We start from the raw sequence: 123,683 nt of genomic DNA, 5'->3' as shown, positions 1-123,683 counted from the left end.
GCTACCAATTTCCAGGACTTGACGTGTTGTGGCTGTGTGCTAGACCTGACAAGTCACACATGACACAGTCATACTCTCAAAGATTGTTGGACCCAGACATCATAAATCCAAGTTCTATGAGATGAGAGATCAAGTACCCTGCTTAATGTGTACATATTTGGGTATACAGGATCTATAAAAGACCCCAGCACAGAGCTCTGGTGTCTGGTGTATGCCCTTTCTTCCTAAAGGGAGCACAAAATTACAGAGATGTGGAACTTAGCCCTTCCAGGTTGGTCTCTTAGCCAGAACTGGGGAAGGTAGGTGTGGACACAGGTAGTTTTTTAGACACAATAAAGTAAATCTTTAATTGCTTTCCTCTTATTCTATCTTGGGTCGAGGGTTGGGGAGGACGAGGAAGTGAGGCCACTAGGGAGAGGCTGAAGACAGTCTTTGTATTAAAAGGTTATTATCTCCCTCTGATTCTGTACTTCTTCATCCCTTGTACTTTGTTAATCTTCCTGGCCATCTCCATTTGCCTTTTTTTTCTCCTCTCTGTCTCTCCCTCTGTCTCTCTGTGTCAGTCTCTGTCACTGTCTCTTTCCTTCTGCCACCTGCCCTGTCTCCATGGTTACCATGACTCCCATCTGTGCTGTTTGGGAATATGTGTCCAGCTGGGAGGTAGCATGGAAAGTGGGGGATTTGGGGAGGCTCTATAGGACTTGGAGGGATTCACATGGTCCCTAGAGCAACTAGGGGAGGGGGCTGGCAGTTATTTAAAAAAAAAAACAACACAACCCAGGGATTCAAAGGACTGAATGTTAGAGGAGGGGAGTCATTCTACAGCTCGACTTCACCCTTAGTAGTCCACTATTATTCTCACTCCCCAGACAAGCAATTCTTAGGTCTAACTTCCAGTTTCAATCTGAGCTCTCCATTCATCATTCATAGAGAAGGAGAATATAGTAGGGACCCTCTTGTCCTCAGAATAGTTCCTTATACATGTCCAGAAAAAGCAGGAGAGCAGTGAGAGAGAGACTGGGAGTCCCGTCTCCTGCCACACCAGTGTTGGTTTCCTGATCTTCATTCCCCCTGTTCCCCCTCTTGCCAGCTCTCACCGACTCTGCAGCAACCCACAGAAAGGTATTTTTAGCAAGGAAGTGAGGGGGGAGGATTCAGTGCGTGCAGAATTTAGAGAAAGAAGGGTGGTAGATGCAAAGGGAGTAGGGCGGGAGGCGGGACATTCTGCAGCAGCCGGCAAAGCAAGACTGATCTCTGAAGGGCTGATTTCTGGGGGACTCCTTGGGGGAGGCCCGCCCTGTGGGAGCGCTTTAAATTTTGTGATATAAGGGCAACTCTAGGAGCTCTTCGCTTTTTTCAGAGCTCTCACATTCTGGAGCTCCACCACGGCTGCATACCAAAATAACTTGACCCCACTGTCTCGGTTCTCCAATCTCTTCACCATTCTCAATGTTCCCGGATTCCCAAAGCCCACACACATCTATTACTACTCACGGCCCTACCTCCTTATCTGCATGTGTGCGGACGCCCCGCCCGGCTCCTCTTCCATTGGTTCTGAGAACTCACCAATAGGGACGGCAGGGAGGCGGGCCTAGAACACAGCGGACAGGCTAACCGGACGCAGGCTCGGCCGCTGCGTGGGTACCGTGTGGGGGAGGGGTTCCAGGTAAGAACCGAACCGAGGCCCCGCGGTACCCGGCCCGCTGCTCCGTCTGTTTCACCCCTGGCCGGCTAGCAGGCTCTGGGACAGAGGGAGGGCCGAAGCAAGCACGGGTCAGCTCCCGACAGCCGGCCGACTGCTGCCCGCGCGCTCCCTGCTTCCCAGTGTGTGCGTGTATGTGTGTGTGCTTGTATGTGCATGTGCGTGTGTGCGCGCGCGCGGGTGGTCTGGGTGTGGGGGTGGAGAAGGAATGGGTGCGTGTGCGCGTGTGTGCGTTTTTGGAGAGGCACCCTCTTTCTTTTGCCCATTCGAGGATTCAAAATATTATGAAGTTAGAGCTGGGACAACAGTTACCTCCACATTTTACAGATGGGCAACCTGAGGCAGAGCCCCATAGAGGTTAAGTGACGTTACCAAGCCACCAAGGGAGGAGGTAGTAGAGTTAGGATTTGAGCTTGTTTTCCATGACACCAAATCCAGAACTCTTCCACTCCTCCACGAAGCCAACCTGGACCTCCCTTATCTAATTATTTTGAAAGAGAATGGTCCTTCCCACTGACCAATCCAATATTAGATCATGGAATGACACGATCTAAAACTACCGGGATTTTACAGATGAGGAAACTGAAAGGTAAGTTTGATTTCGAACTTAAGTCCCCTGACTCGAATGCTCCTGCAGGCTATGTGCCTAACACCAAGCCAGGTGCAGAGATTAAGAATCGTTAAACACAGTCCCTGACCTACGGGATTTAACAGTCTAACTGAAGCGACTAGGTCGAAAGGCATGAAACAAAACCCATTAGAGACTTAAAATCTTTAAGGACAGCATAGAATCAAGAATCAGACTACAGGCCGGGATGGGGCTGGAGGCAGCAGGAAGGATTATTAGAATTGGGCAATAAGAAAGATCAGTTTGGATTGGTAAAGTGGGACCAGATTGTGGAAGTTCTTACCGGAGTTAAGGATTAATCCTTTAGGGCAAAGGTGTCAAACATGAGGCCCATAGGAACACTCCCAAACCAGATTAAAATGTAAGTGGGAAATATATAACCAAAAATAAATAAAAATACAATAAAACAGAGATAATGTTAACATGTGGTTTCCTAAACCAGTATGTGACCTATAGGGATCCTTATGTATATATGCTTTAATGCCCCCATATCTATTTGACGTTCACACTAGTGCTCTAAGACTATAATTTGCATAACCGTTACTGGTCCACGTTGGTAAAGGGAATTTCCTCAACAGGAGTACCTTATCCTGCTGAAACTGAACATCCGGAAGAAGCCCTCCCCCCAAAACCAAGCAGCAGTGTAATCATAATCACCAATGATAGCTACTGAAGGCTGGCTTGCAAAGCACTGTATATACATTCGATCCTCAGTCCTGTGAGGTAGGCTGTGCTAGTATGTACCAAAAACAAGAGGCCTAGAGAGGAGCCAGTGCTCCTTGGAAGGAGTACTGCATTGAAGTCAGAAGACCTGGGTTCAAATTCTGACTGATACTACCTGTGTGGCCTTGAGCAAGTCACTTCATGAGCCTGTTTTCTTGTCTATAAAATGAAGGGAGGGAGGATGGACTTGTTAGTTTCTCTGGTCACTTCGTACTCTAAAGCATTTATTCTGCGAAGCCACCTGCCTAGCTCGTAAGTCTCGAAGCTAGAATCTTTAGTACAGTGCCTTTTCTACCATACCACAAATTGAAGATTGGAAGCAAAGAAACCTAGTTAGAAGACTATTGAAGCAATCCAGGCCCAAGATGGTAAGGGTAGGAGGAGCAAGAGGTAGATGTGAGCGATTACAAAGAAAAATAGCAAGGACTTGGTAATGAACTGGACGTAGAAGGCAAGGAGAAAGGGAGAGATTAATGAGCACAGGTAGCATGTGATATGAACATAGAATTTTTTGTTGATTCTGGGATAAAGCAAAAAAAAAAAAACATTCAGGAGGTAGTCTGATTTTAGATGAGTGGGTGGTAGGTTGAAGAAAACATGCCAATGGAGTACCTAGAACCAAACACTCTTGGCTGTCAGCATAGTGGGGGGATCTCATCAGTCTCACAGTGTGTCTTCATTTTTCTCTTTCTTTATCAGGCTTCTCCCATCTGATCTCTATACAGTCAGGCCCCCCCTACGATGGCCAGCCGGGGTGGGGGCCGGGGCCGGGGCCGGGGTCGAGGTCAGCTGACCTTCAACATGGAGGCTGTGGGCATTGGGAAAGGGGATGCTCTGCCCCCTCCCACTCTCAAGCCCTCCCCACTTTTCCCTGTGAGTGCTCATACTTCTCCACCAGGACCCGTCATTCTAGCTTGGCAAGAATCAGCTGTTCTCTCTCATGACTGCCCACAGAAAATCACAGAATCTTAGAAGCTGGCTGAGCCCCTCTGAAATCTTTTTCATGCTCCTTTCTCTGTATATGTTCTCCAGGGAAGGAAATGGCATGTCTTATCTTGCTATGTCCCTAGCCTCCCCACACTTTTTAGGGTGCCCTTTCAGAGAACCAATCTCTCTCTTGCTGTAACCTTAGCCCCTCACCTTCCCACTACAGACATACACATACAGACATACCCACACTCCCCTCATCCTTTTCTTTACGCTCTGTGGTGGTGAGGAAAGGAGACGCTCCCTCTTCCAGATAGTCCCCGACATACCCCCCAGATCCAGCTCTCCCTTCCCACTCTAGAGGGCTATCTGGTCCTCTCCAGCCCTAACCATGCTGACCCCTGCCCTTCCTGCTCTCACCTAGCCCCTGGAATTCCGTCCGGTGCCACTACCCTCAGGAGAAGAAGGTGAGTATGTTCTTGCCCTGAAACAGGAGCTACGTGGGGCCATGAGGCAGCTTCCGTACTTCATTCGTCCAGCCGCACCAAAGAGAGGTCAGTTGGAATTCCACTCTTCTGTCTTGAGTAGGTCCAGTGTATATAGCAGCCCTCTACCAGGCCATGGGTGGAGAGACAAAGGAAAGAGACAAATACATATAAAGAAAAGAAACAAATACATATAGCTATAGGTATAGATATAGACATACACACACATATATGTGAAACAAATACATATATCTATATATACATACTCACGTGTGTGTCTATAGTGCCTATATTTGTACATGTATATATGTATATTTTTACACACACTTTAATGAGAATGATACAACCCATAGCCTTGAAGACCTCACAGTCCAAAGGAGAATAATACGGAGTCTTTGTCCTTGGGGTACCCTCAGCCTAGTGAAGGAAAAGCCACATATACGTAGGAAACAAGTTTAAGACCACTTTCCAAAGCACCTTAGTTCAATGCTTGGTTATCCATAAGCATAGAGGAGAGCAGAGACATGGCTAAATCAAAATGGCAGCTACCCCATAGTCTTCTTGTGGGCATTGGCATACATTTTTTTATGACAGACATCCTTCCTTAATTATGCTATAGGCTGATAACAAATGTAGTTTGTGTTCTCTGAGCACACATGGAATAATAATAGAGAGAGGCATCCCGGGCATGTGCTAGGTAGGTGGGGCAGGCTGAATCCTTCCTGAGTTCCAAAATTGGCTGTTCACATCAATCAGGAGTTGGTTATGTCGACTAGAAATTGAGATACAGTGCTTCTGAGTGCATGGGGGGGAAGGGGCCATCAGAGATGAGTACTTGGAACTGAGTAGATTTGATTTTTCTTGGAAGACTTGAGTTTTAAGCCAGGTTCCCTAAACAAAGAGGGAGGAATTTTGGCAAGCTTGAGTAGGACATTCCAGGAAATATTTAGGAATGAGTCAAGACATTAGGAGCATATTAGCCTAGTTGGAGTACAGACATGTCCCTTTACATCCCCTGTAGTGCCTTGTACAATATTCCCTAGAGGATAGTTGGTCAATAAATATTTAATGAATAAATGAATGAACAGAGTCTTTGTTGGAGCAATGAAAAATGACATGGGTGACTTTGGGAAGTCAGTGGAAGAGCCTTTAAGTCTATTTCTGAAGCTCTGGGTGTTATCAGGATAGGGGACAGAGTGCCTGGGTGCTCTGGAAGCTTCATCCCTGGGCACCACCACTCTGTTCAGGGGCCTTGAAGGGAAGAGGCCTCTGATTCCTGGTGTTTAATCCTTCAGATGTGGAGCGTTATTCAGACAAATATCAGATGTCAGGGCCAATTGACAGTGCGATTGATTGGAACCCTGGTATGTGATGGCCCCCCCCCTCCGAAATTCTTTGCTCAAAAGTCTCCAGAAATTCCCCCCCCCCAATTCTTCCAGACACTCCTCAGCTCTCCCCAAACCTTCCCAGACATTCAGACACTTCCCCACAAACTCATTAGCTAGCTGAGTGCCTTGTAAACCTATTCCCCTCATATTCCCAAATCCTTGTGGGACATACCTCTTGCTCTATCGGGTTGGTCCTTGTACCCCCTCTCTCAGTCTGGGGCCCCCTGACCTCTATTTCCTTACCCCTTTCCCCTAGATTGGAGGCGTCTTCCTAAAGAGCTCAAGATACGAGTTCGAAAACTACAGAAGGAACGTGAGTGTTGTTATCTGATGTGGGGGGAGCCCCTTGCAGGCAGGCTTCTGGGGAGCATAGAAATAGCTGACTGTCTGGTCCCCTCCCTCCTTCTGCCCCATACAGTCTATCATATTGGCCACTCAGGGGCAGCAGAGTTCCATGGCTGAAGTGGCTTCCCTGGGCGAGGAGCTGGGAGGAGGGAGCAAAGGCAGAGCAGAATTCTCAATCTGATATTCCGTTCTCTCCTTCCTCCCCTTCCCCCACCAGGGACAGCCATCCTGATCCCCAAGAGGGCCCCTAAAACTCCAGCAGAGAAAGAAGAAACCATTCAAAAACTGGAGGTGAAGTGTGTGTGTTTGTGCATGTACATTTATTGGGGTAGGGAGTTGAAGTGGGGAAGAAGGTAAGGAATAGGAAGGGAGGAAAAAATATGAACCCAATTGGGTCTCAGGTCCGGTCCTTCCTTCCATCCACACCTCCTTCTTGTCCTGTCTATACCTTGATTTTGCCCTCTTGGGGCTGGACCTGAATCTTCCTCTTGTTCACCCTTATCTCTTCTACCAAAAGACCTTAGAGAAGAAGGAAGAAGAAGTGACTTCAGAAGAGGAAGAAGAGAAAGAAGAGGAGGAGGAGAAGGAAGATGAAGAGGAAGAGGAGTATGATGAAGAAGAGCATGAGGAGGTAAGATATCTCTCTTCACCAGAACCCCTTTTTTTTCCCTGCCAAGGGTCTCAGACTGCCTCAGAGGGTTGGGGAGATGGGGTACTAGAGGAATTAAGTCATCTGGAAGGACTGAGGCTGAAATAATGGAAGGATTTGCTGTTCTATTCAGTCATCCCATGATTTTTTCTAAAAGGTGGCGGTGGGTGGCCTCAGCAAAGCCCGAAATGCCAGATAAAAGTGGGAAAAGCACTCTTCATTCCTCCTTTTTACCTTTCCTCTGCCCTTTTCAGGAGACAGATTACATCATGTCATATTTTGACAATGGAGAAGATTTTGGGGGTGACAGCGATGATAACATGGATGAAGCAATTTACTGAGGAAGAACCTTGAATAACTCCCACTGCCCCCACCTTCTCAGCTCTAGGGATCGAGAGACTGTTCTAGCCATCTGTGGTCATGGGCACACACAGCATCCTTCTAAACCCAGCCAGAGACAAGACATTGCCTCCTGGAGGGGAGGAGCAGGGGCCTAGCGGCGATGGATAGCTCTCCTCCTCTAGTTATGGGGGCTTTGGAGAAGACGTAAAGGACTGATTTTTTTAAATTATTTTATACCTTGAGGGAAAGGAGAGTGTGAAGAGTCTGTAGAAGTTACAACTGCCCCCTTTCCCCTGCCTACCTGTTCTACCCTGTATAATTTTCTCTTTTTGGAGAAAATTGGGGGTTGGGAAAAAGTAGGGATGAGGCCAGTTTTATGGTTTTTAAATAAAGTTTTGTTCTCTATATTTGCCTTTTGCACTCCAGAAAAAGAGGAGGTAGGAGGCATATAACTGGAACCTTGTCCTAGCAGGGATGATCACTGGTTAAGTGCCCATCACTGTCCAACTATATTTTATGGTGAGATGGCCCATCTTAATCCTCCCTGGCCCTGTTTGCTCCCTTCCACCAGAGTGAGATACATATCTCTACCCCATCCACCCACCCACTGGGACCTTATTTTGAAGGTATATTAAATGACACTGACCCTTGGACTCTGCTTTCCCCAGGAGACTCTGCTGGTTGACTGTTTACAGGGAGAGGCAAAGCCAGCCTTCCCTTTCCCATACTTGCCTTTGGTTTCATTCTTGTTTAGAAGAAATAGTTGTTGTTTTTTGGGGGAGGAGGGAAGGAAAGGGAAGGTGCTTGTAACAGAGACCTTCCTCTTACGTCCCTGGGGAACCTCGATTCAAGGTTTTCCCCTGGCTTAAGTGTCCTTGTGTTTGTTGCTCTCCTGATGCAGGAGGTGAGAGCAGGTGGGGAAGAAGAATAGCTCAGTGACTTCCTCTCGTTTGGCCTCTCTCCAATCCTGTACCCCTTTCGTTTCACCTGCCCCGCTGTAAGTGCTTTCTGTAATGGGGGAGGGGAGTGATGAGGGATACTCAGCGAGACAGCGGCTGGAGATGCTCTCGCCCACGCTGCTCCCCGCCACCCAACCCCAGGGATGACTCATTTCCTCAAAGCCTTGATTGGCTAGTGAGGGAGTGCCGGGTTATTTGATTGGTTGGGGCAACTGGACATGCAGCAGCCACGGGCTCGTAGCGTGAGCAGCCTGGGTGCTGGAACTGAAACAGATATAGAAATAGAGATAAAATAGACAGAAATCCCCCTGAGCCTACAAATACTGAAAAGGGAATTGGGGGGAGAGAGACTGAGACGAGAGACCCTCAGAGATTCCTCCGATTTTTAGGACTGAGTCCTAGCCGCGCCCTGGGCAACCAAGACAGGCAGACTTGTGTATTGAATAATACACAATAAAATACACATAAATAAACGAATAAATGATGCACCATAATACATTTTGGACTGTCTGGTGGGGTGGAGATGGGGGCGAGGGGGGATTCTATGACTCAGGCGATCAGGAGGGTTGAGACTGGATGCGAGGCAGCAGGATCCGGATTGTGGGGTTCCAGAAAATCCCACGGGGCAGGAACAAAAGTGGGTGTGGAGTAGGAAGAAAGAGGAACCGAAGAAGGAAAGAAGAACCAAAACTGTACACTCAGGAGTCGGTGGGCAGTTGGGATTAGGACTCAGAGCTTTTGTGACTACACAGCATTTATCTGGGTCCCTGGCTCTTAGTGTTTCTCTCTCCTGTAGGGGAAGGGAAGGGAACAGGGATTTCTGCAGCACCTACTGTATGCCAAGCTCTGTTCTAAGTGCTTTTACAAATATGGTCTCATTGATCCTCACAAATAACCCTGTGAGGTAGATGCTGTGGGATGGGGCAGGAGACAAGCCAGTGTGGATGAAAGGTGGGGGAGCAGCATCTCCATGAGATTTCCCATAACCGTCCTCAGTGCATGACCTCGATCTTCAAGGCAACACAGATTTTCTGAGTTCCTGCTCCGGGCATGGTGCTCAAGGAGAAATTAAAGGGCTTACAAAGATAGTGTGAGTCTACAGTCTATGCCATGCAGTCCTGTCTCTCTCCCATTTCCCATCAATTACAATATATCTGGGTCTGCATTGGAGACATGCCTTTCCTGCTCCTGTCTGATACATATTTGGGGAATATGGAGGGGCCTGGGTTCCTCCCAGGGCTTCCTTGGCTTCTCCCTGAAGTGTCCATCCTGGAAAAGAGAAGTCTAAGGGGGTAGAAAGGGAGAGGACGGTGGTGGAGCTTGGGTTTAGCTAGGTAATATTCTATCCTATCGCTATGATTCCTTGGACCCTCCACCCCTATGGCCCTGAGGAAAGGAAATAAAAGTAAGATGGTAGTTTTGGTCATATGTCTTGCCTTGCAGTCTGGCTTCAGCAGCCTTCTAAGTGGTCTCTGGGGCTCAAATCTCTTCCCTTTCCAATTAATCCTTCACAAAATGCCAAAATGATATTTCTAGAGCATAGATCTGATCAGATCCTCCTGTCCAGTAAGCTATTGGCTTACTATTATTATACATGCAGACTCCTCTATGGCAGGTCACCAACTGGCTCCAGTTGACCTTTCTAGGCTCATTACTCTCCTTTATACACCCTATGGTATTGGCTTCGTTGCTGTTCTTCACACACATTCATCTCCCACCTCCAAGCCTTTGCATAGGCTGCTCTCCTTGCCTCCTTATCACCACCACCACCTACAATTCTTTGTGTCTTTTAAAGCTTAACTCTAATGCTTCCTCCTCCCTGAGGTCTTCCCTCATCCTGGAAGCTGCTAGTGCATCCTCCAGAAAATTACTTTGAATGAATTCTAAATACATTTGTTTGTATATAGAGACCGCATGGGGTGTTGTAGATAAAGGAGACCTCTTTAGTCAAGATAACTTCGGTTCAGGTCCTTCCTCTGGCTGTACGACCTTGGACAGGCTCCTTCCTCTCAGTGGTCCCAGGCACCTCTCTAAGACTAAATTATGCAGTATATGCCAGTCTTCACCCATACAGGGAGTTTCCTCACCAGGGATTTCCAAAACCAACGTAATCCCAGGTCTGGTTAAACAACAACAACTTTCTTGTAGGCTCCACTTTACTTCGGTTGCACTTCCTGGTTTCAACTCCACAAAACAAGATACCCTTCCTGGTATAAACTCATCACCTCTAATCTCACCACCATGCCACTAATTTAAGCCTTGATTGCCACCACCTCCCACAGCCTCTTCCCCACCTCCGATTGGAGGGCTGGAGAGTAGAATACCAAACTCCTCCCAATGCCTTTCTCTAGAGAGGGCAGAAACTAGACGCTCGGATCACTCCACTTTGCATCTTCTGCCCTTCCTGGCTTCAACTCAATGAATCAGGGCATTCCCTGCCCCCACTCCCATTTCCTGCCTTCTTTCGAGTGTTGTCTCTTCCTTTAGATTGTAAGTTTGTTGAGGGGAGGGATTTTCTTTTTATAAGTGTATTCCCAATGCTTGGCACTGTACCTGGCACATAGTAGGCCATTGGATTGGATGTGTGTTGTCTCCCTGGATAGAATGAAACCTCCTCGAGGGCTGGGACTGTTTCATTTTTGCCTTTATTCCCAGTGCCTAGTTTGGTGTGTACATTTGTATGGACAGAGGGGATGTGGCGTAATGGATAGATAGCTGGCCTTGGAGACAAAAGACTTAGATTTAAGTCCAGCCTCTGACATTCTCAGTGTGTCTCTGGGCAAGTCACTTAGTTTCTCAATGTCCTAGGCAGTTCTCTCTAAGACCACAAATTGCTGAGAAAATGCCAGCCTGCAGTGATAGAGGGAATGCCATATGCTAGTGAAATCACAGGTCCACTGTCTAGCATTGGTACTTACAAATGATGATCTCAACGCTGAAGATCTCAATAACCAAGGGACAGATAATTATGACATGTAACTGCCCCATTGCCAACTGGCAGGTAATTTGGTTTGTCAAAGTCACACAAAAGGCCAGCCAACCTCCTAAAGTTTTCTAAGAAACTAAAATCACTGACGCTAATCTTGTTGAATATGCTTTCAATGAAATTTTCATCCATTTTCCTACAGTTTCCATAGAAAGAATCTGAAGTTGAGGTGTAAGGCCCGGTGATATAAGACCTTAGAATAATAAACATCTCAGAGTTGGAGGGGACCCCAGATCACCAAGCCCAGCCTAGGCCTAAGCAGGAGTCTCTGTAACATCTCCAGCAGCCACAGATAAAGTATTCATCACCTGAGGTTCATAGGATCGAGGATCAAGAACTAGAAGGGACCTACCTTACTGGCCCTCTAGTCCAATCTCCTCACTCTGCAAATGAGGAAACTGAGACCCAGTGTAGTTAAGTGACTTTCCCAAGGTCACTTAGCCAACAAGTGGCATAGGCAGGATTCAAACTCAGGTCTCGTGACTCCAGCTTCAGTGATCTTTCCACTGCAACACCCTTTCTCACAAGTAGCCTGCCATTTTTGGACAGCTCTTGTTAGGAAATCTGTTCTTATACGGAGCCCATGTTGGTCTCTCTGCAGCTTTTACCCTTTGCTTCTGGTTCTGTTCTCTTCTGTTAAGCAAAATAAATCTAATTCACCTTTTACATCAGTGGTGTCAAACTCAAATAGAAAATCCCCATGTAAGGATTCTTGCAGGCTGCGTATTGACTGTTTTAAAATGCAACATTATCTATGTTTTATTGTATTATTATTTATTACGTTAAATATTTCCCACTTACTTTTAATCTGGCACAATTGCACAGACCCTGTCTTTGACACCTCTATTCTCCATGACAGCCATTCAAATGCTTGATAGCTTGATGGTTACCCACACCACCACCACCACCACCACCCCCCTTAGTATTCTCCAGGCTAAATATCCCTATTTACTTTAATGGTTCCTCATGGTATAATTTTTGAGTGCCCTTACCATCCTGCCTTTTTCTGGATCCTCTCCAGCTTGTGACACCCCCAAATGGACATAGTATTCCATATGTGGTATAACCAGGGCTGAGTACAATAGAACTATCACCTCTCATTTGGTATACTATACTTCTATTAAGTAATAGTATTATTCTTTATAATAACACATATTAGATAATATTATTATGTATAGTATACTATTATTACATACAATATTACTCATATTAGCCTAAGATCAATTGTTTTTGTTAGTGGTGGTGGTATTGTTGTGGCCAGATCACCCACAATGGGTTTGCAATTCCCTGTAACCCCCAGTTTGGTTATTTGTTTTTAAATGAATTGTTGTCTAACCATTTGGTACTTGCATAATTGATATTTTGAAAATAGCTCACTTATTTTTATTATGTTATTAGTTGTTCTTTTTATTAAGTTATTGTCAGCCCAACCTTCTAGCCTCTCAAGATCTTTTTAGATCTTTGCTAGCATAGAGGAATACAAAGACAAAAGACAAAGACAAATATTAAAGTCTCTACTCCTATCCAGGGACAACATATAGAAATGTATATATAATAAGAGCAAGATAATTTGGAGGAGGAAGGCCTTTGCCACTGGGGGGAATCATAAAAGGCTTCATGTACCAGGTAGTATTTAAACTGAGTTTGGAAGGAAATCAGCAATTCTTAGAGGGGAGGGAGTGGATTCCATTCATGGGTTTTAGCCAATGGATGCCAAAGCACAGATGAGTGAGATTCAGTGACCTGAGAGAGATCAGTAAGAAAGGCAGTTTGGCTGGACAATAGTGTGTGAAGGGAAGTAATTTATCATGAGATTAGAAAGAGACTTTGGGGGCCAAGTTGAGAAGAGTTCTAAATGCCAACTTTTTGTGGCTGTTCAATTGGGTCCGATTCTCTGTGACCCCATTTGGGGTTTTCTTGGCAAAAATACTAGAGTAGTTTGCCGTTTCCTTCTCTAGTTCATTTTACATACAGATGAGGAAACTGAAAAAAAAATTAAGTGACTTGCCCAGGGCCCCACAGCTAGTAAGTGTTGGGGGCTGAACTTGAGCTTCATCTTCCTGACTCCAGACCCAGCACTCTACCTATTGGGCCAACTAACTGCCTCACTTTAAGACTTAGAAAGTACTTTAAATATATTTTCTCATTTGCTTCTCACAACAATTTTGTGAGGTAGATACTGAATCTATTATTTTTATAGTACTCATTTTATAGTTATTTGAGGCTATAGTTATTTAGTAGTTATATGAGGTTTAGAGAAATAAAATAGTCACCCATTTAGTAAGATTTGAACTCAAGCCTCTCCTCGCTGCAAGACCAGTATTCTTCCCACAATGCTACACTGAACTTGGATGACTGAGGTCAGAACAAATCCTTTTATTAAGGGGATTTGTTCTGTGAAGTTTGGATTTAGTCAAAGGACCACACTTGAGGGCCTAGAGGGCCACATGTGGCCTCAAGGCTGCAGGTTCCCCACCCCTGGTCTAGACAGTCTCTTACCCTCTTAAGATGCATGACAACTAAAGATGCCAGTCAGGCATCTAGCCAGACACCTCCAAGAACTTGTTAGTTGACCATCTGACTAAGAAAAGAGCAGGTATAGGTGGTTACCAATTCTATCCCCCCCCCAAAAAGAGTGAAGTTATCCTTGGGAAGAGACCATGTACCCTAAACTCCCTAGGATTCGGGGGTCAAACAATTTATTCCCCAACTACTGAGAAACAGGTCAGTAAGTGGCCAGGATTTGATGCTATAGTTGGGAAGCAGTTGTGGGGGGGAGAGGATGGAGAGGATGATGGAGTATTTTCCATTTCTCCTTGCGTAATTTACTTGGCTAGAGGAGGGGGGATTGTGGTACATTTAGAAATGAATTAGATAAGAATAGCCCAGCTAGTTAAATCTGGCCAGACTAGGCCTGACCTTTTCTCCACTGTCCTTTCCCCTACTAAGTGCTATTCCTTCAGTGCCTCTCTGAGACCCCATAACTGGGAGTAGAGCTGAAGCTTTCCAATAATACCCTAGAGACATCTCCCTCTAATTTCTACTTTATCTGAGTTTATCTCTCTACATGGGAGAAAGAGGGTTTCCCCACCCTGGAGTGTGCATTAAATGGAGAGATATTGAAATGATTATTTTAATCTTCTCTTCAACCAACTAGACATCCAGAATCTGAAGAACTTAGCTCAGAATCTTTTGAGGAACCTAAGCTTAGGGTAGGCATCTAGGCATTGTCAACATCACAACTAAATTTGCTGCCCCTAGGAAGGTGGTATGTGAACAGAGGACTTGGTCATGAACTTCTTTAGAACAAAGACTGACTTTTGCCTTTCTTTGTATCTCTAGCACTTAGCAGAGTGCCTGGTACAAAGAAAGAGCTGAATAAATATTTTTTTGACTGACTGATATGGTTGTGCCATGATTACTGCCTCTTCTTTGATGAAGAGCATATTCCCTATACTTAAATACCACTCTCTCCTAATGGCAACTCTACCTGTTCATGACTCTGCTTTCCCACCATGAACCAACACCTATGACTTGATTTCCCTTTCTGAACAATGGTGGAGGGGAAGAGAAAATATTTGCTCTTCTTTCCACTACCTCTCTTCCCACCAAGGATACACTGGGCTATATTGAAACAGAAAGCAAGGAGATTGGACTTTAGTGGAGTTTTCCCAAAAGTAAGGGGAAGCTCCTTCTACCGCAGAAAATATAGGAGGGAACATCTCTGGGTAGTTATAGTGAACAGAAGGGCCCAGATGATCCCACCTCTTTGTTCCTCACCCTCCTATTAAGCTCTGAACATTGCTAGAGATTTAGTCACCTCTGGGAAAGAAGGTACTGCCCCAGGGTGGAGGGAGTTATAGGATAATAGTATCATAAAAAACTAGAGCTAGAAAGGATTCTAACCACCATCTGATGCAACTTTCTTATTTTGTTGAAGAGGAAACAGAAGGCAGAGAGGTGGGGAGTTGCCTTAGTAATTAAATACTTCCTTTTCTCTGATTATCTCTGCCAGAGAGCACTGACTGATGGGTGGTTAAAGCGCCAGAAACTTAGTGGGAAAAGTATTGGTGTCAAGATGCAGCTGCAGCTTAGTTTAGTGGCTAGTGTGATAAACTTGGAGTCAAGAAGATTTGGGTTTAGTTGTACCTCTGCAAAGATGAAAAAAGACAAAAAATAGACTGATGGAACCTGGATACACTAAGGCACTGCCAGACATTGGCCCAACCATTAATTTGGAATTACATGAGAAACATGATTGAATTGTTCATATATCCCAAGATGGTGAATGGCAGATGAAAAAGATATGCTATGTACCAAAAATACTAGTAACCGCTCTTTTTGTAGTAGCTTAATAGCTGGAGACAGAGGAGGTACATATCAATTTTGTAGAAACGAATTGTGTTATATGAATGCGATGGAATGTTATTGAGGAAGTATGAAGAATTCAGAGAAACATGAAATTCATATGAATTTATGCAGAGAGAGGAAAGCAGAATCAGAACCAAATATGTACTAACACGTCATTGAAGAGTACATTACAGGACAAAAGAAATCAAGTCAAATGCAAAGATTAATAGTCATATCAGATGACTGTTGTTGGAATACTCTTCTTTCCTCTCAATAGAGAGATGATAGATTAATGATAAGAAATAGTGTATGCTTTGTCAGTATCTCTGGCTAAATTGGAAGGTTTTGCTAAATGATATCTCATTGTTGTAGGTGAGGGTACCATTCAAGGGAACTATTTGTGCCTGACCTGTGGTAGAGGCTTCTGAGCTCGTATTGGTGTGATCAGACCATTATTGGACGCATTGTACCTTGACTCCAACATAGTGATGTCATTTTGGTCCTTTTCAAGAATGAAGTACAATAAACACCATGAGGGGTATTGGTTTATTAGGAATTAATATAAAATACTAGATACAGTAATAAGACATTGTGCTGGTAAATATTTAACAAAAGGCTTTCCAAAAAAATGTAGACCAACAAACTTTTTAAGTTTAATTTCTTAAGTCTAGACAATTAAGAAAATAATAAATTTAGCTCTGATCTACAGAAATTGGCATTTGCTTAGACTGAAAATTTAATGATTGACTCTCTGTAGCCAGCTCTCCTTTCCGTTAAAAAAAAAGTGAGATAATGTACATGAAGGTCTTTATTAACTTTTGCTATATAAATTTCAACTTGCAGCCCTATCCAATTGAAATCCTAGTCTTAGCCCCCAAATGACCTGTACTTCCTGTTCAACTTGGTTAATCATAGACTCCTTACCTCTTCCCTACTTGGCGGTGGACCCTAGCCTGGGTCTCCTTAATCTCCTACTATTTGCCGACACTTGTTCAGACTTATCAGAGAGGGTTTGACAGAGACTGAACTGAACTAGACTAAGGTGGGGTAAGTCCATCTCTGCCTTAGTCTCCTTCTCTCTCAGTCTCTCTTTTCCATATCGCTACCTCTATTTCTATGTCACTCAGTCCTGTTTCTTTTGGGGGATTTTTGGATTCATGTTCTCGCCCACCAACTCCAGCTAAAATCAGACTACAAGAGGCAGTTGTAGGGGAAATTTTCTTCGTTATGCCCTTTCCCCACTACTTGAAGAAATGGGGTGATGGGGGGAGACTAGAGTAGAACAGAGTTCTTAGAGAATTGATGGGAGATCAAAAGTCAGGGGACACAAAGAGGTAGGAGGTGGGGGAACTAGACTGTCAGAGGTCAGACAGACTCAGTCATCTGTCAGTCAACAAATGTTTATTGATTACCACATGCCAGACACTGTGCTAACTACAAAGAAAGGCAAAAACAGTACATGCCCTCAAGGAATTTGCATTTTGACTGGGGAGACAACATGTAAGATAACCAGATGCATAGAAAACATACAGAAGATAATCTGAGATGGGAAGGTACTAGCCACTGAGGGAACAAGAAAAGGCCTCCTGCAGACAGTGGGATTTGAGCTGAATCTTAAAGGAAGGCAGGGAAACTGAGGTAGAAGTAAGAGGGGCGAGTATTCCAGAGAGGAGCCAGCCAATGCAAAGGCAGAAAGATGGGAGGTGCAGTGTTCAAGAAACAGCTATGAAGCCATTGTAGCTGACCATAGAATGATTGGAGAAGAGTAAAATATCAGACTTACAAGGTAGGAAGGTGTCCGATTATGAAGCGTTTTAGATGATCAGCGAGTTTATATTTGATTCTGGATGTAGTAGGGAAACACTGGAGGTCATTAAGCAGGGGAGAAAAATCACCCTTGGCAGCTGGATGGATTGGAGTGAGTAGAAATTTAACATAAAGAGACCAGTTAGAAGGAAATTATAATAGTCCAAGGGACAGTTGATGAGGGCCTAAATTTGGGTAGCCTGAATGGGAGTAGAAAAAAGAGGACATATATGAAAGATGCTATGAAGATAGAAACTGTAGCATTTGGTATTGGAATGGACATTCAGGGAAAAGAGTAAGGCATTTAGAATGACACTGAAGTTGGGAGCCTGGGTGACTATGAGAATGGAGGAATCCTTTTCAGTAACAGGGGAGTTTAGGGGAGGAGAAGGTTGGGGGGAAATAAAATGAGGTCTGTATTGGATGCTTTGAATTTGAGGTGTCTGTAGGATATCCAGTTGGAGATGTCCAAAATGCAATTGGTGGTGACTCAGTTGTTTGGTGAGGACAGGATATGCCTTTCTTTCATCCGATGAAGCTAGATGTACCCTGGCTAGATATCTAATTATCTACTCAGAAGAACCATTTTGTTTCCTGACCAATATGACTAAAAGGAGATGATTTGGAAGAGGCAGAATAACCAATGGCTCCATCACCAAACCAGGAGTGGAAAATGTCATGTATCACACTTCAGGAGAGCATCATGGAAAGACAACTAGATTAGACCTCGGGAGACTAAACCTGGGACAACTCATGACTTCTGAACTTTGAGTTCAAATCTGGCTTGAGACACTCACTAGCTGCGTTACCCTGGGCAAATTCTGTCTGTCTCAGTTTCTTCATCTGTGAAAGGAGGATAATAACAGCACCTACCTCTGAGGGTTGTTGTGTGGATAAAATGAGATAACATTTGTAAAGCATTTAGCACAATGCCTGGCACATAGTAGTTTGTTTCTAAAAAATCTGAAAGATATCAGGTCAAAATAGGTGATTTAGAGCTAGAAGGAGTTTGTAATTCTAAAGTCAGTGATTCTATCTCTGGCTCCTTTCGTCCACTTGAAACCCTAGGAACCAATAGAGGTAAAGTGTAGAAAAAGGATAGGAGAGAAGCTGTGATGCCTGGTTTAGTTGGGGGAAAGAGGTAAGGCAAGCATAAAATCCCAAGTTGGAATAATCATGTAGCTTCCATGCCCAGATTTTGTTCAAAGACAAAAGGACAAGTGATACTAGGAAACGCCTCCAATCCACCCCCACCACTTAGCAGGTGATCTTGTTTTTCGAAAGCTTGGTCCCAGGCTTCGTCATTATTTCCAACCTTTCGTCCTTCCAATGACCTTTCCTCTACTTCCCACTGCTCACTGAAGCCCAGTGCCTAGTATCCACAACCTCTGCCCCAGGTATCCCCTCTCCCTTGCTCCATGCATACACAGGGATTTAGGGGGGCAGTGGGGTGCAGGAGAGGCTAGAGGCACTTCTCCAGGGCACAGCAGGGAACAGAAATCTAAGAGACAAAAAAAAAATCAATACTGATTAGGGATGCACTGACTCTAGAAGGACCAGCTGGGGCTATGGTCAGATTTATTCTCAGCTCTTTCCTCTTAAGCTCATTGTATCTTCCCCTCACAACTGGGGGGTTGGATGTGGCCTAGAAAGCATGGATTGTGGGAACTTAGAATCATAGGGCTAAAGGATGGCAGGATATTAAAGATTAGCGTGAATAGAATTAGATAGGAGGAGAGGAGGACCAGGAGAAGGGGACGTGGCTGTGTGAGTGATCAGAATTTAGATGGAATAAGAGACATCAGAGTAGCTTTTTGGCTACAACGACCAGATGAGAGGAGCACAGTTCTCATGACCCCTAGGTCTCTCCCCCACCCCCTGGAATCTTCCTTCCATCCAGCTGTCTAGGGGACTAAAGATATCATGGCTAGGCGGTCAGCCATACATTTCCAAGAACTTGCTTACTGGCCATTTGACTCATTGAGGGAGAGAACAGCCAGCTGCAAAATCACCTAACAAGGAATTTGAGGACCAGTAGGAGGCGAAAGGGGTCGTGACTTAAACCAGGGGCCACATGTGGCCCTTTAGGTCCTCAAGTGTGGCCCTTTGACTGAACCCAAACTTCACAATACAAATCCCTTTAATAAAAGGATTTGTTCTGTAAAACTTGGACTCAGTCAAAAGGCTGTACCCAAGGACCTAGAAGTCTGCAGGTTCCACCCCCCTGACTTAAACCATAAGGTTTAAAGGCTAAACAATCTTCTCTGCAACTCCTCCCCCTACCAGCATCCCCCCCCACCCCGTACTTGGAGATGCTCAAGTAATAAGGTGGTCTGAGGAGTCCAAGTTGACAACAAGTTTCTACCTATTCCCTTCTCCTTACATAAAATGCCTAGCAAAGGACTGGACAGGAATAGCTCAGTAAACTAAGGCACTTAGCTTTGGCTTCCAAGGACTCTCCTCCACTGATCTCTCTCCCCTACTTAGTCTAGTTAGTCTCTTCTGAGACGAGTTCTGGAGTAATGCCACTGAGTAGATAGCTTTCCTTTTCGGTGTTATATTTTATTTCTTTAAATAGTATGGATGGCTTTGCCCTGAGAGTTAGAGTAGTAAGTAATAATATCATCCCAACTCCATTTCCAGGAGTTTATAGCATGTAGTTATAGTCTTGTGGGGTCCCCAGAAGTCTGAGGAGTGGAGCTAGGCGGTCCCAGAGTTCAGCCCCGAGTAATACAACTTCTGGGAGGGTAGATTGTGATGAGACGTCCTAGTGAGACCACAAGTACTCCCTCTCTCTGGTTCTCTTTTCTTGATTCCCCTCCCCAATACATACTCCTTCTTCTGGGGTCACTGATCCGGGAAGCTGGGAGGTCTTGGTCCTTTTCTGCACCCTCATTCTGCCTCCTTGACTCTTGTTTTTCCCTAGACATTAGGTAGACAAAAAGAAGTACAAGTAATTTTGAGAGGAGTTTAATCCATGTTGCCACCTGAAGCAACATGGATTAACTTTCAACAGGAAAGAGGAAGATCAAATTTTAGTAAATTACCCAATACAGTGAGGGACATTAAAGGGAAATGGAGCACCTGTGGGAGCTGAGATGTCTCCTGCTTGGAGGGCAAAATAAAAACTTTTCCTGTGGGGCGGGTCCAGAATGAATTGGTCAGTTAACAAGTATTTAATAAACACCCAGGCCCTGTGCCTGCCTGGACACCTATCTTTCCAATGCCCCAGACCGTACCTCTAACCCTCTTTGGGGAGGAACTTTTCAGCTGGGGAAGCCAAGATGGAAGGGAACAACTGAAGCCACCAGGGAATCAATCTGCTACTTAATAATAACAGTGTCTCACATTTCTATACCATTTACAGTCAACAACTCTGTGAGGAGGTAGTGAAAACATTATTCTTCCTAATCTTGTTTTACAGATCAGGAAACTGGGAATTTAAGTCATTTGTCCATGGTCACAAGCAAGTTAGTGGCAGAGCCAGCATTTTACCCAGTCTTCTCTACTCTGCCATAATGCTTCCCTCCCCCATCTTCCCTAATGATCATGACCTCCCACCCTCTGCTCCCTTTGCTGGCAATATATTTGATCAACTCCATTCTCCTTTCTCTGCCATACATTTTCCTTACCCCAAATTCTTATCCTCTTGCTACTTCCCCTCTTTCCTCTATCCAATTTAGTTCAAATCAAACCAAGTCAATTAATTTAATTTCAATTCAATTAAAAATATATATTAAGCCTACTCTATGCCAAGTATTATCCAGGTGCTACTAGGGATCCAAAGATGAATAATATGGCCTCTTCCCATCAAGGGATTTACTCATTTAATCTAGTAGAGAGAAATAGGAAACATATTGAAGAAATATAATAGAAAGGAGAAGATGAAAGAGGCAAAGCAGTGTCAGGGAAGTGAAAACCTGAGATTTAGTCAGGGGATTTGGGTTGAAATCCTTGCTCGGCTTCAACAGATTTCCAGCTTACAATCCTATGATCCCAGGATAGGTATAAGCCAAGCTCCCTAGTAAATAGGGATTGTTTCATTCTTTGTATTTGCATCTCCTGCACTTTACACAGGGCCTAGCACAGAGTATGACTTTAATGATGTCAGTTAATTCATAGGAAGGAGAGATTACTTTTGGCTAGAGTAACAGAGATCTACACGGAGGAGGTGGCTCCCCCATCACCTTTTGGACCACACTGGTCCAGAGTTATTCAGGGATAGAAGAAATCTCATAGAATCATCTGTCTCTCTTCCCTTCCAATTCATCATTTCTCAGTCAGGTCTTTCTTCTTCTCTTTCCTCATCCACTTCACCAAGCTGAGTGATGAAAAGATATTTTCTTTCAACTGAGTATTCTTAATAGGCAGTGAACATTTTGCTGGTGCTTTAAAATTGAAAAGGCTTGAGAAAAATTCAGGAGTATAGGGAGAGGGAAAGGGATTCTCTTTCTTGAGTAGCTTCTTGGTGAAACATGGAAGAGCAGCTGGAATTAGTTTGTAGTTGGAGTGGAGAGGTGGGAGAAACTGTTGAAGCGGGTAGGGAAGAGGAAGGTCTGTGAGCAGGAAAAGGAAGTTTATTTGAGGGTCTTTTATAATTTATGAGAGGGCTTAACTTCCCCTGTGGAAACAGCTGAATGTTCCCTTTTCCTTCCTCAGATAAGAGTCATGGTTGGGAAGGGAACTGGATGTCCTAGTTATTCATTCCCAGGATCTCATACATAATAGATCATGGGGTTACATTATTCTCCCCCCTCTAGCTATGTACCATGGGACATACCAGGAATCTGTGAATACACACAGCATCTGGGCTAACTCGAGGTCACATGTGCCTTCTAGGTCCTTGGGTAAGGCCTTTTGACTGAGTCCAAGTTTTACAGAACAAATCCTTTGATTAAGGGGATTTGTTCTGTGAAGTTTGGATTCAGGCAAAGGGCTGCATTTGAGGACTAGATGGCTACATGTGTCCTTGAGGCCACATGTTCCTCACCCCTAGGTTATCATGGAGAAGGTAGTTCTCCCTTAGGTCTCTTTTCAGAGTTTCATAATGCTATTGTCAATCAGATGAAAGAAGTGGAAATCATCTGGTTCTTTTTTTTTTTTGACTGTCTCTCTTAGTGGGGTGGATAGGGGCATGCTCTGGTGAAACAGCTGAATTTCTCTATTTCTTTCCACAGATGACAGGCATTGGCTGCGGGGGAATCCTTAAGTCATGACTTTTCCTTCTCTCCATCTCCCATTTCCAATGGACGGAATCACAGAAGCACAGGCTCTCAGATTTGGAAAAGGACCTCAGAATCCATACAGTCCAAGCTGTAACTGAACAGGAATCCCTGCTTATACCATATCTGACAAGTGGTCACTGAGCTTTCACCTGAAGACCTAGAGTGAGGGAGGAACCCATCACCTCCTGAGATAGCCTGTTCTATTTTTTTTATTTATTTTTGTTTATTTTTTTTTAGCCTGTTCTATTTTTGGATAGCCCTGTTTGGAGGTATCTCCTTGTGCCCAATCTGAAATTTCCTCTTTGTAACTTCTGCTTGTCACATTCTGACATCTGGGACTAAGCAGAGCAAGTCTGACACATGACAGCCCTTTAAATTTTCTCAAAAAAACCCATTCTTGGAAGATCAGCTATCATCTGGGCCTAGGTTTTCTTATCCATAAAAAGGAGGCCCTTCAGATCCTCCATCTGCCACCTATGGGACCTTGGATAAATTCTATTACCTCCCTAGGTTTTAGTTTCCTCATCTATAAAATGAGGTGATCGGACTAGATGATTTCTGAGGTTTCCTGAGGCTGTAAATCAATGCTATTGTGGCCTGTGTCTCTTGTGTCTTCTTTTCTCCAAGCTGAACATCATTAGTTCCTTCAGCACATCCTTCTCTTCAGCTTTTTCTTGATGTCCTTAACCTATTCAGGGTGCCCTTTTCTGGATGCTCTTTGGTTTATCGATGTCTTCCATAAAATTTGGTGCCCAGAACTGAAAAACTGCTCTAGACATGACCTGGACCATCTCAGAACAGCAGAACACTTTGCATTGGTGATTTTAACAATGTAAGACATTCACCAAGTGAAATGCTTTCAAATGATGTAATACTATTTATAGAGCCTTTTAAGGTTTGCAAATCTCTTTACAAATACTTCATTCTATCTTGCAACCTATTGATTACTTAGAGTCTTAGAGTTGGCTGGTTGGAGAGATTATGTAACTCGTCCAGGGCCACACAGTCCATGTCAGAGGCGGATCTTGAGCCCAGGCGCTCCTGACTCTAAGACCCTATGCCCATCTCAATGAAGCTCATTGGTCTGAATTTTTTCCATTCTCTAGCTATGTATGCACTTCTCAAGGAGTCTCCATATATAACACTTGGGCTCACATATTACATGTGCTTCTTCTCCCAGGTCAGGCACACACCCCATGTCCTGCTCTTGTCCTTGCCCCTCCCCACGAGTCCCTGGAAAACAAACTACAGAAAAGATTTTTCCATCAACTCTCACCTAGTTTTCTGGTCACAAATGATTGGGGAGGAGCCACCGGCTACCTGAGGGTGGAGATATGGAGGCACAGTCTCAGGTAGCTCTGTGGTGACGGGAATTAATAGACAAACAAGGAGAAAGGTTGAGATAGAGACAGAGAAGGAGACTGACCTATGAAGCTGTCTCCCCAGCTCATTTCTATTGTTATTTGTAGCTTATAGTTTTTAGATAGGGTTGAGAAGGGTTAGCCTCAGAATAGGGGGTCCTTGACCAGGATTATCATGTGAGAATCTAATTGGACAAAACTAAAGTCTGGCAGAGTCTAATCTCCATTTACCTCACCACATACCCTCAGTTCCCACATCCTAAGTCTCAGTATATTGAACACCCTGATGGGAAAAGATCACACACATGGGAGAAGGAAGAACATACCAAGGGGCTTGGGTGGCAATCAACCCAAGAATTGTCTTCTAGTTCTTTAAAAGACCCAGCCCCCAAATCCAGCAATTTTCTGAGGGAAGAAGCTTACTAAAGATTCAAAAAAAAAATCCAGACCTAATGACTCTTTTTCCCTCCACTCCTTTCTACCAGACAAAAGACCCATAATTCAGACCTACTTTAAACCAGTAAAAACATACATTTCACTTCACAAAATTGAGACCCAGGAATGGTCAGTTCTTATTGTGAAATCGAACTATGGCTCTAAGTTAATATGAGGCCCATCTGTACTAAATTGTCTTTTGCACATTTGCATAGTAATTATTTGTCCTTATTGTGAACACAAAAGTATCAATTTCAATTTGTCATTAACTCAACTAAACGTAATTACATAAATATCATGTCGTGGCCTGAGACATTCTTTCTCGTTTTGATTTCAGAAATTGCTCATGCTAAAAATGTTTTTGAACCATTGCCTAAGAGAATGTTGGGCAGTAGCACCAGTAAAACCATATGGCCTTTCCTTTTTGTGAACAATTATAAAGTTATTTATTGAGAAATCTGTTGTATCTAAACAAGCTAATTTTTCTTAAAAGTTAGTGGTGTATGTAGATAGGGTCACCCATACTTTCAAACCCTCTACCCAGTTATCCCAGTCAGTAGTTGGGACAGTTTCTAGAACAGTGCTTAAAGATTTGATTATGGAAACCAAATACTCTTTTTTTAAAAGTACCTCAAAAATCTTCTACCCAAGAAAAACACAAAACTTTCATGTTTAAAAATTTTTATTTAAAAAAAAAAGATCTCCAAGGAGTTGAAAATATTTCTGATAAAAAGTACAAAATATAACTTTTAACATACAAAAAGATAAACATTTTTAAAAAAACAAACCAAAATCACTTTCAGTCCATTTTTTAAGTTGTACAGTTCACAGATAAGAGTGGGGCTCAGTGCTTTGACATTAGACAGTAGAGAAAGTGCTGATTGCTTAGGTTGATTAAGTGCTGAGGGCCAAGGGGAAAAAGGAATTGTTCAAAACTCCTCTCCTAACACTAGGAGTATGTTCAGGGTGGGAAAGCTGCCCAATTCTGATTTGCTTCCTAAGAGGTTATTTGGCAGTATGATTCCAGCTTTGGAGTGTTTTGGTAGCCTCTTTTTCAATTTGCTAGGCTGGGACTGGAAGGACCCTCCCTAATAACTACTGTTGTCAGTATTATTCAGTCTGCCCTCAGTAAGCTACTGGTAATGACAAGAATAACCATTTAATCACAACCATCAACTTTCCCTTACCCATCCCAGCAGACCATTTTAACTGAATGCTTAGGGGGACTAGGAGGAAAATCCCCAATGGAAAAGAGAATAAAAGTGCTAAGAACAATACTTCAGAATGAACTCCAAGGGAGTTTTGAAGATATTTTGTGCCTTTCTCCTCCTACCAACACTGAACCCAAACTCTTAAGAAAACCTCATAAGAGGAAGAACAAAGTGCTTAGCCACAGGCTTTCACCAGCCTCCCTCAGGGGTCTGTTAGCCTTTGCTTTGAAACAAGGATAAGATATCATCTGAGAAGTACAGTTGATCACTTCCCTTTCTCATCAGGAAAAATTTCTACAAGAACTGGGAGCACCTTTAAACACATACATACAGTGGATATGTGGGAAGGGCTACACTGATTTCAGGAAGCCTCTTCTTCCCACCAAAATTTTGGCCATTACTTCTGTAAAACCTTTCCCAGATCATTAAATCATCACCTTTGCCTGGCATGGGGCAAAAGCAGGTTCCCAGAAGCCAACTTTTTGTGACTGTGATCAATACCCCATCCTCCCCAGAGATTCTGGGAAGAACAATCGAGAGGCCATCCCAATCCTGCCCAAACTACTGAAAACCCCTCCTAGTTCAGGGGAATTCTGAGGAAACAGGTCACAACAGAGTCCAAACCTCTCACAAACCAGCAAACACCTTCTATGACACAACAGCAAGACTGGCTGAGAGAGTGGACGCACTTTGGCATCCATTTTAGGAGATGACTGCCTGCTGACCTCCTAATGTGAGGGAGACAGAGGTTAAGGTGAACCCATCCTCAATGGTGGGTGGAGACTGTCATGCCTCTGAAAAATCAGTCCAGGAGAGACAGAAACAGGTAGATAAACAGCTGCTTCTCTTCTTTGGTATATTCACTGCACATTGTTGTTGACAATACAGGGATCCACCTAGAAGGACAAAAGGAAAAATGGTTTTAGATTTTGAAAATGGGAAAGAAGCAGGGGAGTCAGAAGAATATGTAAGTTGGGAGCACCCCTCCCCACCTTCATTCAATGAAGGTAGTAATTCTCACCTCTGTGTAGGTGGGCGGAGGCATAAACTTGAACTCAGATGCGTACATAAAGATGGGGCTGTCCAGGGAGCTGTCATCAAGGAGAGGAGTGGTAGGGCTCTCCAGTCTGTGATCTTCAGGAATAATATCCATGTAGCAAGGAGGTGCTGCAGAGAGAAAATGGAGGCAATAAACAACCCAGCCAAACCAAATTCTGATTTCAGGGAATCTTTAATGGGGGCAGGGGGGGGGGGGAGGAAGAGGAGGAGAAGAAGGGAAAACTACTTTGGCTCACCTTCTGGGGTATCAGGGATGTTTAGATCCACCCAACTCATTTCAGAGCTGGTTCGGCTAGCCATGCTGGATGTCCGGCTACTGAGTCCTGATTTGCTGCCGATGACTAAGGGCAGGTCAAGGATGACTTTCTTAGATCCAGGGACACTGACATAGATCTATAAGGAAGAGAAAAATTGTTTCTGTTATACCAGAGAGCCATGACAGTACAACACTGCTTGTTTCAATGACCAATTTACCCTAATCCCCAAGACAACCTCACTCACTCACCAATAAAGAGTATTCAACACGAAGGATGTTGCAGCCAAGGATGGAAGGTTTAATCTTCTGTACACGAAGGCTTTTGCCACGCCAGGATTCGCAGGTGCCAGAAATGATATGGTTGCCTCGAACGGAAGACAGCTTTTGAGTCAACACCTTGGTCTGGCCATTGGCAAGGTAAGTGTGTCGGGCAACAATAGCAGCCTTGGGCATAACGATGCGTGAACACGTATTCTCAAAGTCAGCATTGATGGAGATTTCATCACCTGACAAAAAAAAATGGATTTTTGTTACTAAAGATTGTGTAACTCCACAATTGATGATTTATGGTCCACAACCCTTCTCCAACACTATGTAATACCTGCCTCTCCCAAGCCCGGACTTCTCTTACCTTCACAAAATCCTTTTCGGTCAATCCGAGCAGAGACAGATACCCTCCCATCAGGAATAAACAGGCAAGAAACTTTTTGCTCCTTCTTGGCAGACACAGGTGCCTAAATAGGATAAAATAAAGAAATCTTTGTTAAAGTTCCTGAGAATTGCCAAGTAAAGATGGCTCCTGCTTTTGATTATGAGGATCTCTATATCTCCTGAGACTCTAGTCCACTATTATATAATCTTAGATGTGTTGTATCATTCTCTACCATAATTATACTCTCCTCTAAGCTTTGCTTGAGCATTTCTTTGTCGATGGTCATAACAGGGTTCTGTGGGATGTAGTGAACCATATTTCTCAGAGAAAAACCAGGAACCCCATCCCCCTTTCCTTTAAGAGTAAAATTTTTATTCACTTTCATTTTAAGTTAAAGATTAGAATCTTATTTTCAGCATAAGCCTTGCCAAGAGGTGGGGTCCTGCCTTATAAGAGCTACTGCTACCCAGGACTTAAGCCTATTGAGAAAGCTTACCATCAACTCAGGGGTATTGACATCTACTGGATCCATCACTTCAAAGTGCTTCTTGGTTTCTTGAGTTGGCTGGCTGGGGCGGTCTAGGAAAGCCTTTACCCAGTAGTCTACACAGCCATACTTCCCCTTGAATGAGGTTCCCAGAGGCCTATGGTGGAATAAAGGGAACAACTCCGTTTAGATTACTCATCTAGGAACATTGGATGCCTAAGGGAAGGGAGGTTTTAAAGAAGAGAACAGTATAGCTAACACCTACCCTTGAGGAAGTTCAAAGCCGAACTTGTACTCATACTTGTTTCCAGGTCTCAGGATCACAGACTCATCGTTAGCTTGAGAGAGAGAGAGAGGGATAAAGATCTACTATTAGACTTACTAAAAAGTGTTACTTATTTTAAATACAGCAATGCCGAAACAGTGTATATATATATTCTGAAACTAACTACGACACTTCAATCTCCCAAAAGGAGAGATGGTTAATAACTCTGGTCTGGGCAAAAAAGCCCAAAGCCCCGAGCCCCGACCCGCAAACCAAAGATTATTATGCTGTTTTAATTTCTAACACTAAGATCTCGTTAAGCACGCTTCCCAGTTCAAAGCATCCCAGCGCACAGCAGCTGACGCGAAGACTGGGAATAATACCCACTTTGCCAGATGGAAGGACAAAGATTCAGCCCCGGCCCGCCTCGCCTCCCCTAAATGAATGGTGTCATTAGAACCGGCTTCCCGGGGGCTCCCTAAGGGCTATCTCCCCGCCTCGCCCCAGCCCCGCAGCAGGGAACAGCCCATTACCTGCAGGCTGGTCCTCTAGCAGGAGCGTGTCCTCGTAGCGCAGGTACTCCATCGCTTGCTTGCACTGCTGGGAGCCTTGCAGCCAAAGGACTTTGGCCACTCCGCAAGCCAGGATCCTCACGGCCTTGACCCGGGTCACCTCGCACACCTCGACCACCACCCGGCCGGCCACCTTCTCCCCACTGCCGTACACCTTGTCGGGGTCGCTGAAGACCACCTCGAAAGCCTTGACTTTCTTGAACATCACCATGGCTGGGGCTTGCTTCACTCAGAGAACGGGGGAGACAACGAATAAATCTCTCTCTTTTGAGAGCCAAAAGGACTGAACCTTTCTGGTTAAGTGGAGAGTATTTCTCTCTCCCTGGTCTGCGTGGGATGATTGGCTGACAGGCTTGACAATTTTCTTCTAAGAAATTGAACAGCCTCTTAAAACAGCCTTTACAAACTTCTAAAAAGTAGAAAAGCTAGAAAATATAAGACTCCTCACTAAAGCAAAGTGACTTGAAAAGAAAAAGAAGTCTTTTTTTTTTTGTCTCAGTCGAAAAGGAGGTTTGAGGAAATCCCCTCCCCAAAAATCTCAGAGGATCAGAAAGCCTGAGCCCGACTGCAGCGCTCTAGGGATTGACTCAACGGCCAGGCGGAAACAGCCCTATATAGGGCTCCGGCAGTTCGGGCCACGCGAGGGCCTGCGAGGTGGCTCGTGCTGTCCTCGTGCACAATCTTCCCATTGGCTGTCTTTTCCTTGTTTACCAAGGATACAGCCAATCAGCGCGCAGCGCGGAGCGCGTGGACACTGTGTGCCTCTGGCGGGGAAGCGGTTGTTGTGCACGGTTTCCTCCGTGGAAGGAGGGGGCGGAGGGGTTCTTGAACGACGTCCCTTGAGACAAATGAAAGGAGGGCTGGGGGTTGCCCCTAAGCCTATCAGCGTTCTCATAGACTTCGGAGGGCGGGTGTTGATGTCAGGGATTGTCGTTTCTGGGTGAAAGGGGAAAAGTGTCTCTGGGGGTATTGTATGCTTATCTTTAGTACGCGAGAATGATTTTTAGGGCAGCCCGGTCTTTCTCAGGCCCCTCAGATCTCAAATCATTTGTTACTGTCTTCTGTTCTCCCAATTTGGGCGACTTTCAGGAAAGATATTCCCAACAGAGACCCTAGAAAGTTCTCCATTAAATTGAGAATTGAAGGTTGGAGATTAAGCGATGGGAGGGAGGGAGAATTCATTTTTCAGTCAAACCCTCCCAAGAAAACTCTGAGAAAAAAAAAGGGGGGGGAAGTCCCTGGTGTTTGGCAGTTTTCTCTTCAGTCTGAATCCCCAAATTGGGCTTTGTGGGGTGTGAGTTTTCTCACCCCACTTTCCTTTTATTTGCTCCTGGCTTCCGAGGATTCTGAGTCTCTGTCTCACACTGATAATTACCTTTTCTCACCACCTTTTTTCTCCTCTTCCTTCTCCCCCTCCCCTCCTCAACCACCCTGTTCTTTTTGGAACGGAAATAAGGAGGGTGTGTTTACATCCTGCTCTTGCTTATCCCCCTCATCTCTTCATCTTCTTTCCCTGTAAAGCAGGGGGACACTTTGTTCATGTTCCCCATGTACCTCGTCACCCCTTTGAGGAATACAGGGATTATATTGTGCATATCTTTAAAGCATCTGCTTGGCCAGTCCTTCATTTCTTGCTTCACACCTGACAAAACCATGGGATACCCCACCCTGCTTACTGCTACCTGTCTATAATTCCTGACCGAGCTCTCTCTGAGCCAGCTGGCACCCTCTGCTCTCCATACACTCTCCCGCAGTCCTTAAAAAAAAACAAAACGAGAAAAACACCTTAAATGAAGATGAAAAGCTTGTTTTTGACCAGCTCATGGAAGGAGCATAAGCACAACAGAGTAGTTGTTTTTTTAAAGTGTATGTTTGAGGATTGATTATTTTTTTCCAAAAGCCTTTAGAAAATGAAGAAATGAAGAGGAAGCAGGTTTCGAAGTCTCCAGAAGGTCTTAGCTAAAATCCTATGTGTGCTATGCTTTCAGGAGGCTTAATTTGGATCCCTGTCAGATGGGTTTTCCCCTTTCCCTCCCTGAGTGAGCTGGCCATAAGATTTTAGGAGATGACTATTAAAAATTAGTCCTACTAAGGCCAAAAACCCTGTTATAATTAGAACTTTTATTTTTAGCTGCATTGAGTCTTGCCTTCCTTTCTTTGGCTCCCTGTCTTATCTATTTGTGGACATTTTGCTTCGGTCCTCCTGGTCAAAAGAGGATGCTGATGTTCAAAAGTTTGAGGACATATGTGAAGGAGGTAGAATGGAATGGACCCCACTCCCTCAGCCACTTTTTTTTTTCCAGTGACATTAAGGACCTTTCTTCCTTCCTCTCACACCCCAACAGTGATAACACCCTCAGGCTAGCAAATTACAATCCAAAGTGAGAAAGTTCCAGGATGACACTTGATGACTTTACCGAAAGAACAGAATTAGCCCCGGGAACATCTTGATCCCCAGGGGTGTGTGGGTTAGAAGTGGTGCTCTGTTGTACAGTTACCAGACAAAGTATGGGGTGTTTTCGTCAGTGACGAGCATTGATTAAGCTCCCAGGCCATGCAGAATCTTAGAGTAAGGCTTTACAATCCTTTAACTCTGAGGGATTTGCTTTTTGATAGTAGAGAATGAACAAAAAGGGGGAAAAACCCAACATAATGCTTATAAAATACACCAGACTGTAGATTAATTTTTAATTATTGTGCACTGAGTATTGAAGGTAATACAGAAGGGATACAGAGTAATTGAAGCTGTAGTATTAATTATAGAAGACTTCTTGGAGAAGGTTAAACACTGATATTTGAAATGCTGAATCCAACTCTTTTTCCATAAACCACTGTAAATCTCTCTTGTCCAGGGTATCTCTCTGTTTTTCTCTTATCACCGCTCTTTGCAGAGCTGAATGCTATGGACATGCTCCCTGTTATGCCAAGCTTCCCTTGAATGTTAAAAAACTATTTAGCTTTGGCAGTAATCGCTTGCCAAGGCTTTCAGCCAAGATATTTTCTGAAACGGTGCCCTCAACAACAGGGTTGTTTACGACCTTTCCCCTGATAACCTGCTAAAAAAATAAAATCAGCCTCCAGAGTCTTTTTCTCCCCAGTTCCTGGGTTGGGGAAAGAGAAAGTTCTGTGAATTTCTTTTCCCAAAAAAAGTGAATTAAGGGTACAAGGAGGGGGTAAACTTGGGAGGGGCTGCACTGTAGTGCTAGGTACAAGAGCTTTGCATATTAGGTCACCTTTCTCTTTTCACCCTTCCTCCTCCGTTTTCTTTCTTCACTTGAGTCAGAGGGAAACTAAAAGGTGATTGTTGTCTGTTTGCTTTTCTCCCGGCGAGATGTTGAATACAAGCCAAAGATTTTAAGGAATAAGGTGTCCTCACTGACTAGTCTGTTGTCAGACAGACAAGTTACAAGCTGCCCTCTTCAACCTCAGGCCTTAGCCTCAAGGATTTAAGAAATCTAGTGACCTCAGTCCAAGAGCTCATTGCTCCAATTTGCACCGCACCTCTCCAGGCCTTTCTATGACACCCAATAGCTATAATTTCCCTCTCTTGCTACTCATTTAATTTCTTTCCCTCCCTTTTTATAGGAAATTTCAATTTAGGGGAAAATAGGAGGCCTGGATGAAAGAGAGGGCATTTCATAACTATGAAGATTGCCCGTGGTGGTAGTAGTAGAGTTAAGGACACTTGTGAAACAGCATTGAATTTGGAAGAATTTTGGTCTAGCTTAGATTTAATAAAAGGCCTCTATCAGTGCTTAGTGAGAGCAGTGAATATAGGATTATAGGATCGTAGATTTAGAGCAGGGAAATAATCCAGAAGACAGAGCATTCTTTTTCTACACTATTCTGTAGAGAGGGATAGATATGCCACAACTAGTTCAAGACCTCATTACTTCTTAAGTAGAATATTGTCATAGTCTCCTAATTGGTTGTCCCTTCTCTAATCTATCTTTGAAACTACTGTCAAAATAATCTCCCTTGTGTATAGATGTTATTCTTTTGCTCAAAAACCTTTAGATGCTCCCCATTGTTTATTGAATAAAATACGAATTTCTCATCTTGACATTCAAGATCCCAACATAGCTTTAAGTATCATCACATACTGTTCCCCCATGCACTTTATATTCTAGCCAAAGTAGATTACTCAGTGATTCTCAGCTTTGTTTTGCCCTTCCTTCCCTGCCTTTTTATATGATAGTCCTCCAAAAAAAAAAACTCCCTTTGTTTTTGGACTTAGCCTCTCTTTGAGAGTGCCTCTCTTATTAATATATCCCTTGCTTGGGCTTGGCAGCCCTGTGCTTTTCTGGAAATATATGTGCTGTGTTTGTTTAATCAATATCCTCTAAGACATTTTGTGACATCAGAAATGGGCAAACCTCTTCCCCCAATAAAACTCATAACTTTTACCTGCACCCTTAAGGGGCTCCCCAGTTCTGGTTTGTCAGTGTTGTAGAGCTGCCTTGGTTGTATCCATCCCTTGTTGCTCCTGGCTCTCTGTTCCTGCCCCCTGCCCCTTACACCTTTCCTTGTATGAGTCAAAATGTAGTATAATAAAGTTTTATAGCTTAGCATTTACTGTCTTATTCTTTTGTGAAATTTTGAAGATCTCCAACTGCTACAGCACTAGGGACAGTATATTTATGCACCTGAGGCAGTAAAAAGAACATTGTATTTGACATTCAAAATCCTTCACAAACTGGCCCCACCTACCTTTTCTGACCTCTTAATGCTTCATATCCCCACACTCTTCCATTCAGTGATGTTGATTTCCTTGCTGTTTCTCTAACAAGACACTTTTCTTTCCAGTTGGACATTTTCACTCACTATCCCCCATGCCTGGAAAGCTTTCCTTTCTCATCTTTGCCTCCTGGGTTCCTTGGTTTCCTTCAAGTCTTAGCTGAAATCCTACCTTCTGCAAGAAGCCATTCCTCATTCTCTTTAGTCCAAATTTCCAGATTGTCTAGCCCAGTGGACAGCCAACTTCATGAAAGCAGGGGCTGTTTTTTGCTTTTCTTTTTATCCCTAGAACTTAACACAGTGCCTGGCACATAGTAAACACTTAATAAATACTTATTGACTGACTCTCTGATTCTAAATAAATGATCTTATAAAAAGAGAATAGGATCTGGTGGGGTTTAGACTGTGGGAATGCCCTTGGGCCCCAAAAGAATTTGGGTCCTATTTGTTTGAGGGGGGAATGATGAGGGCACAGTCTCTGGGAACCCCCTTGAACCTGGAGTACAGTCTCTGGGAACCCCCTTGAACTCTCCTTGAATCTTCCAACTAGATCTGGCCTTGACCTGAGGCTATAACCTTACATTATCATTAGGCCCAAATCTCTACCTAGCCTTGTCCTTTATTGTCCAGCTATTTCCCACCCTTGAATCCTGATCAAAATATCTATACCCTAGCTCTGTTACCTTAGCTCTCTTACTGTCTGTCATCTCCAGGTAGCCTTCAGCTATTTCCCACCCTGGAGTCTGACCTCACCCTAGTCACCCCAGTCTGCTCTAAACCCCTCCTCTAGTCATCTCATACTACTCGAGATCACCTCTCAATCCCTCCCACAACCTTTCTGTATATAAGTCTCATCTTGCCTCCATGAAGGTGCTCAGATTCAATCTAGCTCAGTGGATTGAATCTGCCTGGCTTGTGAAAACAGGTGTCACAAAGGGTGGGATTTCTTAAGACAACCCATCATGGCAAACCCTTAATAAACTTTGTCTTTTCCCTTGGCTGAGAAGGCTTGAGTCGAATTCTTTCGGCAGGACCTAGTGTGTCGGTACTTTGGGGTGTTGAGCACCTCTCAACCCCAAACCTCTTCAGAACCAACTAGTTCCCTCATACCTGCAATGGTTTTCTCTCACAACTCTGTTTATTGAATTACTTTTCTTCCTTCATGGTGCTTAATAAATGCTTGGTGATTGATTAATTTCCAGTCAATTACCAAATCCTGCTGACTCCATCTCTAAAATTCATATCCAACTCTCTACTCTCACTGCCAAATGTCCTGATTTTCAAAAAAAGGAAAGAAAACAATGCCTGCAAACTATAAGATAGTAACCTTGACTTTAAGTTTTGGCAAAACTTTAGAGCAAAGTGAAGGGTTGGTTTGTGAAAATCTAGAAAAAGAAGCCAGTATAACTTAACCAGAGACAAATCATACCATACTAATCTTTCTCAAGAGAATATAGTCCTAAATTTCAGTGAAGCATTTGACATAGTATCTCATTCTATATTTTTAAAAGCTCCACATAGTCTGGCTCCAACCTATCTTTCCTGATTCATTGGACATTAACCCCACACTATGACACCCAGTCAAACTAGTCCATCTATTCCTCGTAGTACTACATCTCTCATTTATCTAGAATGTACCACTCCCTACCCCCACCCCCTCTGTCTTAGAGTCCCTCTCTTCCTTTAAGTCTCAGCTCAATCACTATCTTCTGCACAAAACCTTTCCTGATCTCCTTGGGTTGCTAATGCCTTCCCTCCCAAGCTAGCTTGTATTTAACTAATATATATGTATATGTGTATATATATATTATATATGTGTGTGTGTATGTAACATATATACACTTATTAACTTTATATTTATGCCATATATATTTTTATATGTACTTATCTTCTTCATTAGAATGTAATCTCCCTGTGAGTAGGGGTCATTTGATTCTTTTTACTCATGTTCCCTAGTGATTAATACAGTGTTTGGCACATAGAAGGTGCTTAATAAACACTTGTTGATTGATTGGTCTTTGTGGAGAAATAGAGAGATACAGGCTGGCTGGTAGTACATTTGGGTAGATTCAGTGGTGACCTAAATAATGGTCGTTAATGATACAATGTCAACTTGGAGAAGATCTCTGTTTGTGTATCCAAAAGATCTAGACCTGGCCTTATAATAGTGAACATTTAAAAAAATAATTTAAGATTTGTGAGGTACTTTACAAATATTGACTCATTTTATCCTTAAAACAATCCTGGGAAGTAGACACTATTATTATTCCTACTTTACAGACAAGGGAACAGAGGGTATAGAGTGACTTGTCCATATTCACAAAGCTAGTGCATGTCTGAGTCCAAATTTGAACTCAAGTGTTCTTAACTCCCAGTTTAGCATTCTGTTCACAGGACCACCTAGCTGCCTATAATGACCCCAATATTTAAATACCAAATAGAAGAGGTTATTTTTGATCCTGAAGGTAATAGGTAGCCACAGGAGGTCATTGGGTAATGGGGTGACATAGTTAGACCTGTGCTTTAGAAAAATCACCTTGGCAGCTGACCGGAAGATGAGATGAGGTAGAAAGACCAATCAGAAGGCTATTTCAGTAGTTTAGGTAAACAGGCATGAGGGCCTGAACTAGAATGATACCAGTGTTAGTAGAAAGAAGGGAAATACATGAGAGATGTTGTGTAGAAACAATGATTTGGCAATGAATTGGATATATGGGGTGAATGAGAGTTAGGAATTGAGGATAACATTGAAATTGGGAGCATATACGACTGAAGAGGTGGTGGTACTTGACTAGAATACAGATTTCCAGCCCAGATGGCTGCCTAAACTGAGGCAGACTACCCAACTCCCATATACTTATTTCAGCAAAAACCTGATATTCAAACCAGATTATTGATCAAGAAATCCAATGAGAAAATATATCAGATTACTTCTTCTATCTCAGAACTGCACCAAATGTCAGTCCAAAGCCTGCAGGCAATAGGAAAGGGAGTTGCCGGTAAATCCACAATCAGTACAAGTAAACAAGCCCAGTCTTTTAGTATAAGCAATGACAGTCCTGATGTTCCTAGGACCCTATTCTGAGACTCCATAGTAGACCCTGAAGATGCAGCTCTTTGAACCTTAAAAATTCAGGGGAAAGTAACCCTAGGTGGTGGAGGTCAGTGCAGAAGCTCAGGGGAACCAGGGCAAGATCAAGCATGGCCTACTACCCCAACCCAAAGTTCATCAGAAGACAGAACCTAGTAGTACAAAGCCTCAATTTAGGAAATAGAGCTGGAGAGCTGAGTAAAACAATGATAGAGAAATTCAGAAAAGAGGAGGATAGGGGACAGGGTATGGGACATGGCAAGTTCTGTTTTGGACATGTTGAATTTAATGTAGCTATGGGACAATCTAGTTTGAGATGTCCAAAAGTTGGTGATAATGAACTGTAGCTCAGGAGACAGACTGGGGTTGAGTATGTAGATCTGGGAATCATCTGTCTACAGATTATAATTTAACTCATGGAGGCTCATGAGATGGCCAAGAGAGATAGATGTATAGAATAAAAAGAGAAAAATTTTGCCTTTGCACCCCCAATGCCTAGCAGTGCTTTATATATTGTTCAATTGTGTCTAACTCTTTGTGACACAATTTGGGGTTTTCTTGGCAGAAATCCTGGAATGGTTTGCTATTTCCTTCTCCAGCTCATTTGACAGATGATGAAACTGAGGCAAACAGGGTTAAGTGACTTGCCCAGGGTCACATATTTAATAAGTATCTGAGGCCAGATTTGAACTCAGGTTGTTCTGACTCCAGTCCTGGTGTTCTATTCATTGTGCCACCTAGCTTTGTATATTGGAACACAGATTTAAATCTGGAAGTGACCTTAAAAATTATCTAATCCAATTCTTTAAAAAAAAAAAACAGATGAAGAAACTAAGACTCAGAAAAGTTAATTAAGAGAGTCAGCATTTGAATCTATGGCTCCTAACTCCAAATCCAGTGTTCTTTTCAATACACCAATTTGCCTCTGGTTAGGTTAGAAGTGGCTTAGTAACTGAGGAATAAAAAAGCTTACCCCATTCCTTAGACAACTTAATTTTAATGAATAAATTAAAATGTGACATGTTAGAAATGGAATTTGCCTCCACATAACAGACCAGCACACATACCACTATGGACTAGCATACTGGTAGAGCACCTCTGACAGTGTCTCCTTCCATGGAAGAAGTTGGGAACCTACCTTTGAAAGAATCGTGATGATGGGTAATGGAAATGACTTAAAGAGATATTGTAGCAGACATGGACAACTGATTCTGGCCAACTAACCACGTGGAAAATAGGAGGCTCTTTGGTTACAGAAGCATTCAAAGAGAACCAGTGACCTGAGCTTTGGCCATTTTTCTTTTGGATTGTGTTCTTGGTAGATCTCGTGGACTCCTCTGATGGCAGTGTCTGTTCAGAGGCCCATACATGCAGCTTGTGATTTCAGGTCTGGGTCCTTTACCTGCCTCAGCATTTGTGTGTTTGTTTCTACTTTAGGTGAAAGGTTTAGACACCTTGACTTTGTAAGTTTTAAAAAGTCAGGAGAGTAATACTCACTGTTCCAGCATTCAGGTCTTATGTCCAGCTCTGCATTGGTCTCCAAGGAGCAAGGAGTGACCTTCTGGATCCAGCCCAGGAGTAGTAGTTCAGACAAGGATTCATCTAGCAGATGTGGACAACTTGGTGTGACAAATGCTACGTAGCGACTGTGCCCAGAGCCTGAGGTGGGATAGAGGAAAATGGGCCTTGAAGGTTTTTGGGGGGGATCATTTGGTGTTGATACTTTAACATATTCTTGAAGTAAATACCTTTTGTAAAAGGTAATTGACGTCAAGTGACTAAATGGCACTGGAGTGCTATTCACTGATACCTAACCCCGGAGGGTAGACGTAAGAAGTAGAAGCTTGGATCAATTGCAGTAGAGAAGAGACACCTCCAAGCCCTCAGGGTATCCCTAGAACTCAGTGGGGCAAATATAATCAGCCAGGCTCTGAGAGAGTAAGCCAGAGCATACCTAGCATAGTAGTATCTCCCACAGTAAATAACATGATGGTTTACATACATTGGACTCTTACTGTTTGTTAAATGAATGTTGAAGTCTGAGTGGGACTGCCACCTCCTCCTATGAAGCTTTCCTTGATCTTCTCAGCTGTAAGTGAACTTTCCTTTCTCAAATCTCTTGAACCATTCTGTTTGGACTACTTCTATGTACTTGTGATGTTAGAACTAGTTTTGTGTTTGTTTGTATTTGTCTTTTCCTACCTGCTAGATTGTAAACTATTTGAGTGCAAGCATGTTCTTATTTCATCTTTGTGTTTCCTGGCTGAGTATGTTGCTCATTGTAGGTATTTCATATGTTTATTGAGTTGATAGAATAAGAAGTACATAATGGTAGACTGAATTTAAAATATTATAGGATGTAGGGCTGAAAGAGACCACAGAGATCATCCAGTCCAATTCTATTTTACAGATGAGGAAACAGAGGCCCAGAGAAGTGTAATAACTTGCTGAAGATAATATAAGTAGTAAATAGTAAAAGAAAGAATTGAACTCAGATTCTCTGATTCAAAAATCAGTACTCTTTCCAGTTATTGTCTAGCTTTCTCAATAGCAGTAGGAAGAATGAGGCTGAGCAACATGTGACTGGGCAGGGCTGTTCCAGGACTGTTGCCAGCTGTTTTCTAGAGCTGTTTGGTTCCTAATGTTCCTATGTTGGGGAGTGGGGTAGGGAGAGAAGCTAGCCAAAGTCTAGTCTTTCTGTTTAGATGTGATCCCACAAATTGTCTCTCATTTTCACTGTATCTCTGTGTGCTACTTTCTTTTTCTCCAACTATTGCTTATTCAGGTAGAAGGTTGTCTGTCTCTGAGCAAAGCAATGTAGATCAAATAAGCTCGAAGCTAGCTTAGAAACTGAAATTTTGGTCACAATTTTCTCTCCTTTTATACTCCTTCAAGAAATTCTTTGGTACCTTTTCTGGGAAATGGGCACACAGAAACTTCTAAGGATGTTTTTGATCATTCTAATCCAGCCTCCTGACTTGGGGCAGAATTTATGTAGCCTAGATTGTCAGGGGGTGATAGAAAGGGTTATTCCTCATTTTTCTAAAGTTCTCCAGATGTCTATAATAGGTACTTTGCACTTTGAGCATTGGGAATCCTTTCTCCCAATCCTCATAGTCTAACCCCAAGCTCTCCTGCAGTTTTGGCAGAGGAAAGAACAAACTTTCGGGTTTTTTTTTCATTTGTTGTTGTTTTATAGATTGGCTGCTCCTTCTCTCTCATTCAGGAGCATCTCTAAGCTCAGCTCCCCATGCCCTAGGCTTACATGGTCCTACTCCAGAGCAGGAGGATAAAGAGGTGAAGGGCCGATGGTTTGTTTTTCCACGAAGGAAAATTGGACTGTATTTTGTGTTTATAAATTTGAGAGAGATAGGACATTGAGTGCTTAGCCTAACTTCCCCTTTTCTGGGAAATTCTTTATTGCACAATTTTAGAACACATCTGGCTCAGCTCTGCCTCCCAGTGGGGAGATGAATGTACTGACTTTATTGCTAAGGTTCTTTGACTTTGTTGTTGTCTGTTGTTTGTCCTTCATTCTCAGGCTTAAGAAAACTTTCAAGCCTCCCTAACTGTCTTGGGACCTAAAAAAATGACCCTCAAAAGGTGAAAGACAATTATTCATTAGAATAATCATAAAGAAAAGATTGAGATGTGGGGATTTATCTTCGGTTGTTTTGACTTCATCCCAGGGAGAAAGCAACATCAAGAATAATTTTGTTAAAAAGTTTTTGCACAAACAAAACCAATTCAACCAAAATTATAAGGAAAACAGAAAACTGGGAAAAATTTTGCAACAAGCATCTCTGATAAAGGTCTTATTTCTCAAATATATAGAAAACTGAATCAAATTTATCACAATACAGGTCATTCCCCAATTGATAAATGGTCAAAGGATATGAACAGGCAGTTTTCAGTTGAAGAAATCAAAGCTATCTATAATCATATGAAAAAATGTTCTAAATCATTATTGGTCAAAGAAATACAAATTAAAATAACTCTGAAGTATCACCTCACACCTATCAGAGTGACTAATATGACAAGAAAAGGAAAATGTTGGATGTTGCAGGGGATGTAGGAAAACTGGGACACTAATGCATTGTTGGCAGAGTCATGACTGATCCAACCATTCTGGAGAACAATTTGGAACTATACCCAAAGGTCTATTAAACTGCATACCCCTTGATCCAGCAACACCACTGCTAGGTCTATTTCCCAAAGTCATAAAAAGGGAAAAGGACTTATTTGTACAAAAATATTTATGGCAGCTCTTTTTTTGGCGGTTAAGAATTGCAGATCAAAAGGATGTCCAATTGAGAAACGGTTAAACAGCATGGTGTATAATTTTCATGGAATATTATTGTGTTACAAGAATCAACAAACAGGGTGATTTCAGAAAGACCTGGAAAGACTTACATGATCTGATGCATAGTAAAGTGAACAGAACCAGGAGAACATTGTACACAGCAATATTGTTTGATGAAGAATTGTAAATGACTTAGCTATTCTCACTAATACAATGATCCCAAGACAATCCCAAAGGACTAAAGATGAAGCATACTATCTGCCTCCAGAGACAGAACTGATATTGATTGAATAGTTTGAAGCATGCCGTTTTTCTTTCTTTGTTCCTCCTTTCTTTCCTTTCTTTCTTCCTTCCTTCCTTCCTTTCTCTCTGTTTTTCCTTCTTTCTTTTTCTTTCTTCTTCTCTTTCATTTTTTCTTTCATTCAAGTCTTCTTGTACAAAATGACTAATATGGAAATGGTTTTCATAATTGCACATGTATAGCTATATCTAATTGCTTACCATCTCAGGGAGGAGGGAAGGATAGAATTTGGAACTCAAAACTTAAAAATGTCTTTAAAAATTAAAAAAGAAGTAGCAGGCAAAAAAAGAGAATCAATTTGTTGCTATTTGTCCAGAATTGTATCTCTCCTATGTTCTTATCATAACTCGTAGGCATTTTACTTTTACTTATCTTTGCCTGATGACCCTATATGTGTTATCTATCTATTCCAACCCATACCTCTTCCTTCTCCCTCCTGATTACTGTTGATTTCCTGATTGTTTGCCCTTTGGCTAACAGGAAGTACCTGTTCTATTCAACACTCCAAAGCTTTACGGAGTAATTTTCCACATTTTAGCAGTGGGAGCTAAGTGGTAGATGGTAGATGGTGGTAGATATTAGTAGTGGTATGGGGTTGTGGCTACAAACCAATTGAGTTTGCTTATTAACATTTACTATAATTCTCTCTATCCACACAGACTAGGAAAGTGGATGCTAAGTCCAAGTTCTACTAACTCCACCCGGGGTCTATTTGAAGTAATGAGTTCATTTAGCAGCTCAGGAAACTGAGTCCCAGAGGGAGTAGTGAGTGGCCCAGAGTAAAAGAACAATGGAGGGAGATCACAGATCATTTGACTTTCTGAGTTCTATGCCTCTCCCAGTGGCTTATTACCCAATTCACAGACTGTCTTAATCAGAGGAAACACATGCAGCTTCTGGCTTCCTCTTCATTGTTGGGGAGTGGTGGCAAGTAGTTTGGCTTGGAGAGAGGTGTGGGCAGAAAAAAATAGATTTAGAGAAAGTTTAAATAGATCTAGGAGCTTAAATAGATCTAAGAGCTTAATATTACATCTTTCTGGTTGTCCTTTCCTATCTTCATCTAGGAGACAGAGCAGTCTCTTGATATTTGAGAACTATAGTTATTTAGCCAGGATTTTTGGGTAGGGGGTTGATGTGGGAAGTACCACTATCATCAGGAATTCTTGACACTTTCTCTTCTTTTTGAGTAAAGGAGTGAATGAGGGACATTTCTGAAATAAATTTTTTATTGTGGGGGATCGGAGGGTTGAGGGCAGAAAGAGCTCAGGACTCAGATCAGGGAGATTTCCAGGATTTGGAAGAAAATAGTGCTTTATCCTTGCAAAGTTCTTTATATATGTTATCTTATTTGATCATCACCATAGCCCTATAAGTTAGGTGGTACAAGTATTACCACACCTACTTTTTCAATGAGGAAACAAATTCAGAAAGGTTGTGACATATGTAGCTAGTAAGTCACAGAGGTGTAAGGAGTATTTAGGGAGGACTAGCACCTCTGGTGTGAGAATGGCTGAGCCCTTTTCAGGGCCACTTTCCATCTTTGGTGTCCACTGATTCATCCAACTCTGACCTGTGACTCAGAGAAGCTGTAGAATGCCCAGTGGCCACACCATGGTGAAATCATATCAGTGGATGACCTAAACCAGGTTGAGGGTAACTGAAGGGTCTCAAATCCTTCAGTGAGTTAGGAAGATATCTACCCCAAACATGTGAAGACTTCCCCTTACATGAGAACAATTTGTTTCAATGGCCACGAAGGCTGCTGAAGCAGGCACTGTGGTGTGCTTAGAGCTTGTTAGATGTTGAAGATGTCAAGATCATCCACTGCATACAGAGCCATCATCAGTCATCTTGACCATATCTTGCCACTGGACTTCAACGACTCTGGAAGAGAGAGTGAGGAGGACAACTTGGAGCAACTCTGCCTCACTTAAATCTAATTCATATGCAAATCAAAAGACATCACTCATGTCATTTTACCATTTTTACCTACACTCAAAGTCCTGTGTTGACAGGCAAATGATGAAGCAGCAGCTATGGATACTCTGGGAGCTATAGTCACAACCCTGTACACAGGTGGCCTAGGCCATAGCATTGTCTTCTCACTGGACTGAAGCAGCAGTGGGATTCAGCAGAACCCCGGTGGGTCTGATCAGCCTTTTTAAAGGACTGAGTTGCTCACCTCCTGACGTGAGTAAGGAGCTAGAAAAGGTACCCTAAAAATTGTCTGCTTCATCCAACCCTGGCATCAAAACACAAAAAAGTACTAAAATTTTTGTGAAGATGATTTCACTCACCATCAACATATGGAAGGTGCATATACTTACCAACAACATAAAATGCGGTCAACCTAAAAGATGAACAGCTTTGGTTGAGAGAGAACACAGTGGGTATCATATCCCAACAGTAGCCCTGAGTGAAACAAGGTTGGCAAATGAAGGTCAGCTTAGTGAAGTTGGAGCTAGATACATGTCTTTCTGGAGTGGCCAAAGTGAAGGGGAGCATGGTGAATCTGGCATAGGTTTTGAAATCAAAACTAATCTAGTCAGTGGGGTTGTATACCTACCAAAAGGAGTGAACAACAGGCTCATGACAGTGCAATTGCCCCACTTGCAGGAAAGCGTCACAACACATCTATGAGCGAAGCAAAATTATCTTCAAAAGAAATGTGAGACACTCAAATTTAGACTCATCTCCACTCCAAATGTTCATGTGGATTATTTGTGCCCAACCTGTAGTACAGCTTTCCGAGCTTATATTCAGCCACAGATGGACACACTGTACCTTAACTCCAACATAGTGATGTCATTTTGGTCCTCTTAGAGAAGAAGGACAACAACCAACCAACTAGTAAGTCACAGTTGAGAATCTAATTAAGGTCTTCTGGCTTTCAAGTTCAGAGCTTTTTAAACCATGATTCTTTCCTTAGTTCTAATTTTCTTCTCTTATAGTGCATCTAAGCCTCTCCTGTCTTCACCTGCTGTCTGTGGTTAGTTACTTCAACTCTAGAATTGAAAACTACAATTCTGGATTAGATTCCCCTGGACTGAACTCACAGATAGGCTGAGTGCTTTATGTATATCAGCTCAATGCATATGACTAATCCTCCTAGCCAGTCTTTCTTGACCTTATCAAAGAGATTCACACTTTTTAAAGAGATTGTGTGGTATAAACTGTCTTGCTTACCTATTTAAAATCTTATCAAGTCCATTTATTGATTAACATCAAAGAGAAACCCTACTTTTCCACAGTAATAGGAAAGTGATAATCTCACTGTTCTTTGCTCTTCTCAAATTCATCTATAACATTGGATTCCATTCTGGGCACCATGGCGTAAGAAAGACATAGCATATTGGCACAGAAGAGTTTGTCAGACTCGCTTTATCTTAGAAGACACAGAGACCTTGGTCTAAGGAGGAAGACATGCTAAATAATAAATTTTAGAGAGTGGAGGGTGGGATAGGTGGAAGGGGGAGAGAACATAATAAGAATATATTCTGTATTACTCTGGGGAGAAAGATAGAATAAAATGGGTATAGACCTGAAAGAGCAGTCCCAGCTTAAGTGGGAGCACTTCAATGGAAGCTCTGAGCTGTAAGCACTGCTAGACAGCTTATAGGTGCTAGGTCAGGGAGACCAAGTCTTGGTTGATATACATCTGCAGTGGTGACTAAAAGGGGAAGGCTTTCAAAGTGTGTGGGGAATAGGCATCTAGAAATTGTAGGAAGTTATCAACTTAATTTTCTTATCTGGACTCCTATTTGGTCAACCTTTACCTAGCTAGACATTAGAGAGAGGGGAGGGAGTAGGAAAAGGGATAGGACAAGCTTAAGGGAGGCAGGACACTGAAGGCAAACCTAGATTACTATAGTTTTACCTAAAACCAGCCTATTTTTTTTTTAGCATCCCCAACTCCTTGCTGTGTCTCTTTTTAGTCTTCTACTCTGAATACTGAATCTTTCCAGCTTTCCTCCCTTTCCCTAGCCCTTCCTGAATTCCTCAGAGAGGAAAGGAGATATTTCTATCAAGTTAATCCTAAGATCAATATCCCTCAATGGCTTTTGGTCACCTAAAGAGTCAAATCTAAACTCTACTTGTTTGTCAAAGTCCTCTATAATCCAGGCTGGCTACACCTATATATCCTTATTTTTCACTATTCTCAAGTATATTTCTGCTCTAGGCAGATTGGTTTCCTTATTGCCCAAGGAATAGAGCATGCTCATTTCTAATTTGTTACCTCCACTTATATCAAGGATTCTTAATCTATTTTGTGTCATAGTCTCCTTTGGCAATCTGTTGAGGCCTATGAACCACTTCACAGAATAATGTTTTAAAATGCATTTGTTTTTAAATAAAACAAAATGCATAGGATTATAAAGGAAACCTTTGTAACTCTCCACCTTGTATCTGCTGCCCTCTCCAGTTTCAACTCCACCGAACAAGATGTCCCTCCCAAGGTAAACTCACCACCATACTGTTAACTCAAGTCTGGATCTACTCCACCTCCCCTCAGCCACCTCTCCTCTTTGTTCAGAGGACTGGAAGGTGGAATTCCAAACTCCTCCCAATGCCTTCCTTTAGAGAGGGCAGAAACTGGACTCTCAGATCACTCCACCTTTCCTTTGCTGCCCTACCTGGTTTCAGCTCCATGGAACAAGATGCCCTCACACCTAGTACCTGCTGGTGTCCCATCAATCCAGCCCCCCTCCCCCACCAGCCTTTCCTTCCTTCTTTTGTGTGTTGTCTCTTCCTTTAGATTATAAGCTTGTTGAGGGTAGGGACTGTCTTTCTTTTTGTTAATTGTATATCCCCATCTTTTAGCACAGTGCCTGGCATGTTGTAGATAATAAATATTCATTAGATTTATTGGATTGGAAACCAAAGGTTAGTGAAAATACACATGTATTTTTTTTCTATCCAAATTCACAAGCCCACTGAAATCTATCCATAGACTCCCTCAGTATCCACGGACCCCAAGTTGAATCCCTGAATTAGCCTGTTTCCTTTGCCTGGAAAGCTCTCCTCTCTCACCTCTGCCTAACAAAATCCTACTCATTCTTCAAGGTCGAGCTCAACAACCACTGTTTCCATGATGACTTCCTTAACTATTTCACCTTTCATTGATCTCCCTTACTTCTGAAATTCTATGACATTTACAATGCAAAATTTACCATTTAGCTTTACACAGGATGTTCTAAAAATCTTAGTGCAGTTTTAAGCTGCAATAGCTTAAATAGATTTTTGAGATACTCTGTACTTATATTTAAGTTCCATGTTCTTAGTCTATCCTTCTAAGTAGTCTCTGCAGAATTTAATACTGTTGATCACCTTCTCCTGGATATTTCCTCCTCTCTGAGTTTTGTAACACTGTTCTCTCGTGGTTTGCCGCTACTATGTTTGACTGCTTCTATTTGGTTTCCTTTGCTAGACCATCATCCATGACTATGGAAAGGCTCCATCCGGGGCCCTCTTTTCCGCTCTCTCTATACCTTCTCTCTCGTTGACCTCATCACCACCTGTTGGTGACTACCAGATCTATATATCCAATCCTAGTCTGATAGGCATCTCGAACAACATATCCAAAACAAAATTTAATTGTCTTTTTACCTCCAACTTACACATCTTACTGATGACTTGAAGAACAATTTGACTATACCCCTTGCTGCTGTTTCTCCAGGTCCCCTTTGGAAGATTCAAAATAAGCAACAGAAGTATATGTATGGAATTAAAAATTTTAATTGAAGACTATATGGGGGGAGGTGATGAGTTTCTGTCTACCATGTACCCCTTCCCAAAGGCAGTGAAATTCTCCAAGCCTAAGGCATAGGCATAGAAATTCCACTCTGACAGTTCAAAAAGAAGAAAGCAATGTAGTTTCCTCCATTCAATTCAATAAACATTTATTAAACTCTTAATTTAGGCTGGGCACTGAGGACACAAAGACAAAAAGGAAAATCATTCCTGAACTCAGATGCTTATAGCCCTTTTCCTGACAGATGATATTTGTACTGAAAAGGAAAACAGTAAATGAAAAGCATGGGATCTATTTTTTCCATTTTGTGGGTTGTGCAGTGATTTCAGTGAGTCCAAAGTGCTCTGTATTGAAAAAGTCTATCCTTTAAAACAACAGTATTCATTCATCTTGAGATGCTAATATGGCTTCTAATCATGGAAGATCATGATCGCAGAAGAATTAAATTTAGGAATAACCAGAAGGGTAATGAAAAGCCATATGGTGGGTCTAAGTAACAATAGCTCACATTTGAATACCATTTCACAGTTTACTAAGTGGTAAGCATTATTATTACTATTTTATAGAAAAGGAAACTGTTGCTTAAAGAACTTGCAGCTTACATAGAAGGGTCACAGAGCTAGGAAGAGGCAAAGCCAGGTCCTGAACCCAGGGTTTGTTTGCTTTTTTTACTCCGAATCTCTATGCTGCAGAATATTGCTTAAAAAAGAGACTTTCACTGGAGAAGTTATGTTAAAAAAAATCAAAGAGATATATTACCAGGAAAGGTGTCAAGTCATATATTGAAAATGAAGGACTGACAATTTTAATTAGCATCCCTGTGATACTAAAAGGACAAGAGGGAGGCCAGTGTGTTGGATAGATCTAATCTGGTGGGCTTATGGGCAAATGTAGTGATGAACTGGATGCAAAAGCCTGAAGGGGTTTTGATCTGCACTGATAGAGGGAGTGCCTATACCAGTGAAATCATGTATATACCCAAGTACCAAATTGCCTTTTTTTTTTTTTTAGGTAATGAACACGTATACCTCTTGAATTATTTCTACTCAGAAATCAGGACCTCATACCTTCCATGACTCTAGATCACTCCAGAGGAAACAGTGGTAGGAGAATCTGTTCATCATAAAGACTGGGAAGCTCATTAAGGGCTTCCTGAGAGAGGTATAGACCACAAAGGCTCTAGTCCTGCTCTCATCCTCATCCCCATTTCTCTATCCTGTGGTCACTCTAACCCTTGATTTTAGCCCATTTTTGTATATGTAGGGAAATATCATCAGGCCATTTTGAGACTGTCCCCTTTTACCTTTCCTCAAATACTCTGCCCCCTCTCCATGTTATTCCTACCAAATGTTTCCCTTAGGTGGGTCAAAGGAAGGCCCTCAAAGCATTACATTAGTTACGTTACTAAAGTGGTTGTGGGAGTGTTCATCAGATGAAACACCAGAAAACAAGGATTCCAGTAAGTACGAGGGTCGGGTGAGCTGTAAGCCTGAGGGGAACTCCAGCATCACGAGGAAAGAGATGCAACTTCTCCAGGTCTGGCAAAAAGGCCCGAGCATCCTCTAGGGCAGCTTGAGCAGCCAGAGTGAAGTTGGGGTCACCAGAGGTCAGAACATCAAAGACACATGAATGGAAATAAGCATCTTCAACTGGTAGACCTTCTTTGCACAACTGCCTAGCAGTATCAAAGGTCAGAGCTCCTCTTCGTTGTCGCTCCAACCGGGAGAGTCGCTGGCTTGGGGGACATCCCCCTACACAGAGCTGTAGATCCTGCTCAGCTGAGAATGCCCTTGCTACTTCTTCAGCTGCCCGGATTGAGAAAGAGAGCTGACCAGCTGCTTGCCGAATAATGATGGTTGTGCCAATGTAGGCAGCTCGAATCTCCACGTGGCTCCCAGGGGCCGCTGCTCGGATGGTCAGACTTGAACCTCCAGGACGGTCACCTCCATTGACTGATCCATCTTCAAAAGCTGCTGGGAGATTGTTCACTTCGGCCTGGTACACTTTTTGGTCAATACATTCCTGCATGTTCTTGAATATAATGGTGAGCTGTTTGGGGAAGGAGAAGAAAGGTTCATTTCTGGTCAACTTGATCTTCCCTAACATCACCCTCTTCCATAGCCCTAAATCCATCTCTTCCATGCTAAAATACCTTGGTCCTCTAAATTGCACTCATCCCTTCCCCTAGGCCTCCCTGAATACCAAGCAGTCCCTGTTCCCTGTTTAAATCTAACATTCCTTCCTCCCTCCTACCTACAGTCTCAATCTTAGCAGCTCCCAGAGTGGTGAGTTCCCCTGTTTTAGAAACTTCCACATCTGAATCTTTGTTTACTTAGGGCTCTGCCACTCTCAGTTTTTCTTCCGGATTTCCTGGACGTGGAAAGTGACCAATAGGAAGGAGTAAAGGGAGATGCTGGTAGTAAAGCGAATCGATGAGAAGCTGTGGGGATGAAGTAGTTAATAGTAATGGAGAGGGAGAGTCTGACTTCGGAGAGTGGCCAAGAGTGTGGGAAGGTGCCAACAAAGTCATGAAATTATAATGAGAGAATGACCAATGAGGACCGGAGTGGCTATCTCTGTATATTTTGGGGGTAACCAATGCCAAAGAAACTAATCAGCAAGTGGTTGTGCGGGCCGTGGTAGTGGAACCACAGCTCTTCACAAGGATTGACTGTCTATACCCTGACCTTCCCCGTGGCAGTGGCGTTGGCTCCAGTTGCCACCGGGTAGCTAGTAGCCTGGACGAAAAGGAAGTCGTTGTCCAAAAGGGGCCAGGAGCCTTGGACACGGCACGTGTGGAAGTGGTGGTGGAAGCTGCGTACGTGTGGATCCCCGAAGGCGGCACAATGCAGGAAGCCCGGGGGACGACCATGTAGCCTAGAAAACCGGCCTTCATAGTCACAGGGGTCCGGAGCCGGGGGGCCTGAAGAAAGGGCGGGGCCTGCCCCAGGAGGGGCGGGACCCTGCGGAGGGGGTGGGGCCGTGGGACCCTGGCGGGAGCAGTTGTGTTGGATCATCAAATCTTCTATCCCGTGGACAGCGGAATGGAAGGCCAAGTCCCCTCGGCAGGTACGCGCAGTACGCCGCGTGCAGAGTGCGTAGGAGCGCAGGGCGCGACATAGGCCACCAGAGTTCGCCCCTGGGCCCCGAACTCCACCTCCCCGGTTCCCTCCAGAAGATCCCCTACTTCGTAGGTTCAACGTGGATGATACATACTCAGCGTTGCAGCGGAGGATTTTGCATTGAGAGTGAGCTGGTAGGGGGAGGGGGAAATGGGAGGCGGGAGAAGAAGGGAAAAGGTTGGGGGGAGAAGGAGGGGGAAAAGATGGAAAGTGGTGGGTATATTGTCAGAAAGGCCCCAGACTCTATCCTCAACCAGAGTAGTCTCCAACACCCCTCCCACAGTTCATTGGTAGAACTCCAACCTTCCAAATACCATATGCCAATTGAGGACCACTTCTTCAGCCTCCATTAAACAATTGCCAACCCCTTTGCCTCTCCCTATGGTCCTCGTACAAAGCATGTAGTCCCTGAGTCTCCCAAAGAATCACCCTCGCTAAGGGATCTTGCCAGTTTCTCCACCCCGGCTCCCAGGGTCTCTCCCTTCCTCCTCCCTCTTCCTTTCCCCGAACAGAGTTCTCCTTGATCTGTGATATACAGGTCGTAGTCCTGAGTTTCGATCTGAATGATTGGGATCCCTCAGGCCTTTATTACATTCCCCTTTCCCCTTGCCTCCCCCAGACCCTTCCCTAACCTTCCCCTTACCATGTCCACAGAAGAGCAGCAGAAGAGTGAGAGTGCTTAGTGAGCTGCCACGGGGGGACCAGGGACTTGGGGAATGGCTTGGTTCCCTCATCCCTATCCAGCCAGGTCCCCCCGGTCCCCAGGTCTCTTCTGACTGCTGGCTGGATCCCCTGGAAGGGACCTTAGTCAAAGAGAGATCTAGTTGGGGGTTGAGGTGAGAGTAGCTAAAGTCTGAGTGAGAAGGGTTATAGGGGATCTAGGGAGGTCAAAGAAATGATGGAAGGTAGGAATGAGAGGAGAGAACTGGGGATTTGGGGCTTGGGGAACCTTTCTGGCCCTGTGTCTTCCTCCCATAGTCACCCCAGGGCCCTTGTGCAACACCCCAGTCAGAGGTGGAGGGAGGATGGGGGGGAGCAGAGTCCACTGTACTGACCCATCCTGAGCTGACCAAACAGTAGAGGGGTCAAAAAACAAATGACCAAGGGGACAGAGATACTCTGTTACCCCAATGGGCCTCTTGATGGAAATACAATCTGGGAACATTTCAGAAACACAACTCATTAGCTTATGGGTTTACTGAAGACCCCGGTGACTTGCCATTCCCTCCACACCTGGATCAGGAGAATGAAAGAGAAAGGATAAAGCTAGGAATATCCAAAGCCTATTTTGAACAGTGACATGCAGATCAATTTCTTTTGGAACCTAGAGCATACTAGATAGATGTTAGACACCTGCTATGCTTTTTCCATTGAATAACAAGTGCAAAACAATGTGCAAATCAATCTTTTTTTTTCCTGATCCAATAGCTTCTTTGCTTTTCCTAATATTCTGGTAATGCTGCTCTCAAGCATTAACCCTTTCAGCCCTGCAGATATAGAATATTCTGCCCCCACCTCCCATACATTCAATATCTCTCTCTTCCTTAGTTTGCCAAGACTTATCACCTACCACCAATCTTCTGGTGGAGAACTTAGGGCTAAAATTGGGGTAGAACAAGGCAGAGGTCTTGCAAGTGAAGCGTAGGCTAGAGAGGGGTTGGTATCCTGAAGGGAGATCCATAGTTGAAAGTGGCCTCTCACACCCACAATTCTTTGGGTATGGTGGAGGTGGGAGGTGGCAGTAGGGCGAGGGGTGTCAGTGGCCAAACATCTGAGTCTATAATTAATCTTGGCAGAGAGGACCACAAAGGTGGAGGCTTAGAGAACACCCCCTAAAACCCACCAGAAAGTCTGAGACATGGTGAGAATGGAACAGGAGGATTTCTGTCTGTGAGACCCGAGTAATGGAGGGGAAGGGTGGTGAGAGAGACTTGGGTATAGCCCTTTAGTCTTTCTCCTAGAGAAGTGTCTCTCTCAGCCAAGCCATCTTACTAGACAATTTCTCTCCCCCTTCCCCCTTGGCACAGAGTGCTCCTTGCTCTAGGATATACTCCATGTAATCAGCATGTCAGGATGAAGTTCCCATGTCAGCATGAGGAGATTGGGACTACCAGCCTATATAGCCTAGAGGAACTGAGGTTGGCGTCCATGATTCCCAGCATTAAAAAAAAATGCAAACCCAAAACTTTTGAAAGAAGCCTTAACTTTGTGGTGACTTACCTCTGTATCTAGAGGTCAAGTGTCAGTCTGATATCCAATTTTCCATCCAGTGTTGCCTACTGTCTGTCAGCTTTATCCAAGGGTCCCATATCTCCTTTTCCATGTCCCCTTTCTCCCAACTCCAGTATTGAGCCCTAGCTACAATCTGTCTGAGGCCAAGGAGCTAGGAAAGGTTTGGGGAGGTGAGGAGTGAACATATAACCAAAGGGATGGACAGCTGGGGATGGGGGAGAGAGGCCGAGTTGAGGTGGAAGGAGGCCTGACCACTGAGTTGAGAGTTTTAAAAATAGCCAGGACCATAATTCTGGGGGGAGGGAGGGAGCAGGAGAGCAGAAGGAGTTGTATGTTTGTGTGTGTATGTGTGTGTTTATGTATATAGAGAGATCAGGGTAGTGGCCATGACAGGGAAAGGGGTCAGATATCCAGTTCCATCCTGTATGAAACCCTAGTTGCTGTCTTATCCAGGCAGTCCTTAGGGATTGCTAAAACACAGGGTCCTGCCCCTGAGGAATTGGGGCAAGTACTTGGATATGTCCCCACTTCCCAGACCCTTTGAATATTGTTGCCTACTCTCTACAGATGCCATTTGGGGGTGGAAAGCAGCTATCATTAAATAAAAACTACAGCAGGAGATAAATCCCTCCCCAAAATTCCTCAGCCCACCCCCCAGTCCATCAAAGTAGGGCCAAAGAAACCAGCTGCCCAGAGAAATCTGAGCCTGGGTTGGTGAGAAGCTGGGGCTGTTAAAATCTATTTTCCCCTGCCCTAGATCCACATTTAGCTCTGGTCTGTGCAGCTGCTGTCTGCTCTCCCTCCCCACTTTCCCTCCTACTCCTCTCCCTATTATCCACCCCCCCCAATAAAATAAAATAAAGAGTTCAGCTGAATTGTGATACTAGAAAGTGTGAGAATGTGAGACAAGGGAATCTCCCTCCCTCTGCCACCAAATCACACAGATAAAAATCATTATAATGCCACACAAGGAAAAGGTAAAAAGTTTTTCCTCTTAAAAGAAAAACATTGTGTCATAAATTTAGAGTTGGAAGAGACCTTACAAGTCATTTGGTTTACTTGTCTCAGTTTACAGGAGAAGAAACAAAGCCAGAGATCTGGTAGGTAGTAAAATGGCAAAACTCTGATTTGAACTTCATAAAACATTCCATTACTTAGTTTAAAAAGTTAAAAGTTGGGAACATAACATTGTAAACTAATTTTTTTGGGGGGATTGATATCTAATGGAGAAAAGGGGAAATTGGGGTAGTAACAAAGAGATTTAAAAAAAAGACAATTTCATGGAGTAGCAGCTCCATCTCATGGCCTTTTAGTATTTTGCAGCTCAATACTTTCAATGTCGTTTTCATGTCCATAGGCCAGCATATTTTTGTGTTTACCCTATTGACCGGAAATAAGGCCAGAGATTTACAACCCTTAACATAGATGATTGGGCTAGGCATAGTGGTGAATTCTATAATCCCTGCTATTGGGCATGCTGAGGCTTGTGGATCCCTCACAGTAGTGATTTCTGAGTGATAGGAGGCTAAACCGATTGGATAGATCTTAGGAGTCTAGCCCCAATATGGTGAACCTGTAACAGTAAGGCAATCCTTTTAATCCTCCCTGATTGATTCATTATCACACTCACCACAGTGACTGTTATCTACTTTTTCATCCCTCCTCAAGTGCCCCTCTGCCATCTCAGCTGAAGACCTTGTCTCATTCTTCACCCAAAAAATAGAGTTCATTTGTCAAGAGCTCCTTTTTATCTCCTCCTCAGCTTAACATTACTGAGATGTCTTCCTTAACTACCTCCACTTTAATTTCATCCTTGTCTCATATGAAGAAGTGGCCCTTCTCCTTGTCAAAGCTAACCCATCCATCTGTTTCATTAATTGAATTTTCATGCCATCTTCTTCAGCAAATTGCCTCCTTTCTCATTCTCACACTCTAATTTTCAGGGCTTTTTTTTCTTATATACTGGCTGCTTCCCTGATGCTTACAACATACCCCTGGGCGCCACCATCCTTAAGAAGTCCATAGACCATCCAACCATACCCTCCAGATATCATGGCATATCTCTCTTTCTCCTTTTCACCAAACTCCTTGGGAAAGTCATCTAATAGGTGTTTCTACTTCTATAGATGAGAGAGTATCCAGGAGAAAACAGTTTTCAACATCATCAAATGCTTCAGAGAATTCAGAAACAATGAAGACTGAGAAAAGACCATTGGATTTGGCAATTAACAGGTCACTGTTAATATTGAAAAGTTTCAAGTGAATGATAAAGTCAGAAGTCAGACTACAAGAGATTGAGAAGTTAAGTGAGAAGAGAGGATGCGGGAGCAATGACTACAAACAGGACAAACAGGTATTTAGCAGTTTGTCTGAGAAAGGAAGAGGTGTGGGATGATAGCTTAAGGAGGTTGATAGGGTTAAGTGAGGATTTGGTCAAGGATCAGGGAGATGAGCATATTTTAGGACAGGGGAGAAGGAGGAAGTAGCTAGGGAAAGACTGGAAAATTAGAGTGGGAGGGGATGATTGTAGGCACAATCTATGAGAACAGATGGGAAGGAATGGCATCAAGAGTACAAGCAGTGGGGTTGGCCTTGGCAAGGAGACTAGAGTAAAGGAGCAGGGAATGGGGGGGGGTGTTCTCAAGGGGCTTTGAGAGCTTAAGGAGAGGAGAAGATGTGAAATTGCCTCCAGTTTCTCAATAAAATATCATGCCATCTGCAGCTCTAGCCTCCCTCTGCCTCCTCCTGGAACCTTAATTCCAATACCTGTGAGCTAGGGTTTGGTTTGTTAGCTTTTATTTTATTTAGTCTTAATCTCAGGCCTAGCATGCCACTTTTGGGCCATCTTTATGTTATGCTTTGCTACATGTACCCGTAAACGACTTTCTGTCTCTAGGTATAAACCATAAGCTCTTTGAAGGTGTGACTATCTTGCTTGCTTGCATGTGTTGTTGTTTGTCCTATGTTATTGAAGAAGACCTATGACACCATGGGGTGATGTCTTGACTTGTGTGTGAATTGGATTTAAGTGAGGCAGAGTTACACAAAGTCATTAGCCTCACTTTTCCAGAGTCATCGAAGTCCAGTGGCTAGACAAAAGTCAAAACATCCATGATGGTCAGTATGCAGTGGCTGGGATGCACCTTAGTATCTTTGATGCCTGATCAAGCTCTAAGTGTTCCACAGAGTTATATGGGGCATTCAAGGAGGACTAGCACCTATGGCGTGAGGGTTTGCGAAGCCCTTTTCATCCACCTTTGGTATCTACCTGCCACCAACTCTTCTCACCTGTGACTCCAAGAAGCTGTAGCATGCCCATTGGCCATGCTCTGCTAAAACCACATCAGCACATGGGCTAAACCAGATTGAGGGTAACCAACAAGCCTCAAATCCTTCGGTGAGTTAGGCGGATGTCTACCCCAAGCATGTGAAGACTTCCCCTAGTGCAATGGAATAGTTTGTATTTGTATAATCAACACTTAGCACAGAGCCTGGCACATGGCAAGCACTTGATAAATGCTTTTTTATTCTTTCATTTTGCCGAGATAATTGGAGAAGGCTGTGTTGTAGGGACTTGAGGAGAAAAGAGATAGTGTGCAACAGCTTCTTTTGAGAGTACAGTAGAGAATCAGTTAGGATTAAGTTGAAGGATTGTCTTGAAGGATTGGGGGCTCAGCTTAGTTAATACCACATATATGGCCACTATTCTGGTCCAGGTCCTTATCACCTCATTAGTCTCTTCCTTCATTGTCTCTGTTCTCTAATCTAGTCTTCAGAGTGGCCAAATAGATTTTCTAAAGCACAGGTCTGAGCATGTCACTCAAGAAGTAAAGATGTCCTATGGTTTTCATTTACCTCCAGAATATCATACAAAGTTCTTTGTTGCATGTTTAAAGTCCATCATACTATATGGCTCCAGCTTGTCTTTACCCTCCCTCTTTGTCCTGCCACCTTGTCCAATCTCTGGCTTCCTTAAAGGTTTTGCTCAAGTGCCATTTCTGATGTCTGGATCATTAAATTGCTTTCACCTTCTCCTACCCCCAAGATAGTACTTTTATTTTCTTTTGGTGTACACCTCTCTCTCTCTCTCTCTGTACATGTATATATGTGTGTGTGTGTGTGTGTGTATCCAAAAGACTGTCTGTAATAGGTGCCTCCACTTTCTCTTTTTTCTACTTTCTTCTTAACCCCTTGCAATCTGGCTTCTGACCTTATCATTCCACTGAAACTGTTCTCTCTAAAGTTACCAGTGATCCCTGAGTTGCCAAATCCAGTGGCCTTTTCTCTGACCTCATTCTCCTTGACCTCTCTATAGCCTTTGATGTTGGTCATTTTCTCCTCCTTGATGCTCTCTTTTCTCTATAGGTTTTCCAGATACTACTCTCTCTTACCTATCTGGCTGTTCTTTCTCAGTCTTCTTTGCTACATCCTCATGGATCACACCCTCTAACTTTAGATGTCTCTGAGGGTTCTGTCCTGGGCCCTCTTCTCTTCTCCCTCTATACTACTTTACTTGGTGATCTCATCTTGTCACCAGTTACCATCTATGTAATGACTGTTCTCAAGTCTACTTATCCTGTCCCAACCCCTCTGTGACCTTCAATTTTGTATTTTCAAATGCCTCTCAGACATCTCAAACTGGATATCCACTAGACATCTTAAACTCAACTTGTCTTTCTCCCTAAACCCCTTTCCCTCCCACCTTCCCTATTACTGTCAAAGGCAACATTGTTTTCTCAGTCTCTCAGGCTCACAACCTAGGAGTCATCTTGGACTTGTTGTCTCTCACCCCGCCACATCCAATCTGTTGCCAAGACCTGCCAGTTTCACTTTTGCAACATCCCTTGAATATGGTCCCTTCTCTTCTCTGACACTGCCTCCCCGCTGTGCTGCAGATACTCCTCACCTCACACCTGGGTCATTACAATAGCCTGATGGTCAGCCTCCCCCAAATCCCTCCTCACTCTAATCCATCCTTCATTCAACCACTAAAATAGTTTTCCTAAAGTTCAGATTCAACTATGTCACCCTTCTTCCCAATAAACTCCAGTGACTCCTGATTGCCTCCAGGATCAAGGAGAAAGTGCTCTGTCGAGCGTTCAAAGCCCTTTATAACCTAGTTACTTTCTACCCAGACAACTCGTATTCAGTCCTGTGACTCTGGCCTCCTGGCTGTCTCAGGAACAAGATACTTCATCTCTTAGCTCAGAGCCTGCCTGGAACACACACCCTCCTCCACTCTGCCTACTGACTTCCCTAGCTTCCTTTTAAACCCAACTAAAATCCTTTCTTTTACTGGAAGCCTTTCCCAACTCTTCTTAATTCTAAATGACTTTCCTCTGTTAATTACTTCTGTTTATCCTGTATATAGCTTGCTTTGTATATATTTGTCTGCATGTTGTCTCTCCCATTAGATTATAAAGCTCTTTGAGGGCGAGGACTGTCTTTTTTATATCCCCAGTGCTTATCACTGTACCTTGCACATAGTAGGCCCTTAATAAATGTTGATGGATTGATAGTGTATACAGTGTGTATATATACATAAATATGTATATGTATGTATGTATGTATGTATGTATGTATATGTGTGTATTTATAATCCCTGTCTCAAAACCCACTGATACCTGGAGAGGAATGTTCCACTGTTAGTGAGGGGAGAGTGGAGTTGGAAAAAGGTGAGAGAGCTCCAGCCTTAGCTAGTTTCCTTTGGAAATCCTGACACCCCATTCTTCTTCAGGACTTTTCAAGCAATGAGTCACTTTGGGTGCCTCTGGCTTCCAGTTTTGAGAGAGAAGAAGGAAGAAACCAATCCCATTTCAGGTTACTGAAGGAAAGAATGCTGGGAAGACATGAGCTAGGCTCCATCATGTCCCCATTCCCAACTAGCTATAGTAGAATCTTTGGGGAGTTTCCCCTTGAGTGAGATCTAGGACACTCTCTTGGTTCAGCTGAGTTATCTCACTTCCAATGGGAGAGTTCCTTCACTCTGTATTATTTGGTAAATATTCTCTTATATACCTTCTTTGATTGATGTTTTGCCACCGATTTGGGTAAATGGGTATATTTGCTTTTCTCTCTATGTGTGGAGATTGGAGATGGAGTTCCATGTAGGAGGAAGAGAGAGATGACTAGTTTCACTACGTCATACAGAATGTGGGACAGGGAGTATAATGAATTTGGAAATAAAGGTTGGGATCATATTGTGAAGGATTTGAAAAATTAAATAGAGAAGTTTATATTTGCTCCTACAGGCTCCTACTACCACTGGAGTTTATTGAGTAAGGAAGTGACACAGTCAGATCTGTGCATAAAGAAAATTACTTTAGCAGCAATGTGGAGTATGTACTGAAATGGGAAGAGGCAAGCTAGGGAGACAAATTATGAAGTTGTTGCAGTAATCTAAGTGAGGGGTGATAAGTGCCTGAACTAAGGTAGTGGCTCTATTAATACAGAGAGATAATCCCTTCCATAAAAGATATAAAAATGTCAAGATTTGGTTGTGTAGGGTGAGAGAGAATCAGGGAGATGAAGATAATACCAAAGTTATAAACATGGGACATTGGAAAGAAATAGAAATAGAGACCTTTGGAACAGGGGAGGGCTTGTGGAGAAAGATAATGAGGTTTTAAAAAAACATGCCAAATTGAATATATTTAATATTTCCCCCCAATTACATGCAAAAACAATTTTTAATATTCATTCAAAAATTTAAAAAATAAAATTAAAAAAAAAATTCTGAGTTCCCTCCTTGTCCCTCTTTGGTAAGGGAAGCAATTTGATAGAGGTTGTAAATGAGCACTCATGTGAAACATATTTCCATATTAGTCAGAACATGTTAAGTTTAAGATATTTTTCTGATACCTATTTTGAAATGTCCAATGAGCAATTGGTGATATTAGATTGAAGCTCAGAAGACACACTTGAGTTGAATATATAGATCTGTAAGTCACTGGCACAGAGATGAAAATAAAACCTATGGGCACTGATGATGTCACCAAGACAAAGAGTATAGAGAGAATAGGGGCCTATGATAGAGTCTTGGGGAACAGTCATAGTTAGGAAGCATGATATGGATGCTGAACTAAGAAAGGAGATGGAAGTAATAATCCAACAGTAAGAAGAGAGCTAGGTGAGGGTAATGTCATTAAAAATCCATAGAGGAAAGAGTACCCAAAAGGATAAGGTGGTCAGCATCGACAAATGCAGCAGAAAGGCCAAGAAGGATGACTATAAAAAAGACCATCAGATTTGGCAGTTGGGATGGGAGAGAGCGTACTGTAGGAGAAACAATCCAATAAACCCAAGATAATAAATTACTTAGAGAAAACTTCCTATTTGACAAGAATTGCTGGAAAAACTGGAGAGAAGTATGGTAGAAATTAAATTTAGGCTAATAACTTGTACTACATACCACAATGAACTTGAAGTGGATAATTAAGCTAAATAACGAAAGTCATCAGAAGTTTAAAAGTGAACCACATCAGATACCTTTCACAGTTATAGCTTGGGGTGAATTCTTCACCAAACAAGAAGTAGAAGTGATCATAAAAGACAATGTAGATAATATGGATTTAAGAAATTAAAAGACAATCATAGGAAAAACTGTGTTAAATCACTAGTAATAAGAGGAACGCAAACTAAAATAACTTTGGGGCTTCACCTCACAACCAACAAATTGGCAAAGATGACAAATGATGGAAAATAGTCAATATTTAGAGGGATGGTAGGAAGACAAGTACCCGAATGCATGGTTGGTGGAGCTATGAATTAGTCCAACTATTATGGAAAGTCATTCACAATAATATGAAGAAAATGACTGAAATGTCCTTGATCTTTGACCCAGAGATTCCACTAGTAGGCATATATCGCAAGGAGGTCAATGACAAAAATAAAAAGTCTAATCTCCATCAAAATATTTATAGCAGCACTTTTCGGAATAAGCAAAGAACTGGAAACAAAGTGGATCTGACTACTGAGGAATAGCTAAACAAGTTGTGGCATATGAATATAATGGAATATTATACTGTTAAACATGATGAATATAAGGAAAATATAAACTGATTCAGAGTGGAGTGAACAGAGCAAAGTGAAGTTAGGAAAACAATATATATGATTGCAACAAAATAGAAAACAAAATGTAAAACTATAACAAAAGATAAAACATGATATTGAAAAGCATTTGCAAGAATAAAATAAATGTAATTAATACATAAGAAAGGACACTGTCGATTGGGGAAGATTCTTTACATCACATTATCTATTATATCCAAGCTATAGGCAACTATCAGAATTATATAAGACAAACAGAACCCTCTTTATAATTAGGAGTTTAGGGGGACAGTGTCCTTTGATCTCAGTTTCTCTCTTTGAGCTCATGGGAAGGTCATGGGTTGACTTGAGATGAAGCCACAGATCTTTATGGTGAAAGAAATAGCTCAAAGAGAGTAAAAGTGCCTACACAGAGAAACTGTTACAAGGATGACCGAAGAGGGAAGTTCTGGGAAATAGTCCTAGTAGTTCTAGTGAGTGGACACTTCTTTATATAATTGGTCAAAAGGGATATGAGCAAAGAGTTCAAAAAAGAAATCATTTGGAATAATGGGAAATGTAGGAGATGTAAATGCAAGATGTCAGTCAAGTTTATTTTTATAGAAAAGATGATCGCTTGGAACGATGTCTTCAAATGACCAAACTGCATATCCTTTGACCATTATTAGGCCTATACCCCAAACACATCAAAGAAAGAGGAAAAGGACCCATATGTATGAAAATATTTAGAGCAGCTTTGCATGGTAGTTCCAAACGGGAAACTAAGGGGGTGTCCACCTATTAAGCAAATGTAATGTAATTCTGTTAGACCACAAGAAATGATGAAATGGACAGTTTCAGAGGAAACTTGAAAAATTTGTATGAATTGCAGATTGAAGTGAGTGGAGCTATTAAGAACAATTTTTATGCAGTGACAACATTGCAAAGGGAAACAACTTTGAAAGACTTTAGGACTGTGATCAATGCAATAATAAAATACAAGTACAGAAGATTAAATATAAAATGTATTACTCACCTCCTGCCAGGGAGATGATGGACTTACAATTCAGAACAAGCACACGTTGTTGAACATGGCCAATGTGAGAATTTGTTTTGATGGATTATGCATACTTGTTATCAGGGTTTTATTTTGTTTTTTTCATTGTTTAATTGAGTGAACAGTGGGGTTGATATATAAGAGATACTAATATAAATAAATTTTAAAAGAAAAAAGTGATTTCCAGGAATTTTTCATGCATTTATTACATCTAAAAGCACCAACTACTTGAGTAATGGGTGAAAGGGCTCCCTCTGCTGGCCAAGATTAGATCATCTGAATACTAAAACTTGGGCAAATGAAAGGGAAAGATGTCCCCCTGCATCGTCACACATGAACCCTCTTTATAATTAGGAGTTTAGGGGGACAGTGTCCTTTGATCTCAGTTTCTCTCTTTGGGTTCGTGGGAAGGTCATGGGTTGATTCGAGATGAAGTCACAGATCTTTATGGTGAAGGAAATAGCTCAAAGAGAGTAAAAGTGCCTACACAGAGAATCTGTCACAAGGATGACCGAAGAAGGAAGTTCTGGGAAATAGTCCTAGTAGTTCTTGTGAGTGGACACTTCTTTACATCAGGCTTAAAATTGTGCCACCCCCACTTCTACTCTCTTTCTGCTTTTGAGAGAAACAGAACAAGCCTAATCTCTTCTACGTGAAAAACTTTTAAACACTTGAAGATCTCTCCTCTAAGTCTCTTCTTAAGGTTAAATATATCCCTTCAGTACCTTCAAATGATCCTTACACAGAATCCTTGAGACCCAGAGGTATATTCTCTCTCTCTGAGGGGCTTCAGCCCCTGGGCTCACATGGACCAAAATCATATACTGAAGAGGGGGAACCAGACCCAAAAGGGGAGTCAGACGGTTTCCTCTTGAATCATCTGTCTTTTTGTGCCTCTGTCCTAGGGCCCCCAGGCAGAATTTGAGGTTCAGGCTCAGTCCTATCTGGGCAAACACTAGTTTCTGCTGCCATCTATAAATGGCCACTAGGTGGGGAGAGTATCCTTTCAGGAGAAATCCGAGAAAGAAATCCACCTTGTTGATAGAAGAGAGAACAAGAGTGCAGTTGTTTCTTAATTGTCTCTTCCGATTTGAAATTTTGTGATGAGAATTTACATAATAGCCTGTTTTACTCCTCATCTTCCACTAGTTAATGAAAATCTACATCTACAGCCAGCCATAGAAATAAAGTACACAAGAAAGCAGTTTGACTCTCCCTGTTTATTTTAACCCTTTGGCCACATTTCCAATCCCAGCCCCGCATGTCGGTCGGGACATTGATTGGACGTGTTTTTTTCCCTGAAAACAGGTGAACAATCCTGAGCTCAATATTTGTTTCTAGTCTTAAGAAAGAGCAGAGAATTCCTAGGTGAAGATAATAGGGGGGATATGTACTGCTACTACAACTTCTCAGAGACGAAGGTGATCACTGACAGGAGACTGGGTCATACACAACTGGCAGAACAGGAGAGAGGGGTGTTTGAGTGAGTTGTTCTGAGTAGCTCTGAGGCGAAGGTAAAATGCCATAAGGTGTTTCATATTTTAAGTATTAACCTCATGGGCGACTATGAGGCATTATGGATCACAGTGACATGTTTTAAATGTTTTTCAATGTGCCTTTGTGAGTCTTTTGGCTTTAAGCATTTCTTTTTGTGGTAGAAGAAATAAATAACTGTCCTATACACGATCTACTTTGTACCTCGAGTACCCTTCTAGAAGGGATTTTGTCAGTCCCTTTTGGGAAGGTGCTGGAGAGGAGCCAAACCTAAAGAGATTTTCCCTGGAACTCTAGGAGGAAAAAGGAAGGTTCAAAGGGTTATTGTGGACCCTTGGCAGCATCACCCTTACGGAATCAGGAGGGAACTCAGACTTCTAGCTCTTAGGAACCGACCAGGGAAGGACCAATTGAGCTACGGAAATGCAAAGCAAATGCCTAGCCTTGTTACTTCAGTGCTTAAGTTCACCAAGAACTTCCTCTTGCAATCTCTAGCCAAGAGTTTTTCCCATCCGTCTCTCGTCCACCCAGCCGTAACCTCCCTACTCCCGCCACCTCCGGCTCCCTTTCTAGAGTCCCAAGGACTACTGCAGCCTGGTAGGTTCCAGCGTCAGGAGTCACTGGAGGGGCAGAGAATTTCCTCAGGTTTTCTCTCGAAGTCCAGTAGCTCCGGGCAGGCGAGATCTTGACGGGAAAGCTCCGAGTTCTGGAGCAAAAACTGCGCTTTGGCGTAATTCTCCGAACTGGAAAGTACAGATCCAACACATATACAGCGAAACAAGAAAATCCTGCTATATTCGTGCTACCGGAATGATATAAGAGAATGGCCTGTCGCCTTCCCTGGTGGTCTAGTGGTTAGGATTCGGCGCTCTCACCGCCGCGGCCCGGGTTCGATTCCCGGTCAGGGAAATTGATTTTTAAGTAACTTTTCTACCTCAGAGGCCTTCCGGCACTTGAGGGAGGGCGACAGGGATTCCCAGTTTTTTAGTGAACTTGCTGAACGCGCAGACTAGCAACAAAGTTTCCGAGACGTTAGTTTCAGTCTCAACACGGAGACTAGCAACAAAGTTTCCGAGACGTTAGTTTCAGTGAACTCTGCAAGAGCCAATGGCAGAAAATTTTCCAGTTTCTTCCAAGACACTCATTACAAGCCTTAGTGGACCCTGATATTTCAATCTTGAAGTTTGGGGGCAGCCTCAAACCACAATATGCTAGGCAATGTTAAAAACTGGAGAAGACAAGTAGATCATATGCAGGGAAATCTCTCTCTCTCTCTCTTTTTTTTTTCATTCTGTCTGGAGTTACGAAAGCAATCGGGGCGGAGGAGAAGCTCTGGACACCCTGAGGCAGCCCCTGCTTGACTAGTTCAAGCCCGAGGAAAGAAGGGTCTCTGAGAGAAGCCTGAGAAAGAGGGTGCTGAAGTAAGCTGAAAAAGCTATTTCATACGTAATTACATACCAGCTAGAAAAGGGGGCAGCGTAACCCATGGAAGAGACCCCCCCCCCAAAAAAAAGAAGCCAGTTGAATAATTCACTTCAGTACTGGAACATCTAATCAGTTCCTCTAGCCACTGCTAAGAGTCAGGTGTACACTGAGTTTCGTAGGAGAGGCAGACACTGCTGATTCTTTCTCTTCTCTAGGATCAAATACAAGCTTCTCTGCTTGATATTTCAATCCCTTAACAATTTTGTGCCAACCTGTCCCTTTAGACAGCCCCCTCACACTCCTCCCATTCCAATCAAATTAGCTTAGCTCACCTCAAATTGCACCTCCCATTTCTATGCCATTGAGTGCGTAGAACTCTTCGATCCCTCACTTCTGGGGGAATTCTGTATTGATACCCCTAGCTGTTAGTACTTTCTTCCTCTTTAAATGATCTTGTGTCTATTTCACAGTTTACATATTATGTCTACTAGTAGAATGTAAGTTATTATTTGAGGGTGAAGCCTGGGTTGGTTTTTGTTTAGTTTTTTGTCCTTTGTCTTCCTTCCCAGAAGATAAGAAGTACTTAAATGTTTAGTCAAGGATTTATTAAGCCTTTACTATAGGCTAGGCACGGTGCTATAAGCACTGACATTACAAAGTAAGGCAAAAACTAATGCTATCTAGAAGCAGCATACATTTTAAAATTAATTTTATTTTTTAACTAACAAGACTTTATTTTCTCTCCTGTCCACCACCACTAGAAAAAAAAGAAAACTTTTGTAAAAAATATGCATTGATAAGTAAAACAAATCTCTACATTGGCCTATTTCCAAAAATGTATGCCTGATTAGACCTAGCCAATAACCTCTCTGTCTTGAGATGGGTAGCATTTTTCATTATCAGTCCTCTGAAATCATGGTTGACCATTGCTTTGATCAGAGTTCTTAAGCTGTTCATTTCTACAGTGTTGTTATTCATAGAATATACAGTGTCCTTCTAGTTTGGCTTACTTCATTCTGCCTGAGTTCACAAAAGTTTTCCCAAATTTCTCTGAAACCAGACCCTCCTATTGTTTCTTAGAGCTGAATAGCATTCCATTGTATTCATATACCATACTTTCTTTAGTCGTTCCCTAATTAAAGATCACTCTCATAGTTATCAATTCTTTGGCACTACAAAAAGAGTTGCTAACAAATATATTTGTACACATTCATCCTTTTCCTCTTTCTTTGATCTCTTTGGGGTATAGACCTGATAGTGGCACAGGTTAGTAACTTTTTTTTTTTTCTGAAGCATAGTTCCAAATTACTTTGCAGATGGCCGGCCCAATTCACAGCTCTAACAACAGTGCACCAGTGGGCCTGTTTTCCTGCAGCCCCTTCAACATGTCATTTTCCTTTTTTTGGTCATTTTTGCTAACCTGACAGTGCAAAGTGTTGCTTTAATTTGCATTTCCTCTAATTACTAGTGGTTTGGAGCACTTTTTTTCATATAGAGATTGATAGCCTAGATTTCTTCCCTTGAGAATTGCCTGTTCATATGAACCTTTGACTATCATTTGGGAAATGGCTGTTTTTTTAAAAATAAATTCGAATTAGTTCCATGTATCTTGGAAATAAGACTTTTATTTGAGAAACTTGCCGCAAATGTTTTCCCCAACTAATTGTTTTCCTTCTCATCTTTGCTGAATTGGTTTTGCTTGTGCAAAAACTTTTTGATTTTATGTAGTAAGAACTGTCCACTTTACCTTTGGCGATCTTCTCCATCCCTTGTGTGGCCATGAACTCTTTCCTTATCTGTAGATCTAAAAGGTAATTTCTTCCTTGCTAAGACCTTATATGCTAATGAGGAAGATGAGCAGATGAAACTATCCCTATTTGCTGATGACATCATAGTATACATAGAAAATCCTAGGGAATCAGCAAAGATACTAATTGAGACAGCTACTAGCTTTGGCAAAGTTGCCGGGTACAAAGTAAACCTTCAAAATCAACAGCATTTCTATATAATAATAACAAAACCCAAGAAGCGGTATTAGAAAGAGAAATCTTACTCCAAGTAATTACAAAATGCGAAAAATATCAGGAGATTGAACTACCAAATACACAAAAAACTTTTAAAGATTCAAGACAAAGTACTCCTTAAAGGAATAAAGAAAAACATTCTAATGAGGAAAGACAACATATAAATAAATAGGTATATTCAATATTTGTATAAAGTAGATGGAAAATATTTCTTCGCTATTTGGTGAAAGAACAAGACTTCGGCAGCAGATGGCGCCATACCTGGAGATTAGAAATACTCCAATGCTGAAATGGATTTGAGATCACATTGGTGTGAGTACACTCTCTAATGATGCAGATTCCAAACGCTCCGTGCCTACATGATCTGTGCACCTCTCCTCCATGTCCTCCCATAATTTCCCTAAAGTGATTTCACCCAACACTTTGGGAGACTTCCTCTTGTTTTCCTGAGATCTTGAGGATATCAGTGGAGGACAGGGGCATCCCTTCCTCTTGCTGTATTCTACTAGCCTATCTTTTCACTCATTGTTTCAGTGAGGTCAAAAACCGGACCAGCAACAGACAGTGCTTCCAGCTGGGAGCAGGAATTAGGGGACACAGTCAGGGATAAAACATCCTGCTTGGAGCAATAGTTACCTGAGGAAAGGCATCTGTAAGGACAGTGTCTCTCGTGGCAGAGAGAAGTGATGACTTCATACTTTACAAAGGCATGCAGGACCCACAGAGTCCAATAGAGGGCTAAACCAAAAGGGGAACTTCCTGAAGACTCTAAGAAAGAAAAGAAGCCCAGTAATGAGAAGCTGTGAATTACCATTCTGATCACATATGTTCTTTCCATGGGTGCCTCACTCTACCACCTTTGTACTCACTCTCCCCACAGACTGTGCATGTATTTGTTTGAGAACATTAGACTTCAGAGGGGAAGAGAATATTTTTTAACTATTGTTCTAACTATGTAAACTTAGTAAATGTCTTCACAAAAAACTGATTAAGATTACTGGATGACTATCATTGGAGAGTATATCCATGTTGGCCTCAATGACAGTACTAGAAACCCCCTGGAACTTTGAGAGTAGTAATGAGCTCCATCTGGAGACTTAGCCGATAATATGAGTTGAAGTTGAGGAAGTAGCCCTGGAAGGGGTCCTGCATGTATATTTACTTATTTATAATAAATACATATAGTACTTTACTGATAGTCATGACTTTTTCTGCAAAAAACTCACACACAAAGTATGAGCTCTTATTTGCTTCTGGAAAGTAGGAGCTTTTGGAAAGTGTAATTTTTTTTTCCAACTGGAAGGAGATATTGAAGACTCTAGAGAAGTTAGACTGGGGAACCTGGGAACTTTGTAGCTCTACAGGGAGGGGCACTGTCAGTGGTGGGAGCCCATTGCAAGTGTAAGACACTGCTACCCTCGTTGACTATAAAATTAAATAATAAATCAACTTAAATAACATAATATAATAGCATTTGGGGCCTTGTTTGGATTGATCTATTTAAGGAGTAATATGCCTATATAGAAGTTGCTTTTAGCTGGAATGTGCCTACTTTTTGGTGCTACTATAACCTGGTGAATTTATTCACTTTCCACTTCCTCCTCCTTACCCCTCTGCCTTCATCAATGACTGGAATACTGTAATCTTTTACCCTTTAGGACTTTCCTGCCCTTTAGAAATCTTGTTTGCTTGTGTTTTTGGGTTTTTTTTTTGTCTGTACCTTTGTAATGAGCTTTTTTCCCTCCAGATAAAGAACATCTGTCTTTGTTGCATTTTGAGCAAGTGTTTTTGATAGTAGAGTGGAAAGCAGAAATACAGTGGCTGGTGGAAATTGTTTTTCAAAGTGTATTTGCTTTAAAACAGAGAGGCTTGATCAATAGGAAGGGGAAAATATTTCTTCCCTAGTTTGGGGGCTCTGAGTTTGCCAAAGTCTATAAATATTCAACATAATTAGCTCCCTGAAATGTCAGAGGAAAAGGACAAAAGTAAACCATTAGACCAGAAAATGCTCGTGTCTTTGGGCAACATAAAGAGGGACGGAAGATTTCAAAAAGTCATTTTTAAAGGTTGAGAGAGAGATATTGGATTTCAGAGTTAATGAAGAGCCACTGGAATTTATTGAGTAGTGTAGTACCATGGTTAGACCTAAGCTTTAGGAAACTTACTTTGACAGCTGTGTGGAGGACAGATTGGAAAAAAAAAAGGGATACTTGATGCAGGAAGATCAATTAGAAGGTTATAGCAGTAATCCAGATGAGAGGCGATGAAGGCCTGAACTGGGCTGCTGTTGGTGTGAGAAGAGAGAAGGTGACAGATGGGATGAAGGCAGATTGACAATTGATTAGATATGTAGGATGTTGTAATGTTAATGGAATAGGAAGATCTTCCCTGTCCATTAATAGGTCTATGTGACCACATGTATTCAATCACAGCTGTGATACATTATGAGTCATATAGAGCTCATGGGGGAGGGACTTGCCTAAGAGGAGGCTTGCTTACTGGGAGGCTTGCTTGTAGGAAGGCTTTCACACCTTTGGGCACTAAGCTAATTAGGTACTGAGTAACAAGGATTGTGATGCTTTCTGGTTCTGTGAAGTGTATATATATTCTGAGGTGAGATTTTGCTTTGGGGTCTTGCTCATGAGAAGGACCTTTTGATTCCCTGGATGGGACTCTGAATAGCCATTTGTTAAAGTGTCCACCCGCATTACTCAGCTGTAAATGCTCCCCTGAACTGGTGGTGTATGTAGGTGGCTGTATTACTTTGTTCAGACAGTTGGAGCCCTGTCTGTTGAATCTCTGTGCAATTTTCTTTGCTTGTATTCTCTGCTTGTATTTTCTCCACATTCAGGGTGTTGACTTTTTCCCCCCGAACTAGTGAATAATTTACATATGTTCCATTAACGTAAGATTGCTGACCCCCTTAAAGTTGCGTTTTCTTTAAGAAAAGCAGGTCAAAGAACCTGTGCCATCAGGCAATCCTGGTTGTGCCAGGGTGCCTGCTGTTACAGGTGTGAAAGAGTGAGAAGTCACAGATGAAACAGACTGTGAACCTGGATGATCGGGAGGATTGTGGTGCCCTTCACAGTAACGGGCAAGTTTGGAAGAAGGGTATGTTTGAACGGAAAGATAATGTAATGGATTCTGTGATGGGTCACAAACTCCTTCATGTCTAGTCGCTCTGAACCACCCAAAATGAAAAGGAAGATGTAAGGCTCTTATCTATTGATCAATGCTGAAGCGCATTGCTGCCCCATGAGGGATATCTGCCACAGCCACAAAGTGGGGAGGCAGGGTATGGATATTCTGGACTACATACATGTATGTATATGTAATTTACCTAACAGCACCTGAGCTGTTACTACTGTGGGTGCCTGATCCTGGTTAGGTTACAAATGTCCTGAAAGGCCTATGCTTGACAAAGAAGGGAGTAGGAAGAAAAGGGGACGGAGTTGGTAGCTTGAGTGGAGGAATGGGAATAAGTGGGGGAATACAAGTGGTTTGTGTCATAGACAAACCCCACAATTAGCCATCTTGAGGCAGGTAGAATGTGACCCCTATTTCTGATGAGGTGCTTGTACTTAGACCCTAGCCCTAGGACCCAAAGACCATATCTCTGACAATAATTCATGAGTAGGCCCCAGTGAGGTGAACTATCTCTCCCTGTTACAAGAACAAGCTGACCTCTGTAGAATTCCCCTTGTATGAACAGGACTATCATGTACCAGCAGAACTATCATGTACTGGTTCCCACAGTTACTGTACGCAACCCAGAGGTCAAGCTATAGATGCAAACTCCCAAGGCTATCTTGTTACAGACCCTTTAGAAGCCTCTCCCTCCCTCCCCCTGCCAGGCCATGCCAGTAATGAATGGTGCTTTTGCCCAAGGTATAGAAACTGTATGTTACTACCTAATTAATATACTTGGCACACAATGCACTAAGTTTTTTCTATATAAGTTTTAGCATCACTCCTGTTAGGTTCTGAGCTCCCCAAAAGGGTTCTGTCACCTTTATTAGTGTTATAATAAACTTTTTGTCAATTGACTAAAAGACTGCTCGAGTCCACAGATTCTTTCCAGACAACTCTACCCTGAACCTTGGTATTTTGGGGTCTTCGCACCCCTAAAACCTCATCATTTCCACTCTAATTTGTTGATTTTACAACTTTTGAGATTAGATTGTGGTCTCCAGGGACCCTGGCCTCCCACTGGCCTAAGCTCCAAATGACATGTCTGGGGCCAGGTCAGACAGAATAGCACTAGGCCTTTTTCTGAATTCCTAGGCTTTTGACTTCTAGGTGTGGCATTGGAGGCTTGACTCCAGGGCAGTACTAGGTAGACAAGAAGGAGTTAAAGAATCGTGAGATCCTAGATGCGGAGGTGGAAGGGACTTTAGAAGTCTGACAACCTCATTACAGGTGGGGAAACCTAAGCTAAGAGAAGCTTCAGTCACAGATAACTTTTGAGCAGAGATATGCCATGACCTCATGGATGAATAAGTGGGATTGATCAGAGTAATTGCTTGATGAAATTGATGAATCCCCCTCCCCTCATGAGCTTTCACAGCTTAAGCCTTTGTTTGGGGTATCTGGTGAACATCTTCCCAGGAAGAGTGTGGGCATGCTGACAAGAGCCTGGTTGAGAGGACAGGGATCATATAGTCCCTGATTTCTAGTGACTGGAGCTGCTGCCAAGATGATTGATTAATTTGCACCTAGGAGGACAGATTTGGATTGGAGAAACCACTCTGTGTTGGGCAATCTATAAAAGGGAGCAAACAGACCATTTTCCTTCAATCCTTCTGTTCTCAGATGACTTAGCTGTGCATGGAAGAGTTCCTGAATGGGGGCAAGGAGGCAGGATGGGTAAGTCTCTGTGCTCACCCAGAATCCTCCCCCCAGGAAATAGAAATACCTGGCTTGGGTCAGAAGCACATGGGAGTCACATATACTTTCTTTCTCACAGCCTTCTTTTCCATTGTGCCAGAGAAATTTCCTGAGAATAGTCTTTTCCAACCCAAGAAACAGCAACTGAGGCAATCAATAGCATTCCTGAAAGAAATCCATGTCAGAAGCAAAGTTGCTTCCCTATGGGGGAATTCACGTACACTGTTTTAAGAAGTACTTGCTTGGGCTACACATAATCAACGTTCCTGAACCCAGCTTCTTGAATAGAGGAGCAAAAGTGATGATGGTGGTGGTGGTCTGAGGTTCTTATATATGATGGATTAAATGTGAGTGAGAGTAGAGTCAGGAAAACCTATTGGGAGACTTGCAATATTCCCAGTCAGTAACTTTCAGGATCTATTTCAAGGTAGTGGCTGTGATAATAGAGAGGAGAGACATATGGAAGAAATGTTGCCAAGGCAAAATAAACTGGATTTGATAATTGATTGGATTTAAGAGGAGAGACAAAATGGCTTGGTAGATAAAGGGCCAGGGTCTCAAGTCAAGAAGATCTGGGTTTCAATCCAGCCTCTGACACATACATCCTGGTTGTCTGACCCTGAGCAAGTCACTTAACCTCTTACTGCCCCCCAGAAACATTAAGATCATAACTTAGTAGAGGAAATTCCTTAATTCAATGAAATCACAGACCTGGTTTACTTTTTAAAAAAGTGAGTAAATAGGATGAATGAAAGGAAACCCTAAAGTTTTGAACATGGGAGGCTTTGTGAATAAATGAATGAAATGAATGGTGTTACTTTAGACGAAAAGTAGAAACAGTGGTTAGAGCAATTATTCTGACAAGATTCTGCTGAGAGGGCCGGGCAGTCACTGGCATCAAATTATTTCAATATATTCTCTCTGCCCTCATCCAACTGAGCTACATGTCATACAGACAGTCCTTTTCCTGGTTGCCCTCCAGTCCTGAGACTACATTCTGTCGGCAACAGGCCTGGAAGATGACAATCTCACCTTATATCCCCAAAATGACTTTCATTTCAAGGGCAAAGTGGATTGGCTTAAGATTCTACTTTCCTTTCCTGGCATGTTTTTCTGAAACCTACAAAATGGAAACTGATCAAAAACTGAAAGTACCTCAGAAACGCTAGGCCGCTACGCTACCGAATACAACTTAACACCAACTCGTTGCTCAGGGCGTTGGTGGTATAGTGGTGAGCATAGCTGCCTTCCAAGCAGTTGACCCGGGTTCGATTCCCGGCCAACGCAAGTTAAGATTTTTGAAATTGTCTTCTCTCTTCTAGCAGAGTTAGTGCCACAAGGAAAGAGATTATTTTTTTACTTTTGAGTAGTTTTAGGACTTAAGAAAGAACTTCGGGGAAGAGGAAATGCCTGTGCAGTGTTCCCAACCGAAGAACGGTCTGATTGGCGTCCACGCAGAGAGTTGCCATTAATCATACCGAAAGACCTCGCCTCCCAAAAGACAACCATAAACGGAGCAGAACCGCCCGGGGTTGGTGTGTGGAAAAAGGCCTTACTCGGACACCTGCAAAAAAGAAACAGATGAGATGTATTTTTTAAACTGAACGGAGCCTGGTTGATACAGTTTTCAAAAAGATTGAGAGTCCAAGAAAAGGACTGAGAAAGGTACTGAGGTACTCAGGTACTGAGAAAACACTATGAGCAGAACGCTGGACCAGCATTCAAGCAACTATTTCATCCAGCGAGCTGCTACTTCCACGAGTGCAGATAGCAACCCCTCTGAGACAGTAGGCTGCCTTCCAGAGTCTCTGGCTGAAAAATTAGTCACTTTGCAGCCAATTTGGTGACGAAACTCTCTGAATTTACTAGGCTTTCTTCCGTTGCCGGTACTTTTTCAGCTTGGTAGGATCTGCCAGTGGGTAGCACAGGTGACTACAGATTTATAGAATGTAGGGACATTTACACTCTGCTATGAGACATTGGAATAGTTAAGAAAACTCAGTTTTTTCCCCCCCTTCAGGAGATTTTTCTTTTAGTTATTAGGAAGGGAGAATATACTAGTCAAAACGTATGAAGAACATTGACAAAGTGTATTTTCCTCGAGTGGCAATCATTTATTCATTCAGGGAGAACGGAGTGAAGGAGAAGGATTTCTCCTTCTTCCTTTGGGGAAAGTTGGATTTTCTAATTAGTGTTGAACAATAATGTCACTCGAGGAACCTTATTTCTTTTCAACCTGTCCCAGATCAAAAGAATATAGAGAATGAAATATTGCTATGTACTGGAAGGGGGAAAAGAGAGAAACTGACACATTGACCATGTTAGTTTTCACTGAAAGAATTCTAAATCTCCCACGAGATTAAAATTCTCAAGGCCTGACTCCGCCCAAGATGAGAGCAGAGGCGTGGAATTCAGAAGGGAACCAGGGTCTGAACCAGAGAGGAACTGCCAGGTGAAAAGCAGGAGTCCATTCTGGGTTGGTGAAAAGGACGATTTAGGTCTTAGTTCATGGTCAGGCAGGCCTATAATCTAGTCTAGTTCCTCATCTTATGCCGTGGTCTAGAAGCCAAAGTCAGTTTGGCCTATGGGATTTTCGTAGACTGTCGGGAACTGTAGAAAAAAAAGTAATTTTTCACAAGATAGCATCTGTTCGCGGTTTTTTAGAAAAAGATTTCGTGGTAGACCTCGGAGAAGAAAAGAACAGGGACAGTTGACAAGAGAAAAATTATGGTGAAAGACTATCTTTGCTGAAGACAACTTCGTCTTCTCTGTGGCGAGCCGTGATCGTATAGTGGTTAGTACTCTGCGTTGTGGCCGCAGCAACCTCGGTTCGAATCCGAGTCACGGCAAGAGGGGTTCTTTCCTTTTATGTTCTGGCATTGAAAGTGCACTTGACATAATCTTCTTTTCCCAGTGTGAACTCAATCAAATTTTTATCCACCCCATAAGATACACTGGGCACACATCTTACAGTGAAGACTAAACTGCCCCCCAGTTTCAAGATTTTAGAATGTGGTAGGGAATAGTAAGTAAAAACTCACTTTTACATTGTCTTAAGGTTTGTTACAAGACCAATACACTTGGGAAAAGGCAAACAAAATGACTAGGCAGCAGCTGTTTGGCGTTCGGGTAGAGTGAGGCAGTTAGAGAAGGATTCAGAGGGGCAAGGAGTTACAGTAAACTAATATACAATTATACTTGAGGTGACTGAAATGACGAAATTGGTTTTTGCACATTCATTTAGCTTTCTGAGCTCCCCGTCTTTCTTTTTGCTTGTTTTGTATCAAAGCACTGAGCACAATGCCTGGTAAGCGTTTAATAAATGCTTGTTTCCTGGCTACCTGCCTGCCCTGGGAACAGTTTCAATGAAAGAACCTTTTTAAAAATAAAAGTAGTAGAAAGCTTTAGCTATTTTTTATGATAATTAGGGCCACAAGGAAGAATCCTCACTAGTGAGAAACTCCATTTTCCTTCCGTAAATTAGAAACTTCACTTGTGGTTGTGCCCAGGAATTTCCGCTACATTCTTCTCTAGGGTCTCGCTACTCTTTTAGCCCGTGGAAGCAGTGCCGCCTCTTTAGCTCCCAACTCCTTATTAAATGGTAACTGAAGGATTCACTGAGAGCTGAGCCTGGACCAGGGTAAGCAGAATTATCTGGGAGACTCAGATCCCAGGGTTCTGTGTTGATATTTCCTGTCCCATTAGCCCCGTTGCAATGCTTGGCCAGACCGGGACCCTGGAGAAGAGAGAATGTCTTTGAAGATCGATATCATTAGCGAGGGTGAAGCATGCGAGGACTCAGAACCCTTCAGGACGCTGGCCAGTTTTCTGCGAGCCCTTCCTGCGTCTGGCTAGTGATCTGGCAGAGCAATGCTAGCTAGCTCAGGAGTAAGGGGTGCAGTGAGTGACCCGTTCCCGAGGAACAGTAAAGCTTCCCACTTCGTTCACCACGAGAAAGGCCAATCGCGTCAGCCCTTCTCCGGCTCTCCCTCTTCCCAAGAAGAAGCCCCCGGGACGTGTAATGCCGGAGAATATTCGGAAAGAGGAGGTGAGGAGGTTGGGGACAGCTGCGGGAAGTGGCAAGAAAAGTAAAGAGACAGAACGACTCCATTTATAGAGAATTCATTAAGTATGGGGTGTAGAACCTTCCTTCCTCCCGGGACCCAGCGCTCCCCTCGCCTTCTCCCCCAAAATTTTGGCTCATTAGAGTGCGAAGGCGCAGGAAATCCTATTGGAATTTCCCATAATTGGGAAGCATGATAACCAAAGCTTGCACGGACCCGCAGCATTCACTTTAGGTCTTGTTTCATTTGAATAGTTTAAAAACTTTCCATCAAGCGAGTATATCAGTCCGTTTTCTTTATTCATGAACTGCGAAGTAGGAGTCTCATCGACATATCGCCCGGCTAGCTCAGTCGGTAGAGCATGAGACTCTTAATCTCAGGGTCGTGGGTTCGAGCCCCACGTTGGGCGTGAAGCTTTATTTTGTGTTTGCACCAATTGAATGCAACTTAACTATCAAGTGGCACAAGGCATTGTGGTAGGTGCCGAGGATATATGAAAGGGTCTGTGAATCGCTGTATGTGGGTGCCCCCTCCAGTGACTCAGATCTCCAGTGATTTATGTCCTTTCATTCTGTGCGCCCTTTGTTCCCGTGCTTTCATAAAACCTCCCAGTGCTGGAGAGGGGAAGCTTTCTCTTGGACTTGTATGGTTGCTAAGGCTTTGTGTGTACAAAAGCAAAATCAGACTCTGCCATTAAGTAACTTTCTTTTGTCCTGGGGTTGGGGAAAGATACAGCTTGTACCTGGAGAAAAGAAAGACTTGGGAACGTGCACTTGGGCGAAGTCTTGAAGAAAGATTTTTGCTGGCGGGGAGTTTTTCCTCTTTCGTGGTTACTGGGCGACACCAGCCCAGAAAATGTAAGCAGTCTCCATGGACTGGAAGCAGGGGTCCTGTTTCCGGCCAAGCTGCAATCACACTTAGAGAAATGAGTTTTGTGGGAGTGGGCTAAGGACTGGGAAGGTTCACGGGGCTCTGCAACAAACCCATAGTAGACCATGGCCACTGGGCGGTGCTGTTAACCTTTCTCTTCTCGACAACTCAGGTCCTCACCTTCTCGTCAACGGAATTAAGAGAAAACAGGAAGCCGGGAAAATCAGGGTGCAGTCTTAGGGCTAATCAGGCCTTCATCAGACTGGGGTATTTGAAAGTGTTGTTCCTTTTGGGGACCTACGAGACCTTAGCTAGAAACCCCACTTCGCCATCACGATTTATACTTGTATGAATCCCACGTTACTCTTTCTGGGATTTTATTTCTACAAATTTTCTGCACATGGGCCTAGGTTAGGGGAGCAAAGGGTTGAAGGAAGCCAGAGAAGAAAGAAGGCAACAAACTGAATTTGAAAAAATTCTAGGTAATCATTTTTCACAGTTGAAGGTTGTGCTCCTGTCCTGGCTCAATGACTCTCGACTATACTGTATCCTAAAAAACATTTAATGTTATTCTGAGGATATTAGGAAATCCCAGTTTCTATTGGGTAGTTTTTTTTTAATGGTCAGAATGTAGAAATGAGTTTTATAAGTGATACCAGGGCTTTTAACAAAGTGGTGCAGTGGGTAGAGCGCAGGTCCTAGTCAGAAACTTGTAAATTCCAATTCAGCTTCAGACACAAGCTGTGTGATTTGATATAGAAATCTTAATTTTATCACCTGTAAAATGGGGATATAATGGCACCTATCTCCCACGTTTCTTGTGAGGATAATATGTATGTTGCTATATAGCTATCTATGTTTTTTTCCTTGGGGTTGATTCTCATTTTGAAAGGTTACATTTGTAAGAGGAATGCCTTGCTATACTAGCTTCAGTGCCTGCTACAAGCCATGTTCAAGTAAGATAATCAACGTCGTGTGTTTTTTATTTTTTATTTATAAGTGCCCGGACTGACTTGAAAGCAAAATCTCTTTGTGTGGACCCATGTGATTTGTAATGCAGTTTTGGTCTGTTTCTTAAATCCCCAGCCACCAAACGTTTTTTGATCCTTGAACTCCAGCCAGTTAAAAAAAAAATTCAGAGCACATCTCTGGTCTAGTGCCCTACCTTGGTACTTAAACACAGGTTTGATGGAGGAAGGCTTCAGCCCCATTTCTCTTTCTAGGGTACTCCTTGAGTACTGACCAGTGTGTTTCATAAGATTAGTCAGTCAGGAGAAACAATTAGCTTAGGTGAAGGGCATTTTCTGAAACGGCATAGTAAAAACTATAGCTACAAACTATTTTTTCCCATAAACTTAGGTATACTTTTCCATCAATATATACTACATCTTTGGGAAGAACATCTCATGATCCTTGAAGGAGATTCTAGCTTCAAGCAACTCTCTCTGTATCTTTGTTTGTCTAGAGGATATGTCTCTGCTGGGATCTCTCCTGCCTGGGATCTTTTAAGCTCTCAGACTTCTGGATGGAGTACCTTCTGGATGGGTAGCTTCATTGCCAGAGTCCATATCTGAAGAGGATGAGGAGGAAAGAAAATTCACATCCCCTTCTTCCCCCCATCCCCATTCCTGTACAGCTGTCTTTGATAGTCAATAAACATTTATTAAGTGCGCACTATATACCAGTCATTGTGCTAACTGCTAAGGATACAAATAAAGACAAAAGACAGTCACTGCCCTTGAATAGCTCACAATCTAATGGGGAAGACAGCGTTACAAACAACTATGTGCAAACAAGCTTCCTCCTCCTCCTCCTCCTCCTCCTTCTTCTTCTCTGTCTCTCTCTCTCTCTCTCCCCCCCCCCCTTTCTCTCTCCCCATATGTGTGTGTATCGATATATCTCCAAGGACTGACCCCCTTCCATCAAAGACCTGTTCTGAAAACGAGAGGCTATTAGATAATACAGAGTAAATGGGCTTTCCAACTGGGAACACAATAACTCACTTCAGCCAACTAGATGTCACCCAAGTGGAAATTCCCTATTAAAGTATTGTAGATTAGCTGACATATTAACTGCATGTAACAATGACCAAATCATCTAATCTCCCAATGTCCCAGATAACTACGTGAAACTACTGCGAATTGTCGAGGTAGATCAGAGAAGATGCTTTCAAGTCAAAGTTACCAACAAAGAGGTAGTCGTGGCCGAGTGGTTAAGGCGATGGACTAGAAATCCATTGGGGTCTCCCCGCGCAGGTTCGAATCCTGCCGACTACGGGTTCGTTTGCTCCGTTTTAAGAGAGTACAAGAAGCCAATCTCCAAGAGTATTACAAAGTTACTGAGTAGTATTTAAAAAATCATTATGAAGTTCTACTTCAAGCCAAGATAGGCACTCAGTAACTTCTTATTTAATTGAATGAAGTCCCAAGCCTCGTGAAATCACGGGTCCCGATCACCATCCAGAGACAGTGAAAGAGAACGAGAGAGAAAGTATAAAGCTCTTAAAATATGATCTTTTCTTTCACCAGCTTTGAGGGATCCATAAGACTAAAGGTCCTGGCTCTCAACTAATGCCAGTAAGTATTATCAGAATATTAACAGTGGTTACATTGCTGCTTATTCAAGTTTTTCTGTCAATGTACATATGTATAGAAGAAGTAAACAGATCTACATTGAACACTGATTTTCCATTTACTCCTCCCTTTTTCAGAGCCAAATAAAAACTTGAAGTGTTTCTCCCCAGAGATCCAGAGTTTCAGGTAAACAACAACAACAAAACAGAGAGGAGGACAAAACTAAAACAAAAATAGACACCTTATTTGTTTAGAAGCCAGCCTCCCCTTGTTAAACCCGGTGCATTCTGGTGTGGGTCTAGAGCTAGTGGGGTAGGAGAAGGCAAATGTCCAGGGTCCACTGGGTCCAGCAGTGATAGTAAGTCATTGTTGCATAAATCTAAACCCATACTCTGTTGCAACAAAGGAAACAAAGATGGGAAGAAAGGGGAAACAGTTAGATTGGGTCAATATAAGGGAGGAAATCCTAGTTTGAGTTGAAACACTTGTAAGGCATAGGACCAGATCTGTGATTTTATTGACACAGAGAACCCTTTGATTAACTCTCTACCAACACAGCACCTCTGCAGCTTATATTCTTAAAAGGCTGTCTAAAGTGCTGAGAAATTAAGCGACTTGCTTAGGGTCACATAGCCACTAGGTGTCAGATGAAGGACTACAACCAACCCTGCTTGTCTCTGTATCTCACTTTTCCTCCCCCCCACCCCCAATAGATGTGTGTATGTATAGGCACCAGGGGTAGTGCCTCATAAAAGAGAGGGCAGGGGCCCATGCATGGACAAGCAGTCAGCTGTGACCTGCATGAAACACACAGCTCAGGCTTTTGCAAATTGCTTCACTCTGAGGTTCCTGATCTATCAGGTTAAACAGCTCCTAGGGAAGCCTGTAGTCCCAATACACACTCAGGCAAATTCCAGAGATTTCCAGCTTCCTGTTTATATAGGCTCTTCTGGGTATGTCTAATGTTCAAATAATATTGAATGCATTTGCTAATAAATTGCTAAATCTCTCTCCACTTCTAGATTGCATTGAGAGGAAAATATCCCTTCTTTAAGGGTTTTTCTTGTGTGTCCCTCTCCCCATCACTTTCAATAAGCAAACTAATCTGGTTGAGGGCTAACAAGTTTTTATAATAATAAAGTATGAAAGAAATCAAAAGTAAACAATGAGAAATCATTTGCCAAAGAAGAGGAGACACTCTCCTCTCCTGTTCTTTTGAATTGAGAGGTGAAAAGTAGGAAGTGAAAGATTGACTTACAGATGAGATGGTATTCTGTTCTGGAGAGGTGGGAAAAGATGTCAAAGGTGTCATTAACTGTATTACTGTTTTTCATCAGCTCCATGGCCTGTTGGTCACTGTCTGTTCTTCCTGGAATGTCCCTGCTCACAATCTTGTCCCTCTTGGCTTGTGGTTTTGTCTGTGTCACTCTTCTCTGCTTGTCTCCTTGCCTTGGTTCCACATGGCCCACTCAGTTCTTTGCTCACACAATCCCAGATATAGTCCTGGCTTTTTAGGCTCAACTTTCCTCTCCTTCCTTCATTGGCAAAATAGTCTGCACCCAGTATGACTGTTCTTTAGCTTCTTTTTGGAAGTCTGTCCATGGTCAAGAATGTAAGCAAAAGAAGTTGGGTATTATCTCTCTGGCCTACAGGCAACTGCTAACGGTAATGACTCTAGGGAAAGGGCAGGGACAGGGGTATCAGAGAAGCGCAGAGGTAAAGGGCCCCTTAATTGATCCACCGAAGAGTATTAACTTCTTTCTAAATGTCCTGAATTGATTAGAATGATTCACTTAAGAGAAGGAGGCAGCCAGGCTCAGTGATTAAGAGCACTGGGTCTGGAGTCAGGAAGACTTGAGTTCAGCTTCAGACACTTACTAGCTTCTTGACCCTGAGCAAGTTAAATTCTGTTTCCCTTAATCTACTAGAGAATGAAATGGCAAATCACTCCATATCTTTTTGAAGAAAACTCCATGGGTCCATGGGGTCATGTCCAAGAGTTGGACATGACTGAATAACAGCAAAGAGGTTTGATTACAAAGAATCCTTGAATGGAGTGGTCAAAGAGAGACTGAATGGCTTCAGGAAAAACAATTCTCCAAGTGTTGGAAGAAAGTTGAGTGAATTTTGTTCTATTTAATGAAGCAAACTTTTAATGAAGCAAGCTTTACCTAAACTCTGGACCTTCACTCAGTCTTGACTATGAAATATTCCTTGAAGTGCTACAAAGTAGTACTTCAAAACAATGTGTGAGGAGAGATATCTGAGTCTGTCAGTTCAGATGGTTCTCCTCTGATCAGAATAAAGCTTTCATCACAATAATGATAAATTACTTTTTAAATACCCTTCTGCCTACAACAGAGTATGGTATTAATACTTTTCTTTGAGGGAAAGGGAATAAGTACTAATATAGTACCTTTTATATGCCAGGCACTTTACATGTATTATCTCATTTGATTTTCACAGTAACCCTGCATAAGTAGGTGCTATTATTATCCCCATTTACAGTGGAGAACACTGAGGCATAGACAGCGGTGAAGTGACTTGCCCAGGGACACACAGATAGTACATGCTCGAGAGTGGGATTTGAACTCAAGTTTGCTTACTCCAGGCCCAGCACATTATATGAACTGTAACACCTAGTGTGATAGGAGTCTGCAGCATATGCAGACCCCATCAGCTTGCCTGGCTGATGCAACTACTCCAGGAGGATAATGCTTGGGAGATATTTTGAGGAAAATCATGATGATGTATGAAGAGTTTGTGTCATCAGAATTGAGATTGTGCATGTTCTAGTACCCCCACTACATACATACATACATGTGTGTAATGTGTATACATACATACATACATGGTTTGGATCAGCACTTAAAAGGTGCAACCTATGTAGGATTTGTGTGATGCATTACGCACCAAACTCCAGTCTTTTAGGCTGTATACAACTGGACTCCCTCACCTTACTCACTCTTAACTCCAGATTAAAGCACTCGAAGAGTATGCTATTATATTTCCTCATAAATTACTAAAATGGCAACATGTCTTTCAATAATTAGTCAATTAGCTCTGAACTCCTAAATATAAAATGAACTAAAGAAACAAAACTTTTGCTTATCTCTTTATAAAACCCCTTAATCTCCTAAACATCAAAGTCTGTACAATTCATTAACTATAATAAATAATAAGACATAATTATTTACACTGTTGCCCGTGTGAGAGAGGTAACAACCATTTAACTCTAATCATTACTGCTAATGCTGATTTCTTGATTCTGGAAACACAATCCTACCATTAAACTCTCTCAGTATGCCAGTTAAAATCTTTCCTCAAGAATTTTCATCATGTGGAAAATGCCATCCATCCAGAGAAAGGACTGTGGAGTCTGAATGCAGATCAAAGCATACTATTTTTTCTCTCTCTTTTCTTTCTTGTGGTTTTCCCCTTTGATTCTGATTCTTCTTTACAACATGACTAATGTGGAAAGATGTTTAATATGATTGTATATGTATAGCCTATATCAGATTGCTTGCCATATGGGGAGAGGGGAGGAGAGGAAGGGGGAAAATTTAGAAGTCAAAATCTTATAAAAGTGAATGTTGAAAACTAATAATAAACAATAAATTGAAAAGAGAATTCTCATCATGTTTCTTCAAAAGATAATAGTTAAATCATTTCTCTCAGGAAAATCTTGTCTCTTTGTTCCTCATTTACTGTCTCTCCAATCACGACAGAATAACGTTTAAAGTTCTAGTGTCCTTACAGACTCCTCATATATTAAACTGTAATTTCTCCAAATTCCATTCCCACTTAAACATAAGGTAATGGCATCCAGTCTCTGCAACATTATAAATGTATATATGTATGTATTTGTATAGACGCTTTGCACATAGCGATTCACTCAATGAACAATGAATGATTGTTGAAGGAGAAGAAAGGGAATGAGTCAGGGATGTTATGGAGCCAGCTCGAACAGGTTTTCCAGCCGATGATGAAAATTCAGGGCGAATATTTCCACCTCCGAAAAAAAGCAAACAAACGTGCTACAAATGAGGGCTTGATTTATTGTTTTGTGGATTGTCTACAATTAAGAAAGTGAAGGAAAAAAAGTTACACTTAAGAGCATAAATTCCGCCCTCCCCCACCCCCGCCCCCTACACACCTGGTCAAACATTTTTTATGAATATGCCGGGAAATGGCTTAACTCTTGGAGCTGCTACCCTCACAGTTAGCTGTGAGCAGAGCTGGGTTTGAGATCTATTCTTACTTCTTTCATTCTTTTTCTGGAATCACATCTATAATCGTCTCCCTTGCCCACTCTCCCTACCTCACCTGTAGAGTTTACAAAAAGCTTTGGCAAATCAGTCCGGCTCTTTTTAAATCCTTCAGATAGATATTGCAGGAATTACTGTTTCCATTTTCTAGATGAGCAAAGTGGAGTTAAACTGAAGGGTAAATACACATAAAAAAGCAGAAGGAAGGTTCGAAAGAAACCCAGACAAGCAGGACAGCTTTGAAAGGTGCAGGCTGTATTCAGATATTTAAGAGGAAAACTGTACATGCAGAAATCTTGAGTTTTACGTGCAACCCTCTCTGTTTTACTCTCTATGCGGAAACGCCCATTTTATTCCGTGTATGTTAAGATCAGAATAAAAGCACATTTAAAACAACTAAGTAGGGTCAAGGGAACGGTTTACTTCCTCCGTCCTCCCAGATAGAGAGCCTGAGGGGCAGAGAGAGGAAAATCCAGATTTCTTGAAACTTCCAGTGCCAGGACGCCAAAACTTGTGGCCCGTACGGGGATCGAACCCGCGACCTTGGCGTTATTAGCACCACGCTCTAACCAACTGAGCTAACCGGCCCCCACTAAAGCGTCGTGGAAAGTTGCTTATAAAGAGGACAAACACATTTCTCGCCCAACCTGTACAATTATGCGTTATCATTCTCGGTAGAATCAGCTGAACGCACCCAAGGGGACGCTTGGGGACTGGTCCCTTCCAGGCTTCGCTAAGCACAGCACTTTTCCAAGAAGCGCCTCTGAAAACGGAAGTCTCTTCGGCTTCGACTCCAGCTGCTTCCCAGACCAGTCCCTGCCCTGCCTTAGGAGAACAGCCAACTTGGCCTCGAAACGTAATCGCCCCCATTCCACACCCACCTCATGCGCTTCCAACAGCGTAGTCCCCCATGCACACTTGCACAAGCGCCACACCAATCTCCAGCCCGGGCCCACTCACGCTCTCGCTCAGAGGCCACCTTTCCAGGGCACCAGGCACCCCTCCCCCACTGCCCTCACCACGGCTATCGCCAGTCCTGAGAGCTCTAAGCCAGTCTCATCACCTCCGCTGCTGAGATCAGGCAGAAACTGGCCGCCCCCGTCCCGCTGGGGAGAAGTCAAAGGGGAGGCCTGGGAAATGTGGGAGAACCCAGATTTTAGAGGAGAGGTGAAATGAGAGACAGAGAGAAAGAGAGACAGAGAGACAGAGACAGACAGACACAGAGACAGACAGACAGAGAAAGAGAGAGAGGCAGGCAAAGAGACAGAAACACGGAGAGAGGGTTCTTAAATCAAAGAAGCGCCCTGGGAAATGTTCAAAAATACAGATTTTAGAGGAGAGGTGACCGTGAAATTAGAGAGCAGCAAAAAGCAAGACAGAGAGAGACAGACAGAGAGACACGGACAAAAACACAATCACACAGGGACAAAGATATACAGAGACAGAGACAGATGCGCATAGAGAGAGGCAGAGACAGAGACTCACACCGAGACAGGGAGAGGAGAGGGAGAGAGAGAGAGAGAAAGAGAGAGAGAGTGAGAGTGAGAGAGAGAGAGAGTCAGAGTCATATATACTAGGCTTGTGACCCTGGGCCAGTCATTTAACTTGTTTGCCTCAGTTTCCTCAACTGCAAAATGGGGATCATAAAAACACCTACCTCCCAGGACTGCTGTGAGGATCAAATGGCATAAAGTTTGTAGAGATAATGTTTGGCACATAGTGGGCAATGTAATAAATGCCTATTCCCTCTTTCCCTCTGCTCCTCACTCCCTAGATGACGGAGAAAGGTCTAAGGGGCTTGCTGTCTGTCATAGGCTGTCTCTTCTACTCAACCCATCCACTGCATGGTTATGCTGCACAATGTCATCTCTGTTTCTGTCTATTGTGTGCATTCTTTCTTGATTTCAGATGAATGAATAGCAGATATGGAATGTATTAAATCTGGACCTTATTAACTTTGAAATGTTGGAAGAGCCAGCAGAGGTCCAGGAACTGGTGTCCATAATCATCTTCAGATAGTCCATAATCATCTTCCGATGAGCCTAGTGAAGAGCCAAACCAGAATGACTTAGCCCAGCAACAAATCAATCCAACATCCAAGACACGAGTGAGTGAGAGACTAGGTCCCACTCAGAAATGGACTTGACTGGAGGGGGCTGAATGTTTTGTAACCAGCACTTTAAAATTAGGTCCACTCTCCCAAGGACCACTTTGGGAAAACTGTGTGTGTCTTGGTTTCAGGGAATTTGGGGGTATTTTTCTTCTTGATATACATTTAGTAAATATCCCTTTGTAAAAGCTAGTTGGGGCAGCAAAGTGGCAGCTGTGTGACTTTACTAGCTGTGTGACCCTGGGCAAGTCACTTGACCTGGATTGCCCCATCAAAAAAAAAGTAAAAGCTAGTTGATATAAATTGGTTAATGGTATCGGAGAGATATTGACTGGTGATCTATACTGAATGAAAACACACCAGAATGGGAACTTACAAGTGATATCAGAGCACCCTTCAGGGTTAGGGGAAGCTCAGGAGATGATATGCCAGGGCAAATGGGGTTAGAAAAGTGAGCATTAGAGCCTATGCATAGGTAGGCACTCCTCTGATGTAAACCTTGAGACCTTTACACCTAGACTGCTAAGGATTCTTATTATTAGGTTCCCTAGCTGTCAGAATGACTTAGAGGAAAAAAAAACTGTTCATTTCCCCAGCTGTTTTAAGTTACAATTTTACAGTCGATTTTCCATGTGTTTCCTTATAAGTCTAACCAATCCAATCAACATTTATTAAGCACCTACTATGTGCCAGTCACTGTGCTAAGTGCTGAGGATACAATTAATAAAACATGACCATAGGAGAAAGTTTTTCTGATGGCTTAGAAAGCCTAACTAGTCAAGCCCAGGTGCTTTATCTCTTTTGGGAACCTCCCAAATATCAATGGTTTGGTCAAACCTTACTCAATAAATCCTTACTTGATTTCTTATAAGTGAGCCTACTTGTCCTATTGTGGGGGGGGGGGGATTTGAAATTCAATTCAGACTACTGTGGCAGTGGTAGACATTCTTTTGGGAAGTTTTGGGTGCCTTTTGGTATAAGGACCAAGTGGAAAGTTTCCTGGAACTCCAAGGGGATTGTCTACGGCATAATGACCCCTGGAGAAATTTGGTGGGCCCTATGTAGAAAGGAATATATCTGAACTTTCTGCAGGATTTCTTTTGGATTTCAGGGATCTCTAGAAACAATTTTGAGTGTCTTGTGCTATTTGAAGGACCCAGAGAATTTTGGTGTGCCATATGAAGAATGGAACATCTTGAGATTTTGTCTAGGCCACTAATTGGATTCCCTATATGTTTTAGGGATTCTTGGAGAAAAAAAGAGTACACGCTTTCTGTGAGGAACTTTATAACTCTAAACCTAATTTGTGAGTATGGTTGGGTTTGGGGGAGGAGTGGTAGGTGGCCCTTAGTTGAAAAAGAAGAGGGTAAATGTCTAAATCACTGATTGACTGACCTGTACTGCATTAATTCTCTCAGTGGCAGACTTGTCCTTGCCAATAAACCAGCACAGGAGACAGACACAGGAACAGTTTCAGTTTATCACACTTGGAGCAAAGGCTACACTGAATGATAACCAACAGGTCAGTAACTCCAGAGAGCCAGTTTCAGCTCCTTTATGCAGGAACTGAATACAAAAGCAGGATGGGTACAGTGGAATTTTATAGAGAGACAGGTGTGGGAAGATAAGGATTTCCATATCAGAAAAGAGGTGGCAGAAGGGGAAAATAAGGATGTCCATATCAGGAAACAGACCATATCAGAAAACAGCAGAAGGGGAAAGTACTGATATGTATATCAGAAAGAGCAGGGAACAAGCTCATTAAAGCAGAAGCTGAAGGTGATATCTCAGGCTTGGTACTGCAGACTTCAGCAAGGTATGTGACATGTTCACCTTAAGCAGATGGTAATAGGAAGATCAAGATGGAATCTTAGTGAGAGATTTTCTCATCACTCCTGAGTCACAATGTAGAAATCTAGAACTGGGAGAACTGACCCCAGAGCATGAAGTAGGAACAGGGCAATAAATCTACCGGTCAGTTCATCTTCAGTTATTTTTCTTGGCAATCTCCTTCTGGCTTTCTCCTATGCTTGAGGAGCCATGTCCTGGACAAATACACCTTCATCTGACTTTTTCAGTGTTCCAACCTTGCAATGCCTCTTACTCCCCCAATCATACTTTTGCCTGCCATAGCAAGTGAGCCTCCTGGGACCTCACAAAGTATAACATCAACACCTGCTGCAAGGTTGAACCTTGAGGGAGGGACTAGAATAGTTTAATCACCTGTCTTCTTCAACACCTCTTTCCAACCATGGGTACCCTGCTTAGTCCATTCCTTGGTTAACTTATCCCTACAGCTCACACTGTCCCCATCCCAGTGATTTTGAATAAACCTAGCATTCATGCCTGTGATCCCTCCTGATGACACAGCATCCCAGACCACACTTTCCAGTATTGGTTGGAGTTTCACTCATACCCTTCCTCCCCCACTCCTCCAATGGTCATTGTGGGGAAATTGGAATATTCCTTGCTTCCTATTATCAATTCTAGGCACTCCTTCAGCTACCATCACTCAGAAAACATCGCTTCGTTTGATGTTACCATATAGATTTATCACTCAATCCAGTTCTGAATGGTAATTATCCATCTCTAGAACACTGTCCTTCCTCTATTATTTTAGTTGGATCACAGTCTTTCCTCTCCACTCAACTCATACCTCCATATTAGGAGACTTCAACATACATATGTTGTATATGTATATATATAGACATATACATACATAGATAGATATATATATTTCTCCCTATATATATATGTATACGTATGTATATACTCCCTCAATTGCCCTAACTTCGTACTTCCTCAATCTACTCAATTCCCATCATGCACTCCACCATACCACCTCAAGTACAAATAGTTATGTTCATAACCTTGATCTTAACATTGCCCTTTGTGAGCTCCTTGAGGGAAAGAACTTTTTTGCCTTTCTTTGTACCCTTAATGCCTGGCACAGAATTAATACTTAATAAATTCTGTTGACTGACCAATCTACAAGTTTTACAGTCTGTTCACAAACTCTGAAATTCCTTTATCTGATCATCATCTTCTGTCATTTCATCTTTCCCCGTGCTTTATGATTCCTAATCCTGTTCTTCATCCTCACTGTAATCTCTAGTGCCTTCATCCCTACATTCTTTCCCAGGTCTGCATCACTTTGCTGGCTACATTCACCTACCTTTCTTACTGTGACCACTTATTGAATCAGTTCAACTTTACAGACAAATTCTGTGCTCACTTGTCCTATTGCCAATTACAATTAGCTAAATCCCCTCTTAGATTACTTCATCTGCCTCCTTTAATGCACCTCTTTTCATCTACTGAACTTTCTCCTGCTGCTGAAGGAAGTTGGAAAAAATAATGAACCTGTGCTGATCAAGTCCACTACAAATTTGTTACATAATTTCAAGTGGGTCCCCAGTGCACCAAGGCAATTTCATACCTTCCTAATTGATTTTCTATCACACTCACCACAGTAGCCATTTCAAATATTTTATTCTGTCCTCCAATTTTTCATGGCACTCCTTCCCTCACCCTTTAAGCTGAGAACCTTGATACATACTTCAATTAAAAAAATGAAGCTATTCTCTGAGAACTCCCTCTTGTTTCCTCTTTATCTCATATCACTCTAACATCTTCCCTCACTATCTTTTTCTTCACCCTGCTTGACTTGAAGAGTTGGCTCTCTTACTTGCAAAAGCAAACCACCTGATCCCATCCTCTTCAACCTTCTCCAGGAGTTTGTTCCCTTTATCATCCCATCCCCACCCCATCTCTTTAATCTTCAATCACTTCCCATCTACTGGTTCCATCTTAACCAATTTCATTAGGAATAATAAGAGAGGCTCTTCTCTGTATTTTGCTTTAAGATTTATAAAACAAGATACAGGTGAGACAATTAAAGGGCAATGCAAGATAGTAGACTGGGGAAGCAGGTGAACAGTCAATCATTGTAAACCATTATCTAATAACTTAGGTGACTTAAATGATGGGATTGGTTTTTGCATGGAGGCAATTATGTTTGGGCGTCATGAAGTAACCAACTCAGTTATGAAACTTGAAAAGTGTAGCAGAGATTTCAGGGCTTGTTTATGATGTTAGCCTCAAAATTTCCCTGTGACCTTCCCCTAGCATTGCTTGGAGAGATGAGAACAGACCTAAGCCCCTCTTCTCCTTGACTCTTATTTGTGGCTATTTGGCTCATTAAGAAATAATTGGTCCATACGCCATCTTGGAGTGGGGAGGAGGGTAGAAATGGGGAGAAAATTTGTAATTCAAACTCTTGTGAAAGAAATAATTGGTCCAGAAGAAGTCAGGTTCAGATTATAAAGCATCCTCAATGGTCTTTATTTCTCTTGCTTATATTTTTTTTTTCTGGTTTAGAAAGTGCTCACAACAAGGTCTGTAAGATTGTTAAGTTTGGAGAACAAACACAGACAGTGGAAATCGGGCAGCCAATGACTTTCTGATTGCAGGGAGCAGAAAGGGGCTCTGGGCTTAGTAATGGAGGTGAGAAAATGGAGGTTCAGAACTGAGGGAAGGGAGAAGTTTCTGAGGGGCACTCTTAACTAAGTTGAATTCAGTTCATACCACAATGGAGTGGCCACAAATCCCACAGCAGCAATTTATGAATCCATGGTTTTAGTTGTCTTTCTGGGAAGGAAACAAGTATAGACCAAAATTATCAAATTTTTAGTCATCGAAATCATCACCAAAATCATCAAATTTTAATAATATAATAATGTACTTAGGAAGAAACAAAATTGTTGCTTTTATGTTCAGATAATATGATGGTGGTTACTCCCTCAGTGGAGGAGTTTGAAATTCAATTCAGACTACTTTGGCAGTGGTAGGCATTATTTTTATAAATTTGGTTCAATTCCCTATATATTGGAGAAATAAGACCTTTATCAGAAAAACTTGCTGTTAAACTAGCAACCTATAAATGTAATGTAAAAACAAAACACGTTAGTAAAACTTAAAAAAGAGTACCTTTAAAGAATCGACCAACGGATAAATGGTGAAAGGATATGAATAGGCAGTTCTCAAGGCAAGAAATCCAAGCTAGCTGTAGTCATAAGAAAAAAAAATGTTTCAAATAATTAATAATTAGAATAATTAGAAAAATGCAAAATAAAGTAACCAGGACATTTCATCTCAAACCCCTTTGTGACTAGCAAAGTTGACAAAAAAATAAAATGACCCAGGTTGGAGGGGCTGTGGGGAAACAGCCACTCTGATTAACTGTAGGGGAAGCTGTGAATTGGTAATAGGCATTCTGGAAAACAATTTTTCACTATGCCCCTAAAAGGTACTAAACTATGCATACACTTTAACTCAGCTACAGTACTACTAGGCCTGTGCATAGAGATCAAAGAAAGAGAAAAAGGTCTTATACGCATACAAATAATTATTTATTTTTAAAGGTCATATTTTATTTTTCCCAATTATATGTCAAGACAGTTTTTAATATTCATTTTTACAAGACTTTGAGTTCCAAATTTTCTCCCTTCCTCCCTCCCCTCCCCCCTTTATAAAATGGTAGGCAATTTGATATAGGTTATATATGTGCAATTATGTAAAACATATTTCCATATTGGTCACAGTTGTGAAAGAAGAAACATAAAAAGGAATAAAAAAAACATGACAAAAATTAAGTAAGTGAAAAAAGTATACTTCAATCTGTGGTTCTTTATTTGGATGTAGATAACGTTTTCCTTCATGAGTCCTTTGTACTTGTCTCGGATCGTTGTGTTGCTGAGAACATTGAAGTCATTTATTTATAGTTGATCATCACACAATGTTGCTGATACTATATACAATGTTTTCCTGGTTCTGCTCATTTCATTCTACATCAGTTTGTACAAGTCTTTCCAGATTTTTCTGAAATCTGCTTGTCCAATCATTTCTTATTGCAGAATAGTATTCCATTTCATTCATGTACCACAATTTGTTCAGCCATTCCCCAATTGATGGGCATCCCTTCAATTTCCAATATTTTGCCACCACAAAAAAAGGCTGCTATAAATATTTTTGCACATGTAGGTCTTTCCTCTCTTTTATGATCTCTTTGGGATACAGACCTAGTAGTGGTATCGCTAGCTCAAAAGGTATGCACAGTTTTGTTGCCCTTTGGGCATAGTTCCAAAATGTTCTCTAGAATATTCAGTTTAGTTCACAACTCCACCAACAATGCATTAGTGTCCCAATTTTCCCACATCCTCTCCAACATTTATCATTTTCCTTTTTGTCACATTAGCCAATCTGATAGGTATGAGGTGGCACCTCAGAGTTGTTTTAATTTGCATTTCTCTAATCAAAAGTGATTTAGGGCACTTCTTGATATACCTTTAGATAGCTTTGATTTCTTCATCTGAAAACTGCCTGTTCGTATCCTTTGACCATTTATCAATTGGGGAATGGCTTGTATTTTCATAAATTTGAATCAGTTCTCTACATATCTGAGAAATTAGGCCTTTATCAGAGACACTTGTTGTAAAGATTGTTCCCCAGCCTTCTGCTTTCTTTCTAATATTGGTTTCATTGGTTGTTTGTGCAAAAGCTTTTTAATTGAATATAATCAAAATTATCTATCTTACATTTTCTAATGCTCTCTATCTCTTTTTTGGTCATGAATTTTTCCATTCTCCATAGATCTGACAGGTAGACTATTCCTTGTTCTTCTAATTTGTTTATGGTATCACCCTTTATGTCTAAATCATGTACCCATTTCAACCTTATCTTGACATATGGTGTGAAATGTTGGTCTGTACCTAGTTTGTGCCCTATTGTTTTCCAATTTTCCCAGCAATTTTTGTCAAATAGTGAGTTCTTCTCCCAAAAGCTGAGGTCTTCGGGTTTACCAAACACTAGGTTACTGTGGTCATTTAGTACTGTGTCTCATGTGCCTAATCTATTCCACTGATCCACCACTCTATTTCTTAGCCAGTACCAGATAGTGTATGAAAATATTTGTAGCAACTCTTTTGTAAACTAAATTGGTGCTTATAGACTGAAGAATGGATAAGTAAATTATGTTTTGTGAACATAGTGGATAAGGTAGCTAAGTGGTACACAGGATAGAGTGTTGTGCCTAAAATCAGGAAGCTCTGAATTAAAATCCACTCTCAGACACTTACTACCTATGTGACCTTAGGCAAGTCATTTAACTTCTGTTTGCCTCAGTTTCCTCAATTGTAAAATGGGGGTAATAATAGCACCTATTTCCCAGGGTTTTTGTGAGGATCAAAAGAGAGAATATTTGTAAAGTGCCTGGTCCATAGTAGGTGCTGCATAAATGCTAGCTAGTATTATTACTATTGTGCTATTAGAATATACTTAAGTATTATACTATATTATTAGCATTATACCAACAGACATTATAAAAGAAATGGTCTAAAGGAAACCCAGAAAGATTTCTATGAATTGATGCAGAACGAGGGAATCATTTATACAGTAAACGGCAACATTGTACAAATGACAACTTTGAAAGACTTCAGAACTCCAGTCAACAAAATGGTCACTCATGATTCCACAGAACTAATAATGAAACTACCTATACCTCCTGACTTAGAAATGGTGGATTGACATGCAAAACAAGATACATAGTTTTGGAAATGGTCAATATGGGATTTGTTTTGCTGGACTATAGTTATTTGTTACAATGCTTTTGTTTTTCTTTTTCCGGTGGTGGTGGTGTGGTGGAGGCGAAGGGGGATTTGAAATGGAAATGAACAAAATACTTTATAATCAGATGTTACTTGCAAAAAAGGGAGGAATATTTATTGTAAAAAATAAGTAGATAGGGAGGGAGCTAGATAGACAGACAGTGGGATACATACATTCATACATATGTACATACATACATACATAAAAGAAAGTTGTACTAGATCACTTTCGGTTCTTACAATTGTACAACTAGAGGGTCCCCGCGGCCCCGCCTCGCCCCCCCCCCCCCGCCCCAGCTCTAAGTGTATGATCCTCTAATTTTTGCGAATATACATCAAAGAGTATTTTCTTTAATAGGGGAATTGAAAGACACCAAACAGCCAGAAATGAACATCAGGAAGAATTAAATTAGCTACATCTTTAACAAAAAAGATATGATCAGGTTCGGAGTCAGCTGTTTGTCTGCAGACTTGTTAGCTGTCAACTGAAAGAGGCCGACTCCGGAAAGCAATTGCAACTCTAAATGTGAGAGGGTTTTGTTTACTGGTACTCCCTGACTCCGTGATTTGTGAACAAAGTGTTGTGTCAGGAGACGGCTGAGAGAGGGCTAAGGAGTCTCAGAGCATATCCTTAGCTACGGAACTAACTTTATCTGAAACAACGTTAATATACAATTTTAACTGTCAGATTGAAATTTCTTTATAGTACTCATATTAAGACACAGAAAACGGTGGGCAGCGCGGCCGGTTAGCTCAGTTGGTTAGAGCGTGGTGCTAATAACGCCAAGGTCGCGGGTTCGATCCCCGTACGGGCCACTTAGTTTTAAAGCCCACCTGTACAATTCTATTATGTCTCCACATACCGGCGTTTGTTAAACTCCGATTTCGTATCTACTAGCTTTAGTACTGTGAACAATTAGAACGCAATCCATCCTTCGCTTAACTCATCTGGAATATTAACCTTATTTCTTCTTTTACTTACGGTGCAGCAGAAGACAGAATGGTATCAACTGAGCAAACCTTTAGGGGGACAATAACAAATTTAGTAAGGAAGAACTTTCTAAAAATTATAGCTAATGAATTGCAGTAGTGGGTGACAACTCCTCCGGTAATTTGGAGGTCGCCTTCTAGTTCAAGCGGAGGTTAGATAGATTGTGCAGTCTCTGAAGTCACTTTCAATTCAGACTCAGTGACTGTGAGCCCAGTGTTGTGGGAGGGAAGGCGAAGGAAATGAAAGCTACAGCTATATGGTGTCTTGAAGTCCAGAGGAAGCTGAAGCCCTTGATGCCAGTTATGTGTTTCATTTTCCCCAGCTTAAGACGGGAATAGCAATAGCACCATCTCCCAGGCGTCTTGTGGGTATCAAGGAAGGTAACATTTTAAAAGCAAGATACATGACACACTTATTGTTCAGTGGAGTCTGACTCTTCGTGAGAGCATTTGGGGTTGGCAAAGACAGTGGAGTGGTTTGTTTGTCACTCATTTTACAGTTAAGGAAACTGAGGCAAACAAAAGTAAGTGACTTGCTCAAGGTCACACAGTTAGTGTCTGAGGCCATACTTGAACTCAGGTCTTCCTGACTCTAGGTTGGGCATTCTCTCCACTCCGTTGCTCCTGCTTGACACATAGTGGGACTTTCCTAAATAGATGCTTGTTTCCTTTCCTAGTGACCATCCTTGATTCTTCAGACTAGGCCACCTTGCCTCAGTTGCAGTCTCCTCAATTTGCTCCTTTGGGCTCCTTCTCCACTTGCAAAATTCTTCCCGGAGCCTCAGTTTTGGGGAAGGGTTTGGCTAGCCATCCCTCATGTTCTGTACTTAGCTGCCATGCCCCCATATGGCATCTTCCTTTTTCTCTCCTCCTCTTTTTACAACTCCACTTTCATAAGTTGTCTTCCCTTACTAGAATGTAAGCTATTGAGGGCAGTCACTTTTCTTTTTGCTTTTATTTGTGTGGCCAGTGCTTAGCACAGTAACTGGCACTTAGGAAGCTCTCAATAAATGCTTGATTCTCCAACTGAGACCGCAATGAGTGTCACCTGAGAATGACTCGGATTGTAAACTAGAGTGACCGATATGGCCAGAGTGTCTGAAGTGCTTGCTTGTGCATTGGCTCTGGGAAGTTCCCAGAAGCTGTAGTAGCCAAGGTCAGATTTCAGTCTCTCCTGATTCAGCTTCTAAATTAATTGGCCAGATCCGAAGTTGAAAAATACAAGATTGGGGAAGGATGGACAAATCCCAGCCCACTCCCTGTTTTCATACTCTTCTGTTTGGCAAGTTATTCGTCAGGCTGAGACACCATTGCCCTTTCTCACTCTGGCAGTCAGAGTCATTTATTGGCAGGAAATGAGAGAGGTGTTGGGGTTTTCCTCAGACAGTAGGAGTAGGAGGTCGTGTAAGGTTGTGGATGAGAGTAGAGGGATGGAAGGGGAAGAAAGAGTTGGCTTAAGGTGAGCCCAAAGAAAGACTCACAAGAAGAATGAATTTCAAATTCAGGTCTGCTCACAACAGTTGGGTGGGACTTGAGGGTGGCAGCCAGAAGTATGCTGGAACCATTCACCAACTGCAGTGAACCCATTGTTAAAATTTCAGTGTGAGCATTTACAGCTTGGAAATCACCAAATGCTAGAAATCAGTGCTTGATTTTTTTTTTTGTTGTTGCACTGGTTGTTTAGACAAGGAAGTGTTGGGGAAAATGGTAAGAATGCAGCTTAGGCTTAAAAGTGTGTTTTACATACGTTTTCCCTCTGGAGAGCCTGTTGTTAAACCTTTATCAGCACACCAGGAGTTATGTCATTTCTCTTTCTTCATCATCAACGATCATTGAGCAAGTTTTTTTGCAAAGGGCAGTCGCTGCGCATACACAAAGGAGCAGGAAAAAGCATCCACAGAAGGCCTTCCAGTCTCTGGAGTTGGATGGGGCAGGGCATTTTCCTAAAATGACAAATAACATTAGGAACGAGCAACATCTCGATGGGTAGTGAGATTTCTGCTTCCCTGTGGGAGCCCATAGTTTTGTAACCTGAAAGACTCTGGCCTGAGGCAGAGATTTGGAGCAAGTCCATAGATAGGAAATCTCAGCTGGCACCCTTCTGTGAATATCAAGGATGGGTTGACCATGAAGAGTAACGGTTGGCGGTCTGAGAAATGTATCCTGGGAACTGGCAGAAGAAGAAGCTTCAGAGGAAACCGTCAGAGAAGAGGAGGATTGGGCTGGTGTGGGGAAGGGAGCAGAACAGAGTGAAAGTTTCAGGGGCAAGTCAGAGCTAAAGGAAAGAACATTTTTTTGTGTCTGAGAGGAGCTTGAGTCTTTAAAGAGGAGTTAGAAGTGTGGAACTTTAGCTCACAGGCGAGGTCTTTTGGAGCCGGTGGTGACAAGACTATACGGTTCAGTGTTCAATATGGTTCCCCATATTTACAACTCTCGTAGTTGTATTTATATATAAATATGTACATTTCCCACGCGAGTGAATTTTTCAGGGGGAAATAGTCTTATTGTCATAGCTGGTTTCCGTAGTGTAGTGGTTATCACGTTCGCCTCACACGCGAAAGGTCCCCGGTTCGAAACCGGGCGGAAACAAGGAAAGTTTTTATTCGTGGTTAAGCCAAAAACAGCAAAAGAGTAACGCTGCATTGGACGTTAGCACCGCAGCCCTGTATACGGGCAGCTCATCACTCATGCTGTCATGGTTGTTGTCTAAGTGTACATTTGTATCATTTCTCTTTAACTTATAAAGAGAGAGATAAATGTCAGTGTGTGCATATTGTTTGTCGGTTTTCAAAGAGGACTAGCGACATCGTGGGTGATGTCTTGACTTCCTCGTGAACTGGGTTTAAGTGAGGCAGAATTGAGTAAAGTCATCAACTTCACTCTCTCTTCCTCATGGAAGTCCAGTGGCAGGACAAAATTCAAGATGACTGTTGATGGCCCGGGTTGCAGTGGACGACCTTGGCGTCTTCGATGTCTGAACAAGCTCTGCACGATCCACAGTGCCTGCTTCAGCTGCATTTATGGCCGTTGGAACAAATTGTTCTCAATCGCCCAACGGAGGAAGCCTTCATATGCGCGGGGTAGACATTCCTCTAACTCACCAACAGGATTGAGACCCCTCAGTTACTCTCAACCTGGTTTAGCCTCTCTGCCGAAACCGTTATACGGGGTGTGACCACTGCTCAGGCTACCACAGGCGAGAGCCACCTTGGAGGACAGGTGAGCATTGGGTGACAGGTGGACACCAAAGGTAGGGGAGCAGCCCTGAATAGGGCTGGCAAACCCTAACACCGGAGGTGATAGTCCTCCTCGAACACCCCAAGTATGAGGGGAATGGGATACATACATATACATATGTGTGTGTGTATGTATGCCCATATGTGTACTAGATATAACTATCCATAACCTATCAGACCGAAGGAGCAAACTACCATACCCATCTTTGTATTGAAGGAGTTTGCCCCATTTTTCTGGTGGGATAGGAAGACAAACTAACAGCAACAAATATTTGCCGCCCATATCGTGGCCCATGTTCCTCTACGCTTGGTTTAATGCTTTTAAATTTTTTTAAAAATTATTCACATATAGTATTTTGTAACCGTATCGCAATTTCAGCTTGTATCTTATTTTGAACACCTCCACTAATGGTGCTGCCAGAGTAAGGATAGCTAGCTACCTCTTACCTCTCTTAGTGTTCCAGAGGGTACCGGTGAGGACTTGGTATACATTTTTAAATCCTGCCAACTGGAACCCCAGTTCCAACGTGTTCTCCCCAATATCAGTCACCAAGTGGCAGTTGGTATCTCCTTTATATCAACAATACACTCGGTGATTAGCATAGTATCGTTTAATCACTTAGCATCAGTTACCTTTTACAAAGGGATACTTACAGAGAAGATAGAGTAAGAACAGGGATACAAATCCCCCAACACCAGGAAACATATTCTCTCGCATACCTCCTCAGTCCCTGAGAAAACTGGACTCAAACTTTACTTGGATGCTACAAAACATTGATCTCACCAAGCTTACTTCCTTATCATAAGTGGGGTAGTCCATGGACAAAGTCACTTCTTTGCTTCAAGAAACCAGTAGTTTCACTGTTGATTCACTGATGGACTGGATCAGGCAGTTGCTCAGGGCTTTGACCTTCAAGGGACTTGACAGTTCACAAACTAGTACCTAGTGTGTTCCTGATCTTTCCAAGCTCACAAAGCCACGGTCTAATTCTTTAATCTCCAATACTCCACCTACGACAGAAAAGAATAGATACCACATGTTCAATATGATTGTACGTGTATAACCTGTATAGGATTGCCTGAAGTCTTGGGAAGGGGGGAGGAGAGGAGAGGGAGAAAAAAATGGATCTCAAAATCTTATAAAAGTGAACGTTGAAAACTACCTTTATATGTAATTGGAAAAAAAGAAGGTACTATTAAGTGGGGGGGGGGGGGGGGGAAGAATAGATGCAACAGGGAGAGAAGTAATACTAGGGCCAGGTGTTCACGGCTTCATGTGGACCTGGGTAGTGAGAATAGATTGCTCTTTATCTTTCTACTTGGCTTACAGCAGTAACTGTTCCTTTGTCAAAAGAGATCTACAGAGAGATTCCGAGTGAAAGAGACACAGAGAGATAGAGGCAGAGACACAGAGACAGGAAGAGAAAGAGGCAGAGGCTGACATACAAAGAGACAGAGAAAAACTTTCTGTCTGTGTCTCCCTGTCTCTCTGTCCTTGTGCTCTTTGTCTCTGTTTCCACCATAACCCCGCGCTCCTCCGCGCCCTCCCCCCACCCCCGCCCCATTCGAAAGTCACAGACGCATTGCTCTCCAATCTCGAGGTCACTTCTCTCGCCCATTTCCCAGCTTTCCCAATAGGTTCTCCTTTGATTTTGGGAGTTGGCTGTGATTAAAGCCGGGGCGACTGGAGGTCCAATAAAAAGTCCCCCCTTGGTCGACGGGTGAAAAAGAAATGCTAATGAGGTGGGAAAAACACGGAAAAAGGCGGCGAAGTGTTGGCTCTGAAGTGTTGCCCAGTTAGTCTCCCGCTCATTTCTTCCTTAGGAGCCTGTCTGGTTTCTGGCGTCCTGCCTCGCAGGCTGCTGAGTAACCAGTCAGAACCCATCCAGAAAAAATGTTTTCCCCTTAATTCTTATATATACTTGTGTGTTGGCCGGTTAGCTCAGCTGGTTAGAGCGTGGTGCTAATAACGCCAAGGTCGCGGGTTCGATCCCCGTACGGGCCAAGATGTTTTGGCAGACTGGTTTACTCCTCCCGTAGAATGGTTTTCAGGCAGAAACTAAAACGAAAGCCCTTCGAGCTGTTCGCTTACCTACCACGATGGCGCATGCTAAGCGTCCTCGTTAACCATGGGCATATGGGTGTTGTTCGTGTGAGGTCTTATATCCGCGAGAGTCCTGAAATGCCGCTTTTGAGCGCAGTTATTTAGGAAAATGAAAGAACCCAGTCTACAATGGACTGCCGTAGCAGTGTGTTTTTGACTCTATGCATTTCAACAATTTTATCAGTGCTTTGGATAACGGCACAAATAATATGCCTATCCTATTTCCAGGTGGTAGCCAAAATATATTCACCATGCTAAGCACTGGGGATAGGAAGAAAAGAAGAAGGAAAAAATCCTGCCCTCGAGTTTATATTCCAACACGTAAATAACTAAGTACATGATATATATCAGAGGAGATGGAAGATCATCTCAGAGTGGAAGGCTTTAGGATCTGGGGGGACCAGAAAAAGCATCATACTGGAAGGAGAGATTTGAGCTGTGGCTTGAAGAAAGCCAGGTAAACCAAGCTGCAGAGATGAAGAAGAAATCACTCCAGGTATGGGAGACATCCAGTACAAAGGGACCATAGAATAAGTAGAGTGGCCAGTTTGAGGAACAGTAAGAAAGCCAATGGAGGGCACAAAATATGAAGAACTTTAAATGTCAGATAGGAACTTACATTTTATCCTGGATGTAACAAGGATCTGCTGGAGTTGATTGAATAAGAAGATGACATGGTTAGACCAGAACTTTAGGAAAATTGTTTTGACAGCTGAGTGGAGGAGGGATGGGATTAGAGAGAGAATTGAGGCATGTGAATTAATTAAATAGTGATTGCAGTTGTGCAAGTGAGAGGAGATGAAGACTTGAACTAGGGTGTCAGCTCATGTGAGTGGAGAAAAGAGAGAGTACTTCTATGAGCAAAGAGAGGCATACAACATGATGAGATTTGGCAGTGTATTGGATTTGTGAAGTTAATTAGGACGAGGAGTAAAGGCTAACACCAGGTTGGGAGCCTGGGTGACTGGGACCAATAACAGTTCCCAAAACCATAACAGAGAAGTTTGAAAGAAGATAAAGGTTTTGGGGAAGAGATAATGAATTCTATTTTCACATGCTGAGTTGCAGATGCCAGGAGACAACTTAGATGACCAGGGCAGGATTCAGAAGGTTAATAGGGGAAATAAGAATAGGAACAGAGAGCAGTCAGATTCTGCAGCTACCTGGAGTGCTAAGTACCTTGGTGGGGGAAGTGTGGTAAGGATTCCTGGGACATCCCACTACCAAGCTGGAAACTGAGACCTCAGACATCTACTACTCAGTGTCTGTTTCTTCCCCACCCTCAAGTATCCCGACCATTTCCAAGTGACTTCACACTACAGCACCTCGTATGTCTCACATAGGGCATGTTTGCTCACTCCATTCTACTCTCACACTGTCAGGGTTAATTTCTTAGAGAAGGATCATTACCACATGGTTACACTCAAACTCCCCTAGGGTTCTAGGGATAACCTTATTATTGGGGAATGTATAGCCCCCTACCACTTCAACTTGGAAGGCCCCACTCATGTCTTTTCATTTACACAAAATCAGCCACTCACAGTAATGACACTTTTGGATTTTAAATATATTTACCTAACAAAATAATAATATCACAAGTACTTATATATTAAAGTAAATACAGGAATAATAAGTATCTCATAATCCACACATAAACCTAGATCACCTATCCCACCAATGTACTCAGCATCTGTCTGTATGTGGGGGGAGGGGGGCTTAGTATACACAGAAATGTGCCAAGGAAGCACATGAATTAGGAAAACCTGTGCGCTCAGGGCTAACTAACAAGTTTAGGACAATAAACTTCAATGTTATCTTTCTGTCTCAAGAACAGTCCATAAAATTCCTTGATGGACATAGCTTCTATGTTGAATAGATAGTTCTACTGCTAAGCTAAGATGATCCATTCTGTGCTTACCTAAAAGTTTGATGGACATGATGGCCTCAGCCAACTGGTCAATATGCTAGGTGACTTCTCTGCTTTCAAGTCCTCCCCTTACTTGAACTTATTTCTCAACAGCAACTGTAATATCCATCACTTCCAGCCTCAAACTTAACTGATACAGTTATGAAATCTGTCCTTTTGCCTCTCTCTCTCCTCTCTTTCTGGGTGCAAATTCTGGGTCCTCTCTTAGAATGGTCCAACTTTAGCTCATGATGAGTATTCAAATTCCTGTTTCTCTCTATGGTTAAATAGACATTTGTCCATTATTATGAAACAGTTATTAATGATATCCATATCACTCTTACATACTACAGCTTGTCACAATAAGAAAAAATTATTTTCTTAGAACTCTACTCATGTGAAAAGTCAATAACTTAAAGGGACATTAACTCACCTTGGGGAAGCAGCAGGGGGAAGGAGTGGAAGAGAGTTATATGTAGAGTAGGCACTTTCCTCTTTCCCCCCAACCTGTTCCAAACAGCAAGAGGATAAGCATGGTGGCTTTGTATAGCTCCCCAGCTTCCCTACCCTCAAGCATCCCTGATCCCTTCTGCCTCTTTTCACATCCCCAATGTTTAGCACAGTGCCTGGTACATAGTAGGTGCTTGATAAATATTTATTGATTGATCAGTTCTGTTGCTTCCTCTCTCCCACACTATTGTATGTATGAGGGGAGAGACCACTGTGGGCAAACATCTCTTCATCTTGGCAAACTTTGTGTTCCCTGCTTTCACCACTTTTTTTGTCTTAGTAGAGGATACTGGCCCTCTGCCAACTCCTGTCTAGGGCTGGCCCTTACCTACTATAAATTCAGTATTTGGGGTTCTCTGTGCAAGACAGGAATGGTGGCAGTAGAGAGAAGAGGCTGATGAGCACGGAAAGGTGTCAGACTTCCTCTTCCAATTAGCTGCTTCACAGGTCAAATGTGACCTAGATAGGACCTAGTTATCAAGAAAAATTAGTTAAAATAACGTAAATGTCAAGTAATTCACAGGGGTGAACTCTTCTATGTTCCAGGCCCCATGCTAAGCAATGGGGATACAAACAAGAAAAAAGAAAGTCCCTGCCCTCAAGGAGCTTCTATTCTGTTGAGGGGAGACCATAACCAAAAAGAAGTTGAAAAGCAGGGGCTGGGAGAGCGCAAGAAGGTACCTGTGGCAGGGTCATAATATTAATAGAGTAGAAACGTAGACTAGAAATTCTGAGCTTTCCATAAAGGTAGGCCTTGGGAGGAGTTTTTGCTTGGGCCTCCAGACTCCAAATCGGAGGGAAGAGGTAACTGGGGCTAGTAAGGAGGTGATGAGTGCCAAACCTGAAGCAATGCCCAGGACAATAATGTTTCTGCTGATGAGCTTATCCTGGGGAAAGCATGATGCTATTGAAACCAAGCAGAGCAGTTGGTGGGAAGTCAAGCAGGAGATGACCCATCAATTTCTTTAAGGAGATAACCACCACTCGGAAGATGCTACAGGTGAAAGGATTAAGAAAACCCAAGTCATGCTCTTGATTTGTCAACAGATCTGGACTTGTGAATGTCACAGACAGATACTTCAGATATGAAAGTCAAATACCTTTTCAGCTCTTCCTTTAAAATTGTCTTTTCCTCCCCCAAAGAATATACCAGGGTAATGGGTTATTATTGCAGATTTTAAGGATTTCTTCATAACTCAGTTTATGAGCATTTTGTGTGTAACAGGATGTTTATGAAGACCTATGTCCACTGGGATATAGGAATTCATTAGTTTGATTGTGTGGGTTCCTAGATTGCCTTGCAACTCTGATTGATAACTTCAGTCCAATCTGAAAGAAATCAGGCCTTAGAGAGCAAATGTGGGTCAAGGGTGAGACCCAGAAGTGAACAGTCAGGTGTGTGTGAGGGAGTCACATGAGACTAAATGGAATAGAGTCACACTGAAAACCTGGAGGCCCTTGTCAAGGGACTGCCACCCAGCAGTGCCCCCTCCACCTCATGTTTTCATTGATAAGACTGTTAGAACTGCAAGGAAGTAAAAGCTGAGATGATGAAAAAAAAAGGAGAGAGTGAAATTGAACTATGCAGAAGTGACACAGAATCATTATAATAATTATAAATTATAATTATAAAATTATCTATCTATAAATATATAAATTATAGTATAGAGCTGTTCATTCTGCCTAAAACAGAACTGATGAATTTTTGGTTTTCCATCCTTTTTTTTCCTCCACAGTAGTTTTCCATGCTCTTTTTCTCTCAGGAGAAAAATAATGTTTCCCATAAGAGTTCGTTTTGCTTTCTGTTTCAAGGTTTCTCTGAGATAGTGATTTTCCACTGAATTGTGTATATCTATGTGTTTGAACAAAGAGCGAGATGGAGAGACAATAAGCAGAAAAGTATGAAGAGTGGAGGGGGTAGAAGGAAAAGAGGGAGAGGGGGAGGGAGAGAGAGAGAGAGAGACAGAGAGCCAGGGACACAGAGAGATTGAATTTGTGTAACTCTTGGGATCTTCCTGACATCACAGCGGGTCAGAGCAGTCCAATGCAGATCTGAATCTGCTGCGAGGATAGTCTGGTCAGGAAAAGTTAAAAGTGATCTGCCCAGGTCCACGCGGGTGGCGTAATTCAAAGACTGGACTTGAACATTCAAATAGTCCGTACCTCTAACCCTCCCGGGGCTGTGTTGTCTTCCCGGTCAGTCAGAGAGGCGTATGCCCTGGCTGCGTGGGCTGAGCCAGAGTGTCAAACTTTGAACAGGAGCTCAGCTGTGTGCGGTAATAGACTCATATTTGTGTATATAGGCTTGGATCAGTGAGCTTGCGTCTCTTTTCTGCCATTGCGTTATGAATTTCACGTGCAACATGTGTCTTTGGTCGTTCCTCTCCGAGGCTGAGATTGTACCTATCTATAGACCAGTGTGTGTCTGGCATGTGTTTCAGGTTGCTATGGCAACGCCCATACACTGCCGGAGAGTGTGCTGGTGATCTGAGAACAGTGGCCTCCCTCCTGTCCTGCAAGATGTTTCTTACAGTCGATCTGGCCTCTTGTCTTTCATCCACAGAGGCTCCAGACAAAGGACGCTTTTCCTAGTGGTCAAGGGATTTTTGTATAATAGGATGGGGTTCCTTAGACGTTTCCCTTTGCTTTCATATGGATGTTCCTCATCGTAACTCCTACTCTTTCAACTTCGACGTGCACCTGGCAGCCCTAAGGACTCATATTCACTCAGGAGAGAATGTCTTTAAAGCCTATTTAATGAAACCTACCTCTAAAGCAGTAGAAAAGAATTCTGATGCCGATTTATGTGCCTTCGCTCGGCTTTTCGTAACTTAGGGAGCTCCAGTGGCGCAATCGGTTAGCGCGCGGTACTTATACGACAGTACAAAGGCGAGTAATGCCGAGGTTGTGAGTTCGATCCTCACCTGGAGCAGGTGTTTTTTCTCGGACTTAGAAAACTGGTTAGTTTGGAAACCTTGCTGGATTTTTACTCTAGAAGAGGTATTATGGGTGAGTGGTGGGTTATACATTGGTGATAGGCTACTTATTTTCTATAGTTTACTGTTTTGGGTTGGGGAAAGTCTTTTGCAAATAGCAAAATAGGCAAGCATTAACTTATTAGAACTTTGTAAAATGGTATTGGTTTGTTGAATTGTATCACTATGTATTTGGAGCTATGGAAGAATGTGAATTATCAAGTTTAATTACCAACTGGACCACATGGACCTTTCCTAAGATTCTTTAGTGCAAGTATTCCAGAAGGCATTCAAAGAAGAGATGTCCCAGTCACTAAAGAGCTATCTAAGATTTGGAACTATGGATTTTGCCAAACACACTTCAGTAGATTTGCTGGAGACAGCAAAATCAGACCTGGTGGAAGAATGGAAGAGTGGGATAATTGAATAAATCAATAATCACCCCACTTGTAAGTGACAAGATAATCGATCTCAGTCATAGGTTTTAGACTGTGAAAAATCTTTGAAGGCCATTGGATTCTGTGTGATAACTCTAGGCAGGTTTGCATTTGGATGAGGGATTTTGTAATGCACCCTGTATTTCCACATAAGAGCATAGTCAGCTGAAATTGGGGAATTCCAGTCGGTGGCATACTGGGCAAGAAAGAGAGAGAGTGCTTCCACCAAACCCCCAAGGAGGAACTTCCTAAAGTTGGTGGCAGGAGAGGGAAGAGAGGCTTTGACTTAGCTTTCTTTCCCCTCACTCCTTGGGTTGGAGGAGGATCCTCAAAGGATCCAGAGGATGTTGGACTTCCCATCCTTCTATTGATGTCCTGGTGGCTCTCTGGTTTGCCTCACAGGAGGGTCTGCCTTGGGAAGCAAGGACACACTATTCACATATTCACAAATGCATAAGGAGTTCAGCAAAGAAACTACAACATGTATAAAGGGAACTTCTTGAGCGCCTCATGAATAGGAGAAAAGGACTTCTAGTAATATGAAGCTGGGTCATCTCTTTGCCACCCATGCTTTCTAGGCTTTAAGACTGTTTTCCTCTGGACTCTGCGTTTCTGTCAGAGACTTTTGGGGATGACACTTTCTATCTACTCTTCTAATTGTACCATCTTAGTAAATACCCCTTTAGAAAAACAATTTTGTCTGGCTGACTAAGTTAATTTGTAACTGACAATCTTGTGTGGGAGGGAGGGGAGTTGGGAAGTACAGGGTCTTGGGCCAAAAGCATAAGATAATCACTCAGCTCCTCAGGGGGAACTCTAGAACTCCGAGAGGGAGGCATAACCTTTCTCTGGGACCCAAGTCTTGCCTGTTTGAACTGGAATGAGTGGAACATTTATTCAGTGCTTACTGTATGTCAGGAAGTGTGCTAAACACTTGGGGATAAAAACACAATTAAGCAAGATAGTCCTTTTCCTCAAGGAGGTTACAGTCTAGTGGGGGAAGAAAACACACAAAAGAGCTGGAAAAAAGGTGTTGGTGAAGAAATAAGCAGAAAGAAGTAAACAAGTTTCTATCCATCTCTCACTGTGACATTCCTACCTAAACCCACAAAACTGGCAGTTAAAGCACAATGCGAGTGCAGTGTTAATATGCACTGGAAACAAAGGAAAAGTCAGATTGAAAACCTATGAACTGATGCAAAGTGAAGTGAGTAGAAAAAGATAAACAATATCCACAATGACTGAAGCAGTGTAAATGAGAGGAATAACATCATCAAAACTGCCTTGTGCAATTAGAATGACCGATATTGGAAGTGCAGGGGGCGTGAGGCTGTGCCTCTCTTAATTAGAAAAGAAGGGGACTGAATATGGAAGTGAAAATAATTCATGTTGCTGAATTTTCTACCCTCCCTTTATTTTTTATTTTATGTTGTGAAGGATGGCTCTCTGGATTGAGGAAGGGAGGGGATATATTTAGAAAAGAAGATTATGTAAAAGCAAAAGGTATAAATTAATTTTTAAGAGTTAAAAATAACCTACTACAGCTAAACAAATACAATTAATTAAGAAGTATCTATTTATTTCATGTTTTCCTTAACCCCAAGGAAGAGATGGGTTCTGAGAGACTGGAGGAAAAGGGACTTTATATTTCTAGTGTGCTGAAGAGCAGGCAAGAATGGTCCAGGTAGTGGAAAGTCAAGGTCCTAGGGAGACTTGGAATGGAGAGGGAATGGGGTGAAGCCAGGAAGTGCACAGGAAATAGTTGTCTGTAGTGAAAGGAGGATGTGGAGAAGGAAATGCATGTCTCTAGCTAAGAAACACAGAAGAACAATGAGTCAAATAGGTTTACTAGGTGTCAAGTGGACCTACTAGAAAGTGGGACAGTTAGGTGGCAAAGTGGATAGAGCATCAGGCCTGGAGTCAGGAAGACCTGAGTTCAGACACTTGTTAGCTCTGTGAACCTGGACAAGCCACTTAACCCTGTTTGTCTCAGTTTCCTCATCTATATAATGAGCTGTGGAAGAAAATAGCAAATTACTCCAGTATCTCTGGCAAGAAAACCCCAAATGGGGCCACAAAGAGTCTGAAATGACTAAATGACAATAACTAGAAAGAAAGGGAAATGCCTCATCATCATCATTCAATGGCTAGTCCTGACTTCAACACAAATTAATCATGCTTTCTGACTGAAGAAGCTTCAGCTCCAACCCACATTTGTTACCTAAGATGATTTTTTTTTTAATTTCCCTTAGGGAGTCCTTGAAGCCGATTAAGAAATGACCAGGAAATCCTACTCAAGGAAGACATGGAGAAGCCCTGAAATTGAAATCATCCTCATCATCAACAATTTATTAAGCATCAATAGATGCAGTATGCTAGGGGACTGTGCATACTAAGATGTATAAAATATGGTCCCTGAGTGCAAAGAGTTTACTATTTGGTTAATGGGCCAGGATATCAATAGAAAAAGATAAATAGTAAGGTCAAGTAGCATTTGCTGCATCCCACACGACAGGTCAGCACTGAAAAGGAAGATTTTTGTAGTCATTTATTCAAAGTTGTTAGTTACCCAATAGGAGTGGATGGGTTTTCATTTCGAATAGTATTAAAATATGGAAGAATATTTGAACTGGTGAGACCATTGAGTTCATGGGCTTTAAGTGTTACCTCTTATAGATGAGGAAACTCAGGTCAAAAGAAATGAAGTGGCAATCAGTATTGATTAGCATCATGGTTGAACCAGGACTAAGGGCCCTAGGATATTGGTCTCTGTTGAGCAGATGAACTATCTGGGTCAGTAATATACTTGCACATTGCATTGCAGAGCAGCCTATAATATGCGAACATTCAATTTGGCCAGGGAAGGGGGGGAGATTCAACACAACTCTTGTCTCTTGATTTTCCAGGGTTTACCATCAATTGCATTGACTGACTAATTAATGTTGTCCTGTTAAAGGTATTCTATAAGTAGGATAAATTATGTTGGCAAATGGACCACATTGTTTGAAAGGATCAATTTGGTTTTTGCCATGATCTCTAACAGAATTAGGGGTAGCTAGGTGTTAAAATAGAGCACAGGGCCTAGAATCAGAAAGACTCTTCCTGAGTTCAAATATGGCCTCAGGCACTTACTAGCTGTCTGACCCTGGGTAAGTCACTTCACCATGTTTGCCTCAATTTCCTCATTGGTCTAATGAGCTGGAGAAAGAAATAGCAAACCACTCCAGTATTTTTGCCAAGAAAACTCCAAATGGGGTCATAAAAAGTCAGGCACTCCTCAATAACAATGATAATAGAACTATAAAAATTTAATGTGTCAGGAAATGTGATATAAAATAAATGATATAAATAAATAAAATAAAAATAAAAAGATCTTTGGAAGGATCTAGTGGTTTAAAAAAAACCCAACAATGCTTACAATTTGAAAAATTGTGAAAAGTAAGCCCCACAAGTTTAGGTGAAATATTTCAGCCAAGTATCGATGGAATGAGTGATCCCTGGCCTTGAATTCCTACTTATCTGAGTACACTTGTTTCACTGATGCTCTCTTTGTATTGATGTGACATCGGTGCCCATCTTGTGCCTACTTGGTGGGCATGCCCAGTGCTGAAACAGAAATATCTTGCCACACCTGGCTTGTTTTCCTTTTTCTGCAACCTATAATAAAAAGTAAGCTGTGACTTCGTCAGCGAGGGATCAAACTGTATAACTTGCTTGGTCCTCAAGCCACACCAAAATGGCTTCACCAAAGGCTATTTAGTCACTTTACCTGCGCTGGCTTTCCAGCAACTGTAGCTAGTATCCCCACTGCTCACTGAAGGTGCTCAGCTTAAGAATGCTTAGACTATTTGCTCTTCCCTGTTCCTATTGCTCAGGATGGCATCAGTCTCCTCATGTCTCTCCTTTTCCTTGTCATCTGGAAGAGTTATCACTAGGTATAACTCGATATTAGAACTAAAAATTTGAACTTGCTACTTTGACCCTGGTGTTTGTTTTTGGGATAAAGGCGGATGAATTCTGGTGTCTGCCTTTTTTCGGCTGTGGGAGATCTTCCCTGGGTGAGAGGTTCTAGATTCATCTCGACTTAGGGAATTCCGCCAAATTTGCATCTCTACAACTCCATCCAGAAGTAGAAAGAGGGAGCTGGGTAATCTTTGGAAGGGTGGCACCGGTTCCTATTAAACCTGAGTTCCAAAAGGAATTTCACGACTGCTTCGGTCTCTAAGTGACCCTGAAATTTGGCTCTTATCCTGGGTGCCGCTCTCTGCTCTAAGCATTCACCTACGGGACAATGGTACCACAAATCTCAACCTGAAGTCTGGAGGCTGCGGACCTGTAGTAGATACGCTTTGCCTGTAGCAAGTGGACGGAGAGAACTGCTGACCCGTGGCAAGAATTAAGTCATGAATAAAAGGAAAGCTTATCATGCCGTGACTCGGATTCGAACCGAGGTTGCTGCGGCCACAACGCAGAGTACTAACCACTATACGATCACGGCTAGCTACGAAACAGGACGCTGTCGAGGTTTCCACCAGATTCTCTTAGTAATTACTATTTAATCTTTCCCAAGGAAATTGCCCCTTTTGGGGGAGGGGGCAGTTGGAGTGGGTGGTTGAGAACTGTCCTACTTTTCTTGCCTTTTTGCTAACACCATCTTCTCTCGATCTAATCTAAACTCGATTCCCAATAATAGCGTTCAGTATGGAGAGCACACTGTGAAACCGAAACCCAAGGAGCTATTATGACACAGCCCATCTTCTCTCCATTCCCAAGGGGGGAAAAAGGCCAAGGTCTCCCTTGTATTTTTTCTTTTCTGGTCTTAAGGGCAGGAAGGTTAGAGTAGGCTTTGACCTTTGGAGCATCCAAAGTTCTGGAGTAGCTAAAAGTTAGGGAATCCATTGAAGACTGAAGTCCTCAGCACCAAAGTAGATCACAGGCAGACAAGTGAGAAACTTGAAAGAGACAGTCTCTGAGGCACCCTCTAAAATTTTCAAATCTTAGCCTATATGGATGCCTGGATCTGTAACCACACCTGTTATTTCATTCTTGGTCATGTTTGTGTTTTCCCCTGCTGCTGTAGGGCAAAGAGGGAGAGAACAATGAGGGATTTCTGAGGCAATAGATAAGAAATCAACAATGTGCCAAAGAACTAGGAGAGAATAAATGTTTGTTTTCTTCCTGGAAAATTGATGTCACAGAAAATTCAGCATAAAAGAAGTGTTTATTACGGTTTCAAATTGCTCGTGAGGCAAAGGTGATAACTACTACAATACAGAAACAACCTATTGGATGGCCCTTTTGAGAGCAAGTCCCACACCTGGATCTACTTGGTAGGGACATCCTAATGCGGTTTTATGGATAACAAAGGTTCTGAACATTTTTTTTTCCTTCTAGCTGTTTTTAATCCGAAGGACCAAATGGAAAAGTGGAACACACCTGCTGGGGAGTCTGGCCTGTCTGGGTGCTTGGGAGAGGAGTGTGCTTAGATATTTTATACTGAGAGATTTTCAGGGGATTCCCAATACAAAGATGGTTCTCTGTAACCATAAACTTCTCTTCTTGTTTCTCACCTCCCTGCTCACTCTTAATGGAAAAGCACTAGAGTCACAGTTCTTTGCTTACTCCAAGCCATTCTGCTTTCCTGTTTCTTGAGGACTCTCGAGGATGACACACCCCGAGCCCTAACAGATCACACATGTTATTATTCACTGAGGTGCTTTTTGTGGGTGTGGTTATCTGCTTTTTTGTGTACAGACAACAGCAAATATTTACTGAACTCCAACTAAGCACAAAACCCTGTGTTAGGTGTTAGGGACACAGAGATAAAAACCAGGCAGTGCTAACCCCACTGAGTTTTACCTTCCCTTGGGGAGGTACAAATGCACATAAGTAAGGGAACCCCAAGGATATACAAAGAAATGAAAAAAAATTCATCAGACAACGTAAGTGCTAATAACTGGGATCTATAAGCCACAGTGTAGGTAGGAGAGGTCTTCTACAGGAGATGACACAGGAGCTTTTTCCTGGAGGGAAGCTGAGGATTTTGGGATGCCTAGGTGAGGAGGCATTGTACTGTAGCTAAAAGGTACTACTTGTGCAAATGCACAAAGACCAGAGATGGTCTGCTGTGAACCTAGGAGGACAGGTGGACTGGAACAGGAGGAGTAAGGCAATGGGGAGGTAGTCTACTAGCAGCTGCTATAGGTGTGTAAGACCTGTCAACAGCCAGCACACAGAAAGCTGCCAACACAGGTTCTTTGATCTGCTTTACTAGGGAAAGGAATTTTAAGGGGTTAACAATCTCAGTTTAATCAAACATACAAATATCATTCAGAGTTCAGGGGGAAAAGATCAGCCCCCTGAACTTCAAGGCAAATACAAACAGAAATTACAAACATCAACAGACAGACCTTGTCTGATTCAAATCACAATTCATAGTTACCAAGAAACTATCAACATCTGGGTTGACAAGCTGGGAAGCATCTGCCTAGAGTCCCATGCCAACACTCCTCCAGGAGTGAGAGCCTCAGGAGAGAACGCCAACCTCTGGGTTTATATATCTTGTTCAGGGTCAAAGGTGAGTCACCCACATGACCTAAAAGTGTAACAAAAATGTGACTTAAACCCACATGATCTAAAAGCCTCTGATGTCACAAGCATGTCACTCAAACCTATGTAAACTAGGCTTTCCCTGGAGGCAAGGAGGTCATCAAGGACTCCTAATTTAATCAAGGAAATAAAGGCCAAACTCTCCAACAGCACTTAATTGAATAAGTGCTAAAAGCCCATCTTAGTTACCAATACAGTAATATGACTGGAAAGGCATGTGTGGGTCAGCCTATGGGGAGCTTTAAAAGCTAGGTTGCAGGTTTTGTAGGCAATAGAGGGCCATGCTGGGTACATTGAAGAGTTTTGAGTAGGGAAATTATAAGGGTGAGCCACTTTGGGCTTGGGCTCCTTTGTTGACAAAGTAGATACAGTTCTAGAACTTTGTTTGAAGGTATGCTTAATCAGTCTCCAGGTGGATGCTCATGGTCAATGTCAATGGATGCTTTCTTAAGGGTAACTGGCAACTGAACAGGAAAAGCAGCCCACTTAGAAGGCTTAAAAAGAGAAATCACTTTTGCTCCACTTCTCTCTCTTCCTGGCACCTCCTCTTTTGAACCACATGGGAACCCTGTATGCTTTGCATTTCTCTGGGTGGGTAGGGGGTATAGGCAGAAAGTGTCTTCCCTCTCCAGCAGCAGCTATCATGTCCAGCATTACCTGACTTGAGAAGTAGGGAAGCCTGAGATTGGATCCCAAATGGCTTTTTCTGCTTTGTGTTTCTTTTACTGAACATGAGTGACTCAGCACTCATCATGAGGGAAATGATTCTAGACCTGGAGGCTACTTACTGTCTGAGCTCCAGAGGTCCAAGGTCATTGAGAACTCTGATGGCTGGTTGTCCAGCAGAAGGTGCTTCTGCAGCTGTGACTTTCTCAGCATTGGTGACAGCAGCTATGCTTGCTGGGAGAGTCACAAAATATGGACCTTCCTTGAGTTGTGGCTCCTACAAGAGAGACTGAGATAAAAATGACATTTTTTCAACAGTCTTCAAATTCTGTAGAGGTTTTCCTGCCTCTGTGGAGAATGTAAAAGGAAATGTGAGTTTATATTAAGTATGAACAATTTTGTTTGTGAGTCTCTTATGTTTTAAACATTTCTTTTGTGGTGGAGGAAATACATAGCAGCCCTATAGTTGATATTTGCTCTACAGATTGAGTAACTTTTCCAAAAAGCATGCCACTAACTTCCTTTTGGGAAAGACTTAGATATGAGTCATACCTAAGCTTTGTTTGAGATTTTCCCCAGCAGTTTTGCACTTTGATGGGGTGCACAGTGATCCAGGGAGCATGAGAAAAATCTGATTCCCTCTTTTAGAAGCCAGGATGCCCCAGGACTTAACCTAGGTTTGGAAGCCAGATATGGGTGCCTTTATTGGATGGGGGCCCACTCTAGGTAGCCCATGACATTTTTTTTTAATAAATTTCTTTATTTTTAGTTTACCACACACGGTTCTACATAGTTTTGAGTTCCAGTTTTTCTCCCCTCCCTTCCCCCTCCCTCCCCAAGACGGCATGAAGTCTCATATAACTGTCATGTATAACTTCGCATTGAATTAATTTATGCACTAGTCAAGTCGTGGAGAAGAATTTTGACCAATGGAATGAATCATGAGAAAGAAGAAACAGAACCAAAAAAAAAAAACAAAAAAAACCCCAAAAACAAAAACAAAAGAGAAGCAGAAAAGGCGAGCATGCAGTGTGCCTCAGTCTGTATAGCCCATGACATTTTAAGGTTACCTGCTGCTGGGGTGATCCAAGAGAGAGTTGCTGAAAGGAGAGCCATCTGTGTCCCAAAATATAGCTCTGCTGCCATGCCTCCTTAAGTGAACTCCTCCGAAGGGAATCATGGAGAACAAACAGGAGATCCTGCTCTTGTGTCCTTTAGCAAGCAGGCAGAGGAAGGAACCCCATGGAAAGGGCCATGGCACAAGTTCAGCTCCAGGGGAAGTGCCTCAAACCAGCAGATGGAGGTGGGGTTCTCTGATTTAACCGTGTTAACATTGTCATGAAATAAAGAGTTTAAGCAGCGCCAAGGGGAGATGACAACCAGGTAGGCTAAGTGAACAGCGTAATCTTATGTTGATCAAGCCTCTTTGGCCTAACTGTCCTGGTTTCCATGTATAGTCTCAATACTACTTCAGTTCCTGTTAGTTTCCTTTTAGCTGCTGACCCAAGGGGCAGAAGATAATCCTTTCTTTGCTGTTTTATTTAACTTGTTACAAGCATAGATAATCCTTAATTCAATTCAATAAACATTTATTAAGCACCTATTACATGCCTAATGATAAGCTCTGGGGTTGCAAAAAAGAGGCAAAACGGAGTCCCTGCCCTCAAAGACCTAACAATCTAATGGCAGAGACAACATGCAAATAAGGACATACAAAGCAAGCTATATGCACGATAAATAGAAATTAATTAACAAAGGGAAGGCACTAGAAGTAAGAGGGTTTGGTAGAGGTTTCCTATAGGAGATAGGATTTTAGTTGGACTTAAAGGAAGCCAGACAAGTTGGAGTGCATCCCAGGCATGGGGGACAGTGAGAGAGAATACCCAAAGTCAAGAGATGTTTTCTTCATGGGATAGCCAGGAGGCCAGTGTCATTGGAATGAACATTACATGGATTGGAGCAAGGTGTAAGAAGACTGGAAAAGTAGGAGATGTCTAGGTTATTAAGAGCTCTCAATGACAAACAGTGCATTTTGCATTTTGTTCCTTAAGGCAGTAGGAAGTCACTGGAGTTTACTGAGTGAATGAGTGAGTGTGTGTGTGTGTGTGTGTGTGTGTGTGTGTGTGTGTGATGCAATCAGATGTGTGTTTTAGGAAAATCACTTTTGTGGCTGAATGGAAAATGGATTGAAGTGGAGAGAGACTTGAGGCAGGCAGACCCATTAGCAGGCTACTACAGTAATCAAGGTATGAGGTGATGAGATCTTGCACTAGAGTAATGGTAGTGTCAGAGGAGAAAAGGGAGGTGGGTAGTCAGGAGATTTTGCAAAGCTGAAATCAGTAGGCCTTGTCAGCTACTTAGATGGGGGTTTTGGTGCTAAGATATAGTGGGGAATCCAGGATGAGTCCTAGGTTGTGAACTGGAAGGGCTGGAAGGATGGTGTTGCCTTCAACAATAAGAGGGAAGGTGTATGTGTGTACGGGATGGAGGGTTTAAGGGAAAAGATGATGAGTTCTGTTTTGGATGTATTGAGTTTAAAATATCTACTGGACCTCCAGTTCAAGATGTCTGAAAGACACTTGGAGATGGGAGATTGGATGGCAGAGAGGTGGATGCAAGATAGGTAGATCTGACAGGCATTAACATAAATATGGTAATTAAATCTGTGGGAGCTGACATCACTAAGTGAAGTAGTATATAGAGAGAAGAGAAAACGACCTAGGACAGAATTCTGAGGGACAGCTACAGTAGAGGGCCTGATCTGGAAGAGTATCGAGCAAAGGAGGCAGAGAAGGATTGGTCAGGATAGGTAGGAGGCAAATCAGGAGAGAGTGTTGTCCCCAAAACTTAAAGAGAAAATAGTATCAAGAAGAAGAAAGTCATCAACAGTGACAAAGGCTGCAGAGAGGTCAAGGAGGAAGAGGATTGAGAAAAGCCCAATGAGTTTGGCAACTAAGAGATCATTGGAAACTTTAACTTTCTCTAGGTTCTGAGTTCCGGCTGTCAGCTTAAAAGAATTTTATAGTTGCTTGGTGACCCTCATCACTGTCACTCCCCCACCTCTTGAGTTGCAGCTGTGAGGTTGAAGTGGTTGACCTTTGGTTTCCTCTTGAAGTGTACCCTTCTGTGAAAAAATATAATTGAATGTTAAGAGTTAAGAGCTAGAGATGATTGTATCTAGAGGTGACTCTCCTTGAAGGTGGTCCAAGTCGATCCTTGTATTAGACTGAGCTGTGGGCAAGTGTGAAGAAGGGTAAGGGCAGAAAGAATTAGAGGTTCATAGGTTTCGAGTTGTCAGGGACTATAGAGGCTAACTAGTGTGAGCCTGTTCTTGTGTAAATCAGAAACGAGAAGCCTAGAAAATTTAAAGGTATTTTGGGGGCCTCTCCTAGGTGCCTTCCAAAAAGACGCCTCCGGGATACCTACCTACAAAGGGTTGTAAAGCATTGGTGGTTCAATGGTAGAATTCTCGCCTCCCACGCGGGAGACTCGGGTTCGATTCCCGGTCAATGCATTTATTCTTTACCTTTCCCATTTTCTATTCCGAACTCGTGGCTCTTGAACCTCAACAACTTCCCTTCGAAACTTTCATTTCACCGATCTCAGGACACTTTTCTTTGAATTCTGTGAATGTTCTAGAGCTGTTGGACCTTTCTTCTGGGGATTCATCCAGTCAATCAAGATGCAATGAGCGCCTGCTTGGGTGGGGGGGGGGGCGGAGGTGGGGGTAGGATCTATAGGATGAATCACGGACTCGCCTAGCCTCTCGATAGAAGAGGGAGCAAATCGATCCTCATCCATTTCCTATTCTTTGCCCCAGGCTTAAGATATAATGAGATCCAGAAAACACGGAAGGGGAGAGGCTGCAATGTGAAAAACGCTGAGCTGGGGTCTTAGGATACCAAGATAGAGGAAAAGGCTGTGCCCCCAGGAAGCACAATTACATCTGCAAGGACCGTCAAATCCGGCTGTAGCTGGAGATAGCTCAGCTGGTGGGTGGGAACCAAAGGCCTACCCTGAACAGCTCCTCTCAGTCAGAGAGAAGCTCGATTAAAAAGTCCCACCAAAGTTTCGACTTGGATCGCAGGATTCAGAGTCTGCGGTGCTAACCATTACACCAAGAAACTACTCCAAGAGATGCCTTATCACCCAAGTCTTTGCAGTCCCCACGCTTCCCGCTAATTTGTGGTTCTGTCAAGAAACCCTGGCTCAGGCCAGAAGAAACCCCAAGGTCAGCTCTGATGCAGACACACTTGCTGCTTTGCCCTCCCCCTCCAGCAGCTGGAAAACAAGCTGGCTCAGGCTATACACCTCCTCTCCACTCACAACACAGGGATCTCCCTCCCTCCCTCTGTTTCTTTGTCTCTGTATTTCCTTGTTTGTCTCTGTCTCTCTGTCCCTCTGTCTCTCCTCACTCACCTGTGGACACACAAATTTTCTGATTAATAGAATGGCCAGTTATAAACCCGGAGGAAAGAAGCTTCGAAAAGGGGTGGCGGACTGGAGGCAGACTGAGCCTTATATCCTCAGTCACAGACAATATGTGAACATGTTTTGCTTGATTATATTTGATTGTTACAAGGGAGGACTTTTATTTCTCTTGGGGTAGGGAGAACTGTGGCAGACAAAAGGTGAGTAGTGATTTTGATGAAGATTAGAAGAAAGACCAGAAGAAAGAAAAGAAGAAAGAGAGAGAGGGAGAAGGAAGGAAGGGGAGAAGGAAGAAAGGAAAGGAGGAAAGGAGGGAAGGAAGGAAGGAAAGAAGTAGTAAAATAAAAACTTTTTAAAAAATACTTGGAAGAGAGCAGAAGGATGTTCAGAAGAGAACACACAGAGAAATTTTGTTATTGTCCTATGAAATTTAATATACACCTAAACAAACTCTACTTTTAAAAAATTGCAATTTCATACCAAACTTTTTTTTTCTGTTCTTTGTGTATTGAAATATTTGTGTTTGTTGGTGTTGGTTAAATTAATAATTCTTTATTATATATATATTCTTTTTTTCCAATCTAACTTTTTAAAATTTGATTTATTTAATATATTTAGTTTTCAGCATTGATTTTCATAAGAGTTTGAATTACAAATTTTCTCCCCATTTCTACCCTCCCCCCCACTCCAAGATGGCTTATATTCTGGTTGCCCCGTTCCCCAGTCAGCCCTCCCTTCTGTCACCCCACTGCCCTCCCATCCCCTTTTCCCTTCCTTTCTTGTAGGGCAAGATAAATTTCTATGCCTCATTGCCTGTGTATCTTATTTTCTAGTTGCATGCAAAAACTTTTTTTTTTGAACATCTGTTTTTAAAACTTTGAGTTCCAAATTCTCTCCCCTCTTCCCGTCCCACCCACCCTCCCTAAGAAGTCAAGCAATTCAACATAGGCCACATGCATATCATTATGTATAACCCTTCCACAATATTCATGTTGTGAAAGACTAACTATATTTTGCTTCTTCCTAACCTATCCCCCTTTATCCAATTTTCTCCCTTGACCTTGTCCCTTTTCGAAAGTGTTTGTTTTTGATTACCTCCTCCCCCATCTGCCCTCACTTCTATCATCCCGCCTTTTTTATCTTCTTCTTCCTTCTTTCCTGTGGGGTAAGATACTCAATTGAGTGTGTATGGTATTCCCTCCTCAGGTCAAATCTGATGAGAGCAAGATTCACTCATTCCCCCTCACCTGCCTTCTCTTCTCTTCCTACAGACCTGCTTTTTCTTGCCACTTTTATGCGAGATAATTTACCCCATTCTATCTCTCCCTTTCTCCCTCTCTCAATATATTCCTCTCTCATCCCTTAATTTGATTTTATTTCTTCAACTCACCCTGTGCCCTCCCTCTCTCCCTCCCTCTCTCTCTCTCTCTCTCTTTTTCTCTCTCTCCATATATATATATATACACACACATACATATATACATACATACACACATATACATATATATACATACACATATATACAAATGCATATTCCCTTCAGCTACCCTAATACTGAGGTCTCATTAATTAAACACATCATCTTTCCTTGTAGGAATGTAAACAAAACAGTTCAACTTTAGTAAGTCCCTTGCGATTTCTTTTTCTTGTTCTTTTTCTTGATTACCTTTTCATGCTTCTCTTGATTCTTGTGTTTGAAAGTCAAATTTTCTATTCAGCTCTGCTCTTTTCACTGAGAAAGCTTGAAAGTCCTCTATTTTATTGAAAACCCATATTTTGCCTTGGAGCATGATACTCAGTTTTGCTGGGTAGGTGATTCTTGGTTTTAATCCTAGCTCCATTCACCTCTGGAATATCGTATTCCAAGCCCTTCGATCTCTTAATGTAGAAGCTGCCAGATCTTGGGTTATTCTGATTGGGTTTCCACAATACTCAAATTGTTTCTTTCTGGCTGCTTGCAGTATTTTCTCCTTGATCTGGGAGCTCTGGAATTTGGTGACAATACTCCTAGGAGATTTCTTTTTGGGATCTATTTGAGGAGGTGATCGGTGGATTCTTTCAATTGCCCTGTGGCTCTAGAATATCAGGGCAGTTCTCCTTGATAATTTCTTGAAAGATGATATCTAGGCTCTTTTTTTGATCATGGCTTTCAGGTAGTCCAATAATTTTTAAATTTTCTCTCCTGGATCTATTTTCTAGGTCAATGGTTTTTTTCAATGAGATATTTCATATTGTCTTCTACTTTTTCATTCCTTTGGCTCTGTTTTATAATATCTTGATTTCTCATCAAGTCACTAGCTTCCACTTGCTCCAATCTAATTTTTAAGATAGTATTTTCTTCAGTGGTCTTTCAGACCTCCTTTTCCATTTGGCTAATTCTGCCTTTCAAGGCATTCTTCTCCTCATTGGCTTTTTGGAGCTCTTTTGCCATTTGAGATAGTCTATTTTTTAAGGTGTTGTTTCCTTCAGTATATTTTTCAGTATTTTTTGGGGTCTCCTTCAGCAAGTCATTGACTTGTTTTTCATGGTTTTCTCGCATCCTTTTCATTTCTCTTCCCAATTTTTCCTCTACTTCTCTAACTTGCTTTTCCAAAGCCCTTTTGAGCTCTTCCATGGCCTGAGATCAGTTCATATTTTTCTTGGAGGCTTTTGTTGTAGGTTCTTTGACTTTGTTGACTTCTTCTGGCTGGATGTTTTGGTCTTCTTTGTCACCAAAGAAAGATTCCAAAGTCTGAGACTGAATCTGGGTGCATTTTTGCTGCTTGGCCATGTTCCCAGCCAACTTACTTGACCCTTGAGTTTTTCGTCAGGGTATGACTGCTTGTAGAGTAAAGAGTCCTATGTTCCAAGCTTGGGGGGATGCACTGTTGATTTCAGAGCTCTTACAGCCAGCTCTGCCACACCAGCACTCCTCCTTCCCCAAGAACCCCCAACCCGGACTGGACTTAGATCTTCAGCAGGCTCTTCACTCCTGATCTGATGCGCCACTTAATTCCTCCCACCAGGTGGGCCTGGGGCCAGAAGGAACTGCAGCTTTAGTTCTGTAGCTGCCCTACCTCCGCTGCCCCTGGGGCAGTGGCTGAACTGCAAACTCTATCCCCCTGCCCCCAGCAGCTTTTCCCACTAACCTTCTCTGTTATCTTTGGTGTTTGTGGGTTGAGAAGTCTGGTAACTGCTGCAGCTCACTGATTCAGGGTGCTAGAGCATGCTCCACGCGCCTCCTGGTCTGGTTGGTCCTCGCCTCCCACGCTGGGCTCTGCTCTGCTCCGCTGCACTCCCAGCTCCATGAGGGATAGACCTTACCCAGAGACCATCCAGGCTGTCCTGGGCTACAGCCTTGCTTCCCTCTGCTATTTTGTGGGTTCTGCAGTTCTAGAATTGGTTCAGAGCCATTTTTATAGGTTTTTGGAGGGACTTGGCGGGGAGCTCACGCTACTCCCTGCTTTCCAGCTGCCATCTTGGCTCCGCCCCCTCATATATATTCTTTAAAAGAAAATGATATCAAACTAATTGAATGCTTTCTATGTTCATGTTGAATATGATTTCTCTCCTTTGATTGTGTAAATTTCCCTTTGATAACTGTTGGATGAACTGGAATATAGTTTAAAACATGAGCTACAAGACCAGCCTGAATCAGATTCAGCCTTCTTATAACAACTTGGAAGTAAACCTGATACTTTGGGTTTCCACCAGAGAATGTACAATCAGTGAATGAGAAGTTCGTTGCCTTGAACTAATCCTTCTTGCTTTAGCTGTCCTTGGATAAATGGTCCTGGGAGCAATTGTGTGATGAAGAGCTAGATATGAGAAACCTTTGAGAAAGTGCCTAGAAGCAATGGTGAGACCACTGGGGCCTGAAACTTTGTTCCCCTGAGGGCGTCCTGCTGTTGAGAGAATGGCAAAAATTAGAGCTATGTGACTAAGTGCTGTGCCAGTTTGTCATGCATCCCACGTGTAGCACTCAGAAGTAGTTGGGGCCAAGCAAGACATTTCACTCTATATCGTTGAAAGCAATGGCTTTGCCTACTCGGGTCAAGAGAAAACACTTGACACAGTGAGAAACAGATTTTGTTGTGCCAAATAGTAACTGATGTCTCATGGAACGATGAGGATTGCATTTGGTCTAGCTGTAGGAGAATACTGTCGAATAGTACTGCACACTTGGAGAAGGTAAGTTCTTGTATGCCACTGGAGCTTTTGTGTATCAGTATTTTATCTCTGAAAAGACACAGGAAAAATATAAACATCCTAGTGGTGATAGATTACTGCATCTGGACTGCACATTTAGGATTCCTAAGGAATTATGGGGAAAGAATTTATCTATCTATGGCTTCCCTGTCCTAATCGATTCTGAACAAAGTGGAAAAATTGGAGAGCAAATTGCTTAAGGAGGTATTGGCTTTGGTAGGCATCAAGAAGCCTAGAACTATAACTTGCCACCTCAAGGAGACAGATGGGCTCAGCACTTCAGTCACTCACCATACAACACACATTGAGCTGAGCAACTTTGAAAAAGTGCAAGAATATCAGGCTTCAGGTTCGTTACAGTTTGGGAATAAATACAAAACTCACCTTTCCACTTCCTACTCTGAGAACTCTGGGTGAAAGGGACATTTTAGGCATTTCCTTATCATAATTCCAAAATGCCTTCGAGAATGGTTGGACCAATGTTCAACTCTTCTAACAATGCTGCTGTTGCTGTTGTTGTTCAGTCATTTCTGACTCTTCATGATCCCATTTGGGGTTTTCTTGGCAAAGAGAAGGGAGTAGTTTGCCATCTCTTTCTCCAACTCATTTTACAGATAAGGAAACTGAGGCAAACAGGGCAAAATGACTTGCCCAGGGTCACACAGAGATTCAACTCCAGGCCCAGCATTCTATCTATCCATGCACCCACCAGTTCATTATTATGTCTCTTTCTCTATGATTCCTCCAGCATTGACTATTCCCATCTTTTGTCATCTTTTACCATTTTGTTAGGTGTGATGTGAAAGGAACCTCAGAGTTGTTTTGATTTTTATACTTGTTTTATTATTAGTGATTTGGAACATTGCATATGATTGTTAATAGTCTGTCATTCTTTTTGAGGAATGTTTTTGGTCCTATATTATTTGTTAGGTGCCTATATATGTTAGCTATCAGACACTTATCAGGAATTCTTGATATAGAGACTTCTTTCTCCATCAGCCTCTTCCCTTCCCATTGTAGTTGCATTAATTCTTTTCTGGGAAAATCTTTTCATTTCATATAATTGAAAGTATGTAATTTCTTATTAATCACTTGTGTTAAGAATTTTTCTCCTTCCCACCCATTACCCCATAGTTGTGAAATGTACTGATCTGCTTCTCTTCTAATTTTCACATGTGGCATGACCTTTAATTTCAAGTCATGAATCCATTTTGAGAATATTGGAAAGTGGTGTAAAATGTTGGACTAAACCTAATTTGTGGCAACCTGATTTCCAGATTTCCCAGAATTTCTTGTCAAACAGGTACTTATTTCTCATGCAATTTATGTCTTGAAATTTATTGAATACCAGGTTATTGAATTCATTTCACCCCCTCCCCTTTAATTTGTTCCATGACATTCTTTTCCATTAAAAACACACACACACAACAAAATTGTTTCAATGATTTTGTTGTTCAGTTGTTCAATAGTGTCCAACTCTTTATGACCATAGCACACCAGACTCTTACTGTCTCTCAAAGTCTGTCCAAGTTCATGTTCACTGTTTCCATAATATTATCTACCTGTCTCATCCTCTGCCATTCCCTTTTCCCTTCAATCTTTTCCAACATCAGAGTCTTTTCCAATGAATCCCATCTTCTCGTTATGTGGTTTTGCAAAGTATTTCAGCTTCAGCTTCAATATTTGACTTTCCAGTGAATAGCTTGAATTAATTTCTTTAAGTATGCTTGACTTAATCTCCTTGCTGTTCAAGGGACACTCAAAAATCTTCTCCAGAATCACAGTTCCAAAGCAGTGATTCTGTGCAGCTCAGCTTTCCTTATATTCCAACTGTCACAGCCATATGTTGCTACTGGAAAAACTATACCTTTGTCTATACAGACAAAGACTATACAGACTTGTTGGCAAGGTGATGTCTCTGCTTTTTAGTATATAGTCCAGATTTGCCATAGCTTTCCTCCTAAGGAGTAAGTGTTTTTTAATTTCATGGCTTCAGTCACCTGTCTGCAGTGATCTTTGAGCCCAAGAATATTGAGAAAGGAATTTATAATTATAATTTTAATCGATATGATATGAGTAATGAATATACAAATAATTTAGTTTTCTCAAGAGCTGTCTCTCTGCCTTGTGAGTAAGACTCACAATGCAGTTTGAACTGATCAATCAAACCTTGACAAGACTTGCAATCACTGGCATCCTTCTGTCTGCATACCTGAAGTGAAGCAAATCAAAGGCTGTAGAACCTGTCCTGTCACAAAACTGTGGTCCTGTGACCCACTAAATATTGATCCTCAAGGACTTGAGCAGTATTGCTCCCACAGGACTCCAGAATTGTTGTATTGTCTTCCATTTGTGGGTTTGTCCTGGGAAATCTCTGGCACTGGGAACGATTGTAAGCCACCTTCCCCCCTTCCTTCCCACTTGTGATTTATATATATAATTTCTGTCTTTACTTCAGCAAGGTGGAATTCTGAGAAGGAGAATTCCTGTTTTGCAAATCTCTTCCTCATGATGAAACTAATTAATTAAATGGCTACCTGATTATTGGCAGTTTGTCTCTGGCCTGCTGTTTCATCATTGTTAGGTTAGAGAATGGCTCAGTAAAATCCTGTTAACATTTAAAAATCAGACACTGCTTCCATTTCTTCTCCCTCCATTTGCCAGGAAGTGATGGGACCAGTTGTCAAGATCTTAGCTTTTTTATGTTAATCTTCAAATCAGCTTTTACACTCTCCTCTTTTGCCTTCATCAAGAAGTTTCTTAATTCCTCTTCCCTTTCTGCCATTAGAGTGGCATCATCTGCATATCTGAGATTA

At 42.4% G+C, this 123,683-nt stretch overlaps 3 protein-coding genes and 12 non-coding genes across 21 annotated transcripts; 11 read left to right on the top strand and 4 right to left on the bottom strand.

Annotated features, from left to right (window-relative positions):
- The first annotated feature begins 1,576 nt into the window (after window positions 1-1,576).
- Window positions 1,577-8,642, top strand: POLR3GL (RNA polymerase III subunit GL). 7 transcript variants are annotated; one of them, XM_036769293.1, is made up of 8 exons: window positions 1,577-1,666; window positions 3,753-3,926; window positions 4,405-4,534; window positions 5,761-5,829; window positions 6,110-6,166; window positions 6,416-6,489; window positions 6,716-6,829; window positions 7,102-8,642. In XM_036769293.1, the coding sequence occupies exons 2-8, from the start codon at window positions 3,795-3,797 to the stop codon at window positions 7,186-7,188; spliced, it is 663 nt and encodes a 220-aa protein (XP_036625188.1). In that variant the 5' UTR covers window positions 1,577-1,666; window positions 3,753-3,794; the 3' UTR covers window positions 7,189-8,642. The 7 variants fall into 7 exon arrangements, with proteins under 7 accessions (XP_036625188.1, XP_036625189.1, XP_036625185.1 ...); XM_036769294.1 differs by having other exon boundaries at window positions 1,605-1,666; window positions 2,909-3,926; XM_036769290.1 differs by having other exon boundaries at window positions 1,609-1,666; window positions 2,200-3,926.
- Window positions 8,643-24,975: 16,333 nt separating this feature from the next.
- On the bottom strand, window positions 24,976-29,525 carry LOC118856722 (thioredoxin interacting protein). The gene is made up of 8 exons (XM_036767161.1): window positions 28,775-29,525; window positions 28,242-28,314; window positions 27,986-28,133; window positions 27,469-27,571; window positions 27,087-27,343; window positions 26,818-26,974; window positions 26,544-26,689; window positions 24,976-26,418 (listed from the first exon to the last, which is right to left on the bottom strand). The coding sequence occupies exons 1-8, from the start codon at window positions 29,022-29,024 to the stop codon at window positions 26,383-26,385; spliced, it is 1,170 nt and encodes a 389-aa protein (XP_036623056.1). The 5' UTR covers window positions 29,025-29,525; the 3' UTR covers window positions 24,976-26,382.
- Window positions 29,526-46,965: 17,440 nt separating this feature from the next.
- Window positions 46,966-51,108, bottom strand: HJV (hemojuvelin BMP co-receptor). Its single transcript, XM_036767058.1, has 3 exons — window positions 50,763-51,108; window positions 49,685-50,250; window positions 46,966-49,046 (listed from the first exon to the last, which is right to left on the bottom strand). The coding sequence occupies exons 1-3, from the start codon at window positions 50,851-50,853 to the stop codon at window positions 48,426-48,428; spliced, it is 1,278 nt and encodes a 425-aa protein (XP_036622953.1). The 5' UTR covers window positions 50,854-51,108; the 3' UTR covers window positions 46,966-48,425.
- Window positions 51,109-63,767: 12,659 nt separating this feature from the next.
- TRNAE-CUC lies at window positions 63,768-63,839 on the top strand. The gene has a single exon. It is a non-coding gene; the product is annotated as a tRNA-Glu (tRNA).
- Window positions 63,840-72,481: 8,642 nt separating this feature from the next.
- Window positions 72,482-72,553, top strand: TRNAG-UCC. The gene has a single exon. It is a non-coding gene; the product is annotated as a tRNA-Gly (tRNA).
- Window positions 72,554-74,043: 1,490 nt separating this feature from the next.
- TRNAH-GUG lies at window positions 74,044-74,115 on the top strand. Its single transcript has one exon. It is a non-coding gene; the product is annotated as a tRNA-His (tRNA).
- A 1,551-nt stretch (window positions 74,116-75,666) lies between these two features.
- On the top strand, window positions 75,667-75,739 carry TRNAK-CUU. Its single transcript has one exon. It is a non-coding gene; the product is annotated as a tRNA-Lys (tRNA).
- A 2,655-nt stretch (window positions 75,740-78,394) lies between these two features.
- On the top strand, window positions 78,395-78,476 carry TRNAS-AGA. The gene has a single exon. It is a non-coding gene; the product is annotated as a tRNA-Ser (tRNA).
- Window positions 78,477-83,555: 5,079 nt separating this feature from the next.
- TRNAI-AAU lies at window positions 83,556-83,629 on the bottom strand. Its single transcript has one exon. It is a non-coding gene; the product is annotated as a tRNA-Ile (tRNA).
- Window positions 83,630-93,557: 9,928 nt separating this feature from the next.
- Window positions 93,558-93,631, top strand: TRNAI-AAU. Its single transcript has one exon. It is a non-coding gene; the product is annotated as a tRNA-Ile (tRNA).
- Window positions 93,632-96,321: 2,690 nt separating this feature from the next.
- On the top strand, window positions 96,322-96,394 carry TRNAV-CAC. The gene has a single exon. It is a non-coding gene; the product is annotated as a tRNA-Val (tRNA).
- Window positions 96,395-98,972: 2,578 nt separating this feature from the next.
- Window positions 98,973-99,046, top strand: TRNAI-AAU. The gene has a single exon. It is a non-coding gene; the product is annotated as a tRNA-Ile (tRNA).
- A 5,353-nt stretch (window positions 99,047-104,399) lies between these two features.
- TRNAI-UAU lies at window positions 104,400-104,493 on the top strand. The gene is made up of 2 exons: window positions 104,400-104,437; window positions 104,458-104,493. It is a non-coding gene; the product is annotated as a tRNA-Ile (tRNA).
- Window positions 104,494-109,399: 4,906 nt separating this feature from the next.
- TRNAH-GUG lies at window positions 109,400-109,471 on the bottom strand. Its single transcript has one exon. It is a non-coding gene; the product is annotated as a tRNA-His (tRNA).
- Window positions 109,472-115,691: 6,220 nt separating this feature from the next.
- TRNAG-CCC lies at window positions 115,692-115,762 on the top strand. Its single transcript has one exon. It is a non-coding gene; the product is annotated as a tRNA-Gly (tRNA).
- Window positions 115,763-123,683: the final 7,921 nt, after the last annotated feature.

Source organism: Trichosurus vulpecula, chromosome 7 (genome assembly GCF_011100635.1).
Source record: "Trichosurus vulpecula isolate mTriVul1 chromosome 7, mTriVul1.pri, whole genome shotgun sequence".
NCBI classification, from domain to species: Eukaryota; Metazoa; Chordata; class Mammalia; order Diprotodontia; family Phalangeridae; genus Trichosurus; species Trichosurus vulpecula.
This window is presented reverse-complemented; position numbering and strand designations above follow the sequence as displayed.

Bases quoted from the DNA above. Each gene is read 5' to 3' on its own strand.
- LOC118856722 (XM_036767161.1), bottom strand. From the start codon at position 29,024: ATGGTGATGTTCAAGAAAGTCAAGGCTTTCGAGGTGGTCTTCAGCGAC. The intron at 27,344-27,468 runs GTAAGAGAAGTC...TTTTTTTGTCAG, and splicing joins CCGAAAAGGATTTTGTGAAG to GTGATGAAATCTCCATCAAT. The intron at 26,975-27,086 runs GTGAGTGAGTGA...TCTTCCTTATAG, and splicing joins GTGTTGAATACTCTTTATTG to ATCTATGTCAGTGTCCCTGG.
- POLR3GL (XM_036769293.1), top strand. From the start codon at position 3,795: ATGGCCAGCCGGGGTGGGGGCCGGGGCCGGGGCCGGGGTCGAGGTCAG. The intron at 6,490-6,715 runs GTGAAGTGTGTG...TTCTACCAAAAG, and splicing joins AAACCATTCAAAAACTGGAG to ACCTTAGAGAAGAAGGAAGA. The intron at 6,830-7,101 runs GTAAGATATCTC...TGCCCTTTTCAG, and splicing joins ATGAAGAAGAGCATGAGGAG to GAGACAGATTACATCATGTC.
- HJV (XM_036767058.1), bottom strand. From the start codon at position 50,853: ATGAGGGAACCAAGCCATTCCCCAAGTCCCTGGTCCCCCCGTGGCAGC. The intron at 50,251-50,762 runs GTAAGGGGAAGG...TCCCCCTACCAG, and splicing joins GCTGCTCTTCTGTGGACATG to CTCACTCTCAATGCAAAATC. The intron at 49,047-49,684 runs GTCAGGGTATAG...TTCCCCAAACAG, and splicing joins ACGCCACTGCCACGGGGAAG to CTCACCATTATATTCAAGAA.